Source organism: Besnoitia besnoiti, chromosome XIII, assembly GCF_002563875.1.
Source record: "Besnoitia besnoiti strain Bb-Ger1 chromosome XIII, whole genome shotgun sequence".
Lineage (NCBI taxonomy): Eukaryota > Apicomplexa > Conoidasida > Eucoccidiorida > Sarcocystidae > Besnoitia > Besnoitia besnoiti.
Genome location: NC_042368.1, coordinates 781,792 through 918,359, shown reverse-complemented (window position 1 = coordinate 918,359; position 136,568 = coordinate 781,792). Strand labels below are relative to the sequence as shown.

The 136,568-nt window shown below is 58.1% G+C and overlaps 18 protein-coding genes across 18 annotated transcripts in view; 8 read left to right on the top strand and 10 right to left on the bottom strand.

The window, feature by feature from the left end:
• Window positions 1-17,055, bottom strand: part of BESB_030930 (uncharacterized protein) — a gene marked incomplete at both ends in the record, with an annotated part of 18,555 nt that extends 1,500 nt beyond the window's left edge. The window contains 21 exons of the mRNA XM_029361761.1: window positions 1-22; window positions 313-480; window positions 1,147-1,448; window positions 1,731-2,017; window positions 2,401-2,573; window positions 2,728-2,864; window positions 3,325-3,484; window positions 3,954-4,142; window positions 4,564-4,774; window positions 5,406-5,595; window positions 6,162-6,662; window positions 6,920-7,625; window positions 8,053-8,874; window positions 9,403-10,317; window positions 10,677-11,141; window positions 11,172-11,522; window positions 11,723-12,314; window positions 12,702-13,039; window positions 13,612-13,774; window positions 14,104-14,345; window positions 14,656-17,055. The exon at window positions 1-22 is cut by the window's left edge and continues 812 nt beyond it. Of these exons, the coding sequence (XP_029215228.1) occupies window positions 1-22; window positions 313-480; window positions 1,147-1,448; window positions 1,731-2,017; window positions 2,401-2,573; window positions 2,728-2,864; window positions 3,325-3,484; window positions 3,954-4,142; window positions 4,564-4,774; window positions 5,406-5,595; window positions 6,162-6,662; window positions 6,920-7,625; window positions 8,053-8,874; window positions 9,403-10,317; window positions 10,677-11,141; window positions 11,172-11,522; window positions 11,723-12,314; window positions 12,702-13,039; window positions 13,612-13,774; window positions 14,104-14,345; window positions 14,656-17,055 (9,334 nt within the window). The remainder of the gene's footprint in view (window positions 23-312; window positions 481-1,146; window positions 1,449-1,730; window positions 2,018-2,400; window positions 2,574-2,727; window positions 2,865-3,324; window positions 3,485-3,953; window positions 4,143-4,563; window positions 4,775-5,405; window positions 5,596-6,161; window positions 6,663-6,919; window positions 7,626-8,052; window positions 8,875-9,402; window positions 10,318-10,676; window positions 11,142-11,171; window positions 11,523-11,722; window positions 12,315-12,701; window positions 13,040-13,611; window positions 13,775-14,103; window positions 14,346-14,655) is intronic.
• Window positions 17,056-21,197: 4,142 nt separating this feature from the next.
• On the bottom strand, window positions 21,198-26,120 carry BESB_030920 (uncharacterized protein; the record flags this gene model as incomplete). The annotated part of the gene is made up of 3 exons (XM_029361760.1): window positions 21,198-22,088; window positions 22,323-22,427; window positions 22,488-26,120. The coding sequence occupies 3 exons, from the start codon at window positions 26,118-26,120 to the stop codon at window positions 21,198-21,200; spliced, it is 4,629 nt and encodes a 1,542-aa protein (XP_029215227.1).
• Window positions 26,121-27,726: 1,606 nt separating this feature from the next.
• Window positions 27,727-30,714, top strand: BESB_030910 (polynucleotide adenylyltransferase; the record flags this gene model as incomplete). Its single annotated transcript, XM_029361759.1, has 1 exon — window positions 27,727-30,714. One exon carries the CDS (start codon window positions 27,727-27,729, stop codon window positions 30,712-30,714), a length of 2,988 nt encoding a protein of 995 aa, XP_029215226.1.
• Window positions 30,715-32,399: 1,685 nt separating this feature from the next.
• On the top strand, window positions 32,400-33,134 carry BESB_030900 (uncharacterized protein; the record flags this gene model as incomplete). The annotated part of the gene is made up of 1 exon (XM_029361758.1): window positions 32,400-33,134. The coding sequence occupies one exon, from the start codon at window positions 32,400-32,402 to the stop codon at window positions 33,132-33,134; it is 735 nt and encodes a 244-aa protein (XP_029215225.1).
• Window positions 33,135-35,542: 2,408 nt separating this feature from the next.
• Window positions 35,543-36,357, top strand: BESB_030890 (uncharacterized protein; the record flags this gene model as incomplete). Its single annotated transcript, XM_029361757.1, has 2 exons — window positions 35,543-35,925; window positions 36,072-36,357. 2 exons carry the CDS (start codon window positions 35,543-35,545, stop codon window positions 36,355-36,357), a joined length of 669 nt encoding a protein of 222 aa, XP_029215224.1.
• A 1,039-nt stretch (window positions 36,358-37,396) lies between these two features.
• BESB_030880 (uncharacterized protein) lies at window positions 37,397-42,232 on the top strand (the record flags this gene model as incomplete). Its single annotated transcript, XM_029361756.1, has 7 exons — window positions 37,397-37,487; window positions 38,251-38,673; window positions 39,103-39,335; window positions 39,561-39,653; window positions 40,702-40,846; window positions 41,469-41,801; window positions 42,204-42,232. The coding sequence occupies 7 exons, from the start codon at window positions 37,397-37,399 to the stop codon at window positions 42,230-42,232; spliced, it is 1,347 nt and encodes a 448-aa protein (XP_029215223.1).
• A 1,295-nt stretch (window positions 42,233-43,527) lies between these two features.
• Window positions 43,528-52,036, bottom strand: BESB_030870 (ELMO/CED-12 family protein; the record flags this gene model as incomplete). The annotated part of the gene is made up of 4 exons (XM_029361755.1): window positions 43,528-46,983; window positions 47,521-47,714; window positions 48,002-48,868; window positions 49,321-52,036. 4 exons carry the CDS (start codon window positions 52,034-52,036, stop codon window positions 43,528-43,530), a joined length of 7,233 nt encoding a protein of 2,410 aa, XP_029215222.1.
• Window positions 52,037-56,891: 4,855 nt separating this feature from the next.
• Window positions 56,892-57,206, top strand: BESB_030860 (uncharacterized protein; the record flags this gene model as incomplete). Its single annotated transcript, XM_029361754.1, has 1 exon — window positions 56,892-57,206. One exon carries the CDS (start codon window positions 56,892-56,894, stop codon window positions 57,204-57,206), a length of 315 nt encoding a protein of 104 aa, XP_029215221.1.
• Window positions 57,207-57,407: 201 nt separating this feature from the next.
• BESB_030850 (uncharacterized protein) lies at window positions 57,408-58,642 on the top strand (the record flags this gene model as incomplete). The annotated part of the gene is made up of 3 exons (XM_029361753.1): window positions 57,408-57,546; window positions 57,963-58,091; window positions 58,479-58,642. 3 exons carry the CDS (start codon window positions 57,408-57,410, stop codon window positions 58,640-58,642), a joined length of 432 nt encoding a protein of 143 aa, XP_029215220.1.
• Window positions 58,643-61,763: 3,121 nt separating this feature from the next.
• BESB_030840 (uncharacterized protein) lies at window positions 61,764-67,133 on the bottom strand (the record flags this gene model as incomplete). The annotated part of the gene is made up of 1 exon (XM_029361752.1): window positions 61,764-67,133. One exon carries the CDS (start codon window positions 67,131-67,133, stop codon window positions 61,764-61,766), a length of 5,370 nt encoding a protein of 1,789 aa, XP_029215219.1.
• A 6,069-nt stretch (window positions 67,134-73,202) lies between these two features.
• Window positions 73,203-88,000, bottom strand: BESB_030830 (uncharacterized protein; the record flags this gene model as incomplete). Its single annotated transcript, XM_029361751.1, has 28 exons — window positions 73,203-73,246; window positions 73,442-73,477; window positions 73,765-73,966; window positions 74,390-74,691; window positions 74,842-75,204; window positions 75,668-76,105; window positions 76,437-76,466; window positions 76,697-76,826; window positions 77,151-77,806; window positions 78,357-78,518; window positions 78,723-78,983; window positions 79,309-79,413; window positions 79,807-79,941; window positions 80,215-80,445; window positions 80,660-80,728; window positions 81,056-81,133; window positions 81,551-82,054; window positions 82,311-82,373; window positions 82,550-82,615; window positions 82,960-82,989; window positions 83,425-83,667; window positions 83,884-84,234; window positions 84,571-84,771; window positions 85,035-85,484; window positions 85,791-85,982; window positions 86,555-86,600; window positions 86,815-86,996; window positions 87,844-88,000. The coding sequence occupies 28 exons, from the start codon at window positions 87,998-88,000 to the stop codon at window positions 73,203-73,205; spliced, it is 5,727 nt and encodes a 1,908-aa protein (XP_029215218.1).
• Window positions 88,001-92,052: 4,052 nt separating this feature from the next.
• BESB_030820 (uncharacterized protein) lies at window positions 92,053-94,986 on the top strand (the record flags this gene model as incomplete). The annotated part of the gene is made up of 5 exons (XM_029361750.1): window positions 92,053-92,182; window positions 92,616-92,960; window positions 93,491-93,668; window positions 93,897-94,216; window positions 94,745-94,986. The coding sequence occupies 5 exons, from the start codon at window positions 92,053-92,055 to the stop codon at window positions 94,984-94,986; spliced, it is 1,215 nt and encodes a 404-aa protein (XP_029215217.1).
• A 2,369-nt stretch (window positions 94,987-97,355) lies between these two features.
• BESB_030810 (uncharacterized protein) lies at window positions 97,356-99,233 on the bottom strand (the record flags this gene model as incomplete). Its single annotated transcript, XM_029361749.1, has 1 exon — window positions 97,356-99,233. The coding sequence occupies one exon, from the start codon at window positions 99,231-99,233 to the stop codon at window positions 97,356-97,358; it is 1,878 nt and encodes a 625-aa protein (XP_029215216.1).
• A 1,512-nt stretch (window positions 99,234-100,745) lies between these two features.
• Window positions 100,746-104,673, bottom strand: BESB_030800 (uncharacterized protein; the record flags this gene model as incomplete). The annotated part of the gene is made up of 7 exons (XM_029361748.1): window positions 100,746-100,951; window positions 101,177-101,814; window positions 102,145-102,374; window positions 102,627-102,829; window positions 103,357-103,561; window positions 103,871-103,975; window positions 104,425-104,673. The coding sequence occupies 7 exons, from the start codon at window positions 104,671-104,673 to the stop codon at window positions 100,746-100,748; spliced, it is 1,836 nt and encodes a 611-aa protein (XP_029215215.1).
• Window positions 104,674-107,975: 3,302 nt separating this feature from the next.
• On the bottom strand, window positions 107,976-111,886 carry BESB_030790 (uncharacterized protein; the record flags this gene model as incomplete). The annotated part of the gene is made up of 6 exons (XM_029361747.1): window positions 107,976-108,407; window positions 108,773-108,854; window positions 109,324-109,424; window positions 109,634-109,699; window positions 110,183-110,267; window positions 110,886-111,886. 6 exons carry the CDS (start codon window positions 111,884-111,886, stop codon window positions 107,976-107,978), a joined length of 1,767 nt encoding a protein of 588 aa, XP_029215214.1.
• A 1,696-nt stretch (window positions 111,887-113,582) lies between these two features.
• BESB_030780 (uncharacterized protein) lies at window positions 113,583-119,689 on the top strand (the record flags this gene model as incomplete). Its single annotated transcript, XM_029361746.1, has 5 exons — window positions 113,583-114,818; window positions 115,311-115,474; window positions 116,027-117,210; window positions 118,000-118,058; window positions 119,360-119,689. The coding sequence occupies 5 exons, from the start codon at window positions 113,583-113,585 to the stop codon at window positions 119,687-119,689; spliced, it is 2,973 nt and encodes a 990-aa protein (XP_029215213.1).
• A 1,328-nt stretch (window positions 119,690-121,017) lies between these two features.
• Window positions 121,018-123,571, bottom strand: BESB_030770 (uncharacterized protein; the record flags this gene model as incomplete). Its single annotated transcript, XM_029361745.1, has 3 exons — window positions 121,018-121,924; window positions 122,328-122,487; window positions 123,034-123,571. The coding sequence occupies 3 exons, from the start codon at window positions 123,569-123,571 to the stop codon at window positions 121,018-121,020; spliced, it is 1,605 nt and encodes a 534-aa protein (XP_029215212.1).
• Window positions 123,572-126,317: 2,746 nt separating this feature from the next.
• BESB_030760 (valyl-tRNA synthetase) lies at window positions 126,318-135,240 on the bottom strand (the record flags this gene model as incomplete). Its single annotated transcript, XM_029361744.1, has 16 exons — window positions 126,318-126,476; window positions 126,800-126,955; window positions 127,341-127,538; window positions 128,127-128,471; window positions 128,695-129,323; window positions 129,678-129,745; window positions 130,033-130,251; window positions 130,603-130,823; window positions 131,267-131,385; window positions 131,714-131,867; window positions 132,268-132,416; window positions 132,766-132,860; window positions 133,595-133,717; window positions 134,032-134,173; window positions 134,427-134,479; window positions 134,807-135,240. 16 exons carry the CDS (start codon window positions 135,238-135,240, stop codon window positions 126,318-126,320), a joined length of 3,264 nt encoding a protein of 1,087 aa, XP_029215211.1.
• Between the last annotated feature and the right edge of the window lie 1,328 nt (window positions 135,241-136,568).

Genomic DNA, 136,568 nt, shown 5'->3' with positions numbered 1-136,568 from the left:
AGACGAGGTGCGACGTCGCAAGCTACAGCAATGCAACGCAACCCGAGTCCTGAGGAGGCGTCAGCGACCCCCAGCAGCCGGGCGTGACTCGACAAAAACCCTCGATCGCCGAATCCGCGAAGAAACCAAAGAATTTTCAGGCCCCCCCCCCCCCCCCCCGCGCGCACCTCGGCGCAGGAGCAGGCGCATGGAATGGACGACACACATTCGCGAAGGAGCGCTTGCGGTCAGGCGCGGAAAAACAGCGAAATACACCTGCCTTCCGCGCGGCCCTGCTCCCACAACGTCGGAGTCGCCCCGTCCCTCACTCACCTTGGTGGTGAAGCGCTGCGCAAGCACGTGAGAGATGTCGTAGAACTGCAGCTGCTGATTCCGCTCACTCCGCGACAGAGTGGAGAGCATCTCGACTAGACTGTGAAGTGCAGACTCGGCCGTCTTCAACACCGGCGGCGTCGCCATCACGCTGCAGAGACTCTTCACCTGAGCCCGCGCCGCGAAACAAACCGAAAGGCAACTGACGAAACGAACATCGCGGACGCGAACACTCGCGCCGGCAACCGGGGTAAAAGACGCACGAGAGAAAAACGCGGAAGCAGGCAAACACCACGCGGAGAAACAAGCCGCACACGGCGCCATATGAAGAAGAGAGGACTCCAAAACCGAAAAGCACAAAAAGCCACCTCCTCCGCCTTCAACCCTGAGTTCAAGCATCCATATATACATATACATACATATCTCTGCATATGCGACTACCTTTGCAAAAAAAAATAAATATATATATAGTAGTGTTTCCGCCCAGTGACGACCACACGCTTCTTTCAGGAATATGACATCTATGCCATGGAGGAAGATATACACATATATAATATATACATATATAGAGAACTGTCAACATCCGTCCATATATGCTCAACACAAACCACAAGAGAACTTGCACCCGGTGAACAAAGACCTTCACGATATAAACCATTAGTCCAACCCGTAGTATACACTCCCCAGAAGGAAGTTTATATAAACGCAGATATCCCGTTCCAGCAAGTGGGATATGTATACATGCATGCATGCATACATGTGTGCGCGTTCGGCAGGATCGGCGCTCGGCGCCAGCATTTGTCAAGGGCGGGTTTGTCGGGTGCTGCGCGTTACCTGGCCGCAGAGTTGCGAGATTTTCTTGAGTTTTACAGTGGGATCCGTCGAGGGCATGCGGAGGGAGTTGAGTCTGACGAGGCTCGCCGCGCCCTCGTACTGTACGGGACCCGGGTTCGAGAAGCAGTCGCCGAGAGCCCAGTCGGCGCGGAGGAGCGCCAGCGTGCGAAACATGCCGCCCTGGAGAGAGAGCTTCTGCAGAGGGACTTCCACGCGAAACATCAAGTTGACGGCGCTAGGGGAGCCGCCCGAAGATGAGGCCGGCGCGGCGTGCGCTCCCGCATCAGGCGCGCCGAGCTCATCTGCGAAACGCATGCACACAGCAGCGAAGCAGACTCAGATCAACTAAGGAGCGCGCGACACCGCTACCCGATGCGAGAGGCGGGCGCCGAGCGCGGCAACGCCCTCGCTCTTCACACAGCTACGCACCACGCAGGGGTCGGCCGACGCCCCAGACTGTTCAACACGCTATCGCGAAGACGAAAGACGCGAACGGCCGCGTCGCCGAGAAAGGGTGCCTGTTTTCGCCCGAGAGCGCAGCCGCCCAGATCGTCTCAGCTGCGCCCGAGGCAGAGAGAACTTACGTCCTCGCACGGCTGATCCAGTCGCCACATCGTGGCGATGCCCAGATGCCACGTTGTGCTGGCGATGCGCGGTCGCCGCGTGGTGGCGATGCGTGTGGCGGGCGCGCGGTTTTTGCACCAGCGGAAAGACGCTGGCGGGCTTCACCGGCTGGACGTCGACGAGGCAGGTGAAGGGCACGGCGCTGACAGTCCACTCCGCGGGCACGCGGACGAGGTTACTGATCTGCGCCATGTACCCGGTGCAGCCCCCGTCGACCAGCACCGCCGCCGTGTAGCCGTAGGAGAACCTGAGCGCGCCGAGATCGGAAACAGCAGAAGCTGCGCCCTGAAGGCCGCGCCGCAGAGCAAAACGAGCCCCGCGAGGAAGACCGCCCGCGGCGAAAGACGCAACGGAGATCGCAAACCGAAAGCGCTCAAGCGACGCATAGCAGGACGGTTCCCGCGAACGAACAACAAAAGCTCATGCGCGCCTGCTGCTTGCGAGACAGGAGTCGAATCACGCTCGCTCGCACGCAGAATGAACACGGCATACAAGCACTCCCAGATAAGCGTATAAACATATATATATATATATTGTACACATATATTATATATATACGTATGCATCTAGCGGTTTTCACCGCAGGTGATGTGTAGCGAGGCGAGGACTCCGGCTTCTGCGTGGACTTACCCGAGGTCGGCATCGAAGTTTGTGGGGGCCGCCGAGCGACCTTGGTAGGCGAGGAAGTGCGTTTTGCAGAGGAACTGGCCTTTGCGGAAGGCTCCGATACTCTTTCGCCGCGCCAGCTCGCGCTCGACGAGGCGCTTCAGCAGCACTTCCGTGTCGATCGCCGTAAGATCCACCTGCGTGCAGAGAGACTCGCACTGGCGCAACACCGTTATCGTGGGGCTTGTGGAACACACCGCGGCAGACACCGCTTCGCGGATCTTTGGGGCAGGGCAGCACGTGCCACGCAGAGCATGCAGCGGAGACGGAAACCTTCGTGCCCTCACTTACGCGGTAAGTCTGGTCTTTGTTGAAGGCCAGCTGCCACTGGATGCCCTTCGGCAGGCTGCTGAAGAGCGCCGCGCTCCACGGCGTGAGCCGCGACCGCAGCAGCTCGAGGCCCTCCTCCGTCTGCGCGTAGAATCCACCTGCAGGCGAAGTGAATCAAAACAGGATGCATGCGAGCCAAATCATGGGGCCAGAAGCTGCCCGCGAAGCCCGAAACCCTTCAAAGAGGGTAACGGGGACGGGAAAGGACAGCGCCGCGCGCCAACAGCCCACTCGATTAGAATCGATCGCGAGACGCCTCAGGGAGCAGCCAACACGCCGTCAAGCAAAGCGCGGGTAACGTGTCAAGGCTAACGAATCCCGTGGCGGTGACGAGAGTCGGACGCGTGTCTCCATCCTTGGAGATCGACCGCTTTCTCTTCGCTTCGGAAAGCGAACTCGCGGCTCGCTCTGCCACAGTATTCACTGCGCCGCGGAGTCCGCACACACTGGTCACTCGCGGAAGCATCCTGACCAGTTCTTCTTCCTTGGCATGCGTGGCAGCGCAAACACGTGCGCGAAAAATGGAGGCCTTCGCCCAAATTGTCTGGCATGACCTACTCTCGAAGCAGGCGTCAACCTCATTGATGAGCATGTGCATCTCTGGGAGATGCGCGAGGAGAGAATCGGGAAGCAGCACGGTGCCGTAGTGGAGCCCGAGGCCCGCGCGGGTCTCCACGATGTCGCTGATGAGATTTGTCAGCGCCATGGCGCCCATTCGCTGCGACAGAGAGGCAGCAAAGCGGGCAACAGGGTCGTGTGGCACCTCCGCGCTCCATCCACGAATGTGCGACGCATGAAGAGTGATGTAGGAAGTCTCGCGCACGCCCACAAAGGGGTGGAACGCCACTGCAGCTTGCCAATCGAACTCAGAGGGCGCCCCGCTGCCTCGTGTCAGAGTGAATCGAAGCGACGGAGGAGGCTTGCCAATCCTGATGAGACCGCGGACTCCCCTTACGAACTAACTCGACGCTCCGAACGACCCGCGTGTCACCCACACGACCCAGTAGAGACGATTACATGCGGAAAAAAACTCAGGCGCGCGGCTGCCATCCAAAACGAGACGCAGGAAAACACACGTTTCACGCGCGGGCGGCACCCGACGCGCTGTTTCTGCAAGGCACCTCGTGCCCGGCGAGCAGACCGCCCCCTCGCTCCGAGGTTTTCTTTTTTTTCGTTTGTGCGCGTACCTTTTGCTCAATTTCCTCGTTGATGAGGACGAGATTGGGGTGCGTGTCGAGCGCGCACTCTGCTGTCAGGTGCGAGAGGCATTTGCCCGAGACGCGAATGAAGTACCAGCATTTGGAGCTGCGGCTTTCGCTCATCAGACTTCCGATGATGCTGTTGAACACGCGACAGACGGTGTCGTGGCCTAGACACTGAAGAAAAAGAATCGACGCACATATCAAGCGGACAAGGCGCGCGACGCGCGATGGAACAGAAGACATGCGTCGACTCTCACATGCGTGCATCATAAACGCACCCATGCCCACACAGAGAGCTCTCGCCGCCTCTGCCAGAAGGGGTACCGAAGGTTCGCCTCGCACACAGCCACATATAGTACCGCAGGCCGTACAGCGCCGTGATGGCGCACGTCGAGAAAGTCTGCATCCCGCGACCAGACACTTCCCGAATATCGACTCGCTGCCGCCTCAACCCAAGGGCCTGAGGGAGGGCGCCGCGACTCCACCCCACGGATTCAGCCAGCGACGCGGGAAGAACTCCATGGACGCTGGGCAGAGACTCAACATGGGCGAGCATACGTGCCGCATGCAGGCTGGATGCGCGATGGCTGTTTACCGCTTCAATGAAGGGCATCCCGTTGTCGACGGTCATGGGAATTCCTACAACGCAGGTTTGGCAGTCAGAGTCGAGTAGGTACTCAGTCAGGATCGCCGCGTCGCTCACGGCGCTGGTGCCACCCAGCACCACGAGCCCATCCAGGCGCAGCGACTTTATCGTTTTGATGCATTGCTCCAGCTCAAACTCGTTGCTGAAGTGCTCCGTTGTTCTGCCAAAAGGACGCCGACGGCACGGTGACGGCACACATTCACAGTCGGCAGCGCCCAACGGGGTCCGAAGAGGCAACCCCGACCGCAAGCGCCGGCGACGTGCCGGGAAGGAGAAAGCAAACGAACCCTAGGCGAGGGGGCTCGCGCGGAGACGGCAAAGGCGTCTCAACATTACTGGTATTCTCTTCTGGCCTATCTCTCAACAAATATATATATGTAGTAGTGTAGGTATGTATGTTTGTATGTATGTATGCAGATATGTATGTATATTTATGCATGTGTATGAATATGCATGCATGTATACGTATATATGTAAGTATGTATGTCGACACATGTACGTATTCACCACTAACACATGCCTTGGCGCATGCCGTGCATACATAGATACATATATATGTTTGAAGTCCTGCGTGCAGTATTCGCTGCGGGTCGGCTGGAGCCGCCGCCTGTGAAGGCCTTTCGCCGGGAAGTCCGCCGCTGCTTTCTTTCCCATTCTCACATAGGCTTCCGTCTGAGACGTCCTGAAACGGATTTATTTTCAAAGTGAACCCAGATGGACACAAGTTGGACCCTGCGACCTTTACATCCCTAAATCCCATATCGGCGACGCGCGCGCCTCGCAGCACCTACCTGCAGAGGAGGTCGAGGCCGCCTTGGTTTCGAAAGAGGGCAAACGACTCTTTATCGACGAGGGTGTACCAGCCGTTGACGAGCCCCAAGATGCCTCCAAGGATGCCGATGCACTCGCCCTTCGGAGTCAGGTTTTCGAGATACTCCAACACGCCCATGACCGCGTTCAGGCCGCCCGGCGCTTGCCGACCTGACGCACACAGAAACCATAGCCTCCACCGACATATACATACATATAAATGTATATATACGTGTATGCATACATATATATGGATAGGTAGATACACGTGCAGATACACACGCGTGTATAGCCAGTACTCTAAAGGGCCCGCGCCGGCTGCTGCTTGCGGAGCTGGATCTCCGTTTTCTCGCAGGGGGTGCTCGAACAGAATGTGAAGATGAATCCCACTGTCGCATGCACATATACACCGACATATATATAGATAATGAAGTACATAACGCCGAAATCTCCGTCGCTTGTCGGCAGCGCACCAGAGTGCAAGGGTGTAGGGTTTACATGACAGCGGAGGCCACGCAAGCTTAACGATCATGTCTATCTGTCCATCCATGTATTTCTTAATCTGTCCATGCGAAAATCATCACCAGCATGCAACTTCACCCAGACGACTCGCAGCGGCCTGGTTTATCATATGCTTCAACGCAGAAAACTGGATACTTCTGTGTATGAGGTCTTGCGCATTCAGAGTGTTGAAACCCGCCTCTGCGCGTCTGTCTGCTGCCGAGCTGCGTCCGTACCGAAAAAGCACACGGCGACCCTGAGAGGTTCCTGGCTTTCCACGAGGTTGATTCGAGAGGACTTTCGGCTCAAACAAAGTTTCAGCTCGTTGGCTCCGCGAACCGCGCCGGCCGCTGAGGCGGCGGCGCGCTTCTCCGCGTCGCGGCCGCTTCCAGTCGCGGCTGCCGAGAACGCGGCCGTCATGCCGGCTTCACGTCTTCTTCTTCCTGTCTCTCCTTCGCCGCCGCGTGCCTGGATGCTGCGCTCCCGGTCGCCCTCCGAAGCCTCGCAGCCGCGCAGGCGCGGGCTCTCCGCTCCAGGCGCGGATGATGCCGCAGTCGCACGCGCAGAGGCGAAGGCAGAGGAATACAGCGACTGCCGCGCCCCTGATCCGGACGCAGAGTGCGGAGAAGGCCCTCGTCCGCTGTCGTCCGAGAGCTTCCGCCCACCAGCTGGGCGAGACGTCTGGTCCGAAGTGAGGCGGAAGTGATGCGACGGCGACAGACTTCGGCCTCGCGACTCTGCTCACACAGTCACACCCAGTCCTCTCCGCGGAAAAAGCAATCACGGACCGACGCCGCAGCCGAGGGGCACGCTGTCGACGATTCGACGATGAATGCATCCGCTGTCTACGCGCGATCATAGGAAATTTTTGGATATACTCATGTACGCGAAACGAGCACCCCAGTCTGTTTTCCGGCATGCACATCACGCTGTCTTTCGCGCTCAAACGCCTCTCTGAGCTTCCAGACTCACGAAAAAGATTCCGCGTCCTTACCCGACGTCGGGCGCGAGTCGTCTTCGTCGTCGACAGAGGACCAGCGGCGGCCAGTGCTTCCGGCGCCCCGCTGAAGGCTGCGGCTGCCCTCGGCGCCGCCTGGCTCGTATCGCAGCATCACGACGGGCGAGGCTGAGCTGCGGATCTCGATTTGCGTGTTTCGGCGCATAGGCCCTCCCGGCGCGCCGCTACTCCGCAGACCGGCGGCCGCAGTTGTCGCGCCCATCGCGCCCTCGCCCAGCAGCGCGCGCAGCGCCGACGACCGCGCCGCGCCCGGAGCTCCGGAGAAAGAAGGCGCCTCTGCCTCCCTGTCGACGGACCCTAGCGCGGATCTGTCTTCTTCGACGACTCCAATCGTCCTTCTGCGCACGCGCGCAAGCGGCGCGTCGACGCGAGCTGGACTCAGGAACGTGTACCCCTTCGGCAGTGTGGGGTCCGACCGCGCGCGCGCGCTCGCCTCGGCACCCACACTGCGCGGAAAAGGAACCTCGCCAGCGGCTGAGACGCGACCTAAGGCGCTGCCGCTCAAGAAGGAGGACGCGCCGCCGAGACCTGTCTCCGCCGCGGAGACACGGGCGCCGGCGCGGCCTACCCCCAGCGCCTGGGCGGCGCTGCGCCCCTCGGGCGCGCCGGACTGCGGCGGCGGGTGACCCGATGAGTGCGACGAAATCAAATGCGACGGGCGGAGGGCATCCTCCTCACCAACCTGCAAACAGCGGAGAGGCGTGGGAGCCCAGCAAACTATTTCGACAGCGTTCAGAGTCGTGTGCCCGCGTGCGATAAGCGACACGAGGAGAGACACGCAATTTCCCTCGCACGAGCCCAGCACGCTTCAGCCCCGACGAACCCGTAAGGGGATGCTGGGGGCGAAGGCAGAGATTGCATGACGAATCCGAGCCGCGCGCCAAATCTCAGCCACACACGAAGTAACACAATTCCGCAACACGTCGTCATATATCTATATATCTTTATCTATCTATACTAAATATTAACTTATCTATCTATCTATATGCATATACATATGTAGCTTTCACAGCACTCAGTATCGCGCTTGTTTCATATCTCCCTCCCACAGTCCCTTCTCTTGCTGCAGCGGTTCGCCGCTCGTGCGTGAGACCGTTGCCCCTGCTCACCCTAGGGAAGTCTCTCTGGGGCGCCGAGGAGCCTCTCAAGAGGCCCGGCGGATGGAGCCGCTGCCGGTCACCTCTCGCATTTTCGACGCCGCATCCTCTGAGCGTGCACGCGCTGCCAGTATCCTGACCTTCCTTCTCGCCGCCGCCCGGATCTCCGCGGCCGGCACGTCTTTCGCCCTCGCAGTCTCTCGGCGGCGCCGCCTCGCCCGGCTGCGCGAGAGTCTCCGCGCGCCCGAGTCCACACGGGAGCCCCCTGCGTCGGGCGTCGAAGGGGCCCTTTGGCTGGATCTGCAGGCCTTCACTCGCTGGAAACCCGACGACAGACGGGGAGATGATCCGCGCCATCGTCGGCGCTGGAGGCGCGTCGGGGGAGCTCGCCACGCTCTGCCAGTCTTCCAGGGCACCGGCGGGCCCCGCAGCTCCAGGCTGTCGCGTCGACTCCGTCGCACCGCCCGCCGGCCAAGAGAGGAAAATATTCGGAGACGTCTGAGAGGAGTTCCTCGCCCCGCCTGCGCCGGGCGGCTGCGGCGGGCGCGCCTCCAGGGACTCGTCTCCGCCGCGAGTCCTCGCCGCGCGTCGGCGCGGGCTCGCCGCCGCCTCCGCGGCCGGCTCTGCCGCGGGAGGCACCGGGCGAGACGGCGACAGCGGCGAGACGAAGCTCGGTGGCGGGAAGGACGCCGGATAGGGCGACACGCGGTGCGGCCGCTCCTCCTCTTGCCGCAGGGGCACCGGCAAGAACGAAGGCGAACCTGCTGAGCAATCCATCGGGTTTGCGGCGAACAAGGACGACGGACTCGAGGCGTCGTGCGCGTCAAACTGTAGCTGCAGGCAATAAGGGAGCAAGTGGATTCCGTTGAACTAGAGGCCCAGATGACGCTCCGAGGAGCACATGCGCCGTGGGGGGGGGGGGGTAAAAGGGGTCTGCCGCTACCCGCATCGGATTGCAGGTTGAACTCCTCATAGTCACATAGGATCTCTCCGTCCCTCTCTTTGGAAACATATATAGACACGCACGTATACAGATGTATAACTTGACGCATCGTCTTCCAGCTAGTCGGCAGTGACTGAATGTCTGAGACTGCTTGGACGTGCACGTTCTACCGCCTCTCTCTGGCTCTCCCTCGTCCGTGATTCTCCATCCTCTGCCCGAAGCTGAGCGCACGCGGCTCCGCAGCAAGCGGAGTCGAGGAGGTCTTTCTGCGTTTTCAGTCTCACGATTTCGCTCGCTCTTCGGCTCGCCACTCTCTGAAAGTGTCTGCCGCTTCCAGCGTCATCCTACACTTGCGCTCTCTCCTCCTTCCCTCCCTGTCTCACATCTGTTCTTATCGTTCGTGTATTTTTCGGACTTACAGCGCCTTCGAGGTCAGCGTCAGCGCGCAGCGCCAAGCCGCCCCCGTGGACTCCGACGAACTGCGGAGGCGCAGCTAGTTGCTTCTCATCGCCTCGTCGCATCTCCTCGCGCGCCGCCTCGAGACCTCCATGCACGCGCCGCGAGGGGCTTGTTGCTGAGGACCTGAGAGCCTCTGCGGCGAATCCAGGAGGGCGCGACGGGGGCAGTGACTGCGGCTTGTGCTCACAGGGTCCCCCCGCGCCTTCTTCACCTCCCCCCGCACTGGCGGTAAGGCCCGCACCTACGCCGCTCGACGCGGCCTGAGACGCTTCCGTGTGCGGGCTCGAGGCCTTCTCGTCGCCTCCATCATCGCTCGAGGGGTTGCCGGGTCCACTCCGGGGTCTGCTGACCCGCTCGCCCTTCCGGAGGCCCCCACTGCGCCCGTTCTTGGCGTCGCCTCCGGACGCGCACGCAGCCGCGCAGGCCGGCGGATCACCGCCGGGTCTGCCTGCCGCCGCGCCGGGCTCGTCTCCTGAGAGACTCTGCTGAGAGCTTGAGAACGTGCCCCTGCAGCTCGCGCGCGACCGCCGGTCGCGCGCGCCGACGCCGCCGCGCCGGGGCAGGCAGGGCTCCGGCGCGGACTCGGGCGAGGGCGAGCTGTCGGGCGCCGCGGCGCGCGGACTTCGCCAGAAGCGGAAGAGAAAACTCGATGGCGGAAGCGGCGCAGCAGTCCAGGGGTCGGCATCCGTTAGCTGCTGAAGCGGCACGATGTCAATGGCGCGCAGGTTGTGCGTCAGCGGGAAAATCCGCTGCACCAGCGCTGGGTTCGAGGAGATCACTGCGGTGATGTCCATGCCCGCGAGCGTGAACGGCTGGAAAAACACAGCCGGGAGCTTCGGCTTATAGTCGAGCCGACACAGCTGAAAGTAGGAAAGCTGCGCACACAGCACGCGACAACGAAACAAGAACACGCAGGACATGTTCGTCGAATTTCACAGGCGCTCGGCCAGCTTCCACACATACATGAGTAGATACAGACAGAGGCAGCAGCGATGCTGATTACTCATTTATTAGTCCGGAATGCCACGCATGCGCTGTTGCGTTTGTCATCATTGCGCATCCCACATACACGAAAGGACTCTAGAACTTGAGCAGCCGAATGACTCCTGCCTATTTCTCCGCGTCTTCTCTTTTTCCCTCGCCGTCTCTTTGACTGTCAACGACGCCCCGTTGTGACCCGCTCTAGATCTCTAGCCTGGGGCGAACACTGACGCTTCATCTTTCTCCAGCTCACTTGGCAGCGCCTTCGGCAGTTTAGGAACAAATGAGGCGGCTCGAGAGGAAACTCTCTTTCTTCTTCCTCCTCTTCTTCGCTGTCTGTCCACGCATAGATCTCGTCCTCATCGGCGAACGCCGTATCCTCGCTCCTGGTTTCGCCTTCCTCCGACGAAGATTTTTTCCGCATGGTTTCTGTGGATGCGTCGCCTCCTTCTTCGCCCTTCCGCTCCGCGGAGGTTCCTGGGTGAACCTCGTCGCCTCCTTCCCCTTCTTTACCCCCGACGTGTTTGTCTTCCTCCGCGTCCGGCTGCGCAAAGAGCGCGGTAAACTTTGAGTTCCGGAGCTTCAGCGGCTGCACATGCAGAAGCGTCTCGATCGGCGAGCAGAACTGCGCGACCAGCATGAGCGGGATGCTTCCATCGTCCACCTCCGTCCTCATGAGCATCTGCCTTTCTCGGCGCCGCGCCTCCTCGTCCTCCAGCTCCCCGCCCCACGGACCTCCAGGGGTCACGCCCTGGCCGCCCTCGACCACGTCCCGCGGGGACTGAGGCTCTCGAGCGACGTCTCCTTCGCTCTCTGCGGGAGAGAGCGATGCGCGCGACGCTTCCGACGGCGCGCCCACCGTACCAGGCGCCGGCGGCGCCTGGCTGCGGGCCTCTCGGGGCGCGGCGAGCATCGCGTACGAGGAATACGATGAGGAGAACGGCACAGCCCCTGCCAGTGACGAAGCGGAGGACGTCGGGGCCTCGTCGGCGCAAACGCAGAAACTTGCGTACCTGTGGCACGCTGGACAGAGGGTGAGCGTGAGCCGCGGCGTCGGCGCGAAACTCACGGGGCCCGGACTTCGATACAGGCAGTAGACCTGAGAGAGAGAAGCCAGTCGAATAAAGGAGGCGATTGCAGGCGGCGCGACCCAAAGACAACGCTCGAATCTGCGTCACAGATGTGCCGCACGCGACACACGGAAAGCCGAGACTCTTGGAGGGCCCTGACCCACGCGACACACAACGCCGCGGGGTAGCTGAGGCAACTCGAAAACGCGACTAACCCCGTCTCGCATACCTTCCAAGAGTTCTTGACGCGCCGGTAGCAGCGGAACAAGTTGCTGTGGGCCTCGAGCCGGTACGGGGGAATCGTGGGTACTGCGAGCGGCTGGTGATGACTCGGATGGAAAAAGGTGCCCTGGGAGTCTCGGTGCTCCAGGGGGCGCTCGTGGAGGCTCCCGGACAAGTGACGCGTCTGCGCTACGGGGTGGAGGCGAGGGCCTTCGCCCTCGCCTCCACTCCCGGCCTCGCGCGCCTCGCCGCCACCGTCGCCTTCGCCCTCGCGCCTTGCCGGCTCGCCGCGCGGCGGCGGATGGAAGAGCGAAGGGCCCACGGTTGCGGCCACGTCTGAAGGCACGCGGGGCGAGGGTCGCAGCAGACAGACCAGCGGCAGGGCGCAGGCATCCCAGCAGTCGAGAGGCCGGTGAACATTCCGCACGCAGGCCATGTAGCCAGTCAAGCCGAACGCCACGGAGGCGCCGGCGATTGTCCCCAGCGCGTACCCCAGACTGCAGTCGAAGCGCGTGGGCAGCGGACACCGGCCTTCCTGCCCTAGGTAGTGCAGGCGATACGTAAAGGTTTCAACGCAGCGCGAATCTCCCGCGGCCTTCCTGTGCGCAGCGACACGCGCAGCTCATGCGAAACAATCGATAAGATGCAAAAGCAGACAGTACGCCGCGAGGCGACCACGGCAAACGCTGCGCTAAGTGCCACGCGTGCATCGCCTCAGCGCAGACCTCGGCGGATTGCCAACAAAATACAGCCTGCTTTCCCTGCGAAAATAGATCTCTACACACGCTCGATACCTATCGCACCTCCCGAAGGCCTTGACCTAAGTCACGCTCTGCACATATGTCTGTCGCCCATCTTCGTCCTGTGTCACAGTTCTACAGATCTGAGTGTCTATCTGCAGGCGCCTTGCAGCGCGTGTAGCCGTTTGAGGCCGGATTGGTATTCTCGTGACGCCCACGCAAGGGATCACGTGGGGTGTCGAGCACCTTCGTCTCAGCTCCTTCTCGACGCGTTGCGCAATCAGCGCCTCGGCCTCAATGGTGGGCAGCAGAGGGCGGCCTTTGCAGTCATGTTGCAGCAGCAGCGACCGCCGCGCATGCGCCGGCAGAAGGCGGAACGCGCGCGCCAGGGGTGGGGGCAGCAGGGCGGAGATCGACTCCTCCGTCGAGGGCTGGAGGGCGCACGCAGGTCCCGCCATGCCCGCGCCCGAAGACGAGCCCAGGCGCGTGGCGGCCGACCCCCCCGGAGACGACGAATACGGCGAGGCCGCCGCGAGGCCGCCCGGCTGCAGGAGCCCCTGGATCGCGTCGCGCAAGTCAGCCATCTGCGCAGACAGCGACGCACGAAGACACAAAAGGAAGAAAACGAAGTGAAAGAGCCGCCGGACGTCTGGGCGCTCGAATCCCCCAACAAAGTGCGCAATAGGCGTCCAGGCCGCGCGCATGGATGGACCGTCGATGTGTTCATGCGGGAACAGGGGAAGCGCCCCCGGCCATCGCGCCTGCTGGTAAGCGTGGCGGTCTCATGTCCCGGCCGTTTCGTCCCTGCGCCCCCCCCCCTCCCCCCCACGGCATGCCGTCTTCACGCACGCAGCGCGCACGCCGTCTTCCGCACCTATTTCAGAGCCGGCAGCTGCTGTATATACGCCCACAGAGCCTATCCAGCCTCTCGGACGACGGTAGGAGTGCGACATCAAGTTATTTGCGCGTATATAGAGATATCAACACGCCCCACAGATATGCATCGAGTTGCCTGCACACGGAAGACGCGAAACACACGCGTGACCAGCGCGGCTTCGAGTACGCACCGAAGCACCGAGCTGCCGAGAGGCCGCCGGAGCTTGGACTCCATTGAAGGGGACTCCCTCCGCGTTGGTCTCTGCAGCCGCGCTCGTACCTCGGGAAGATTCTCCACGAGTTCTTCAGAGAGAAGAATTGTGCCAGATCGCTTGCCAAGCAGCTGTCGCCGCTTCACAATCACGTCGCAGACGGCCTCGATGATCCGCTCCAGAGTCCAGCCTTCCACGTCGCACTCAAGTCCTGTGAGGCACATCGTCGGCCTGCACACGCATCCGAGAAACACTGAAGCGCGAGGCTGTATGCGTGACTGTCTGAAACGCTCGAAAAGGCGACAGTTTGGAGCGAAGCCCTTGCGGAGCCACACCAGGCGCAGGTAGTAAACACAGTGAGCGAGTTTGGACCTGGACAATGTCCGCGCGGGGTCGCGCCGACCCTGAGGCCGGCCTCGCCCCGCGCTCGGCGGTCTGCGGGTCTCTCGCGGTGCGATGCACAGGAGCACGCAGGCATCCCCATGAAAAACACATCTACTCATGTATGGAAACCCGGTTGTATTGATGTGAACTGATGGGTGGCAATGACCCGCACTTACCTCGTTTGCAGCGCGCACTCGAGCGTGAGGTTGCTAGACGAGCACCGCACAAAGTGGTAATATTTCTTGCTGCTGGAGCTGTCCAGCGCGATGTTGCCGCAGAACTCGGAAAGCATGCGCCGCGCGCTGTCGAAGCCCAGAGTGATGGGAAGGAATTCTCTGCAGTGGAGGTCGCCGCGGGCGCTGTGCGGCACTGCGACGATCCGCGTGCGGAGGCCTTCTTGAAGGAAGCGATGCGCGAGCTGCAGTCCACGCAGACAGTACGACACAGGGCTCTAGGCGCCGCGTGAAAACTGACGAAACCCAGAAACAGCGACGGCCATCGGGGCTCCAGCAACGTCCCGCCACGCTGCGGCGGCACACAGAAGAGCCGAACGAACTAGGCACCGGGGGACACGCGCCCTCCGCACGGGAGGAGGCACGAGTCACGCGCGGCCCGCCCCTCCGGCTGATTCGAAGAGAATGACGTCTTTCGCGAAAAACGGTTTCCACACACACCCTTCCACCCTTCCCGGCTCACGTATCGCAGCCTCTCCGCCCCACGGCATTCACCTGCGTGGCTGCCTGCAGATCCTCGGCGCCGCCGACGATCACGAGGCCGTGGAGCTGGTGTTTTTCGCAGACTTGCTGAATGCGACTGATCGAGAAGTCAGTGAGTGTCTTGAAGGCGCGGTAGCCGAGGAGTTCGCAGCCGCCCATGTTCAGACAGGCGCCGACGACCTCCTCGGTGAGCTCGACGCTCTCGTCCTTCGCGAGGCCCAGGGCGCCGTCTAGGAAGCCAATCAGCTTGCTGCAGCGGCAGCAGCCCTTGCCGCCGCCTGATTCACTCGCTCTGCTCCCCGCCTCGTCGCGCACTTTGCTGCCTGCGTGGACCCTTGGGAGATCCACGCGCCCACGTCTGGCGTGTTGGTCTCGCGGCAGCTTCGCTTCCTCGGCGGAACCCGAGGGGACATCGCCGTGAGCAGGGCTGCCGCGGCTCTGCTCGCGGCGCTCCGTGGCGAGCCGCTCGCCTTCGCGTCTCCATCCGCGGCGCGCAAGCTCCGAGGGCACAGAAGGCGAGGGTCGCATCGTCGAGCGCCTGGGCGGCGCATCCTCGGGGCCCTGCTGCCCGCCCCAGCGAGGGCGCCCATCGTCTTCGCGAGCCCGCTCGCCCTCGCCTCTGTCCTCTGGGCGGCCGCCGCCGCCACATCGGCGGAGGGCGCACTCGGGGCAGACTGCCTGCGTGAAGTCGCGCAGGAAATGGAAGAGCCCGACAATCACGTTGTGGACCCCAGACGATGGCGCCGCGCCGCCCACGACGACGCCCAGACGCAGCGGCGGCAAAAGCTGCTTTTCCGTGCGCGCCGGGAGAACTGCGGGGAAGAACGAGGAAGGCGACGACGCAGCCGACGGATGGGCGCGTGCGGACGGCGAGACCGATGAAGCCGACCCAATCGAGGACGCATAGGACTTGCCCCATTCCACTCTTATCCCGCGAGCCGAGGCTCCGATCTCCTCTCGCCGGCCTGCCCCTCCTCTCTCGGCGTCCACGAGGCGCAACTCGGCGGCCGCAAGCATCTCTAGCGGCCCTGAACTCTGATACGCACTGGCGCGTTCATCCAGGCTGACGGGAGGTTGCCCAGCCTCGCCCGCGACCTGGCACTGTCGTCCGCTCGCAGCTTCTCTGAAACGAGGCGCGTCCGGCTCTCGGGTCGCCCCCTCCATGTCACGCCTTCGCGCGGCAGCCGCTGGACTCCCAAGCAGACTGGGCTCCGCCTCCAACTCGGCCTTGCCGCTCTCCCGCCCACCCGTGCCATTGTCTCGAGAGTGAGTGCCTGGGGCCCTCCAGCTGTGGGCGGTATCCAGGGCTGCGAGGACAGAGGCTGCGCGCGAGAGGTTGGGCAGCGAAATTGCGTTGGGGATGCATCGCGTCAACGTCTCGCGTCTCCTTCTCGAAATCGACGGCGGAAACTCTTCGTGCTTCTCGTACAAGAAGGTGTGGAGCCCGGCGCCTCCCTCGCCCTCGCCTATCGTCACGCTCGAGGCCAGCAAACAGCCGTCGGTCTTCCTGATCGCGCGCCGCTGAACGAACTGGTAGATCCGCGCATCTGCGTTCGCCAGCAGCGGATAATGCTGGCGAACTTGCGGATGGAAGTTCAGTAGCGCGCTGGAGATTTCGCCGATGTCCGCCTTCGCCTTGTCGCCCCCCGCTGCCTTCTGGCGAGTGCGTCTTCTCGCGCATGCTCCCGCGGCGCCGCCCGCAGACGATTCGCCAGAGGGAGGCGAGGCCGGCGGAGAGGGCGACTCTGATGGGGACGAAGAAGGCGGCAGCCCGTGCGAGGCTCCGGTGGCCTCATCTCCTTCCCGGAGGCTTGGCGCGCCTCCATCTTCTGTTATCGCAGCGGGAGGCTCATCCTCGTCCCTATTATGGAGTCCGATCGCCTGGCCTGTCTCCGAGCCCGCGCCCTCGCCCAGCTCCGCCTCGCCCCCTGGGCCGTTTCTGGCGTCGCCTAGCGCGGGCGCTTCCTCCCGGATTTGGCGTCTTCCACGTCGGCTTCGGGGTATCTCGGCCGCCTGCTCAGCCGCCGCGCCGTCGGCGAGCACTTCGACATCCAGGTACACCTTCTCGATGACGAATGGCGAGTAAGGAATGACGGGAGACGACGCGAAGCGCACTGGATGAGAATGCCCCGCGCTCGGCGCGTGCCGAGAGTGTGGAGAGCCCGAGAGGTCAACAAACACAGACGCCGACGACGACCCAGCGAGCGACGGAGACAGAGAAAAACTCGCAGGGTGAGAGTGAGCCTGGGGACTGCCGCCTGCTCCGGAGCGCCGCGTGGGCGAAGAACCTGAAGGCCCAGCAGCCGCTGGCGGCACAGAGGGAGGGAAGGCGAAGCACCGCGGAAGGTCCGGCGGATCGCGGAGTCTCTCCGCCTCCAGTGGCGAAAGGTTCTTCGCAGTTTTAATCAGCATGGTGAACAATGGCTGGCGGCTCGACGGCGCAGCAAGCAAAAATGGGACTTACGAGAAGTACACAGAGCGCAGCGGGTGCAGCAAAGAGATACATAAAAAGACGAAGATCCTGCCCGAGTCAACCAGGAACAAGGCCCACACACAGCGTGAACCTTCAGCCACAAAGCCGGGACGGCTTTCAGAGTTCACTCTGGCCTGTGAACTTCTACACCGGCCCGAATGTCCCAGAGAAGACTGGGTGGAGCCTGCACACTGGTCCGCGGATTACGGCGGCACACGTGGACGTGGCAAGCTGTAATGAATGGAGGAATGCTGGATTTACGCGGCGCGGGTGTCGCGTGAGCAGTAGAGCCTGTCACACTGGTGCCTCCCTTCCACAGGAGGTTCACAACGCGTGCACGCTAGTTCATACAATAGGCGCCGGCACGCCTGCGACCTGATACAGAAGAGGTCGGCTGGGCTTCGGGCCTGAGGCGTCTTCCTCGGACAGAAGTCTCCTCCAGCGGCCACGTCCTGGAGCCGTTCGTTTTTCGTCAGGTTCGCTGACCAGCTGATAGTCAGCGACGCTGAAAAGTCGTGATCAGAGCAGTCGGTCAGTGCGTCGAAGCCGGTGTCGTACGATGTGCAGAGCATCGCTGGAAGTACTCCGGCTCAAGCGTAGCCGGGGAAGAAGATAATCGCACAGAAGAGTTGTGGAGGAATCAACGACGAGGGAGCAGCAGACACGCGTAAGAACAAAACGACTCACGCATCGTGCGTATTCACAGCGAGCGGCGAAGCGCCGGAACCTCGCAACGAGAGTCGGTTTGCCCTACGCCAGATGCAAGAATTCGGCGCGGAGTTGAGACGATTACTAGGCCCCAGGCGAACAAGTTAAGAGTCAGGCAAAAAACCACGGGAAAAGACGAATCATCCGTCAAAAACTGGAGAGCGACACAGCAATCCCAGCCATAGCTGTCGCAACATCCAGGCCGTCGGATTGAACCGCAGCCTTGCTTTTCTTTCTTCCTTTGAGTTTGCAGCAGGCCGAAGAAGAGCATGGAAAAACTACTCGGTTTGTCGCTACACGTCTTTTTGTGCTGCGAAACAGATCTGCAGCGGAAAACAATAGCGAACCGCCGCGGGAGGGTGGCTTGGAGTTAGCGTCGGTTTATGCATTTGTGCATCATCCAGAAAAAAGCGCTGCAGATGTACATGCGTATGCGAGCGTTCATTCTTACCTGTTTGCCAGTGTGTAGGACTCAACCGTCCCTTCTTAAGAATTTCCACGTTGTATATTTTGGATTCGTGGATTCAGGCCCTGCAAAAAAAAAGTGCCGTCTGCAGGAAGGCTTCCGGGCTTCGTTTCCTCAGGCGGTTCTGCCAGCCTTCATGCTGATGTCTGTATGTATGTCCATTGGTTCGAGGCCGGCGGGTTAAGAGAGCGAGCGGCGTCCAAAATATGGCCCTTGCTCCTAACGCAAGCAAATCTACACACTGCACAGAATGCCTTGCGTCAGGGTATATCGCTTCGACAGTGAATACTGGATATCTTTAAAACGGCGTGTGCTTGGCCAGTAAGGTGAGAAAGCATGCAGTTCACACCAACAAGGCGACGAGTAGAGCGACGATAAAGCCGCCACTCCCTCAATTTTAGTCTCTGTGCGGATTCACATACGCACTTTCCTTGCTTCTCGAAGTCATGTTTAAAGAATCAGTTGCTACGGGAAGCGTTTTACCCTACGCCTTGTTCGTCTGCGCTACCAATAATAATCAAGAAGATCATACTGTATACCCAAATAATTATCCATCCACCCTGCGGTACGGTACACACACGCGCTCCCCGGGCTATGCTCCAGAGTTCCCTGGATTTTTCAAATCTCTAAACGTTATCTCAGAACATGTACACCAGTTTTAGTGAGTTGGATGACTTTTGGAATCTACGAAGTCGCTTCTGGAAGCCTGCGCTCGGCAGGCATATGTGAGAAAACTCCTGTGTTGCGTCGCGTTCCCTGAACATACTAAACACAAATACGTGGAATATGTATGTACGGATGAACTGCGAGAATCAACGTTGAAATTTGTGGCTGCTGCCATCGATAAACTGGACATATCCGTGTCGTCTCCGTCGGAAGGCGCCCTCCACGCAGTTTTTCCTGCTTGATCCAGCGCGACACGAACTCACACAACCTAGTTCCGCGAAAGTGAGCATGGTTCTACTAACAGTGATTAGCAATTGGCGAATAGAGAGAGTCCAGAAGCCACTACGATCTGCGGTTTTGAGCGAAAAAGTGGTTAGCTCACGGAGACTCCCAATTTTTGACATCTAACCGAAACTGCAAGGCTGCCGGCAGGTGACTGAGGAGTCAAACTCGTGGTGGTCGACTTGTTTAGTGTTGCGCATGAGCAGAGGCAGAGAACGTTGGAACACTGCAGGCAGAGAGTAGGCTATAGTGCGCAAGGAAATACAAAAAGTGCAGGACTGAAAAAAAGGGTTTTACGAAGGTACGATAGCTCGTAAGAAGCTAGAGAACCTGTGCGGGCGCGTGCTTTCCGCCATGGCAGAGGCATGCGCAGGCAGAACTCAATCCGCCTCCCTTCAGCGGAATGATCAACAGGCCATTCGAGGAAACAATGAGGAGCCAGGCACCGTTATCCTCCTCTGCAGCCTTTCCACAGAGAGTTTCGTGGGTTGGCTTCTTTACGGCCGCCCGGAACCTGCTGGCCCCGTTCTGTTTACGAGCGAGATGCTACTACATCCATCGCAGCCATAGCATGCGGTTTTTTCTCGCCTCTGCTGATCTAGCGTAAGCATATCAGGCGCGCGAACCACCCTTTCAACGGGTTTTGTATAGTAAAAGGGTTCATCTGCATGAAATATCAGTTGTACGAGTTTCGAAGCGTATGCGCACACATCACTTTGAGTCTTTTTTCCACTGGTGCTCTAGAGATGCCTGTTCAGTGCCAACGCAGGCACATGTTTGCCCAGCGGGAGTCCTCCGCTGTCGGCAGAAGTCGGCTTCTTTCTGTGTCGACCCCATCTCTGTGAAGACAGTACGGGGTTGTGGAAACAAGTATGCGAAAAACACGGCGAGCGTCAAACTTGTGTTTACCCTGAAGTGACGGAACTATCCTTCCTGTTTACAGCAGCGGTGCCTTCTGCAGGCTCGGCCCACGCAGACCATAGCGAAAGCACCCATCTTTGCGTATCGGCTTCGAAGCAAAGAGAAAAAAGCGATTTAGGCCTGAAACAGTTGAACGACAAGCTTGAAGAGGGCAGTGAGGTCACGGAAACGCAAGGAAGGCAACACGTGAAGACCCCCAGCTGACGAAACGAAACGGTTCCTTGGTATAAGAAAACACCATGCCTCCAAACAGCACAAAGCCAAGACAAGCGAGATGCGGCACCCCCGCCATATAGCAGTGAAATCTCAGTGCGGCGGGCGCCTTTCAGGCACACGCGAGCCGAACAACGGAAAAACAGAGGTGTCTATGCATGCCAACGCATGCAGCTTCTTTACACTGTGCATCGCCGGTGCGGAAAAACGCTTCCTCTTTGTTCATGGAGACGCACGGAGCCAGCTGTTTTGGCTGTGCGATCTCCGATATCAGAGACCTCAGTATAAGACAAACTGCCGCTGTGATAGAAGTGGTACGGAAACTTAGCTTGCGTCAGCAACCGCGAGTGTAGCTTTGTTAAATTATCCCGTAATCTTGCTCGTTCTACAACGGCACGAGGATATACGCAGTGTTGAAGTGAGCACGTGGCAGCACCGAGACAGTCTCACGCCGCAGAAACACATACCATTCGCTCTGCTTTTCGGTCGCCTGTCACTTTTGGAGCGAGGCGTGCGTTGGCATTTCGTCTCCACTTCCTCATGAGTCAATGCCTGCGTTCTTACCCACGGTGCAGGTTTCCTCACATACCCTTTTCTCACCTTCTTCGCCTTCCTCGCCTGCAGCGACTCGCCGTGCTTGCCCCCCGCCGCCCCTCCCCTCCCGCCCTCGTCATGGCGCCGACTTCCCACGCGCCTAGGTACGCCATTTTCTCCCGCGGCTTCCGTTTCTTCATTCCTGAGTTACGCGTCTAATCTTCTATCCAACGCGTTCAGCTACACCATATTGGCTCCTTCCTCGCCACCAACTCGAAGAATATCTCCTCGTCAGTTCAGCGTCACGAGTCCAAGCCCGTCGTGGCCGGCGATCGCCTCTCTCTCTGCTTGGGCGTCGCTGGGTGTTGCGCTGGCGCGGCGCTCGTCCTCAGTCTCTTCTTCCCTCTCCGGCGGTAGCTCGGGAGCGTCGGTTCCTGCGTCACCGGCATGGAAGCACTCTTTCTCACCTTCCGCTACGGCGCGTTGCGTCAGACTGCTTCCAGCCTCTCGCCCGCCACCACGGCCTGCTTCTTCTCCCCTCTCTTCCGTGCGTTCCGCGGTCGCGGGCGCTGTGCCGCCGTCGTCTGAGTTGCTCGGCTTGTCAGCCATCTGCATCTCTGTCTCCGCCGGCGACTGTTCCCCTTCAGCTCTCCGCTTGGTCGGCGCCCCCGCGAGCGGCGCACTGGCGCCTCGCCCGCGCCGCCCGCCGCGGCCCTGCCCCCCGCGCGGTCTCCGCGCCTCCGGCGGCGCGTGCGGCTGGACTTCGCCGCTGGCCGCGGACTCCTTTCTGCCCGCCGCCGCACGTCGCCCCGAGGCCCGCGGGGCCCGCGGGCCGCGAGCGCCTCCTCGGCTCTTCCTGCGCAGCGCCTGCGCGGTCTGCTCGCTCCAGACGTAGTCGACCAGCACCTCGATGTCGCTGGGCTCGTCGCTAGCCCACTTGACGGGCTCGAAGGGCGGCAGCAAGTCGTCCAGGTCGCCACAGGGGTCGCTCTTTTGGAATTGCCGCGAGACCTCCTGGACGTCCTCGTAGAGCTCGCTGTAGGACGCGAAGCACGATGCGCGCTTCTCCAGCAGGTAGCCCACGGCCTTGTCCTGCCCGCGGCTCTTTGGCGAGCAAATGCGGCAGAGGCGCAGAAAACGCGCCGGCGAGGGCGTCGAGCTGAACGTCGCCGCGTAGATGACCTGAAACGCATAGGCAAGCACCGACAAGCGGAATGGACGCTCCACCGCGGAAACCCAGACCCTTGCAAGCAGGGGCCGAGGGGGGGGGGGGGGGGGGACAGCTGTGTGGAGCGTGGCAAGCAGATGAAGAGGAGAGGGGCGGCTACAGTGAGCCAGCTCTTCACGGACGCAAGTGAATCAGCGCTTGTGCGGATGCCTCGCTCTGACTCGCGGGGACCTGGAGTGCACACGTACCTTGAAAATCGTCAGCAAGTGAATGCGAGCTTTGTTCTTGGGTTCGAGGAAGACGACGAACGGGCCAGAAGGCGCGCCTGCCGCCTCGCGAGAAACCTTCTTCCTCTGGTTCACCAAAGCTCCTGCAGGCGTGGGCGGCCTTCCTACGCGTCCTCGCTTCCGCACGTTCCCCGCCGACACTTCAGGCACCGGCTGAACACGGTCGTTCTTTCGGCACCCGTTTTCCGCTGTGTCCCCTTCGCGCACGGATTCGCTTTCCATGCTTGCCTCTATCTCCTCAGACTCGCCCAGCGCAAAGCCGTTTCCGGCGAGCCGCCCCGCCTCCATAACGGCCTCGACATCGCCGCTTGCCAACACCCCTCCGCTCTGCGCGGCCTCCCGAGCATCGGCCCCTGCTTCGCGGCGCTTTTCTCTCTCTGCTTCACGCTTCGGCGCGAGTGGCGACAGATACGGCGGCATGCTCTTCCCCGCCTCCTCCGCCTCCAGGTTTGCGCCAGCATCCGCCTCTTGTCCTGCTTGTCCCCGGCCCCCGACTGTGCTTTGCAGTTCGCTGGTATCCGCCGGCAGTGCTTCAGTCTTCACCACTGACGAAGGAACGCCTGCGACAGCCGAAGAGAGCGGCGATGCAGCCGAGGAGGCGGCCGCCTGGCTGAGGGACCGAGGGGAGGAAGCAGCGCAAGAGGACGAGGAGGAAGACGAGGGAGGGTCCTGGAGAAGGCGAGCAAAGGAGTCGAACCAGATGACGAGCTGTCGGGGAATGCGGAGGTCTTCTTCCCAGTTCAGCGTCCCGGTGCAAGGCAGCATGACACAGATGCTGTCCAGCGTGCTTTTCAAAACAACATATTTTACACCGCCTGGCTTTAAGAATGTCAAGGCGGAGCCGGAGGGGGCCGCGGACAGCAGCGAAGACGCACCGGAAGCCTGCGAAGCGGCAGGCGCTGACGCGCCGACAGAGCCAGGGCACGGCCGCGATGAAGGAGAAGGACCCGAGGGGCAACCTAGAGACAAGACAGAGGGAGGATCCTCAGCTGGAGACGACGGCGGCAATGCGGCGGGGCAAGGAGACTCACGCGAGGGAGACCCGCCAGGCGAGGGCACAGTCGCAGGCAATTTCACTGGCGATTCTTTCGTGCAGGGCGACGCTGAGGGCGGCGGCGTGCCCCCTTCAGACGGCGAGAGGGCAGAAGAAGTCGACGACAAGCAGGGAGGGGAGTGCACAGCAGAGCCTCCAGCGCCACTGGCGCACGCACCTGTCACAGCCGTATCTGCCCCCTTTGCGACTGGGCACACGCCTTCGACAGAGGAAGGTCTGGGGCCGCTACACGTTGATGAAAGGGCGAGCGACGGGGGAGACGGCGATGGCGAAGCAGTGCACAGCGGAGGAGGCCCACAGGAGGCCGAGGCGGGGCAAGCAGCGCCTGATGAGCCTGGATATGCGGAGGAAACGGGGGATGGCAACTGCCGGTGGTCGCAACAACCTGTGCTGAGTTCCGAAGAGGCTGGACAGCAAGCGGTATCGCCTGGGGTAAGCGTTTCTGCATGGCCCCGCGGGGCGCCGTCGATGTCCATTGGCTGGGCTCGGTCGTCGGCATGTGCCTCCAAGGGCCCTTCATCCGGTAGCGCCTCTTGACTGGGCAGCTGGCTGTCTCTCGCCTTGTCTGACTGGACTCGCTCCGCCTCGGCCGCCAGACAACCCGCTGGCGCAGCCTCCTGTCCCTTCTGCGCGCTGCAGACTCGCTCGCTGTCGTTCTGCTCTTCGTCTCCATCATCGCTTCCGCCCTCCCCGGGCTTCTCTACGGAGAACCCTAACGGCGTGGCTCCGTGCCGGCCCCGGCCTCTGCGTCCGCCCCTGCCTCGCGGCGCACCACCCCGAGGCCTGTCTCTGCCCCGGGTTCGCGGCTCGCTCAGGAACAAGTCCTCGAAGAAGATCTTCTCCAGCTGCAGCTGTCCGTCAGCGCCGACGTAGCGAAAGCCGTCTGTGCACAGGGCGAACTCGAGGCATCCGGAGCGAAGCATCTCACGCAGAATTCGCCCGCCGCTTGTGGCCGCGTCCACCTTCTTATTGCGGGCGGGAGACGCCTCTGCAGCCAGGCTCTTGTCCCCTTCGTGGGTGTCGCAGTCGGCACCTCTCGGCTCTTCGTGCGGCCGCTCCTCTCCGCCCGCCGCTCCCTCCTCAGATCCATTCTCCGCGTTGGCTGCCACCTTCGCCTCCGCTGTCCCGAGCCGACCCTTCCTCTCACCCTGTCTGCCCCTCCCGCGCTGCGCTCGCCGAGGGCCGGTCGCCGCTGCGGAGCGCACAGGGGCAGACACGCAGTCGAACGGGCAGGGCGACGAAGAGAATGCCGCCAGAGAAGACGAGCCAGAAGAGGAGGCAAAGGCGGGCGAGGCGACCGTGGAGCCTGCGCTGCCTCGGCCCGCTGAAGCCCCGCCGTCAGCCGCGTCGTGTGTGTCCGCGGCTGGAGGGGCTAGAGAATCGGGCAGTGGATCGCTGCTTCGCTCATCCACGCGAGGCGAGGAAGCACGAGAGGAAGGAGCGCTCTCGAGGAACAGGTCGTCAAGGTTCCGCCCCTGCAAGAGCGCGGCTTCCGCGGCTTCTCGACAGCTTTCAATGCCGACGTAGCGGCCCCAGGCGAACGGCGAAGCGGCCTCTCCACTCTCAGGCTCGACTCCGCTGGCATCACGCCTTACTTTCGCCGCCGACCGGCTTCTGCTCTCCGCGTCGTCTGACTTGTCGTCGTCCTCGTCCTTCGCTTCCTGCTCCGGCCCCTGAGACAAGACGCACGGCGTCTCGCGCTCGGTGTCTGCCTTCCGCCTCTTCTGCGCTCGCAGCGGCGGCGTGTGAAGCCCGTTCGCTTCGCATGCGTCAGTCCCCTCCTCGTCTCCGTCCCCGTCTTCGCCCTCGAATGCACCCTTCCCGCGCACAGCCCCGCATCGCCTTTGCTTTTTTTCGTCGTTCCTCTTCAATCTGCTCCAAATGAATGGCATCAGGGGACAGGCGCCGTGCCCGAGCTCCACGAGCACCTCGTCTGGGGACAGCGAGAGCGACGGCAGAAGGCGGAACAGCAGGCCTACGGCGTCGCGCGACGTGAAGGAATTGAACGGCGCGCGGCTATCTGCGTGGTGCAGGTAAAACCGAGACCAAGCTTTCGCGTGCTCCGGCGCATCCAACAGCGTCGAGGGCCACCCGCCTGACCCTTGAGCCGCGCGCGCCGGCAGCAGGACTCGCGGCGGCGACGGATAGGAACCTGCCTCGAGTGATGAAGAGATGAGGTCGGATCCCGACGCTGGAGAGCCGCCGGAGGCGGCAGGCGCCGAGAGGGCCCTTGGCGGCTCCGAAAGGCCCTCTGCCGTCTGCGCAACCCCGCCCAGCAGGGCGGCCGACGCAGAGTGCGATGAAGACGCCGGGAAAGGCAAATGCGCGGCGCCTCCATCGGGCCAGCTCAGCGGCGAGGGCCTGGATGCCGTGCTGCGTGCACTGCCTTCTGGCTCAGGGGCGTCTCTCCCCTCGCAGTCCCTCGCGGCCTGCGCTTCGCCGTTGAGGGGCGCCAGTGACTGAGTTGAGTCACTCTCTGCTTGTTCGGCGCCCTCGCTGCGCGTCGGGCCGTCCCCAGGTTCCTGTCTGGACAGCGCGTAGTGATGGAAAATCCACTCGGTGCACGGGAGAAGCGACGGGCATGTGGGGCGGTAGGCCCCCGCCCCTGTCGAAGGCAGTGCTCTCTGCCTGCAGGCGCGCACGGGCCTCTCCCGGCGCGCGGAGGTCGCTCTCGCAGGAGCCGCCGAGGCGCTGAGAGGCTCCATCGCGGAACAACACCCTGCAAGGGGGGGTAGAAACACGCGGGGCAGTGCTGGGAACACTCGTGCGCGAGCGCTCGAATGAAGCCACGCCCCCTACAAGCCTGCGTCCAGCCTGCTCCCTCTCTCATGCAGGAAAGCGATTCTGTAGACACACAGAAGGAGCGGCACCATGGGGGGAGTCATGTGGGGGGGTTAAGCGGCACACAGACAAGGAAGAGGGAGCTGGACGCGCCCGAAGGGCGCGCCCTTCGGCGTGGTTAAGTTCGGGATTTGAAGGGAAAGGCTCGTGAGATCCAGGGCCAGCTAAAAACAACGAAGAACTCGAAACAGGCCTAACTCGTCTAGCGGCAATGTCTGCAGCCGTGGAGCAGCACCGCGAGGGGGGGGCACACCGAGCGAGCGCCCCGATTTTCAGGCTGGGGCCCGAGCAGACAGAGTTCCTTCCGTCAAACCTGCTTGAATTTTAGGGCCTCGAGAAACCTGAGGAAAAGCTTAAGCGATTCTAGAAAAGGGAAGAAAAGACAAGCGATCGAGGCGATGTCCTGGGGAAGCGGGCTCGCGCCTTGTGCGCAGGCTTGGCTCGCGCTTGGCGAGTAGGCAACCCTCGCTGTTTTGGCGGAATCCACGAGGAGACTGAAAGAAGTCAACGGAAAACAACAACATAGAGAGATCGAAGCAAGCGTCGGATTCTTCTTTTTTACGCCACGTTCATCATTCTCTCGTGACCTTGCTAGATGCGAAGGCGACACCGGGGTGCCTCACATGGCGCCCTATCTGGGGGATGTTGCACCGGGGAGAGGGTTAGCGCACGAAGAAATCAGCAAAGACGCAACAGAGCAATGGAGCGGACAGAAAAACTCCAAGCTTTTTGCATTTTCTTCTTCCACTTCAGCTCAGGCGACGGTACACACGTGATCTCTCGCTTTCTGCTCGCAGAAACCTGCGTCCCAAGGGAAGTGTGCAGACCTTCACGCTTGCATGCGGAACATCCCGAGACCTGAATTTTTCGCTACTGTCAATCGTGGATGACATGCTTTCTTCTCCGCTATCTCTCCCCTTTTTCCTCTCCTTTTTCTCCTTGTTCTGAGTCCGTAGAGCTTGTTCAACGCAGCTTGTCCGCCTACGGCGCCTCATTCTGTCTGTTTCATTTCTTCGTGCCCTGGCTGGTGCATGCGCAAGTCCGCAAACGGAGTTGCTCGTCCATACATAATCCAGCATAGCAGTATTGCTTGCAGCCAGACTTTTTATACAGCAGATTAGGGGAGCCAGGCCCCAAGGATATCGACACAGAGAGGTGCAGAGCGAGTTTGAGTAGCGACTTAAGGGCTGTGTGACGGATTGTCACGGGTCTCGGGAGGGTCTCGGGAGGGTCTCGGGCGTTTTACAGCGTACGAGGCTCCTCGTGGACTCATCAGCTGCTGCTGATCCCTGTTTTAGCTCTCAACACGATTTCTACGGCGCCAATCGTGGGTCTCTTGACAATGGTCGGATATGTGGCCGCGGTTTCCGTCGCGGCATTTCGTTTCCCGCGAACCTAAGCCAGCGCGTTTTATCGCAGTTGGGAGATATCCAATAGAGGGAGACAGGTATCTGGAGTCTTCGACAGACGATGGCGAGGAGCGAGCCGTTTCATCCCTCGTTTCTGTGCGCCTGTAGAGTGGCGCGCAGACGGGGGACTCAGACGCGTGTCTTTTCTTCACCCGCGTCCTCCGCGGCCTCGGCGTTCCGGACCGAATGGGCAACGTTGTCATCCTCGGCGAATGAATCCGAGCCTCCTCCTCCCACGGGGTGTTTGCCCTCTGCTCGACACCGTCGGTGCGGCTTCCCGAGGGCGTATCCATCCGCCCTTTTCTCAGTTTTCTCACTTCGTCTCTCGCCGTTCCCCTCTGCGACTCGCCACTTCCATTCTTCTTGCTCTTCTCCTTGCGCGGGCTTGACGGCATGGGTGAAGCCCCGCGGGCAAAGTCCGTCTTCTCCTTCTTCTTCCTATCCGCTGGTGTGTTTGCGCCCCGAGGATGCTTTGACGCTCTGCGCCGCATCTCGGTGTCATTCGTGGACGACTCGTTTCTCTCAGGCTAGTCTCTCCGGCGTGCTTCGTCCCCAACTGGAGTGCCCCACGAGCTCTCCGCGGAGAGGCCAAGTTGCTTCCTCGTCGACGGCCTTTGAGTCGCTTTTGGCGGCCGTCGTAAGTGGGAATTTGTCGTCACCTTCGTCTCCTGGCGGAACGTTCCGTTTCTCGTCAACGCCATCCGTCTTCGATGTGGGTCCGCCGCCTGCGGCGCGTCGTCATGCGTTCTTCGGCCGTCGCGCCTCCCACTTCCGCCCGTCCTCTCGTTCTTTGTCGCCCGCTTCAGTCTTTGACTCAAGGGCGGCCCTCGACGACGGCGACAGCAGCAGCGACGACGAACGCGCAGCGGCGTCAGCGCTGTATGGCGCCCTTGGTCACCCCGCGGGCCCTAGCAGGAAGAACGCCGGCGACGAGGCGCGTGACGACGCATTCCGTCTCAGACCTGGCACTGCGATGGAGACAGGCGAGAACCACTCTAGTAGTTGGTATGAGGGAAGACGCGCGCAGCCCAGCGAAAAAGATAGGATGAGAAAAGCTGTCGGCGATACTGCGGTGCGGCGTATGCTGGAGAAGGAAGATCTTGTGCGTGAAGGGGTTATGATGAGGAGACGCAGTGAAGGCCCAGAGCGAAGCCAAGGGCAGGGACGAAGAGAGACCGACGACGCCCACGACGAAAATATCGCGCCTCTCCTCGGTGCCTTTGCGGCGATACAGCAGAGGCCGCGGAAGAAAGGACGTGGGGACCGCAGGTCAGACGCTGGCGAAAATCTTGACTCACACCCTCTGCCACGGAACGCAGTCATGCCCGAAACCGGGCCTCTGGGCTCCCACCCGTCGTCAGGCCACTGTCCGTTTTCGGATGGCGCCTCACGCCCGTTATCATCGGGTCGTGAGGCGGAGACAGAGTGGCAGGCAAGTGACGATACGTCCGCGGCCGCTTCGCATACGTCAGGGAGCCGTTCTTCGTCCTCATTCTCTCCGGCGGCGCAGCCCTCGCCGGGCCGGCGCGCTTCTGTGGAGGCGTCGGCTTCCGCACTGGGGTCGCGGTTTGACGTGTTTGTGGCTCCGTCCGTCTTTGAGGCTCTGACGAGCGAGATGTGTCGGCTGGAAGCTCTTATGTTGCCAGGGACCGAAGATCAGGCGGGCATGCAGCGGTTTCTGTCGCAGCTCCAAGATCTGCTGAACGGCGTCCTCGACGCGTGTGTCGTGACGCCTTTCGGATCCGCTGTTAACGGACTGTGGACTCCCCAGAGCGACTTGGACGTTTGCGTGCAGGTTCGCGATGCGTCGACGCGCGCGGGTCAGATCAAGGTGTTGCGGCAGATTGCTCATGCTCTGCAGCCTGTCTTAACTCACCTTATCGAGCCTCGCTTCCAAGCGCGAGTCCCTATCATTCACTGGACCCCCAGATTCTCACACACTTTCAAAGGCGTGGGCGCGCTGTCTGGCCGGTCTTACCGCCATCCAGTCTTTCGTTCCCTGCTTGGAACGACGTGCGACGACCGCCGAGACAAACTGGCAGACGGTGGTGACGTTGCCGCGGGCGGTGGCCGAGGACGGGCTCCGTCCAGGGACTGTGAAAGGGAAAGGAATTCACAGATGGTGTCCTGCGATATAAGCGTGAACAATTTACTAGCTGTTGTCAACAGCAAGCTTCTGGGGGCATATGTAGGAATTGAACCCAGACTCCGAACGCTAGGATACGCTGTCAAACTGTGGGCAAAAGGAAGAAATATAAACGACCGATCTCGAGGGACTGTTTCGTCTTTCTCCCTCGTGCTCATGCTGATCCATTTTCTTCAAAACAATGTCCAACCCTGTGTGCTGCCTTCTTTACAAGATATGGCCATACGCCAGCGCCTTCCCCCGGTGTATATTGGTGGCGTCGACTGTAGGTACACTGCTGATCCTGAGGCAGTGAAAAAGGAATTGGAGTTTCTACGTGGCGGTGCACCGCCCAATACAGAGACCGTTGGGGAGCTTCTCCTGCAGTTCTTTCGGTACTTTGGCTACGAGTATAGAGGCGGGGTTATTGCCATCCGTGATATTTCGCAATTTGCTCTCTCGCCTAGTCAACCAAACATCGACAGGTGGGGTGCCGACCTTGCGAACTACAGGGCTGCTTCGTTATTCCGAGATAGAAGGTCAAATGCAGCTTCGACAAGGCGAGCGTTGCTGCCCCAGAGGCTACATGGCCGCGGCGGAGATGGTGTTGAGGATGACGAAGCAACTGGCATTGCGTCGTTTGCATCTGATTTTGCTGGAAGTGGCAAGGGTGGGACGGTAGGCGATGGTGATATTTTCGATTCACCATCAGCTTCGCTTAGAGATGCAGATCTTCATAGCACTGGGGGTGACTACCTCGTTGTTGACAATCCTTTCGAAGTCGGGAAGGATGTCTGCAATGTCTTGCCATGTCAGTACCAAAGGATCCGCCACGAGTTCAAGCGCGCATTTCGCATGCTCGCGGATGGGGCTTCGTTTCGGCAGGTTGCCGCGCCCGATGGGAGAACCACTGTGCGGTTGTGAGAAAAGAGAGAATTTTCCTACGGCGTTGTGATTGGCCAGCGTGATCCGAGACCTCTCCGTTTTCGACGAAGTCTTCATAGCCGATACTGCGTATCTGCATGGTGGCAGAATCTCCGTGCCGTCTCTTCGTACTGCCACCACTCAAACGCATCCGACAGCTGACAGGACAGGGGTGTGCTCGCCTTCCTGTGGTGATGTCTGCAGCGCGTGAAATCCTTCTTCCCGCATTACCGATGCGGTAAAGGGAGTGGGACATCAGTCACTGAAGGTCAGACCAGATACACAGATGGACACGAAGCCAGTGCGATTAGCATGAATGAGTAGGCATACGTCGGCTTGCGAGGTACACGACAATGAAACATGCAACGACGGTCTCTATCTAAACAGTGCGCCTGATGTCGCTTCCTATTAGTTTCACTTCCTCCAGTGACGCTGGCGCGAGCGGTCGAGCTAGGGTGCATGACACCTGACCAGCCGCACCCGCTCTGTAATGCTGGTTCCGGCAAGTAGTCATATTGGGGAGTTCTCTGCGTCACGAGAATGAAGAGGCACCGCACGTTGGAATAGGTTGCCGCCGCAGTCCCGCGATGAACTGTCGCGGCCCGGGAAATAAAAGTAGGGGCAAGAGACCGTTAGGGCACAAATGCAGGGTAGCGCGAGGCTAGTTTACAACGCTTGGAAACGGCTTCAAACGCCGTAAGAGAGCAGAGGCGAGACGACCCGCGAAAAAGGTGTAGGCGACAAGCGGCCTTAACACGCTGGCAATATCTTTCCATATGACGTGAGCCCGTGCTTTTTAGCCAGTCACTGCTTGTTCCTCTGCCAGCATGGCGCCTGGTCTAGTTACTGACGCAGCTGTTGAAACAATTGCTTTGGCATGCTGTCGTGCGGCAGGCCTCCTGTATTTGGCCTCGGTATTTCGTCATTGCAGATACACATGTCCTTCTGTAAGGGGGAAATGCCTGAGGGGCTTGCCCCGGCAGTCATCTTCCCATAACAACAGTGGTTGGAATTCCCGCTGACGGTTCGCGTCGATTCACCGAGAGATGGAAGATACGCTGCTCTGTTCTCATCATGTACTCGAGCGGAATTCTCGTGGTAGCAAACGACAGTAGGGCGGCACCGACCCAGGCATTATTGCATTATTGCATTGGCCCAGCAAAAGCTTTCTGCAGTTAGCCTTTGAGAAGTGAAAAAAACTTTTACTGGCAGACAAAATAATGAGGCACTGTGCTGCTACATCTGTGATGGCCGCTTGTAGTGGATGAAAATCGTTCAGTCGTTGATGAGGAAAGCCACGCTGTGAGGCACAACACAGCCGTCGACCTGGAAAGGACCGGGGAACGGATGTGAATGTCAGTCTTTTGGGGTTGGACATTGTGGGCCGTGGGAAGGTCGGCGCAGGCGAACAGAACGCGATGGTCGCAAAAACCAAAGGCGCCAGCGATGGGAGTACAGCGGATTTCCAATCGTCCTTGTTATGGCGCATCTCGTGAGTTGAGGGGCTGCAGACGGATACTCGGGGGGGGGCAACATCTCACCCACCAAAGCTCCGAAACATCAAAACAGTTTCTTCCTTTCGTGTCACTTCTTCTCTTAGTTACAGCCTGCTCCTGGCCGGCTTTCTGACAGGGTTCATTATTGTAAACACGGCCTGACAAGTCGATAGTGTCACTCGGACCGAGATGGTGCGCATCCGCAGTGTGTATGCTTTGTGCACGGCGGCTGTCTTGGCAGCTCCTGCCGTAGCACAGGAAGCCGAAGATGTATTCCTGCAGAAAGACTCCAGTACGACTGTGCCAGTCGCCGGGGAAGACCCAACGGTCAATTCTCGTTTCTACACAGTGTTCTCAAGCTGGATTGACATGATGAGTGATGCAATTTACAAGAAGTACCTGTACAACTATGAACTCAAGAAACAACAAGCTCAGACATCGCTATCAACTGACTCCTCCAGCGAGGAAAGCTCTCCGCGCCCCCCCACATCTGCGCCAGCTCTCCCTGTTTTTCCAGTTTACCCCATCTACCCTATCGTGCCTCAGCCAACGCCTCCAAATCGCCCCCTTCCGCCTCGACCTCCCCGGCCATCACACTCTCACTCGCACTCCTACTCTCTGAGCTATTCTCATGAAGGCAGCCTCCCTCCTCGTCCGCATCCCCGGCCGCCCCGCCCACCTCGTCCTTCGTACTCGTACTCCGCCAGCTTCTCCAACGAGGGCAGCCTGCCGCACCGTCCTCACCCCCCCGTCAAACCCCACCCGCCAATGACTCCGTATCCAATTATTCCATATCCGCCAATGCCCTACCCGCCAATGAAGCCGTACCCCCCAGTGGGAGTCTATCCTCCCTTCTACCCTCCCTTCAGGCCACCGCGCCCCAGCTGGAGCTACAGCCGCTCCTGGAGCGTCAGTCGGGACTAGAGTGGAAGTGTTGAGTGTGAACGTTCCGTCGTTTGATGGTTCAGTGTGCTACACAGGTATTCGAGGCATGAGGTTGTGCCAGCGTCCGGCGTGTGCCAGTTGAGCAGCGTCCGATGTTTGGGTTATGTGTTGCTTCGCAAACGTTCGAAGTCCACACCAGGCTAACAGGTTCACACTTACTTCTGCCTACACTCCTGAGAGGCCACGTTTTTGGATGGGACTCCAAACCACTGTATGCTCTTTGAATCACAGACAGGCAAGCTGGTGTCTGAGGTGCGCGGCGGCGTGCAAATCAGCTTCCAAACGAAGGTTCCTTCACAGAGCGCAAACGAGCGGATGTCACTTCTGCCTTCACGTCCTCGCGTGTGTGCTACCGACGAGATGAAGTGTACTACCGACGTCAGAGTCACAACAGCCTCGTGTTACTCCACTTAGACTCAACACGCAGCATGGTGAGCCGTCAGAGCACCGGATGCGGTATCGGCGGTAGCACAGCTCGTCTGCAGTCTCTCGATCAGAGTACCTATCTTAGCATTGTCGCTCCTTCTGACTCGCCGTCAGCAATGGGCTGAGACTTCCATGCACCCCCCAGAAGCGTGCATCATTCAGCTTGTCCTTCACGGAATGGGAATAGCGTTGTTTACTGGCGAGGTGGCCAGTACGTGCTGGTATATGGAACTGGCAATGACGGGTAGTTTTTGTGGAGTTGCCGTGCTTTTCTCGGAGCGAACGGGACGGAACGTTAACGAATTTACAGCTCATTCCGCTACCTCCAGGCTTCCTGTGAGACACAGTCGCGTATGAAGGACAGTGTAGGTATTCTGCTGTTGAAGAATACTCACATGGTTGAGAATACTGAAGAAGAGATCTAGACACCTCACCGCACGCGGCTCGGCTTCACTACACCGTGCTGTTCGTAGCGTCCTACCTCACATGGCAGTCCCTGAGCGGACTCGGTCTCGTTCCTAGTTACACTCTAGGTTTCCACAGGCTGTGAGCGGCTCCAGTGGATTCGCTCTCTTTGCGGGGCATGGAAGCACGGACTAGCGCGGCCTCCCACAGAACGCCGGAGGCATACTGGTCGCTGGTTTCCACGGCGGCACTCCGCTGCACACGCACGTCACGCTGTCGGCGGTTTCGGATGGGGAGGGAGAAGCTCTGCTCCGACCAACATGCATCCACGCAAACGCTGCGCACATGCGCTGCACGAAATCTACCCCTAATGGCGTCCGTGAGCTGTCGCACATGCGAGTGTAGCGCAATGCTTAGGCTGCGGCTCCTGCTATGCTCGCTGCACTGCACGTGGGTTGCTGCGCGATGAGCACGTTTTGCCCTCATAGAACTGCACGCCGAGTCGATTGCTATCTCAGCGAGTAACACAGCCCCAACCCGTACGCCCCTTAAGACCAGCCCACGAGCCTAGCAGGCGCTGTATCCACCATAGCGACTGCATGATTCATCTTTTCATGCGGAACACTGTTGCAGCTACTGTATGGAAACCGCAAGCGGAATTCTGTTGAATAGAGCCCGTATCGAATGCTTGTGCCGGCACCGATAGCGGGATACGACCCCAGCATAAAGCATACCCTCACAACACCGTCCCCCCGTCGCGCGATAGTGGATGAGGTATCTGTTATCTGTTCCTTGCTGTTACGGACCGTGCGTGTCTGCTCTCCAGCCGACGTTGTGCCAGTTCCACAGCAGCGCTCGCCTATAACATGAGTGCAAGTGCCAGACCGCGCCTGAGTTCTCTGTCCGATCGGCGCGTCTGTTGCAAAAGCGTCGTAATCAGATTTCTCCACTCGGCGGCACCGCTACTTCTTTTTCATCCGAGTTTCTCCCCTCTGCTAGCAAATTCTGCCGCCCCCTAGTTCGATACGCATACAGCTTTTTACTGACAGTGAGTGAGCATAGCTGTCGGTTCACGCCAGGCCCGGTGCACAGTTTGGCTGGCGAACTGGCGGCCTGCAGTTGGATATGTGAACGGCTGGTCAAGCAAGCTCTGGTTACTTGATAGTCGCGGTGAGAGAACAGGCAACAAACGCGCAGATCCCCTTGCACAAGCCGGGGATGGTCTGCAGGGAAGCGAAGAATCCAAAATTGCAATGCCTGCCCTGACACGCACGACCTGTATTTTGGCCTCCCATCTCACATAACCCATTCTGTCATGCACCCTCTCGTTGCCCCACCTCGTCGTGGACACATCATACGCATCCGGCATCCTCACTGCTAAAATGCTACGAAGTCAAATATATCACTGCATCTATTCCTTTCCCTGGACACCGGTTCTTCCAGTGACGCGAAGAACCTGACAGAGCAGCCAAAGAACACGTCCGCTTCAGCGCAGTACGGTCGGCGGCTTTGCTTATCTGCAAGGTTTATTTTTATCTAGTGCCCACACTAACAAAATGGTGGGTCTGCGCAGGTGCGCGCTTGTCGTGGGCGTCGCGGCTGCTTTGGCAGCTCCGGCCCTCGCAGAAGAGGCCGACGGCGCCTTCATGAAGAAGGACTCCACTACCACTGTCGCGGCAGTCGAGGAGGACCCCAAGGTCGACTCCCGCTTCTTCGGCCTCTTCACGAGCTGGATCGACGTGATGTGCGACCTCATGTACAGAAAATACATGACCAACTACGGTACTCCCGTGCCTCCGCCTCCCCCCCCTCACCACCACCACCATGATCACCATCATCATGACCATCACCATCATCATCATCACCATCGCCCAGAGTCATCGGAATCCGTCTCGGCCTCTGTCGAAGTCTCCAGCGAAGACAGCCGCCCCCGGCCCCTGTTTCGTTCCCCGCTGTCCCCATGTTCCCCGCGTATCCAATCTACCCCGTCCTGCCGCCTCGTCCCACTCCGCCGAGCCGCCCTCCCGCATCCCGGCCTCCTCGTCCCTCGGTCTCGACATCCGTGAGCATTTCGTATGAAGGCAGCCTCCCTCCTCGTCCGCATCCCCGGCCGCCCCGCCCACCTCGTCCTTCGTACTCGTACTCCGCCAGCTTCTCCAACGAGGGCAGCCTGCCGCACCGTCCTCACCCCCCCGTCAAGCCCCACCCGCCAACGAAGCCCTACCCTCCAATGAAGCCGTACCCGCCAATGCCCTACCCGCCAATGAAGCCGTACCCCCCAGCGGGAGTCTATCCTCCCTTCTACCCTCCCTTCAGGCCACCGCGCCCCAGCTGGAGCTACAGCCGCTCCTGGAGCGTCAGTCGGGACTAGAGTGGAAGTGTTGAGTGTGAACGTTCCGTCGTTTGATGGTTCAGTGTGACTACACAGGTATTCGAGATATGAGGTTGTGCCAGCGTCCGGCGTGTGCCAGTTGAGCAGCGTCCGATGTTCATTTGACTTTACTTCGGAATCTCCCGAACTCGATACAGGTTGAACAGGTTCGTATCATTTCAACATACCACGTTGCTTGCTGCGTGCTCAACGCCGCACTGATGAACCGGGAACGGCACTCGGGAGGTACTATCGCTTCACGCCACCACGTGGCGAATCGTGATGAAGCGTCACTGGCTGGGGTTCTTACGCAGCAGGTTACCGAGGACTTGCCGAAGTACCGACGTGCTTCTTGCTGGCAACATTTCTGCAGCAAGGCGAGCTAGTTACGTGGCACCGTTGGCTTCCGTTGTGCCCTCTCTTTGGAGCCTTTCGTTCAGAAGTTGAACGTGCGCGGACGCATGCCGCATCTGCGGACATTCCTAGGCTTACACGCTGATTGGTGGTTCTCGCTTGCGCGCGGTGGCAAGCCAGGAACGGCAGGCACACGCTGCACGTGTCTCAGGGGGAAAGGGGAGCGGTGCTCGTTTTGCAAGGAAAGCTCCATCTGGACGCCCAACTTCTGGGCCGGAATCGCACCATCGGTGTGGGATCGAATATCAGCAGTCAACGTCCTCGTAACCGTAGTGTGTGGAGTGTGCACACTACGCGCGCACGGCTATTACGAACAGCCACATATACTCTTAAGGTCGGTGCCTGTCATAGTTGGGCAAGAAATCTCAGTTCAGCTCTGTACCACCTTAGCAAGCGCCTGTAGCGATCTTCATTTCAAGCAGCTGTCGCGAACTTGTGACCGTCGTGCGGTTGCCGGCGTGCTCGACGAGCTGACCCCAGCAGTTGTGTATACGTGCGTGTGCGTGCAAGGCCAAATACGCCGCTACAGCTAAGGCGGCGAGAATGGCCACCGAGAGGTAATTTAGCGTGCGCCCGACAACCAGGCACTGCACGAACAGCTAGTTCTTGAGCCACAATTTCGCGAATGCGATACCGTGCCCTGCTCGAGATCGTTGATGGCCGAGACCGAACTTTTTGGCAGCTGGCGGTGAGGCGCGAAAACTACGAAGATATTGGTACGCATCCTCGACAATAACACTGCACGGGTTGAATGAGGCAGACTGGCACTTGTGTCTGGACTGTGGGCCATCAGTCAGGCTATTCACACTCTTGAGGTTACAGAAAATAGCATTACCCACCGGACTGTGTGGCAGTATGACTCTAGAAAGGGGATGTTCTCTGACCGCGTTAGTCGTTGCTGCGCGGCAGAGGTAATCCTTTTCTCTGCCGTCCCCCGTCCATTGCCAACAAAGAAAGACTCCGTGCCGGAATCGCCTCTATTCTGTCGGAAAAGCTGGTGTTCCCGTGACTGAATCGGGGCGACTTCCAACCGTCGCACTCTGTATTCTGCGGTTAACAGTTCAGCGGGCGAGCGTTCCGATTCGTGACCATCCGCTGGCCTGCCTGGTTTCATGGCTTCCAAGGAGACGGCCGGCCAAATGACCCCGGGATAATATCTTTGCCGCAAGCGTGGCAGGGAGTGTTGCCTCAGTTGTACTCTCGTGAAGTTTGGTGGGACTTTGCGTGCTCAGCTAGTACATTCCAAGAGTTGCACAATGCCCCCTTTTGGCAAGTGCTTCGTTTTGCCGCACCGTTCTCGAATGAGTGCTTGGCCCGCGCATCGGCACGTCTATTCATTTTACTTCGGTGCCGCTTCTGTCCCGGAGTTTGCGGAGAGTGGCCGTGCGTAATTTCGCCTCTCCTGTGCCAGGACTCGGCGGTGTTTTCATGTGACCTAGCGGCATTCCCGCCTTTCGCTGCGTCTCTCCCCGATGTCAGTCCTTAAACGTATTTTCGTGTCTGCCTTTGCGCTATGGGTAGCCTTCGCCCTCAATGATCGCACTGAGTCACCAGGCCTCAGGGGCTGCCACCAGACTTCTGTCATGACTCAAGGAGCACTGGCGGCTCACAGTATCCCTAGCGCGCGGAAAGAGTGGCAGCAACTCATCAGCAGGGCGCCCGACAGCGGTACACGCGGCGATAATGGTCTTGTCTTCTCTAGCTTCCATTCGGCCTCTTTTGTCGAGGAGCACTTGCGGCATAACGTCAATTCCGCGGCGGCTGAGCCGGTCTCTACAGACGCGAGAAGTGCCGTGAAGGATCCACCCGCTGTGGGATATATGCCGCACGCTACCACTCGGAGTAACCTACAGAATGCTGACGACCTCACTGACAAGCTGCCAGAGTTTCTCCCGGAGCTCGGTCAGCCACTGGCCTTCCGAGCGGACCGCGCTACGCAGTTTCCGCCGGAGGGACTAAGAGGTGGAATGCTATTCCCGTTCGGAGAATGGTTAGATGCCGTTGCGCCTTTTGTTGAAATGTGGGCCAGTCGCCCGATGGCACCGTCTCAATCACCTCCAAACCCAAACTCTTCCGCCAGTGGCACTGAGAGCCGAAGAGAGACGTTCCCGCCGTACTCCCCGGTGAACGAGGCCGCAAAACTTATGGCGATTTTCTCGTATCTAAAGCACATATATAGAGCTACGTACGCCAGCGAAAAACCGGCTTTCAGTCATGCGCACGTTCAAGACTTTTACCGGCGGCGGCATTATTGCGGATCTCCTCTGTTTAGGTGGAACGATACTGCAGACGTCGGAATTCATGCTGCTATAGAAAGTTGTCTGAGCTCAGGCTTCTACTACGATCTGTACAACGGATATTTTGAAGGCTGGGACGAGGAAGCCCGCAGTGTGACTGGCGGAGGCGACTACGCCTTCTCCACGGGCCGCAGCTGGAGTAAGGAAGATGGCGTACCGGAGGAGTTTTACCTGGATGCTCTCGAATCTCGCGGCTCACATGACTCGGGGGGTTCCGAAGAAGATTCTGAGGCTGAGGAACCGGAGCTTCCAGATGTAGTTGCAAAGGTTAGAAAAAAACTGGAATCGGAGGCAGGACAGCGGACCGGAGAGCAAGCAGCCCCAGTTATAGGCGCCTCCAGCAGCCGCATGCTGAACACTTCTGGCCCATGGGTTGAACATAGCGCGAACAAGAGTGCATGCATGGCATAGTCGCGAAAGACTTCGAACAAGAAAGGAATGCAGTGACACCCGCAACAGGATTTTGTATTTCGGATGCACTGTCCACATCAGGGGGGCCACACGCGGTTCTACTACGGGACGGATGTAGTGCCTCTGCCAGGTGTGTTAGGACTGCGAACTGCCATTTCCACTGAGTTAAAGCAGGTAATGTTCTACTTATATCGACGTTATGCAGTTTTCTCTGACAGTGAAACATGCAGGATTGATAAGAAGGTTTGTCACAAAGGAAGCCTTCTTCGCGAGATGATGTTTTTTTGGCTTAAGGCAGAAGTGATCCTGCAATCCGCTTCCTTACTTAGAGTTCAACGGAAGTCACAACGGAAAATGACTGCGTGTGAATTCCCGAGGCGCATTCGTAGTATCAGTCGTTTGCAGCATGTTACATGTCTCGATAGTGATCCACAATGCACTGAGACGGTAGAGACCGTAGCTTGCCCCCAAACAAAGCGGTGACATCAGCTGTCACGGCCCGCTGCTGCCTCATCTTTGGGAACAGGCAGGCCACAATGTATCGAACTGGAAACTTCAGATTCTATGTCTTCTTGCTGTTTACCTCCTCGTCGCCAGACACAGAAGCGCAACAATAGCGTTGCTTTCCGTCGATCCTTTGTCGGTATTCGACATGCGCGGCAAGGTTGACGGGGCAGCAAGAAAACCGCATCTCCTGGAAAGTTGAGCCTTCAGCATAGTGATAACTAGCTACTCCACGTTTGACCACTGATTCTGAATTCAGCTGACCAACCTGACGGAAGGGTAGACTTTTCTGCGACTGAGATCCTGACGAGCGCATGCAGTCGAGTCATCTCCCTGACCGGCGGTTCGCTAGGCACGCACCCACGCTGATGATTTTTCCTTCAAGTAACAAGGTTTTTCAACCGGAAACTTGTGATCTGCTCGAGTGCGTTCTCTGTATTTAGTTGCAGCTGATTGTGGTGCAAACTCGTCTCACTGTCGGCTTCACCTGGGTCGTGCACAGTCACCTCAAAGCCGTGAAGGAAGCTTACGCAGCTACGAGGCGAGCGAAACCCAGCCACTCGTTTGAGATCTTGGACTCTCCCTTTCGTTGAGACATGAACGGAATTGCGTAGATGCTCAGGCGTACTTTTGTGCATATACCTCTGAATACGCAAAACGGTCCTCGCGATAAGGCCTCGACCAATCGCGATTGCATAGCGTCGTGCATGCGGGGCAGAGCCAACCATCGCAGGTCTTCATCCCGTCGTCCTCGCCGGTCCATGTGGCGTCGCCAGGATTGCCAGATTTCTCTTTTCTGCTGATTCGACACGGGTTTAGCATACAGGTGTTGCCCGCCGCTCCTCTTGGTCACTCACATGGAGGTAGGACAGGAGACCTCTAGTCGAACGAGTGACCCAAGACAATACAGCCGAGGAACGTCGTAGGGCAAAGAACAGCCTCTCGACTACATTAAAGAGGATTTGCGGTCTATTCCGCTTTGCATTCGAGGCGGGGGGGTCAAGAGAGATATACACGGCGGCGAAGGAGCCCCGGCGGGGGCAGGGAAGCCTCTGGTTTCAATTTTGGTGCTTCGTTTGGGCCCTGCGGTAAAAGAAAAGGAGTCTTTCGCCGACTGCATCTTCGGCCGCCTTCCGGCATACCTGGAAGTTAGAGAATGCCCCCGGGAACACTGTCGCTAACAATGTCACAAGGGAGCTCGTTCGTTGACAGGCCTCTTCAGCGACTGCTTTCTCTGGTGTCACTCTCTTCCCAGCTTGCGAGGCGGCGCCTTAACCGATGAACGGCCCAGAACAGGGCACTTTCAAACTGTCAAACGATGGTTGCTAGCATGGTTCATGCGTATTTGCTGTGGTTGCAATCTATTCCCCTTTCACCTCATTCTCTATTTGCATCACTTCCTAGTCTCATCACCCTGGGAAGAGTGGCTACCTGGAACGTTGGCAGCAGAGTGCCGGCGTGGCCCCATGTGCATCATTTTCGCAGGATTTTGTAGTTCTCTATGCGTTGCGCTCCTTCAGGGATTTCAAGCTCTCGGCAAGCCGAACCTGCGGCGCAAGCTTCCACTGCTTGCGGTCTCCATGTTCCTTGTCGGCATGGGACTGGAGACAGCCATGTGTCTGTCGGGCTTCTATTCCGTGTATACAGTCAATGAGGCGAAGAAGAAGGCGGAGGAAGAAGTCAAGGAAGAAGAGTTCTGGCAACGCGTTCGCGACAGAAGGGCAGCTCGTCAGGGTATGTACACTTCGCGGCGTCTGCCTCCGCTGGCCCGCCCGCTGCTTCTCATTTGTTGTTTTTCTAACGTCGGCTCCTATTCACGTCCGACGGGCTCCAGTGCCCAGCTTTGTTTCTGAGGAAAACAGCTGCGTGGAGTGTGAATCTTCTCACCAGCACTTGCTTTTCAGGTCGTTTCTGTTGCAGTCGTGTGGCGTGAGTTACGCACTTACTTTTCTTCAGTATCTCTGGCTTGCCATCAAACCAGGAACGAGCAACGGCCTCTCGTTCCCCGTGTACCGCCTCTCCTTGTTTTGATGAGGCACTACATACAAGCGGGAGAACTTGCTTTTTTGCAGGGATATTCGCGCTTTGCCTCGACATCAGTCCACTGAGGCACATCACGACTGCACAACTACGCGAACGTTTCGCATTTTGCATTGCTATCGGCGTGCAGCGTATCTTGTTTTATTTTGGTGTTCACGTGTGTTCTGCTGGTTTTTTCAGCCGCTGTCACCATCAAGTCGGAGGAGTGAAGAAAGCCAACGACAGGAGATACTGCATCTCTTCTTCCATGAGGGCACTCGTATTTGCATCGTCCTTATTGTTTTACATCTTGTAGCTCCTTTTTTGTAAACGAGTTTGTCGGTCCGCCCCCACGAATTTCCTGCGATCGGAACGTCGAAGTACGCTGTATTTCGTACTCACCTACCCTGGTCACTAACCCCACATGTGGACGGCTGGCGTCCACCACAACACTATACACGTATATATATGCGACGGTCTGTGTATGTGCTTGCTTCTTTGTTTGTCTAGTTCTGTCCAACTAGCTGTCTTTCCGTATGTACGGTGCAGCCCGGTCATTCGGGCACAATGCCTCTGGACGAGGTCCTCTTTTGGGTTATCCGAAATACACGAATCTATTCGCAGACTGTCTAGCCCGTGCGTCTTCAGTTCCGCAACTTCGATTACAAAGCAGTGGCCACGGCTCTAGACCAAAAACTGTAGGATATCAAACACTGCAATTCGTCCACCCATCTGGTGGACTACGCTAGGTGCCAGCGCACACGTACGGAAGCAGCTCGCGGCCCATCGCTTACCTTCACTGGAGAAATACCCTCAGGAAACGAGTAGTTGTCTGCTAACCTCTGTGAAGATTGAATCAGATGCAGACGCATGTCTATATATCTACCTATGTCTATCTATCTATCTATCTATCTGTCTCTAAATATATGCATGTGCATGGGCGTTCACATATGTATCTGTACAGTGCCTATGTGCGTGTCGCGGCGCACGAGCAGGGAGCAAAGCCACATCGTAGAATGGTCGTATCACGAATTCCCTGTTGTTGCCACGTTAGGAGACTTGCAGATGAGGAGTCGTGGAAAGCTAGTGACTCAGAGTGGCGGGGTATGGCCACCCGCCGCTGACGGCGGAAGCGAACCTCCCCCTGAGGCAAGAATGGATGTACGTTGATCTTTCTCGAGTCGCTGCTTAGCGTCACTATACACGGAACTGTAGGGCATCTACATGCAGGGCACGGGCCTCTCGGTTGGCATGCCTGCTGAGCTTGTCAGCAAGTTATCAAGAGCCACCGTGAAGCATCTGCGGGTAGACCACTTTCAAATAACCTGAAAAAACTCCGTTACGTCATCGTCAAAGCCATAAAACTTTTGACGCGTTCTACGCCGTTGCCGCTTTCCTGCATCGTCTAAAGGAAACAGCGGGGCAAATGTTCTTGCGGTCCTGTCCCTCCCCTCCTCCCGCCTTTGTTTCCGCTTCTCAAGGCAAGCGCCACTCAGAGTGGCCGAAGGCTGCCAGCCGTCAGGTCTCAAGAGAGAAGATCAAACGGCGCCCTCTTTTCAGGCCGCGACTTTCCTCTCGTGGAGGCTGCCGGCTGGGTTTCCGCCACCGGCGCCTGAGGGCTGTCCCAACCGCGGCCTCCTGAAGCCCCAACCTTCGGTGCTGCCGCGCCCAGCAGCGCCGGGGACGCGTAGCTCGCGGTTCCCGAGCCCGCCGCGCCGCTGCTTGGAGCGCGGCAGGGCGCATGCGCGGGTGGCCCCGCGTAGGAGGCGCCGCCTTCCTTCGTCTGCCTCGCGGAAACGGCGGAGGGGTTTGAGGCGTAGGCAGACGAAGAATGGCTGCTACCCGGTCCCAGGTGAGCCGACGACGACGTGCGAGCAAAGCACGCCGCAGACATCGAGGAGCACGAAGCCACGGGGTTCTGCGTCGCAGAGGAGGCGAGCCGCGACAGCAGAGACCGTGAATCGTCTTGCGGGTTCGATGCCTGCACAACAGACCGCGCAGGCAGCGGAGTGAAGTAGGCAGTTGCGGCCGAAGCCGAGGAGGCAGACGAGAAGGACGAGTGAGACGCCAAGCCCCGGCCTCCCTGAAGAAACGGGGCTTGTGTGTATCCTCCACTCGCTGGTGCCCCAGGCGAAGACACATTCGCCGGCACGTCCGCCCCAGCAGAGATGGAAGACGACGCACTTCCCAGCGCGGGTCCGTCCCCCCTCACGCCCCCTCCCGACTCCCCGGGCGCCAGCCGAGGTCGCGGCTGCGGCTTGCCTGGCGGGCACCCTGCGGCCGCTACGCGGACGTCGGCAGCCTCGCGTTCCCCGTCTCGACGCGGCTCCTTACAGCCTGCGCACTCGAGAGGCTGCGGCACAGTGGGACGCCCGCCCTCCTCGCACCGCGCGCCCTGCGCCCAGGGGCCTGCTCCCCCTGCGGCGGAGTCGCTCGCAGGGCGCCACGGGTCTCCTGCCCCGCGCTCGTGCAGTTTGGTTCCCCCCGGAAAAGACGGAAAAGAAGAAGAGACGGCAGCTCTAGAGCCCAACGGGCCGCGGCAGTCCAGTGGTGCAGAGATGCGAGAGAGCGAGGCATTCGGTGCGCCGCGAGACGGCGCGTTAGTTTGAAAGGCGGCAGCCGAAGGACGGAAGTAACTCTGCGGCAGATGGTGCATCCCACGCGTCTGAGCCGCCCTGCCTCGCGCGGTAGACGCCAAGTTGCGCTTCGCGGAATGTCTATCCAAGGAGAAACGGCCATCCAGCAGCGGAGAAAGCTGCGCGCCCCTCAGCTCCTGCATGTCGCTTTCGTCGCCGTCTTCTCCGCTGCTCAAGGAGGATCGGTCTTCCTCGCATGCGCTGTTTCTCGAGGATGCAGAAAAATTCTCTTCGTCCGTGGCTTCCGCGGCTTCGCGAAGGGACTCTCGATGACGGGAAGACCGAGAGGTGCTTCGCAGGTGTCTGTACCTTCGGCGGCCCTTCGTCGTCCTCTCTCTCTCGCGCTCTCTTCCAAAGTCCGCTTCGCCGTCTCTGCGCGCGAACCCGTTGCGGCTGGAGCTCTCTCGTTTACGTTGCGCCGTCGTCGAGGCATCCCCCGCCCTGGCATCTTCCCCTGATGAGACTGAAGCCTCGGAAGCGTCTGTTCGTGTCTTAGCTTGCTGCAGAGCGCAGGCACTTCTGCGGTCTGTCTCCTTCTCGCCTGCCTTGCGTCCTGCGTCGCCGCGAGGCGCCCTCCCTCCATTCGAGGGCTCATCTGTCTTCCTTGCGACGGATGAAAGCAGACGGGAGAACCGCGGAGACGCCCTGGACTGTTTCCGCACGGCCTTCGCGTCCTTCGCCTCCGGTGCGCTTTGTGCGGCGTTGGAAGATGACCGCCGGAGGAACCTGAATCGGCTGCTGCTTTGCGCGCCGGGGGCCCCCTGCGATCCCTCCTTATCTCGGAGGCCTGGCAAGTAACTCTGCATGCGTCTGAGGCTGCGACTCCGCCAGAAGTTCGAGGACCCCCGTGGTCGGCTCCTTCCTTCCGCCTCCTTGCCTTCTTGCTCTCCTCGTTCTCTCTGCGGCAGCGGTCTCCGGCGCAGAGGCGACCTGCCGGCGAGGCTCGCTCCCTCTTTCGGCGAGAGGGTGGTCAGGTGCGCAGGCGATACGATCCACCCGCGGCAGCAGGGGCAGTCTCCCAGGCGAGGCCCCCCTCCAGGCGCCTTCGTCGCGTCTCCGGGGGATCCCGTCTCGCTGTGTCTTTGCCGCTCGCCGCCTTGGTCTTCTTCATCGCTTTCCTCTCTTGGCTTGCCTTTCTTCTTCTCGCCTCCGCCTCCAAAGCAGAGACTCGACGTGGTAGACAGAATTAGCCGCGAAAGACTCCGCGACGTGCTCGTGCCTCGTTCTTTACATTGCGAGGCGTTCCTGCCTTTCCTTCCAGACGCGCAGGGCTCGGAGAGGTTTTCTTCCTCGTCTTTCCGCTGGAAGGGCGAAGACCTGCGCTCGGGTGCACCCGTCGCGCGGTCTTTGGTGCGCAGTCGGCTCGCCTTGTGTGCCCCCCGAGGCAGCGAGCCTCGCGAGGCCGCAGGGTCGCTGGCGGACGCGGACAACCCGAGGCACTTGCGCTCAGCGGACATCCACCCTTCTGCTGATCCTGGGAGCCCCCCCGCGCCGCGTCCTTCGCTCCTCTCTTCCTCGTAGTCCTGCGTTGTCTTCCTTCTCCCGCGCCGCCTCGTCGCGCGCCTGGAGCCCCGGCTGTCGCGCGACGCATCTGACTGGGACCGCGAGGACTGCGAGGAATGCAGTCGTGCGCCCGTCCTCCCCCCTTTGTCTCTCAGCCTTGTGGGCGCTCTGCGTTCTCTGCTGACCCTGAAGCGTCGTCGGTCCCCATGGTCGGCGCGCGCGTCTTCCTCCTCTGCGTCTGCGTCGCTGCTGCCGAGCTCCTCGCGCAGCTCTGCAAGAGGCGCCTGCGCGCTGTCGTGCGCTTCCCAGTCTCGTCGCTTGGCTGCGGACTCGTCTCGCGCTTCCTCGCGTTGTCTGCCACGCTGGTAGGCGCGCAGCGCCTCGGCGTAGCAGCAGGCCTTCTCGCGGGCGTCGTCAGAGCTGCACACGCCGCGAGGGGACACCAGCGCGCAAGCCGGGAGCGAGGCGGGGAAGCGGCAGGTGTTTTTGAACTCGCCCGCGACGAACGGGAACTCCATGATCGAGGCCGGCTTTTTCACGAACCAAAACTCGTGGAAGCGAGTAAACACATACACAAACAAGTAGTGAAAAGTAAGCTCGACTGCCTCCAGCGTGTGCGTCGTGAAGAAGAAAAAGATGACCTGTGCGCGGCGCTGGAACAGCCACTCGCACAGCCAAGACGTCACGTTGATGCACGTAATGGCGAAGGAGTACCAATACCGGGAATCCCGCGACGCCTCCAGCATGCACCGCGCGTGGGACGGGAAACGCGAGGCCAGAAAAACCAACGAGTCAAGCCCCAGCTCGCCGCAGCCCCGAAAATCCGTCGCCGGGTCCTCTCCCTGAACAGACCAAGAGACGAGAGACAGACGCCACCCATCCGCACACAGCGCAAGCTCGCTGCGTAAGGCAGGGACAGGACACCGCAGGGAGCATACCAGCTCGCTCACAGTACGCAGCAGAAGGGCGGCGCGGCTATCCGCGGCTACCTGCAGACAAGTCCAGCCCAACGCGCGCACCAAACGAGCGGCCGCAAGGCAAGTAAGCATCGCCGCGAGAAAAGGACTCCCCTGAGGTATGTTCCAGGTCTACAGAGCACACACCAACTGATGAGGAGAGAGGGAAAACACACGCAATATACGCACACAGAGAGGCCAGCGGCAATGAAGCAACACACATCTCCGACCCCCCCTTTTCCTCCCCCCCCCCCCCCCCTCCAGCTTCCCACAGAGCAAGCGCCTTCAGCTGTAGGGGCAGACGCGGGCATGTCGATCAATCGGCGCGTGTCTCGTCTCTGCACAACTATGCAGAGAGAAAGCAGAGTTCTCTGCGCCTTGTCTCCAGGCCAACACGGCAAAGATTCGCGGCGGGTCGTTTACCTGGAAACCGAGCTCTTTCCACTCCTTGCAGATGCGGCCGGGGAGGCGGTGATGCGGCATGAGAAGTCCCCAGAGACGCGAGAATTTCTCCAAGTTCCGCACGTCGCCGCTCTCGACTGTCTTCTGCTGCAGAGTGCCCAGGTGCTGGATAGCGAAGGTAACGCCTCGCAGCGCCGCCAGATTTCGCAGAAAGCCTGAAAAAAGGGGAAAGTCTCCAAGGAAGAGTCGTGCAGGAAACCCACTCGCAAGCACAGAGACAACCTGCGAGGCCAAGAGGGGAAGTGGAGACAGCCGCCCCGGAATTGCCTCTTTTAGGGTTTAGAATCTGCCCTTAAGCGCCCCTTGTTGGGACAGAAGTCGCAGCAGCAGAGCGCTCAGGCGGAACAAACGACCCAAAATCCGCAGCAGCTTCCACGCCGTGAGGCGCGAGGACACGCATCGAAGCACGCAATTTGAGTCATCGCTGAGCAGCACGTCTTACCTATCCGGAAAAATTCTGCGTTTTTCACAAGTTTTCTCCTTTGGACTTCTTCCACGCACTCCTCGAGGACTGCACGCTCCTCTGTATGGCAGCCCCAGACGCGATCGGTCGCCTCCATCTCTCTCAAGCGTTCTTCGTCATCTGTCAGTATCAGCAGTGCCTCCTCTCCTCGTCGTTCCCCCTCCTCTGCGGTGAGCTGTCGACTTCCGCGCATGCGCAGCTCCCAAAATCCCCGTTTTTTCTCGCTGCTTCTGCAACACTCGGGCACGCGCAGCGAGCTCGACGAGGACGCCTTTCTCACGTCTTCTTCATCTCTTCCCCGCATCCGCCGCCCTGCTTCTTCCTCGTCGCCCTCCCGCCCATGGCCTGCGCGGCTGCCTCTGCTCGCGAGCACGTGAAGGACGTGCAGCGTCCTCTCCCCCTGCGCGGCGTTCCTCTTCTCGCTGCCTCCTCGTCTGATTTCTTTTTGAGACATTTCGCGCAGAGAATCCTCCTCCTCAAGCGCGGCGGAAGGCCCTGCCTCCGCGGCCGCGCGCACCTCGCCTCCGCCACGTGCCCCTTTGCCGCGGGGAGCGACCTCTCTGCGCTTGCGAGACGCAAAGTACGAAAATTCGCTGGAGAGACGCTGAGACTCCACCGAGCAGCTCGACGCCGAAGACGCCTTGCTCGCGCCGCGCGCACTCCCCGCTTGACTCCCCTCCTCAAAGGAGGGCGGGTTCGTTAGGAAAAGGAGTCGCTGCTTGTCCGCGAGAGACAGCGCCTTGCTCTGCAGCACGACGCGCTCGACTTCGTGCGGGGAGTAGTCGCTACAGAGGCGCTCCAACTCGCCGCGACCGTAAAACCGGTGCTGCAGCCATTTGCATACCCCTGCGGACGGAAGAAAAGAGGCAGCAAGAGAATCTCCAAACCGATACAACACCAGGAGCAGTGCACGCAGAGCAGAAATCAATGAAAAAGAAACGAAGGGAGCTCTGGCAGATTTACGAAGCAACTGGACGCGGGCAACAGTGAAACACGTTCTCTCTCCGGGGCCAGAGACTGGCGTAGGGGGAGGCAGACGGAAGGAAAGCCGCGAAAAAGAATTGGCGAAACATTCGGCTCTTGTTATGCATGCATGCGTGTAAACGCGTGCACATGTGTGCATGTGCGTCAGTCTCTTGCGATAGAAAAGAAGAGAAAAAGGGAAACGCAGAGCCGTGACCCGCTTTCGCCGCCCGCCTGGCGACCTACACTCTCCTTTCTCCTCAGCAAACGTCTTTCTCTATGGTCGGCCGTTCCCCCTCCCCCCCCGCCCCCCGCCTCTCCTTCACTGGTCTTACCGCTGAAGCACGACCGCTGAACGGCGAGCAGCCTGTCGGGTGTCTCTCCCTTGAGGCTGGTATCTCCGAACCCCTCGACGGCAGCCGCCGCGACAGCTGCTGCGTGGGTTTCGCGGTGTGTGCATGTGAGTCTGTCCTGACCTCTCGATTCTCCCTCCGGGGCGTCCTGCGCCCGTTGGTCTCGCTCAGCTTTTCGTTGTCGTCTTCGCCCCCGCGACGCCGCGCTCGCCTCGTCGGGATCGCGCTCGCCGCGAGCCCCCCTCCGGCCGCCGTCGAGCCCCTCTCCCGACAGCGAGAAAGAAAGAGATCCCTTCGCCTTCCCGCCCCCGCCTCCCTGCAGCACCACCTCTTCGTCACTGCTGACTTCCTCGTCGCTTTCTCTCTCTCCTCTGGAGGGCCGGTAGCCGCGTCCTCTCCCCCAGGCGGTCGCAGGCGAGGGAGAAAAACAGCCAAAGCTCTCCGTAGACGACCCGAGTCTCGCACTCTTCGTGTATGCGTCGCGGGCCCTGTGAGCCGCGGAGCCGACAGAGGCCGCGTAAGCAGGAAGACGCATCCGTCCTCTCTCTTCCTCCCGCGCTCCGCGCTCTCTCCATTCCGCAGAACGCGGCGCCGGCTCGCCAAGTAGCGCATCCGCCCCCACGGCTCGCTCCTTCTTCCCTTTCTTCATCCCCGCGCCTCCCGCGGGGGCAGCGCCGGCGAGCGGCGACGCCGAGCCCAGAGAGGAAGGAGACAGCCACCCGCGCGCTGCCCAGTCGCCCGAGCCGCGACTGCCTCGGCGCGGGTTCGACACGCGCGAGGAAGTGGACGAAGAGGCAAAAATACTCCGCGCGACGCCGGCGCTCGGAGGAGCCGGCAGAGCTGAAGGAAGCCGCGGCTGCACGCCGTGGCGAAGCGAAGACGTTATCGAGAAAGAGGACGCATGAGCAGACGACGAAAGGCACTTCGACTCGCCGAGGCGCGGCACCACGCCTGTGACGCCGACTCGCCCGCCGCGGGGACCCGACCCGAGGGAAGGCTTCTTCTTCAGGGGAGCCGAGATCCCGGCATAGGCCGCGGCCGCTCGCCGGCCGCAGGACGGAGGCGGCCGCTGCGGCCCTGACGGGCGCGCCGACGGCGGAGACGCGTTTCGCGAACCCTTGGAGCCCAGCCGCCGACCGGAGAGGGACGCGAGCGGAGAAAACGCGGCAGAGAAGGAAGACGAAGAGAACGACGACGACGCGCGCGCCGACCTGCCCGGCGGACTCGTGCCGGTCGTCGGGGCGACAGTGTGCAAGAAACGTAGACGAAAAGGAAAGGACGACGAGCAAGTCGAAGGCGGCTGGCACACCGCAGCCGACGGGAGTGGAGGCGACTCTTGAAGCTGAACGCAAATGGAAGACGACGAGGGGGACAGCGGCGTCGTCGCCCACGACAGCGCCGAAGCCGACGGCGACGGCGCGCAGCCCCCGCCGTGGAGTTCCCCGGGAGACGCTCGCGCAAAGAGAGAGAGACGCGCACTCGGCAGGGGAGATCGCTCGCCCTCCAGCACGCAGCCTAGCAGATCTGCAGGCAAGCAGGCAGGGGCAAAGCGTTCCCGAGGCCGCTCGCCGCATGCGCGGCTGACCTCGTTTTTTGCGTTCCCGTCCCGCGGAAGCGAGTTGCGCGGTGAAGGCGCAAGCGGACTCGCCTTCACTCGCGCCTCTCTCTCTGGAGACCTGGACGCTTTGCGGACATCCACGAGCGTCCTGCTGCTCCGGCGACGCGTGCGGCTGGCCTCTGAAGCGCCCTCCCTAGCAGCATCCGCGGCCTCCGCAACCTTCGAGCCTCGGCTGCCGAGGCTGTGCCGGCCGCTCGAGGGCGGAGACCGGAACGCCTCGAAGGCCGGCGACGAGGCGCAGGCGGGCGACAAGAAGCAACTCGGAGCGGACAGAAACGCCCTCTCCGGCCGCCAACTCGCTGTCTCCGCGACGTCAGAAGACGAACAAGAAGATGGGGCGGCGGAGACAGCGCAGGTAGACCACGACGACGACAGATCGGCGCCGCGCGCGTCAGCTGAGGAGAGAGGAGGCGAGGGCGGGGGAATCTGCGGCAGCACGCGGAGGAGAGACTGCAGGCGCACTGCGCCGCCCTCGGGTGCCCGAAGGCCGCCGCCCTCTGCTAAAACCCGAGAGGAACCCGGCACTGGGGGCAGGGGGACGACTCCGCGGGAAGACGAAGACTGGTCGCCGCCATAATTGAGAGAGAGAGAGTCGGCGGAGGCGCTAGAAGAAACAGACACGGACGAAGAAAACGAGAACGAGAAAGGAGACGGCGAGAGGACGTCACACGAAGAGGGAGACACATCCGAAGTCGCGCGGCGCGACGCCAGGGACGCGTACGACTTATTGCGATACGAACGCAAGCGACAGAGGAGGAGCGACGCCTGCTCCCGAAGCGTTCTGCTCGCAGATTTCTGACGGACACGAAGGCTCGTCTCCGCGGTGGCGGCCGCCAGCGGAAAAGACAGGGAAGACGATGGCTCGCTACCCGGAGAATGCGTGGACAAAGAAGAGGGGAGAGAAGACGGAGACGAAGGCGCACACGACGCGTGGCACAACGAAAGAGATGTAGAGGATGAAGGGACGAAAAGACGGTCAGGCCGAGGCAGTGAAGACGGCGACAGCCCCCGCGGCGCCGCCCCTGCGCCCAGAGACCGCGGCGCCGGCCCTCTGTGAGAGCTGAAGGATGCACTCTCCATCCTCATGAGAGTTTGAGCTCACGCAACGAGGATACCCAGGACGTCTCAGTCTCGTCTCTCCTCATCCCGGCAGACCTTCTCCGGCGTCACGGGCTGCGCCGTCCTCGCGCAGGCGCCGAATGCGTCCTTTTCCGTTGCTGGGAGACAAAGGATGAAAGAAACGGAAGAAATGTGCGCCATTCTTCCTCTCCCCTGGCTCTTTAAAAGACGTGCACGGGCATAGATCCAAAACCCACAAAGTAAGCACAGCGGCAAAAACAAGCAGAGACGGACATCCACGAAGAAAAAACAAGGGATTTCGTCTGATATGTGTGTTACGCTCGAGCACTCTGCGAATTTAGAACACGAGAAAGGGCACACAAGCAAAAAAAAGAACTGAACACGCAAATGCAAGACGAGCTACCGTCGAGCCCCTGTCTTCTCCTTGTCTACAAGAGGTGACCAGCTATATGGGAAGCGAAACGACAACCCGTGAGAATCTCCGGAAACAAGAAAACGCGCACATTCACCATCACACGAAGGCGCAGGGGATAGAAAAACTGAACCCGTGAGCTCAACGGCGACAGGTCTGCTGCAGAAACTCCAAGACTAGAATTCTCTACAGGTTTCAAATATCCGCGCGGTGTATGCGAACCATACGCAGGCGCGGCCGCGCAAAGAAAAGAGGGGGCCGTTTGAAGAAGAGAGAGAGGAAGGGGCAGACGAGAGGTTGAAAAAGAAAAGAAAACGCGCGAGCACACCCGTTGGGGTATGAGCGACCAAGGACTTCAAAGCCTCGCCGAGCTGGCAGGCAGCGCAACGGAGAGAGGGCAAAGAGAAAATCGAGAAACCACCCATGCACGGGAGACAAAAGGAAGAAGGGGTTTTCGGGGAAACGGATGATACATGGACGTGCGGCAATTGAATCAGACGCAGCGCAGCCGGCCGCGAAAAATCAGTATCTTCGGAGCTGCGCACGCGGCTCGAAGAGTGAAGAAAATTTCGAAAACTCGTCCAAAGGCGCCTCACCGCCGTTGTTCTCCCCCGTTCTCCTCATGCCATTCTTTTCTTCGCTGAAGTTTTCAGTCAGAAACAGCAGGCAAAGAAAACAGCGTGGACGTGCCCCGAACTGCCGCCGCAGGCTGCACGCGTGGCCTTCTGCGGAAAAGTCGAAAGGGCACGATGCGCGCAACTGATGGCAGAGATAAGCCTCTCCGCACCGGCACCGCAAACCGAAGAAACCGAATGGAGAACAAGAAAAAGCCGCAAAACCCGCACCACGGGAAAAGCATGTATCTGCAGGCTCATCGTCGGCTCATGCACTGCCGCCGAAAAAGCGGAAAAGAGATTGCCAGCACCAGCAGAGGTCGCCAGAAAGAGCAACGTCGACGCGCATTTGCCACCGTTCGGAGCTCCAGACCGGGATGAGAGGAGGGAAAAGTCGCCCTACACCTTCCGTACTGCCGAAAATCGAGAATCGAGCCCAGCCGATACCTCTTTCTTACTCTCGCTCTCTCTTGAGAAAACATGGGCTTTTTGACCAGCGTAGCCGCGTTTCCCTCGGGTTGGCCGCCCGCTGCGAACCTCGCCGGTGAATGCGGACTCTGCCTGCGCAGCACATGTCCCAGGTAAAAATCTGGATGTCTTTCGCTCGTGGCTTCTTTTTTGAAGACACTGGCGCACTGCGGCTAGTCGTTCGCGAAAGCAAGGCAGGCCGCCTGTGCAGGAGCAAAGAACTTGTTGGTGCTGTTGCCATTCCCGCGTTTAGACGTCACGGTGTGCCACATGCCGCCGTTTTTACACTTAAAAAGGGAGCTACCGCGTCAGAGACGCGCTGGCGAGATGATGCATGAAGAAAACACGATGCTGCACTGGGATTTTTGCGGGTGGTATTTTTATTTGAATCGTCGTGACCGATACCTTCTCTCAGCGTATCCGCCACCCGTACGCAGACCTGACGCCTAGTTTCCTTCCCGGCACACTTTAGTAAGGAGTGCGCAGGCGCCTGCGGCTCTTATCGGCAGTGTCCCGTTTTCTCTGTCCTTTCTTGCGCACTCTGCGGCCGTGGTCGCCTTTTGTTTCCCGCGTCTCTCGTCACCTTCAGGTGGACCGCGCTCTCGCGTCACGCCAGTTTCCTTTCCTCTGTGGTGTCGCGCATACACACACGAGACTGAGCAATAGGAGCGTGGGCTGAAGAAGGGCCATGACACTGCCTTGAAGGCATGGATCTGTTCACATAATGAGAAGTCACCTGCAGGACGCGCTGTAACAGCTTAAGATTGAACGCTTGCGGGGCTCAGAAAAAGGGATGGTCGCGGCATCTCTGTGTAGTCCTGTCATACCTGGGTTGCAAGTGCGCTGACGACGGCGGCGCGTCGCGTGTCCTTAAATCACAGCATTCGCACGCAAGCATCGTACCTGACGTGCGATTCACGTTTGTACGCCATTGCAACGGGAGATTTCCTATGTGGTCATACCAAGCATATCCACTCGGATGACGGTAAAAATTATTACATCGAACAGCTGAAACTCCCCCGTACATGCTGACACAAAAGTGCCAAAGGAACATCGCCACGCTCTGTCGCTTGTTATTTTAAAGTTCCGGACGCCCTGTGGTCTCGAGAGGTCAGCGGGACCGACGGCGGAGGGGCCGGCAGTGCAGAGATGCCTGAACCATGACGTAAATCAGCGACAACCTGACAACAAACGCATACATGCTTAGACACTCTGTTTTCTCCACCCATCCGACCTCATGTGCTACTTCTACGAGCCGTCCAGGCGGCACAGCACGTGAATAGCACTGCAGCAAATGTTGAATCGGCTTTGTGCTGCACGGTACCACTTGCTGTTCCCTATTCGGTCTCCTATCCTTCCAGATTTCGTCGATTGCCCGTGACCGCCTCGGCCCTATGTATATATTCGCAGCAGCGTGAGCTCACTGTCCCCTGTGTAGATTCTGAGTCGATATGGAGTGCGTCGCCGCTATATGTATATATTTAGTCTGCACATAATGTACCGATTGAATTATTGCTGGCGCTGTATCCATGGCTTCTCTTGAGCACCGGCTGGGCATTCCAGATTCAGTTGTCTGCAACGGAGGTACGACTACCCTCAGTCTGCGTCAACGAGGCTGAATACTGTCGTGAAGCTCAAGGCGACGCGTTGCTTAGGACATGGATCGAATATAAACGAGTAATGATGAACAACGAGAACCATAAGGCTCCATCATGGTTCGTCGGCCGCACTAGCTAAAAGCGCGCCCTTCCTGGCGCCCTCTCCTGCAAGCCCTTTCTAAACACGTACCGTCCTGAAGAAACCCCTGTAAACCAGCAGCCCCTGGCCCACGGCTGCACTGCATCGTGGGCAAAATCTGACTCAACTGCTTGTCAGATGTTAGGCTTCTGTCACGTGCAATCCAGCAGGTTTCCTAATTGGTCGCACAGGGAAAGGCTGGGATGTAGAGTGGCTGGGCACCCTGTAAGAGACAGCGTGTGCCTGGGGGAACGGGGGGGAGGGGGGGGGGAGGAGGTCGAGAGAAGCTTCACAGTGGCTGCCACCCATCTCTTGATAGGCAGCGGTCCCGCCATGTTATACTTATGGAGTAGATATTAAGAACTGTTGTTTTATTGGCTGCTCGAGAAGTGGGATGAAGCACAAACGCCCATCAGCGTCGTCGTCCGGCAGCGTGGTCGCGCGGCGTGTGAGCAGGGCCGCATTACCCTTGATAGTATGATGTATCCGTCCACATATGTAGCATTTTTTCATGAGTATAACTGCTATCCTCGCTGTCTTTAGCCCTTTGTGCACGGAGATGTGTTAAAATCTCTTCACTCAGGTACTGTGGAACGCGCATGCACCTGGGCCGAACATTGAGTCTCGATCATGAGTTAGGCGCTCACCTGTCGCTGCTGACAACTCATTGGCGAACGAAGCTGATTGTCTGTTGCTTGCCTGAAACGCACCGGCTGTGGAGACACTTAGGTTCCCTTGATCGATGAGACTGCGCGGTCACCACCTTGTCCCACTGCCCCCACCCTGTTGGGATACTCTAGCCCCACGATTGACGGAGCGGACAGTTCCGCGGATTAGTAAGCCTACTGTCCCAGGTTTCTTTTTCATCGGAAACTGGCAGACAAAATTCGAATCCGCTTACCCCTCAGCGTAGCATAAGACCTTCTGAGACTTCATATGGGACGGTCTACCTTTGTCAACAGTTCGTCTTGCTCTGGTATCCTGCTGAATTGAATATCGGAGAAGGCTCAGGCCCCGGGACCACCATGTCAAAGTCATTGTGACCACTTAATCATCTCCAGATCGACTTCGAAACAAGTGGCTGTGCGTAGACAGCTTCGGATGTAGTCGAAAGTGACACATCGAGCCAGACCTTCGGTGATGCCGGAAAGAACCCCGGGCCGGCGCCACAGTAAAACAGGCAGGAATGCAGTCCTTCCGTTTCGCTTTTCCATGTTACGCGAAGGTCTGAATGTACAGTGTCTCCTTCTGAAAAACCAGGACGCCCTTATTTCTCTTGTCTTCCCCCAAAGGGAACTTGGAATATTTGGAGCCACTGAGAAACACGTTTATTTCACATCATTCCAGTGATCTAGAATTGAGCGCCAGGCGGCGAACGCGGCTGCTCCATCCGCACCTCGCTTTGGCATAGTGGATCTTCTCGTGGACAAGGTGTGTGCGTGACATATCAATTGCATAACCGTGGTGGGTACCTCATGAGCATAGCGCCTCTCCGCAGAACAGCTGCGCCGGAGAGAAGGGCATCCGTTGCCCCTTCTGGGTGCACCTTGGTTGCCAACTTTCACAATCGGTTGCTACGGAGCTGCCCTCATAGGGCGGCATCTGTTTCCCGGGAGGCATGAAAATGGACAGTTCGGGGGCCGCGGAAGCCTGGCTCCCCAAACATAAAATCTCGAAGGTGCATGTAGTCACAGTTTGCACGAGAGCGGAAGGGTGCACGACGGCTTTGCTATATTCCGATGCGATTCTCAACACAAACCTGAGATTGCTTGGCTGGGGCGAATCTTACGGAGGGGCAGGGTGGCGTTTGAAAAAAGTAGTCGACTACTGCAAAGAAGTCGAGCCGGACGACGTGGTTGTCGTTGTGGATGGATTCAATTCAGTAGTACTGCAGCCGCGCGAGGTCATCTTGGAAAAATTTCTCGAGTTCGGTGCGTGAGCGGACCACGAACAGGCAGTAGCAGAAACGGAACTGTTCCATAGCACATACATGTGCCTCTCTCTTAGATGCGGGCGTTATAGTCACTGTTTTCACAGTCTCCTCCATGGGCACTCGTGGGATGTGCGCCGCAGTACGGTATCGCACGGGAAGTCATCCTCTTTTTTTCTTGCTCTACACGCGTTAGGTACCGCTCGCCAAATGCACTTTAATCTATGTCAAATCGCGCGCTTGCACGCGTCGTGGTTGCCCCGGGTCACGATTTACAAAGTGCTTCTGCAGCCACACAACCTAAAGATCTTGCGGGACTCTTTGTGGCACTTGAACGACAAATCATCTGGTATAGGCTTCAAACAGGCAAAGGACACAGAGAGTCGCCAACGCCGACAACTGAGGCATGGCCATTGTGCTGATTCCTTTAGCCACGATGTACTACTGCTCTACGCAGACTGAGAAGTGAAGTAGGGACAAACTGTGGTTGAATTATGAGGGCCATTTCTACATCTCAAGTCGAGACTAGCATTCCCTGTAACAAAATGTGTGCCGCCATATCTCAACAGCTCCAGATTTTCCGAGTGCACAGTGCCACCGTTTACTTCTTTGAGCGCATTTTGGGTTGGCCATGCTATTCATTTCCGACGTACAGCACGGCCTGCAGTGTCGAGCTTATAGCACTATCCGAAGGAGGGTTTTGCTGTCCCGGCCGCCGGCAGCATAAAGGTGTGCTTGACCGCTGCGTGTTCGTTTTTTTTGCAGGCGGCCGAGTTGTCTGCATGGCCCAACGAGGAGCTCTTCTTCGTCACAGCCGACCCCTCCTTTCGCCTGGCCACGTTGAGAGTGCCGCCGCCCAGACCAGCCGGGCGCAACTGACTGTTTTGAATGCTAGTGAGCTGAGGGTGACTGCAGACGTGGAGACTTCTCGTCATGTCTGCAAAGAGCAACATTCTGTTGCGGAGGGCGACGGAGAGGGAGGGAAGGAGGGAGGGAGGGAGGAGCTGAATTCCTTGTTTGCAGATTCTCATCGAGTAGTCGGGTAGTCGACCGACCCCTTAACCGGAAGCGAGCGTGCCCTCCCTCTATCCGCGGTGGAATAAGAATGACGAATTCGGAATTCGCTGAGTCGTCAGGAAGCACTCTTTCTCACTGTTGTCCCTTCTCTTTTACGGTCAGCTTCTTCTGAATGCTGTCCAGCCACAACGGAAAACGAGTGGACAGCACACGTCAGACGCGTACTGTTTATATACTGACTGATTTTGCTGTCGACTGTGTTAGGCGCGTTTGCGGGCTACGCTAGAGATATCATACAGCTCTTCGCTGACGCTCCAGAGCACATTTCTCATCATGAACTTCTGGGAGATTTATACCAGAGGCATCCCGATGGTCGTGTGACTATTGACGCCAACTGCTCGCTGTTTCACCGTTATCGATCTGCGTAAGTCTACTATGTTCAAGCGGTGAAGTGTGCCCTGTTGCTGAGCAAGCCCGCAGGAGGCACACCGCACGAAAGCTGAGCTCCCGGTTACCCCACTGTTGCGAATGCAGCAAGCAAACCCCGTTCTTCAAACTGCTGTTAGCCAAACGTGCTATTCTAGTATAGTTACGACACATTCTGGTTCCTGCTGTCCGCGGGGCTTCGCGGCTGGTGTGTGTTTCAGGGGTGACTTGGCTATTGTCAGCTACGCCGATGCCCACGCAAAGTCCCTCCATGTTCCACCTCAATTCCCGTCGGCTGCAGACGCCGTTATCCTTCCTTCTACAGCCTCAAACTCGCCTCCCTTTTTCCGTCCTTCAGCACTACCACGCATTGCGATGGATTCTGTGACCAGAGAAACACCGTGTTTCCTGCATATTCCGCGAAGCAGGAGCGCTGACGCGTCCCTACAGAAGCTGGGCCTTCCAACTCAGAGAATCCGACCTGGCGGTTTCGCCGTGATTCCCCTCTGCTGCCAAAGACTCATTCACAAATACCAGCATACGGTGCTTCCAGGGAACACCAGACTCCACCGTCCAGTCTCCTGGATGTTTACAACCTTCTTCGTTTCAGTGAAGATCCTCGGTATTCTTGGAGTGCGGAGTGTCCTGAATTCAGTCCTTGACGTTGTCCCGCGAGAGGCCTCCGAACCGTTCAATGATTCATTCTTCGCTTGGGGAGGCGGGCAGCAGCAAGAACCCGTTCCACAGGACTTGCATCAGGTAACGAAGACAGCCGCGCTTGCTGCGACTTCAGCGCTCTGTGATGCACTACATCAGACGTTCAATTTCTTTGACGCATTTAGTTGCCTCTGGATGCTCTGTTCGGCAATGTCCGGCGTTGGTCTGCTGGCGGTGGCACTGTGGACTCACCGATTCAGCCTCGAAGACGGTGCCCGCTGGGCGCAGTCTCCCGGGTCCGATAGATTCCGCTACTCTGGCGGCAATCAGAACCTGTGGGGTGCTCATCCACCCGAGGAAAACGGTAGGGAGCTGGGAACAGCACGAGGGGAGGCGCTGGAACGGCAGCTGGCGCATGCGAGCGAGTATTTGGCCCGCATGCACGCGAACGACGCCTTGGACGACTCCATCATTGTACCGAACAGCTTCTCAGCAGACGGCAACGGGAGAAAGGGGGAAACGCCAGTTGGCAACGGCCGACCAAAACACACACGACGGGCACCGCAGCGGGCGCCTTCTGCCCAAAAACGCGGGGCCCGGCGACGCAGAGCCTCGCTGAAAAGGCAGGCTAGTTTTCTCACGGATGCGAGCAACAGTGTTAGTAGTGGCAGTTATCTCGACGACAGCGCTTCAGAGGTGTCGGCAAAGATGCGAACCAAATCGGAACGACCCAGTTCTAGAGCATCTCCCATGAGCACTAACGCTGGCAAAACGCCGGCAACGCCTGCGAGGATAGCGCACTGAGCAAATAGATTGTCTCTTTCTTCGGGACTGCTACAGAAGACACGGTCGTCTCGTGCGCCAGGAGTTCGTGCGTAATGATGTGGAACGCAAGTTGGTGTCTATCAACGCTTTCTTGAGATGTAATCCTCAACGTGAACGAACAACACTAGGCTGCTACGCTCATATATCTGAGATGTCCTGTCGTCTTTACATCGCCATGGCCTCGGCCTTACAGCGAGTCGTTCTACCTCCACTCTCGCACCGCATCGCATGGCAGCACTTGTCAATCTCGCTACTCGCACCGGCAGCGCCCTTTGCTAAGAAGACTATAGTATACGCGAAAACATAAGTGACAAATCTCTTGGCACAGGAGACCAAATACGGCCGCTTCTCTGGCGCGCATGCGTTAGACTGTCATCCTGATACGGTTGCAGCAGCTGAGCGCGTGGACTCGTTTGAAAGCGAAAGCAGAAGTCTCACAGCACGAGCGAATGGTTTTGTGAACTCGTCAAAACAGGAGACGATAAAACCGAGAGCTCCAGCAGGAAGTCCAGACAAGTCCGAAAATGGAAACGAGGATTGTCACGCTGTTCTACAAGAAAGATGAGTCTCTAGCGACATCGCGGAGAAACGAAAAAAGTCTCTCGAAGGCGCATGAAGAAACTGCGGCACACTGCGAAAGCGTGCATCCCATGAGATAGTAGAGCTAAGATATGTCACAAAAAAAAGTGTGGAGGGACGGTGGAAAAAACTCGCCGCCGGTGGACACGCCCATCCCGGAGACGACAGCACCGGAGATTGCCGACATGTAGAAGATGAAAAGCAGATCGCTTTCTCTTTTCCAGGCGCGATCACACGATCCTCAAACTAACACGCAATCACAACGGCGATGAATGTTTCCTAGCAACACGCACGAGACCAAAAAAGTTGCTTGATCGCGTTGACGACGAAGGAACGCCACCGCCTGCAATAAACACTGAAGGATACGCCGTCGGTCCCCCCGCCCACCGATACATGCCTTCGAACAAACTCAGCCTTGAAATGAGTGCCAACGGCTTAATAAGAAAACAGCACGTACGATTCACGTCTGCCTGCACTCCTGAGGTCGTCCCTGTAGTGCTGAATCTTCTGCGAAAGTGAAAAGACCGTTCTGGCGCAACGGCGCTTGCTTTACACTACTGTCGTACCCACAATCATCTTTGGGATTGCCCCTTAAGCGCAACGTCGTCGCATCTTGACCGCGGTACGATACACACGCGAAAGCAGGAAGGAATGCGGCGGCTAAACGCCCTATCATTGGGACAGCTCCCCCCTTCCCCCCCCAAGTGGCAGGATGATGAAAGGAGTCTAAAACACAAGAGCGCACACTCACCTTCTAAGGAAAACGGTTGTGTGGCGGGCCCACAGACGCCGAAGAAGACACCACATGCCAAGCTTTTGAAAGCACATGGGCGCCTTCGTCGCGCTCGAAACCCTAGGGCCGGGATCAGGCGCCCCCGTTCCAAAGCGACAGGAATATTTTACCGTCACAGCCCTTCTGGAGGGACTGCCTCGAGTCTTCATTCGTCTCGATGCTCTGTTCCGAAACGTCCTGCGTCGCCCGTCCTGCTTCTCGTTTCCATCCCCTGCGGCCCTCGACCGCCACTGCCAGAGCCTAGTCTTCCACGTGTCGAGGCCGCGCAATCACAGGCCACGGCCCGATAGAGATCCGGAGCCTGGGCTGCCTGGGGTGCCGCTGACCACCGTCCCCGCCAGCTGCGGCTGCTGAGACGAGTGTGAAGACGCCTGCGAGGCCACCGTGGCCGTGGACGCGATCGCAGCACCACCATTGCCTTTGCTTTTCCCTCCGCCTCCGAGTCGTAGATTCTCCATGTGCGCTCGCCACTGAACTGCGAGCATGCGGGCCTCTTCAAACCCGTGGCGCTTGACTGAAAACTGCTGCTCATGCTGCCGGCCGTCGACTGTTATTCTCGCGCGCCAGACGTCCTTTGGCGGCGAGTAGCAAACCCCCGGGTGGTGCTGCTGAGGTGCGCCCACCACGCCACCCCCCGAGGCCGCGGGGCCAGCGCCACCTCCCGTCGTCGCGCTTCCGCGAGCCGGGCCATGCGGATTTACACTACTGTGCCCCCCCGCCTGCTGCTGTTTCAGCTGCAGCAGAAACAGATGTTCAGCGCCCGCTGAGACACCTCCACTGCCCTTCCTGGAGCCCCCAGACCCGCCACCCGTCGCGCGCCGTTCGGGCCCCCGGCCCGTCATCGGAGAGAGGCCGGCAGCGTTGCACACGAGGCCAGCCGCGGGCCCTGGAGCTGGGCTGCCTAAGCCTAGTGAAGAATTGACAAGCGGCGACGCAGGCCCGAGGAACGGTGTAGGAGGCCCCTGAGTTGCTAAAACGCCCCCCGGCGCGCGTTGATGGAAATGCCGCTGAAGCTCTTGAAGCTGCTGAAGCGTTCGGAGGTGAAGGAGCGCCGCAGCGGCAATGGCATCTCCGTTGCTAGCGGAAGACGTATTTCCGTTCCCGCTTGTATACGCGGATGCCTCTTGCAGAGGCGGTGAAGCCCCGCCAAAGAAGAGACCCGGCCCCCCGGGCTGCGCACCTGCGCCTGGCAGGATGTCAAGCCCCGCTGAGGCGCCCGCGAGCAACGCGTTCGCGCCTGCATTCTGAGAGCATGACGAAGCTTGGCCTGACGCTGGGCGCAAGGTCGCAGAGTTATTGAGAAGCGCACCACGGGTTCCGCATCCCGACGAAAGTGGAAAACTCGAATTCAGGAGGCCACCAACCACAACCTCTTCGCCCACTGCGGCCGCCTCCGCGCCAACCATTGAGCCCGGCGCTGGGTGGGCGCCGGATACACCCGCGTCCCCTGCAGACAAAGGCATGCCGTGAACCTGCGTAAAGTAAGCCGGCGCGGAGAGGTGCCCCAGCGTCGTGTTGGCCCCGCTACCGAAAAGAACTCCACCGGCATGCGAGAGACTGCGCAAACTCGGCGATGGGGGCCCCTCTGCACCCGGAGCGCAACCGCCGTCCCCGAACGCCGAAGGCCACCCCACAGGCACCGTCGGCAAGCTGCTTCTCGCCGCTGAGATGGAGGATCCCGGAGCCGCAGGCCGCTCTGCGCTGCTGCGACTCGAGTCTCCGCCCTGCTGCAGCTGCTGCAAGAAGAACTCGTCACTAGGCGGTGTCGGCCCGTCTTTAGCGTGGGCGCGAGGCCCTGCGCCGACAGGCAAGAAGCCTGCGACAGCTCCAGTCGGAGCTGCGCCACCACTATAAAGAGCACCTCGCCGCTGCTTCTTCACCGCCCGCCCTGCGGCTCCGCTTCCTCCCATCCCTCCCTGGCCTGAATCGTCCGCCGGGCGACTTTGCGCAAGCAGAACTCCACTGCCTTTCTGCGACGTTGAGAGGCCGCGTGCTTGACCGCCATATTGCCGCTTGACTCCCCGACTCGTCGCGCCCGCTCCAGAGTTCCCCAAAGTCATGCCCGCCCCCGTACTCGGCAGGCCGAGGACCTGCTGCGCGGGCGGATGCTCTCCCCCACCTCCGAGAAGAGCCAAAAGACCTCGGTGCTCCTCTACGCCGCTGTCTGTGCCCGCTTCAGCGTTCGCCCCCGCGAGAAGGACTGGAAGGGAAGTCGCCGGGCCTCCTAACGGTGCGCTTGCAGGCCCGCCAGAAGCTTCGGCCCCTGACGCGTTGTACATAGAAAAGCCCTCACCGCCGACAACGGGGAACGGTGACGATCCGATTCGATCAAACGCAGCCGACAGCAAGAGCAGCTGCTGCTGGAACGTGGTCGCGTTTGCCGCCGGATTCACCGCTGCCCCGGAGGCAGTTCCTGCTTGGGCACCACTTCCCGAGGCCCTAGGCGGCCCCGCGCACGGCGGGCCCCGCAGGGGCCCCGCTCCACTGGACGCCGCCGCCCCGCCCGGGTTGTCTGATTCACTATCGCCAGTCACGCGAATGCCGGGACCAGTAGAAGAGGCCTCGGCAGGCGAGGACCCCGGGAGCCGGGAGGAATCCTGCTGCGCAGGCCAGAGGAGGAGCGAATGCAGACTTGCGGGGTCAGAAGGAGCCGGGGGCGAAGATTGGGCAGATGAAGACGGCGCCAGAGCAAGGCCTCCCGGAGCCCCTGCCCCGTGACCTGGTGTGGGAAGACCCGGAGGCGTTGAGGAGGAGGTCAGCGAGGCACCAGACGACGCCGGAGAGGACGCATAGAGCGAGCGACCGCATGCAGAGGAAATGGACGTCCCATTTACGGCCGACGAGCTAGCAATCGACGGCGCCTGCTCCACGTCTGACGCTGCACACGTCCCGCGGCTGCTGTTGACACTGGCGCGTGTGGCCAGTTGCGCATTCTTTCCATGCTGCTCGACTTCCCCGATTGAGGCGCTGTCCTCCCGACTTTGGCGCTGCTCCGCGCCTTCACTCACGCGGCTCGACTCGGCCCCCTCCCCTTGAAGGTTTTCCTCGCCCTCGCCTGCCGTCCCCAGCGGCGTGTGACGCTGCTGAAGTGCAGCGACAATGGCAGCCGCACTTGGCTGGCCGTTGCGAAACAGAAACATAAGCTCCGCAGAGTCTGCAGACAGAGGCGCAGAAGAAAGCCCCGCCTCGGATGGACCCACGGCGACGGCTGGCAGATTGCCCTCTGTCGCAGAGTCAGTCTCTCTTTCTCCTCTTCCAGCGGTATCAGTCTGGCTGCGTGCCCCAAAATCCGCTGCGTCCACGCGAGAAGCAACGCGGTCGCGAAAGGCACTCGCCTCCCCCGAACCGGGTGCAGGCGCAGCCGCCGCCGAGAGAGACGCCGGCGGCGAGTCTCGAGCGCCTCCAGGGTCTGACGGAGGCACGGCAGCTGCGTCGCTAGATCCTGTCTCGGCAATCGTACGCACAGACGTATGAGACGACAAGGCAGTTGCATTCGTCGCGGTCCCCGGGACTGGCGAAGACCTGTGGGGGCGACAGGAAGTCACAGACGGGCACGGCGCGACGCGGTCTGCCGAGGACCCTTGCACGTCGCCACCCGCTTCTGGGCCGTGGGGGGCCCCCGAGCCGGGAGCAGCGTCCCTGCCTTCTGGCAACGCGGGTGAGGTGGCAAGAGAGAACGCCGAAAGCACGCCTTCTCCCCAGGATCCAGCTGTAAGTGTCGACAGATCGCTGGTGTGTGGAGCTTCCACCTCCGAATTCCTCGCTTCGTCTGTCCTCTGGCATGCTCGCCACGGGTACGTCGAGTTTTGACGAGGCGACGGTGGGCCCCTGGAGCACACGTCTGAGGACGCAGGCGGCGGAAAGGACGGGTGTTCGGTAAACGACGCACACGTGTCGCCGCGAGCGCCTGCGGAGGCGGTTTGCGGAAAGGGGAAATCTTTCAACTCTTCGGAGACAAACGCGCACGAGGCACCGGACGTCTCCTCACGCTGCGCGTGCCTCTCGCCAGTCTCGCTGCCTGGCCCTCCTCCGTGTGTGTCTCCAAGGCTTAGCTCAGAACCAGTCAGGCGCGAGGGAGGTTGGAGCGCGGCGCCGCGCGCGTGCCGGGCCTCTTCCCGGTCTTCGCCGGCATGCTCACCTTCACCAGGGGGGTCGGCGCCGGCGCACGCCTCCAAATATGGCGTCAAGCCATGGCTGCCCTCATCCAGCGCCTGACAGGCTGGCCGGTCTTTCGCGCAGTACACGAGTTTGCCTTGGGGCGCGCTGGAGAGACTGAAGTCGTTGAGAGAGAGCGGCTGGTCATGCATGGGAGCTGCCTGCTCAGCGCCACCGCAATCGTCTGCCGTTCGCGAGACTGCGACAAGGCCTGCAGCAGCCTCTGGCGCCGCACTACTCGTCGTCGTCGTTGTCCGCGTCAAATCTACGCTCGGCGCACTCGGCAGCGGCCCTGGAAGGCTCGCCGAGTTCGCGTGGCTCGCCGGACGAGACGGGAGCAGGGTACGCCCTTCTGCGATATCTGTTGCATTCTGCCTCAAGTTCTCTTTCGACGCGGCGTCGTGGGCGACCACGTCGGAGCCGCCGCCTCGGCCTTCCGGCCGCATGAGCAGCGTTAATAACGCAGACGTCTGTGGTTGAGCCGACGCATCCGCGCCCATCAGTCCACCGCCGCAGGCGTCAGACGACAGGGCCGTCGGGAGTCCCTGCGAAACGCGTGGCCCCGAGGCTTCGCCACGGGGCTCCGCGCCTCCAGGAGCCGGCATCGACGGCTGCAGCGGCGAAAAAGAGTCTTGGCTGACTGGTGCCTGCCGCGCACCCGCAGCTTCGCTTCTGCCTGCGTGGTGCGGAGAGGGCGACGACGCGGACGGGAGGAGGCTTCCCTCGGCGTGCGCGAAGCCGGAAGTCGAAGGAAGCAGCGGCGAAGGATGCGCGGGGCCCGCCTGCTGCGAGGCGAGGCCTTCACCAAGAAAAGAAGACACGGAGAGGGGCAGCTCGGATCCGGGAGCCACGTTTGCGTCCTCTTCTCCGCGCGCCGCCAGCCACGGCCACCTCATCGTGGTTTTGCTGACGGGTTTCTGGAGCAGCAGCCACTGGCGGTCGCGCTCCTCCCCAAGGCCCTCTCCGCGGATGCCGCTGCCCTCGTGTGCGTCTAACCCTACGCCCCGTTTCCGCGGAGTCGAAAAGGAGCCTCGAGAGGCCGCAGCGGCAAAATCTGTAGGCGAAACCGAGGGCTCTGCAAAGCCAGGAGACAGCGGCTTTCCGTGCAGCGAGGAAGGAACCGACTGACAGGGAAAGGCCAGCGCCTCCGGCGACGAGCCGGGCGGAAACGGAAGCGCGGTGTGGGGTGCCTTTGCGGAAGAAGAGGAGGGAGGCACGCAGAAAGCAGAGGAACTCAAAAGAGAGGAGGGACTTCCAGACATGGTTGCCGAGCTCGGCCCTGTGGACGCAGCGGAGGACGACGCCGCGCTGACGACAGCTGCAAGTGAAGCCAATAGCTCCTGCTGATGGAGTGCACTGAGAGACGAGAGGTGATCCAGAGGCGGCAGAGAAGAAACCTCACTCGACGCGTTCGGCGCGGGAGGGTCGGCTGGCGACGAAGAGACCCGGGAGAAGACACGGAAGAGCTGATGCAGATTGATCATTTTTTTGTCGACTGGAAAGCCCCGCGACGGTTGATTCGAAACCAAGCGTCCCACGAGCAGAACCCGAAGCCCAGATGTGCACCTGCTCCTCATGAGCCAATCACCGTGCGCAGCGAATACCGCGCACCTAATTGGAATCTGGACGTTTGAAAAACGGCGCAAAACGTTCGTACGAGGGCCAGAAAAGGAGCAAGAGCAGCACGAAGAGCGCCGCTCGCTTGACTTCCTGTTCCCTAGAGAAAAGCGGATACAAAACCAATAATCTAACGTATGAAACGACGAACCCCGAAAACGAACAGACGCATCAGGTCGGGGAGACAGAGCTTTGCCTGGAAATACAGATATGCACTTCTCCGCAGGGCACACATGTGAGTCAAAACTCCCAAGTCGCTAACGGCATCCGGTTGAATCGAGCCTGGGACTTGGAGGAGAGACAAGCGTCGGCTGCCTTTGCAGCAGATCACCAACCCCACAGATGGAAAAGGCGAACGCCCTCGAGCTCCGTGGAAGGCAGACTGGAATGACCCGTCCCTCGATTTGTCTGTAATATCTCCAGAGAAGCACACACATGAGGCGAGCAACGAAGCGAACAAGGTCGCTAGGCGGCCGACGCACAAATTGAAGGACGCGGAAGAGCGATGGAGCACATCAGCGAAAACTGGACGCGGAAAGCGGAACGAGGGGAACCACGCTTCGGGGAAAAACCCGCAGACTCCCTGTGTAACGGTGCTTCTTTGGGCAAGCTCGCGGGAAACACGAGAAAAAGGACGGATGTCTCATAGTCCCCCACGAAAACCGGAGAGGCACTGAAACGCACACACGAGCTCTGTAGTCCAAGCTTGACGTTCACCAACTAGCAAACACAGATACCGTCGCTTCTGAGAGTCGCGCTTTCCTTTGCAAAAAACAGGCGACAGCTTCCTGTTTCCATCCCAACCCCCCTGATGACTACCTCTTGCTGGCGGGGCGCACCGGATGACACGTGGGTCCCTGGCTTTTTAAGAGACTCCAACCTGGTAAAAAGATGCCTGCCTAATCCCCGTCTCCCTCCGGCAAGGAGAGGCACAAGACACCGCAATGGACGGTTTTCGGGAAATTCAAAGTTGAAGGAGACGCTTTGTTCACAACGCTGGAAACCCCACCACAGGCAAAAACGCTTATCAAGCGGCACCAGTTTCCTCGTGATGATTATCCCAAAGGTACTAGGCAGGCGCCATACGCTAGCGACTCAGACCCGGCGTGGAAGAAAGAGAAGCTCTGTACATTCCTAAAGCAGATGCGAAGAGGCTACAACAGATGCCATCGTCCCCGATTCGCACAAGGACTGCATGACGCTCGCGTCAGACGACACCCCCCGCCAGTCGTCTAAGGACGCCCACAAGACCGGCGATGTTACAGCGAACGGATCCCGCGTCACTGTGCCGACGAAGCGGTCGTCGAGAACCACGAGATAGTGGCAGACGCACGATGAATGATGCGATTGCGACACTATGAAAAAACCAGCGCGGCAAACATCCACCCAAGAGTCTCACGGGAAACGATTCGTGTGCAAACAACCTCTCCAGTCTGAAACAGGGGGAATGGCGTCTCAGACTGCCACAGATACTTGGGAGCCCCGCGGCATTTGCCCCAGCCCTGTTCCGCTTACATTCGTCGCGGCATATCTTCGCTTTCCCTTTTGACAGGGCAAGGAACAATTGAGATATCTTTTTTGCACGCGTTTCCACCGCCTTGCCGCCGCAGCCAGGCATTAGAAAATCCGTTTCTCAGCGCCTCCTCAGGCAACGAGAGAGTAGGAGAAAACTCGAAGAACCAAAGAGGAAACAACGCTGCCCCGGGCAATACGGGGACAAGAAAAACCAAGACGAATTCAAAAAAAAGGCGGGGAAGAAGGCGCACAGGCACGGACCTTCCTACTGGAGCGTTTTTTTGTCTCCCTGTTACCGGCGTTTTTTGACGAACACTCAACAAGCATAGCAAGCGAGTGAAATGTCAGGGACAGGACACAAAAAGCGCCACAAACAACAGGGCCAGGCCCTGTTGTAGTGCTGGAAAACGTAGGAAGGTAACAGATGCCTATCCATTCAACGTCATGGAACCCATTTGTGAATCTTGGGAAGAGGGAGATAGGGGGGGGCGGCGGCAAGCGAGCTGGTGGGCGTCGACATGCCTGGGTGGGCGACTAGGGTAGCTTTTGTGTCTCCGCTACCCCATATGTAGACGGAGGGCATAAACACCGAGAGGAAGACCGAAATTTTTGACACGTGAAAGAGCTGCAGAGACAACTGCCTCGTCAACATCACTGATCATACAAGAAGGCGGTACACAAATGCAGTTGGGAAAGTGGAGGTCCCTGGATTGCAGGACTAGAGACTGGCTGCGCGGCAGCTAGACGCCGGAAAAGAGGAACGGCTTATACACTCGGGAGGCAGCACCGGCGGCAAAAAAACAGATACGGGCGAGGGGCGATGGCAAAAAACACTCAGAGAGGAGAGACCCGAAATTACTTCTTCCCCCGGAAAACTTGAATTTTTCCACCTCAGCTCGCGGGCCACTGGGCTAACAGCTCCTCGAGTGCGGAAACCCATTCCCGGTGTCTTGGCGGGTATGAGCTCTTTTTCCCATGCGCGTTTCTTCCGCGTGCGCGTGGGACTCTGTTGGAGCTCTGTGAGCCGTTTTGCGGGTGGGGGGTGGGAGGGTTCCGCGTCCACGTCTCAAAATCTGGTTGAATCTGTTGAGGACGGGCAAGCGGAGGGGGGAAGCTGGAAGTGGCAGGCGGAAAGTGGCTCGGCAGCCGCCCTCGATTGACAGATTACGCGCGAATATCTAAAAACCGTGCACTACCGGAGTGCAAAGCGTTCTGAGCGAGGCTTTGGCTTCTGCAAGTGTGCCGCGCGCCGGGGTGTTGTCCGGTTCAAAACACAACGCAGCTAGCGCACCGATGATGTGGGGAGAGCAAGAAATTGCGGCGTGGAGCCGGAGGAGGGCCGCAGCGGAAACGGCTCTCATGAAAGCTGATTCCACAAAAAAAGCGAAAAGCATCCACGCCTACGAGTCAAGCTTCATAACAATCCTCCGCTGTTCCCTCCACACCGTGGCAAGAGGGTGAGAGTCCACACTCTCGCATGCTGAGGAGCCAAGTGACTCTGGACTGTGGCCCCGTCCTCAGGTGGCAGTCCAGAGCGGCGCGCGCAAGACGCGGAGCGTTTGAGAACCGCGTGGGTGACCCTAAGCGTGGGTCCGCGCCCGCGCCACTGGAAGCAGAGGGCGACAAAAAAAAAACGTGTTTGGCGACTTCGTTCCCTGCCTCGTATTCAAAGACGCGAAAGAACGGGGATTTCAAACTTGCAACGAGTTGTTTGTCTGCGGTACCGCTCGAGAGCGCACGCAACCGCCACCTCTGCAACGCCCGTGGCGACCCCGTTGCTCCACGTCACACACAAGGGAGAAGCAGACGGGGTCTTGGAGAATTCATGCACTCTTGTAAAAATTTAGGGTTGCCGATGCACACAGCTGAAAAAGACGCACCAACGAGGAAGCAGAACCACAGTCATTTCGCTGCAGCAGGAGAGACAGGTAGATTGCAGGCGGCGCACTGGGATCGTCGAAAGAGGTGGCAGCAGCACGCGGTAGCAATGACAAGAACAATCCTCCATACCCTGACGTTAGCCAGTGCTTGCTCTCAGGTTTGCAACACATTGCCGTGTGCGTCGAGACCAAAACACCAGCAATAGCAGCAGTACAGCAGTCGAGGCTGCCTCATCGCCGTCTAGCTGACGCAGTCGCGTGACAGCGCCTTTCAGGGCCAACTCACGCAAGCTTGCGCTGCACAACGTCAGGCACCCCGACGGAGGGACGGCGCAGCTGGTAACGCCGGAGTAGCGCTCAACAGCAAACCAAACAGGCTCAAATGGATGTGTCGGTCGACTTGCCTACACTCCCCACGACGGCCACGCAAGGAACGTCACACGCCACAGCACAGCCCAACGACCTTCTTGCGGGAAGAAAATGACGTACAAGGACATGTCTGCAACGCTGTCTTACAAACGTAAAAAACCGATGCCGAGTGCGGGCGCAGTGAACTGGCGTACCTGCGTGCCGCAAAAGTCCCAAGACCGGACAGAAAGCTCAGACCAGCGGGCTGCGTGCCGTTTGCGATGTCTTGAGGGTAGCGACAGTTGGGAGGGGGGGCGACCCAGGCTTGCAAGTAGAAGCAGGCTTCAGTAAGCTCGCAGTTACAGTTGTGACGGCCGATTCTCAGAGAGAGGCGCGTTATCTTTCGTAGGGGTAATCCGGAATGTATGGAATCGTCTAGTCTCTTCTTGGCTGCGCGTGGCAGCGTCCTCACTCCTGCCACTCTGGCCTACTCACACCCGCGCACAAGACCACCTGTCACTCCCGTGCTGCAGACGGGCCGCGGGAAAGCGAGCACAGGCAGGCCAAGACACCAGGCACAGCGACGTGATGCGGCCGGCGAGACAGCGCAGCTGGAAATAGTGCTTGTCTTCACTGTCTAAGCTGCAGAAGGGTCCCGGTATTGGGGGACAGGCCGGCGTTTCGAGGGCGGATCATGCTCTAAGTTACCTATTCAGGGCGGACGAACGATTGCACTAGGTGCATGTGCATCACCTGCCGATGAACATTGTTGAGTCGCGTGGAGCGACCAAGGTTTGCGCCCAGTCTTTGGAGCCTTAGCATTTGACGGATATATAATTCAGTGAAAAAAAGAATTCTGCAGGCTCCCTCGCTGAACAGTGCATACACAGGCCTGTGATGCACTACCACCATTCGGTGCTTCCCTCCAACTAGCATCGGTTATATCATTTCCGAAGGCCTGCATGGTTTCTGCATTGCACAGGACTGGCGGGCGGACGCGACTGGCGCAGCCTGACGTCACTATTTCGCGGACTGAAGATGTGCCTTTTTGTTCGTTCAGAAGCCCGCAGCCACGCTTGCGCCCTACACGGCCGATGGCTTGGCTGCGCATTATGAATCCCGTGAGATCTACAGCGTGTAGTGAAGACACGAGGGAATACAGGGATTTGCATTCGAATAATCCTTGTTTTCGTGACAGTTACCGGCCAGAAGTGGCACCCAAACCACATTAGCTCTCTGTGAAGCTGCGACTTACTTCAAGTTACACCTCGCGTGTTCAACCAGTATAAGCTTTACGAGGAATCTTGCGGTGATTACACACAAGTCTAGAAGCTCGCACATCGTTCATTCGAGATCGCCGCACATTATCATGAGGCTTCGATTAACGATAGGAAATGAGGAAGAAGCATGTGCGATCCCAGGGCGGGTGACAATATGCTCTTCACAGGCAGCTGAGCGAAACAGTACTGACGCGCTGTACTGGCTAGACGATACTAGGCTGGAATTGTGTCGCACGTACGGATAGCCTCCGTACAGATTCGTAGCGAGAAATTAGCTAACTTCTTTTGACATATCTGGTGTACCAGAACGCGAGCCGGGATTCTTGACGTACTGACCGAGCCTGGTGTTAGCCAGGCTAAGACGTAGAAGATTTGCTCACATAGCCCTCGGTTGATTTGAAGGTTTCGAATGCTAACTTCCCTTGGACCCTCACTCAGGCGATGACTGAACCTTGTCACATGTAGAGACCTTGTGGAGTTGCACAAGTCTTGAACGGTCTTTCCGATGACACCCTGAACTACGGTCACGATTCAGAGTCAAGAGGAACGACAGACCACTGTTCGGATAAAACGGACCACGCGCACCAAGTCACACGAATAGGGCCCGGTCCGTTGCAGATGCCAACACAGCCAAAAAGTGGAAGTTTCCTATGGCGCCAAACAATAAGATTGCTTCGAAAAAGTTCTCCCAATCAAAGGAGGTTGAAAATCGAGGCCACGGACTGCAGCGTGCATGCGACTAAGATGCACAGAGATCTTTGCCCCCTTTAGCCCCGCCGAACAACTCGGACACGGCAACTGGGGACTGAATCCGCTCCTTCCTGCGCTGAATCGCAAATCGCTCACACGCTGTCGACGTTCCCGTTAGCGCAGTATAGATCGCACACTGTCGTTGTCGCCCTGCTCCCCTGCTTCAAATGGGGCCAATAGTGATGGGGCGATTGAAGTCGAGGGCACCTGAGAGAGACGCGACAGCAACACACGAGGGTAAGAACTATTTTGGACCGATGCTCGCAGACAGCTGGTCAGCTAACGATCTATGTGACGTGGTCAAACAGCAGTTGCTCCCTCATGCAGAAACATAGCTTCGCGGCATCGAGAGGGAAAGGGGTGTTATATGGCAGTACTTTTCCAGATGGGGACTCCACTTACTATCCTCCATGTTAAGGTGAGAGTCATCGTCGACATCTGCGTGAAGAAAAACACAAGCGGCAATCCAACGTGGCACTGAGCAACAGTAGAAACACGCCTTGGTGAGATGGACAGCCAAGAACCGTGAGGGGTTGTAGTGGTGGTACAAAACAGTTATCTTCCTGTCGTCGTTACTACTCTTTCACGGAAAGGGAAGGGATAACTTCCTCCGTCTCCTACAGAGACCCCCCAAAAAACGTGTAACAAGCTCTCACTGCCCCACTGTCCGGTATAGACTGACTATCCCCGAGACATCCTCCTATTTTTGCCTTTGCTTCACGTACCTGGCATCTGAACAGCGAGGACAGTGTCGGCGGAGTTGGCTTCCAGTGCTTGAGCGATGTATGCTCCGGCGGAAAGATTTGGGAGAGAACGGTGACCGAGTTCCAGGTAGCTCTGTGTGTCACCGCCTTCCCGCTTCAAGTCCTTCTTCAGTTGCATCGAAAGGAAACCGACCAGATTGGCTGCCATGCCGGTAGACATACACTGAACAACACACGCAACACCACACACACCCTTGGACACACCGGATAGCGAGATCTCATTCCCTCCCGCCGTCCCCTGAAAAAGATATTTTGGTCAATCAACGACAGGAACGAAGCCGGTTCCGTGCACTCACCAGCAGCCAGAGGGATAATGCCTTAGTACGAACCCCTGAAGCAAACTTTATCCGTGGCAACAAGTGGAGAGAGCAATGTATGACTGGCCTACACAACCGCTTGGGACGTTGCACTCAACTGCAAGCCACTTTCCTTTCGAACTGGTCTGCCACTTGTGTCTCGCGTCGGTTTTTTCTGTCACGCCGTCGTCTCCCTCTTCCCTTGTGAAAAACGGGTGGAACGACACAATGCCTGACACAGATGCCCTCTGGTCTCGCGGCGCCGCTTTCAACACGATTTCCTGCGTTACCTGTTCTTGCTGTTCACCACCTTCATGCCTTGGCGCCTGTCCTTGCAACTGCATCATCGAGAGAAAACCGGACTTTGAAGTCGCTCCGCGCTTCGTGACAAGCTGCGAGTGAAGTGACTCAAGCTTTCCTTGTAAAAAGTGCAACACTTGGTCGGCAGAAAAGGAGGCAATTACGCGACGTTCCATTGCCGAAACGGGTACGGGGACCTCCACAAACATAAGCTCTCTAGCGGGATTCGAGAACTTTCTCGGGTTATAGCGGAAGCTGGCGATAATTCGGCCTCCTTCTTGCGGGACAGCACCTGGATGAAACAAAAAGACCAACACATATCCGATAGAGGAGGCAAGGAATGCTGGTGCTTATTTTTTTGTGCACATGCGGGGGAGATTGGGAAACAAGGGACTAGGGCGGCGCGGACCCGTGCAGAGACTTTCCTTCTCTTGCTGTGTACCTTGGCTCTCTTCGTTGTCTGCGGGCTCCAGATCCTCTGTCAAAGAGCTGTCTTCTTCACCTTGCTCGTCCTCTCCGAACGAAAGGAAGCTGGAGTCCACACTTTGCGCAGATGCAACTGGCATAGAGCCGCCTTTGCCGATAATCTTCTCGGGGTCGACCAGGCTCTCAGTCGACGCCAGTCTGCCGCCGGCGGCCGAAGCTGCCTTCGACTTTTTCTTCCCCTTTGTCTGAGCGGGCCAGAAAGATCGCCCAGCGGGCGACACTACCGCGGTGCCAGGCGTATAGGCTGCCAAAGTCGTGAACAGGTTTTCCGCTTCCCACGCCGGAGTGACGACTTTGGAGATCTCGCGGAACGCTGGGACTGAGCAAAGAGCGCGCACGAGTGAAATACGTGACGCGTTCATTTCGGAGACTCTGTGCCTACGCCAGCAGACAACTGTCTCAAGTCATACTTGCACGGTGATACAGTTTATCAGAGAAATTCCCACTGCGTCTGCCACCAATAACATGCATCAACCCAAGGGTCAACATGTGGTGCATGAGCGGCAGAAGCCTTTAGCTGCGGGCGGCACAAAGGTGGAGACGCTGAGCAGTGTCTGTGCATGCTCAGCATGTTAGTTTACCTCACTTGCCATGAAATTGTTCCCGATTCTTTCCGTGTCACAAATCCACCCAGGGCACAGATCGACGAATGATAGTGCCTCTATGTCTATCGCACTTTCTTTGCATCAAAACTGCGCCATGGCATGTAGGGCCGCGGGGCACACGCCCGAGGGGCCTAAACATTTCAAAGTTGTGACCATTTATGCCCCCTTTCTCCTCACCAAAGAGCTGACCCTGGGCGCCCAGTCCGGTCATAAAGCCGAACGCCACATCGCGGAGTTTGCTTCCAATAACGGGGAGCCTGCGGGCCTCGTCGACCAACGGAGAGCCCTCAATGTGCATATAGTACCACGTGCGCAGCAGAAGACCGCCAGGGGTGTTGAAGCACTCCTTGAACAGGTGTGAGACGTGAAGAGCGGCGACGACGGCGCCTACGGCCGGTGCCTGGGCTGAGCGTCGAGTAACTGCGCGGCTAAATCGCCGAAGAAGACTCTGGTGGCGTCGCATGACTTTAGTACCCCACTCGGCAATGCCGTGGACAACGCGGGACCTGTCGGCGAAGGCGGTGTTCAGAGTGTTTGCAATGCCTCCATACAGAGAAAAAGCTGGGAACGACTGGGACTTGAAGGGAGCGTAGGCGACGTTGCCGGCCTCAACCACTGCAACGCAAGGCATGGGAGATGGAGGAGTCTACGCTGACAACTCAAGAAACAGCACACAAGCTGGGCGACGCCAAAGCTCGAGGGACTTCGCGGCTCCAAGACGCCATGATAGCGCGAGAGAGGAGGGAAAGGGGACCAAACGGAGGCTTGCACGCTCTTGATACATGCGCTCTCCAGCAAGATGACTGGCAGACCCACAACCGCAGACATCCAACCGAATATATCTTACTAGATTTTCTCGGTACCTAAGAGCAATGTTTCTGCCAGGCTCTGCCAAGACGCCTCACTCCTAGGTGCAAAGCTCGTCACTCAAAGCTGAGGGACTTACTAAGGGATCTGCACTGGCGATAGAGGTGATCTGAAACGGAAACACATCAGGACAAAACAGAGAGACACGATCGGCTCATGCCAGAGATAAACAGCTTGGATAATGCAAAATCACATCCTTCGTCCTAGCTGCATCTGTATACCCACGGATGCTCGGTGCGAAGATAGAGGGCGTCTAGTATCGTCGCATCCGTCCAATTCGCCCCTGGCATTGACCGTGCGCAACGACGTGGAGGAATCCCTACGTGACTTCATACTTACGTTTCTGGAACTTTTGGAAGCGCTTTCTCCGTGACCACCACTGCTTGTGGTCAGAGCCACCATCTGCCGAGTACGTCTTCAGAAGATATTTATCACCCTGAGCCAAGCGGGAGGCCAACGTTTTGTGTGCCTGACGGGGAGCGAGAGAGACGGAACGAAGAGAAAAGAGCAAAAAAGTGTGCATGCGCCCACGAGACTCACGCTAGCTTCCGTCGGGGATCAAACAGCCAGATGTACTCCCCTAAAAGTGCTGAAAGACTTCGAGGGGCAGTACCGCTTGCTACATTCGCCATAAGATCTGGACGCCGCGTACCGCCACGGGGGTGTACCACTGCTGAGAAATGTATCTTGTGGCCCTATAGTTCCCGGTCCCCATCTCCAGTAGGGTGTCTGCATACACGTGGCCAGTGCAGGACTAGGCGAGTCTGGCAATCGAAGCCGTGAGCAGACTCACCAAGTTTGCGCCCTTTTCTTCGTAGCCAGCTGCGACAAGCTGCTGTTGCCAAGAGGCGGCGAAGAGCCCGACGGAGGCACAGAACGCGGCGAACTCGGGTTCCAGGCTGTTCTTGGACTGTTGTTTGGCGATGAAGCGCTCGACCGCAGACGGCACCAGAAGAGACAGGCGAAACAGCACGTTCGACGTCGATTTAACAGAGTCCATGCGACATCCTTCGCCGATCTCGGGGTCCGTGCAGGGGCAAGAGGCAGACGTTCGCACCCACGACGGCATGCGCGCCGACGGCCCGTGCTTCGCCGTGATGAGTTTGTGGACGTATGGCCACGCAAGGCGCTGAGAGGTCTGCGCAGGGCCACGCGCGGAGTCGGCGGCGACGCCTGGAAGCTCAAAGACTGTGAATTCATGGCGAACAGGAGACGTCTCAGGAGCCGGAGACGTCAGCGGCTGCGCGCCATCGTCTTCCATACTCTTCACGCCGTCGGCAGACTTGTCTTCCGCAGGCGGTGGGACCGACAGGGGAGTCTCAGTCTCAAGTTTCGCCTCGGTAGGCGCATCCATTTTGGGCTCTTTTCCGTCGAACTGAGCGAGCGCCTCCAGAAAAAGCACGCGCAGCGCTTCCGGCATCTCCTCCCTCCCCAGGCGGACACGGGCCTCTGCGGACAGAGCAACAGGCGAACCAGAGAGCAGTAAAACAAGGATTAGAAAATCCGGCGGCAGGGAGACCTATGGAGAAATCGCCGTGGCTATCAGCGGTTTCGCGTGGTTCTCGACAGCGGCTCCGACCGAGCAATCCACTTCCGTGACTGCCGCGTTCACTATTTAACCTATCAGTTTTGCTGTCTGTCAAGCCGGTCATGTTTGGTCACTAGCCATATCCACTAGTTCCAGCCACGGCGACTCACACAGCAGACAGGCCACAAGTGTTGTGTTGGAAACGAATACATATGCACTGCGGCCGTATAAAATACAGAATTGCCAAGCACCGCCAGCCGAAAACTACACTTTTACTACAGAGGAAACTTGGTTCTCAGTCAGTCTTGAATGTCGGCCGTGGCTGGCCCGCCAACAGGCAGCCGTTCTACGGCGACCGATTGCCCTCAAAAGCAGATATCAGACAGGCCTTCACACGCATTCGCAGGGGAACAGTACGAGTTTATCGAAGACCTGCTTGATGTTGTGCGCTCTTTTGGCGCCCTGCCTCACCATTGAAGGCCTGTTCAAACGCCTGCAGTTCTTGTTCGTTGGAGGGAAACCTGGTAAGCGGCCATCCAAGAATTTTGTACGCCTCTTGACAGATTTCGGGGTGGTTGATGAAGCAGCTGCCAATGAATTCGCTGACCTGCTGATTCGGCAGGCGCTCCATGGCTGCAACGAACAGAAACACAACGCAGACACCAAATGTGACAAGAAAGAAAACAACATGCTGCATTGGACGACGCGCGGCGCAGAGGATTGAACCGGAAACGCATGGGACGGTGAAAGATGTGACCCATGCAGCGAGAGAATACAACGCCCTGACAGGAACACCCAGGAATGGGTCTAGTGTCTCTGCGAGACGGTCTGCCTTACCTGTTCTGTCGACGACAGAGAGGATCGGCGCATGGTGGGGTTCCGGTCCGCTCGGCTTCCGCGCAGGCTTTCGCTTCGCCGCAATGATTTGCTCCAGAAAGTCAACTGGAGCATCAAAAAACGTAGACACCACGAGGTAGCCTTGCTGAGCTGTCATCTGGTCAACGACAGCCGCCACCTCGCCCAGGGGGCTCCGCGGTCCGAACACGTATGAGAGCAACGGAGGCGAGTTCCTGCCGGTGTCTTTCAGGACTGCTTGAGCTGAAAAAGAGAAGCAGCAGCGGGAGAAAGCAAGCAACAGTTTGAGACCCGACAGGTCCATCCGCCTGCATGAAGGAGCACGATGCGCGTGGATATGTCCACAAGAACCGACATATGTATGGCCGTTCAGTGCAGACGGGTGTGCACCTGAGACCATGCACACCGCGCCCTACGAGAATACATCCGGATGCAGCTACAGGGAATGAGCGGTCGGACGTGAGCATGAACTCTCTGCAGCGACCAGACAAACGAATAGATCAATCGCCAGCGTGTTCGCACAGCCAAACACGGCCTTTGGCGTCCCAACTCAGCCTAGTGCGCTTACCATCGTGAGAGAGAGCGAGGGCAGCAGTCGCAAGCGGGCCAGCAGGAAGAGCACGAATGCGATTCTCTCCGGAGGCGAGGGCATTCAAGAACTTGAAGGAGGAGACTGGACACACGCTCAGCAACGAACTTCACGACACCCTGCCTGCGCAACGCCTCCCTTCTCCTAGTTTTCATATCTCTTCTATTCTCGCTGAAACTTCAGTCACTCGTGTGCAAAGATACGCTCGCGGGTCTTCCTGTTGAGAGTCCCTCCCCATGCGAAGCTTGGCAAGTGCGACAGAGGTTCATCAATAAACGCGAGAAAAAAAGAATCACCAGCACTCGCAAAAGTCCGCAAAGTCCGGCACTGGCGTCCTCTCCCTGGTTGACTCTGGTTCCGGCAATTTAAGTGTGCATTTATGGCCGGCGCCAACTGAAGCCCCGCTCTTCGGCAGCGGTGAGTCGATAGTCGCAGTGTGCGCCAGTTTCTGCGGCAGACCGCCGCCCGGACCCTTACCCGGCGTAACGAGCTCCAGCATGAGCTCGAAGATGCGACTGCGACCGAGAGGCTGCACAGCAGCCATGCGACGATGCCCGAGGATGTCACCGTCGTCGTCGAGGCACTGTTCTACCGCAGACGACGAGTGTGGAACTGCAGACGATGCGCACAGTGGAAGCGGAAGGCGGATGAAACAGATGAGTCCATGTGCCTCGCTTCCCTTTCCTGGAAGGCAACCGCTCCTGGCGCAGCCAACAGAGGCCTCTCTGCAGATACCGAAGGCCTCTACGGAACCGACGCGCCCCGAGCGGCTGCGGAGCTGTCGCGAAGAAGGGAGAAGGTAAGGGAACAAATTGTAACTGGTCTTTCTGGCTGTCGACGAGGGAGACAGTGGACAAAATTGAGAAAGCAGACCCACGTCCTCACCGTTACAGGCGCCAACGACGTGCTGCAGCAAGAGCATAGATCCCTCAAGTAGCGGTGCCGCTTGCGCAAACGAAAGAGAAGACAGGACCGCCGAGGCAAACGGCGACAAGCCGGGGCAGCTGGCGCTGATTCCTGGGCCGCGGATGAGTGGCTCCACCATCTCAATCAGATGCGACCGGATGCAAGACCCCGCGTAGTGGAGGAAGCGCGAGCGAAGGCGCGGCGGATAGTCTGCAGGCAAAACGGGCGAGGCAGGGGCGCCACACTACGGAGTGGGTCAAGGGTGCAGACGGAGGCTCTCTTCAAATGCAAGCGGAGAAACCATGAACTCAAAATTCTGAGGCACGCGACGACTGACTGACTGGCGGGGTTCCAACCCGGATCTCCAGCGCTGCAGGCAACGCTGAGGGGAGCACTCGAAACACTGCACACCGGTCTCGCCTACCGATGGCGGTGTGATAGTCGAACTCGACGCCATATCGTCGGTGGATCTTCTTGTCGTCCTCAGGGGGCACTGGGGCGCAAAGAAAAAGCGAACGAGACTTCCGGTTTCGTCTACCCCTTGTAAAACATGTGCTTGGCACTGCCCAAACCGCGGGAACACCCCGGCCTAGTGCGCAGTTTGTGACGCCCTACCATCTCTTCAAAAGGGTGCCTTGTGTCTTCTGTGCGACCGCAACGGCAGCGTGGTCATCCCCTTTCGACCACAGATGCATTCCGGGCGCCCGCTCTCTCCCACCCATCGGTGTTTGTGCAGACTGAAGTTAACCCGGTATGCGCCGCCACCCTAGCGGCGACAATGAAAACGCCACCGATCATCAGCGAGCCTAAGGGCGCTTACAGCTGACGAGGAAAGAGTCACCGTTCCATTTTGCCCATGTTCCCGCAGTCGGCAGGGTCGTTGAAGAGGGCTGGACATCTGAAGACAGCGGCAACATCCATATCGAAAGCACGAGTGACATCGCCATAATCCTCGAGAAACGAGTGAACTGATGAGAGGGGGGGGGAAGGGGGGGGAATGGGAAACGAGAGGGGGTTACACGTAGCTGTCCAGCGGCAAGTCTCCTCAAATGCACAGATGATGCTTATTCTGAGATTCACTGCGTGTGGTGGCGGAGCACACTCAAACCACCGTCCTATAGATTCTCTTCAAGGTACCGCATACTCGCCGGGAACTCACGACGAAGCTGCGTCCTATAGAGCTTCGTCAGTGTGGCTCGCGCTGCCATGCGACCCTCGGCAGCGAAAGGAGATATTTGACATCTATTTGCACACTGCGTGGATAGAGCCACCCGGACTGCTGGTGGAGTGCGGCTGAACCGGGGTTCCTTCTCACCATGCAAATCGAGCGAGACGAGATCTCTGATGCGGTTCGCGGAGCACATGCCGCAGCGGCCTTCCGCGACGTCCTGATGGGGCGCGTCGTTCAGTCCGTCCTGCGTGCACTCGTTGCAGTAGCCGTCCATCAGCAGATTGGTCACCACGCGAACGGCCTCGGTGAGCACAGCAAATCTGCCGCCGCCTAGAAGCAAGCCTTCGTTCGGATTAGCAGGATTCTCAGCGACCTCCAGAAGGAGCGACAACACGCGCAGCACCTGAGGGGCGAGGTCGCCGGCTGACAGGAACCCGTAGAGCCTCATGGGCAGACGGAGAATGACAGACATGCGCGTCATGGAGGCATCGAGGTAGTGGACGCGAATTTGCACGTCCGAAAGCCGCGTGCCTTGTGTGCGAGGGTACACAGAAAGGAACAGGGCGTCAAAGTCCTTCTGCCACGACGAAATCGCCGCAAGACCCGAATTCAACAAACGCATGATTTCCTTGGAGTGTGCAGCGTATTCTGAAACAAGCAAACCAGCACGCAGGGAATCCACAGGGCCCAAGGATATACACGACTCCGCTGCTGCCGCCTCTGCGCTGGAATACGTCCACGACGGCGTCAGATAGACATCGCGCGAAGTCGAACATCACACACTCGCTCTGGCAAGCAAAAGCAGCCGTTTTCTGGTATCGTTTTCATCTTTTACGGCGGCGCAGCTCAACGCCAATCGGGAAACACGAAATACCACGCTGTCGTGCACTTTCGCCAGGATTACTGTCGCGGGAGAAATGGCCCTTGAGGCGATGGAGGCGAGATACTGCGTCTTCCGCTTCGCGAGCTGAAAAGACAAGAAAGCAGAGTGCGCGGCGGTGCAGATAACGGAGAGCTAGAGAAGCAAAATCTCAGTGGACAGCGTCATGACTGCAGAGACACGTGCGTCTACGGTCAGGCATGCACGCTTGACTGTATCGTTTAATCTCATCGGATTCGCTGCATCCATGAATTTCAGCTTACAGAAGGGCGAACGTTCCCGGAGAGTCTCCTGACGCTGGGGATCCAGCGGCGCCTTAAGGAGATCCTCTGAGAACAAACAAGACCAGGGATTGCAGGTGTGGTGGTGAGCAAAGTGGAGATCGTTCATCAGTCCGGGGGGCGTCAAGGGCCGCAGATGCGGCTCTGCGGAGGACGCGAAACTGGCATGGAAGCTGCAGGCCGTATTTCTGAGCCACGAATGCGGCAACCTTCCGCTAAACGCACTCTCAGGGCAGTCCCAGAAATCTTCATGAGCCTGCAGCGCGTACCCGCCCTCCACTAGGAAAACGAGCATGCATATGTGTCAGTTCGAATAGCAGATATATGCATCCTATGAGATGTCTTCCGGCACATCACTGCATGCAACGGCATGATGTAATTCGTTCTCTTACCAAAGAACACAGCGGCCTCGGGGACGCGTCCTGCGCAGAAAACGGAGACAGAGTAAATACCAGGGCTTGGGTGGATTTCATACAGGAAGGCGACGCCGAATTATCCTGTCCGGTCCGCATGACCTCACAGATTCTAAATCGGTTAAGAATTGAAGACAAACAATATGGAGAACTGCAAAGAGGATAGCCGTAGTGAAGACACGACCTGGCTCGGGAGCCAACGTTTGTACTTTCGGGCGACTGCTCACGCGTTCTACAAAGAACTCCGCGCCTGAGCAGGCCGGCCGGTAGACCGCTCTGCCTCAGAGCAGCGGACTGCATTAGTGAAAACCCGAAATGGTGCAAACATGCATCGACGGCTTTGACGTACGAGCAACACCGATAGGCACGGTTGTCATCCTCTGTTCCAGAAGCGACAAACGGTGCATCAGAAGAGCCAGGAAGCGCACGAGAAGGTTCACTTACTGACGGAAAGACCAACTCCCGACTTCAGGACGACCATGCCAATCGGCACGGCAAGCCCGTAGCTTGACGCATAGAAGAACGGTGCCTCTCTTTCAAGTGCCGGGTCCCTCCGCTGTGGCGAAAGACCCTCGAACTGAGTGAAGCGTTTTAATTCGGAGTCGTAGGACCCGATAGCGGTCATCTGCGATTCATTCAACTCGATGTACACCGGGACAGGCTGCTCGTGTTCACTCCGGCGGTAATCTACGCATCAAAGCACAAATTCCAGCCGAACGAGATACTTTTTATCTCAGCTTGACACAGAGACAGCAACACCCGATGGAACATAGTACCGCACCCATATGTAAGTAGTCCGCATGTGTACGCGGTAAGGTCGCTTTACGCCCGGCGCGGGCCGTTGCCCACCGGCCTGCCGCAGTCGCTTCTGTCCACTGACTTGCAAAAGGCGGTCAGACTTACATGCCTTCTTGAGCACAGCGCGAAGGTCATCACCCTGCCACAGATCGTAGACCAAAATCTTGTAGATTTCCGGTGGCATAGTGTCATCTCTCGCGAGGAGTATAGAGCCGGGAGGCAGCAGAATGCGTTTATTGTTGTTGTCCCCGGCTGCCTCGCCCGCACCAGACGGAGAAATCACGAGAATCTGCCCCTGTTTCTGGAACATCGGCAGGTTGGCGACTTCGCACATAACCTTGGTTTTGTGGGGAATATCGGACTTGAGTAGAAGATGAGGCTGCAAGACTGTCAGGGAGGCGCCGATACTGCACGTCGTCTTCTGGGTTTCGGCCTCAAACAGCAACGGTTCCGGGACTGCAAAAAAAAGAAAGAGCAAAGACAGACGACAGCGCCAGGTTGCATGCGGAGAATTGCACCAGCATACTGACTCACACGCTGACACCTGAAAACTCGAGTGAACTGGCAGATGCAGGGACGTTACTCCAATGGCACACTCGAGAAATGTTGAAGCGAAAGAAGTAGGGGAGACTTTTGATGAAGGAGTCTCCAGAGACGAGGCATGTCCACCTCGGGGGTGCGTCCCTCAACCAACGCCAAAACCGCAGGCCTGCAACTCGTTCGCTGAGGCCGAGACCTCCAGGGCCCGTATATGCCCGGCACATTGCCTTTCATGACCATATTTTGCTGTACCTTCAACAAGAACGTTGGAGCTGACGGACGGCACATACGCGACCGAGAAGTGGTGAACCACGTCCTTTTGGATGCTGCCGTCTTCTTTAGTTGTTACAGGCTTCGCCGGGTCCGTCATGCGAGCCGACAGGAGTGTCTCCACGGTGTGCGCTTTCGAGCCCAAATCGCACGAGACCTGCTTGTCGGTTCCAGCATACACCACTGGAGGACAAAAGGCGACGAACAGGCGGAAGCAGGCGTCCCCATGATCCAGACACGCACGCCCTCAGGCGGACGATATCTCTAGGCTCTACGCAGGTCGGGTTGTCCGTATATTTTATGCAGTCTGCAAAGGTCTCCCTCCACCTGAGCACATGTGTACGTGTGTCTGCATGTATGTGTACGTATTTATGTGTCCATGTGAACAGAGGACCGATGTCATAAAAGTTCGAGTTCCCTGGTGTTTGCTTCGATGCGTTTCCTACCGGGTGCCAAGATGGTGGAGGTATTTGTCGCCTCGTCGCCTTGTAACGCGATGTTTTGGTCCAGAAGCAACAGGCTCTGGCTATCTGAAGTTTTTGCGCAGACTAGGGAGCCTCCTGCAATCAAGAAGGGCTCGCCTGCGGCAGCTGCCTTCTGTGCCGCTTTTCGGGGTCTGAGCAAGCACATTTTGTGTCTCCCGTCGCCAGATAAATCGCCGTGGTCGACAGTGCAGACTTCGAATTCATCATCAGGAGAGGCCATCGGCGGCAGCAGAGCGGAACCCGCGGGAAGAGAAGACCGCGGGAACACAAAGTGCGAGAAGGGGTCCACCTGCTCGGGAGCCGTGAGAGACGGGAAGTCAGCAGGCAGACTCGGGGAAGGAGCCTGACAGACGGCCAGAGAGCGCCCCAGGAGCTGCTGCGTGACAAACGATCCCACCGGCCGCTGCGCCACTGGAGAATACGCACACAAAAGCATCCCAGAGATTCTTCATAAACATCCGCAGTCTTGACCCAGGTGTGAACCAGTGGACGCCGTCGACCGACGCGCCTGAGAAGGGGCTTGCATGTGTTCGAGTTCGCCCCGCAGTGGATCCACCACCTACTCCGGAGAGCGCTATCGTAGGCGGGATTGCGAAAAGCCCTCAACGCGTACCCTCCGATTTACAAGGGACGCTTTCCTCGCATAACTGAAACAGGGAGCCGAACGGAAAATTCCAATTCTGGCGGGAAATGACGTCATGCCAACACGCCACTTACGTGCCCCAAGGTCAGCAGCAACGAATCTGCCCTGAGCTCCGGAGATGATTTCGTAGAGGAAAGATCGCCGTCCGACAACGACAACCTCCCGGTCCCTCAGCGGCCGCAGGACTCCGCGCTCGAGGTAGGCGAAGCATCGGCGTCCGGGGTTGGCACCACACACGACCGGGTTGCCTTCTTCCTTCGATAACACTGAAGACAGGCACGAGAGCGGGTAGGAGGAAAGAAATGGCTCCCGCTGCAGGGAAGCATTTCGCCACGTTGACTTGAATGATTCACAGCCCCGTGGTCCTCATGTCCCGCCGGCCTGGGAAAAGTATGGATGGTAATGACTAGCGTTTAGAAAGGGCGATGCAGACGCCAGATCTGCATCGGTTTCTGTCACCGCAAACCACAGATGCAACGACCCGTGACACTAAAACGAGGGCGAAACCGAGAGACCTCCATTCGAGTTATTATCTGTCCGTTATCTGGCGTCCACCGTACAGCAGGATTTGAAACGCTGGGAAGTGAACTTGCAAGCATTAATGCAGAAAATGGGTTTAGGGCTAAACCCTAAACCCTAACCCGTTGCGGGAAAGTTTACACCTACGCACGCATATGAGTAAGTGTGTGTAATGCCTAAGGCATGTAAATCTTTAGCGGCCTCCGCGTTCTTTGGGATACCACAAAGAAAGAAAAAATGCCCCCTGTGCAAAAAAAAAGATATTAAAGGGAGGATAATATGCAGCGGCTTCGATCCAGCAAATGAGTAAACGACTCACCGGAAGTGAAGCTGATTGGTGCTTCCTGTGTCGGCGTGTAGGCAATCTGAATCCACAGTAAAATTGGCGAAACGGCCAGACATGAAGGAAGCGGAGACAGCGAAACGGTAGAGGACTTGAACCGGTACGCACAACAGCACTCCTGCCTGCATCTACATACACACCAGCTGGACAAGCAACCTTCATAAATAAGCTAGACGCGTGCAAAGACAGCGCGGTCCAGCTTGTGAATCTCGGCCCCGTGACCTTCCATCGCCTACCACAACTCGCAAGGTCGGGTCAAACTGCGAATTGGAGTCGGTCTCAAAAAGAAATGCTCCCGGCGGCACCCTAGAAATGCCCTCTATGAAAGAAAATAGGAGCTTCGTCTTCTTCACGTAGACGGGAGTCTCCTCAAGAAGCTCGTAGCCGTCCGAAAAAACTTGCCGAGCGGCAATATACGCTGCAGCGCAGAGCAACGCGACAGAGGGGAGACCTGAGGCCGGACTGGCATCGAGGATCCCACATAGAGCGCAGTAAAGAGCTCTACTGCCGACGCATGTCAATATATATACATGTTTGCACGTCACGGCGTGTATATATATACAGATACATGTATACATGGCAGCACCACGCAAAATCCAACAGTCGGGCCGAAGGCTTCCAGAAGTCCCTGTGCAGGAGGCAGATTTAGTTGCGAACGGAGCTCTTCATGCTATAGACACCACGGGGACGCCGACAGCGAAAGCTGACGTGCGAGATTTGCAAGAGATGGAGCCGAAGGAGAGCCAGAAGATTGTCACCGCGACGGCGAGAATGACACCCGATCCAGTGACTGGAGCGCGAGGAACGGCCAGTATTGAACCAGACTGAAGCTAAGAGGAAGTCCCGGCTCAGTGGAGTCAAGGCAATCGAAGCAATCGAACAAAGGAGCCGAAAGCGGAAATCAGGGACCCAGAGTGCGATGTAGCGACGAAGCGTCCATGACCACGGGCAACGAGAGGCATTCAGCCATTAACAACCCTCCGTGTGCAGGCTTTGAGCATATACGGGAACCAAAGGAAAGGTCTCCAGAATAGGCGCAACGCGGTGGATTCGCAGTCTATTTCTGACGCTCGCGGGCCCGTTGTCTGGCGTACATGCAAAATTTCAGTCCCCGCTTCAGACGAGAGGCCCCATTTTTCGACCTCGACTCCGTAGAGGAAACGCCCCCAGTAAGGATACAAATATTTCAACGCGCCGTGACGCGCACCCATATGAGCATGTGAACGAATCGCTGGAGTACGGTATCCGTGCGCCTTCAGTCTTACTCTTTGACGGTTGTGTGCCGGCAGGCGGAGGCGTCTCTGGACGTTCTTCTGCACTTGCATCGCCATAGATAAACCCGAGACCGAGTGCAACAAAACAGAGAAAAGCTGCCGCGGCAGCATGAGAAAGAGGCGCGGTGCGCCTCCACTGTGTGTCCATTTGGGCGGATATGGTGCAGACTTGCTTCAGGCTTTCCGAAGTAAAAACACCTGTAGCGGCCGCGGATAGGCACCCGCGTCTGCTGCGAAGTCCACCTTGAGCGATGCGAAGTAAAGCCGAATCCCGAAAGATTCCGCAATTTCAAAAGAAAGTATATTGACGCGTCTCACACAAGTTAGGCAGAAATAGAAAAAAAAAAGATTCTCTTGACGGGTACCGGAGGAAGGCCTGCGGACACCCCGTGTCCTTGTAGCGCCGCCTTATGCGCCTGTTAAACAGCGGCCGCAGCCACCAGAAACGTCAAAAACAATTAAGGTCCACGCGAGACAAGAGGATGCAGTGGAGAGATATATGAAGACGGAACTGTGATATGTTTTGCGTTATGGTACGGAATTCCCCCGGGGTTCGCGGGCGATGACGAAGGGGCCTTTCGGACTTCTGGAGACACCAACGGCTTCCTGACGGTTTTACGCACCAGAAACCGTTCTAGGCTGAGAATTCACCCCTGTGGCTTCTTCATTTGAAGGCCTGATTTTGAAGACACCACGAAACGCTTTACAGAGGACAGGTGAAGAGTAAGCGGCTTCTGGTGGTGATGTCTTGTTGCGTCGAGGAAGGCCGCGCTGGCGGCGACGTCGGGGGCACTTGTTCAGGCACGCGCAGCCTAGTCGGCTTGAATTTGTGAAGAAATTTTAAACTAGATTGACGTTTCGAGGCCGATTACCCATGAACCGAGACGAAGGCTCGGGCAAACTAGAGAGTAATACGTACTGCAGCATGCGTCATAGTTGTACGCGACAGTCGGCTTGCCCTGGAGCTAGGAACTGGGTGGAGCCTTGAGATCTAGGGCGGGTCGTCGTGCGAACGGAGCGATTCGACCAACAACCTCTTGGAAGAAACTTCCTCTCCGTCGAAAATTACAGCTGTGGTCCGGTTTCGGCCGCCGTTTCCCTTCGATAAGGCAATTGCACCGGGGTCGCCAACTAGTCGTCTCGCCTGTCCGGCCGGCGGGCGCGCCCGACCCGCGTTTCGTGCCCGTGGCGCACGGCTGCCAACTGTGTCTTGTTAGACAGGAGGGACAGGGCGGAGACGGGCGATGTCTTTCTCCGCGGGAAGCGAGGAGGAGGCGCGTACGAAGAGTCGAACCGCTTTACGCGCAAGCTAGGAGACAGCCAAGTGGTGAGCGTGGACGCGACAAGGGTATCTTTGCAGCCGCAACTAGAGATCGATAGAGATGGAGAGAGATGACTTTGCGATTTCGCAGCCCCGCGTTCACTGTGTTGCGGCGGGTTTCTCGGCCTCCGCTGGAACACTACAGACCGTTCAAGGCCAGTGAGCACGATAGTTTGCGGGATGGTGGAATGCCGCATCTGAGACCTGGCAATGACTCCCGAAAACAGTACCTAGCCCGCTGTGAAACGGGTTCGTTCGGCCGGCTGTGCCAGACAGAAGGATGAAGCATTCGTGTTCTTGTGGATTATGGCGTGGCATTTGAGAACGCATGGACAAGATGTTGGGATCTGCCAAACGCACCAGACTGGGCACTCTAGCTCCTGCACTTTAGGCGCGTTCCGCCGGAACGTTACCTTCCCTCTTTGAAAAGCTTTTTGTTTTTGTAAGAAGTGCCGCGGATACAGACGACATCTTCGCATTTCCGAATTCGTCAAGCCTTACGGTAAAGAACTACTGAAGATTCCATGTGGTGGCTTTGGAGGCAGCAGGAGCGGTTCATCATATTCGAAGATTCCATATAATCATATGTTGGCGCTAGGGTGCTGTCGTCATCGTCCTTTGCGTCCTTTGTCGGACATTTCGCTCTGAACGACCCGCCCGGCGATTCGACGCACACGGAACTACAGTCACACCCACACCTTTCTCTCGTTTCGGTGTCGACAGCTTAGAGTCTGACTGCTTATCATGCTCCTTTCAACGGTGTGATCGAGCGCCGCGCCACGATCTGCCGGCTCTGCCGTCATCTATCGTCGTCGTCCACAAACGTGGAACGGTGGCGGCGGCAGAGGTGCACAACACTGGAGCAGAACAGAAGGATTTCTTGAACCCACTCCGCCGGTTGATGCGGTCGCGGTTTGTGGTGCAAGGGCGAAACGATCGCGGATGGCTCGAGCCTTCTATCCATCCCACGCCACTCTTGCTGGTTTCATTAGTGAATGTTCAACTGGTCTCCCGCGGCTAATGCCTATGGATGGAGCGGCGCTGCGTAAACGCACACGGTTTCGTGAAAGCATCTCGAGAGAAGGTCCTCCGACTGACTAGCCTAACAGAACGTCTTCAGTATTCGCACAATGCTTGCACATGACTATGGAATGCGACACTCCTCACGTGGCATTGTTGCCAGAGTATGTTTCCCTGTCGCTTAGCAGCAACGGACTCTAAGATCCTTGGGATTGAAGAAATAAGGATAATCATCGGGTAAGCTTCTCCAATATCGTACGGCGTTGAGATTATTCTGTTGAATCACTTGACTAATGCGGCGAACTCCGCCCGAAGAGGTTTCCAACTTCCACCCTGGACAAATGGCATGTGGTAACAATGACGGACCTGAGACTGTCACACGTAGACTTAAATGCCACGGCTTTCAAGCATTGTTGCTGGCACGCCATACATTTAATCTGACTCTGGGCTAGCGTGTTTGCGACAGTCAGCGCCGGATACCCCCTCGGATGAAGGCAACCAGCAACATAACGCAGTCTTCACATTCGACAGAGTGCTGGACGAAATTCTCATTCCGCAAGCCTTTTTACCGCAGCAAACCAGCTGTCTGTAGAGCCCAGGTGACCAAAGGCCAGCGTCGCTGTGCCTCTCCTTGCGAGGGCTCCGGAAGAAGTTCTCTTGTCAAACGCAGAAACGCGGTTCACTTGTACCTCTCTTGCGGGAGGAGCAGAGAGCGGGATGCCATTACTGCGGCGTGGAGACCCTTTTCTGCACGGCACGCGGATAGACAGACTAGCTAAAGTAGTGACGGGCGGCGACCCTGTCCGTAGTATGCTTTGCGCAGCGCAGTCTCCGACTATTGGCCGCGAAAAAGAGAGCGCATGTCGTGTCAGTCGGGTCGAATTTAGAAACCGGATTCTCACGGCGTGGCAAACTCTACGGCTTGCGGACCAGCAATAGTCGCAACGCCGTCCGCGTCGTAAGTCTCTAGTCGACAGGATGATCAAGGCGCTTGACGGGCGCCGAGAGGTTCATCGGTGTGCGTAGTGAGACATACCAGTCCGTCTGAAACTTCGGACCGGAGGGCCTGGTCCCGTGAAGACCCAAACAGAAGTTCTCGTGTTTTCGTTCCTATCAGCCACAATTTTTCGTCGTGTTTGTCGCCGTCCAGCGTGCTTCTTCTGGCGCTTGCGCTTTTGCCTCTGCGGGGAAAGTTCCTTCGGCCTTCCGCTGCCGGTAGTCGTGTCTTGTCTTCTCGCGAAGCCCAGACCGGATTCGCGCTAGTTCATGGTCCACGGCGTTTTGAAGGAGCTTCATAAACTCGGCCTTTTCAGGGTTTGCTACTTCCCCTTCTCTCTACTCCTGTTTTGGCTTCCCAGCCGCTGACGGTGAACAGACGCCTGGCCTCCTGCCTCGCCTCGGCCGCTTCGTCCTCGTTGGCTCCATATGTCCGCAATTCCCTTATCGCCTCCGCCGTGTCTTACTGTCTCCGCGTTTTCAGTGCCCTTCATGTTTCGCACGCTCTGCCGGGACTTGACTTGCCCCTTCGTGTCAACCTGTTTCCGTCGCCCTCACCTTTCCACTTTTTTCCCCGGTAAAGATGCGACTTTGGGCTCTCTCCTCTCTTGGGGCATGCGGTCGCGCCTCGTCATTCCCCTGCGAATCCCTTCTCCCTTTGACCGGCGTTTTCGTCGCCATCTCCCCTTCTTCCGCTTGGGCTTTCCTTCCGTGACGCCCGCCGCACGCAGCTCCCCCCCTCCCCCCTCCCCCCTCCCTCCCATCTCTCTTCCCTCCTGCGCGCCTCTAGGTCTCGCTTTCTTTCAGCCTTTCGTCTCTCTTCCCAGCGTCGCGCCTTTCCGCCTCCCAACAGTTAAGCCACAATGAACGTGAGCTCAGCCTTGGGCCTTCCCAAGGTTCTCCCCACTGAGAAGGACTTGCCTTCTCTCCCCACAGTCGACACGAGGAAGAAGCGAAAGCAGCCGAAAGCCAAGCCGGCGCTCCCTCACAGACGTAAGCACTGGGCTGCGAGAGACGAACGCAGAGAGGCGCAGCAGGTCTGACAGCGAGGCAGGGCGAGGGTCGCGCCCAGGGCGACGCCTGCAGCTGAATCTTGCGCGGACACGAAGGCAGGCCTCTGCATGCGGCTCGTGTAAGGCGGGACGCGAGCAGTACACGTCTCTGTCGGCATGCAACCTCGCGCATTGCATTCCTCCTTGTAGGTCCTGCCGCGGTAACTCTCCTCTCGTCTTACGGTGTGGTCGCGACTCCCTGCTTCACCAGGTCGGCGTCGTGCCTTCGTCCGTCCGCGTTTGCATGCCATGACTCTGTGCTTTGTCTCTGTCCTTGATGTCTCTCTCGTTTGGAGAAGTGACGCCTCTCTGCACGCGTCCTCCGCTTCCTTGTCCGTTTCGCGCTTTAGATCTCGCGGGCGCGCCGCCGCCAGGGAGTCAAGGTTCGAGGTGGAAGAAGAGCGGAGGCTGGCAGAAGATGCTTTGGAGCAGCGGCGAGAAGTCGAAGCGCGACGGAGCTGGTTCGTTGTCTTTTCTCCATTCTCGACTGAGCGCCGGCGGCGAGGGCCAGCACAGAGGAGGGCCTGAGGGGCCTCCGTCGGAGCTCGATGAGTTGGTCGCGCTCTGTCAAAGGATCGAGGAGGAGTGCTTTGCTGCCGACCACGAGGAGAAGGAAGAAGAGACAGACGAGTTCCTGGCGGTGAAAAAGCGAATGGAAGACACCATTCGAAACACGCACATGCTTATCGAAGAAAGACGGACAATACGCGCCGCCAAAGGTGAGAAGCGCGAAGCGGCGCGAGAGGCTGAAGACGCAAAACTGCGGGAGACAGAGATGCGCTCGAGAGCGGCGTCTAGCGTCCGGAGATTTTCTGTGTAGATCCTAAAACCTGCCAGTGTTCAGTCACGCTCTTGATCACGTGCAACGGCGCGCTATTTACCGCGTGAGCTCCGCGAGATTCTCGTTTGAGTGGTCGCTGTCGTGGATCTCGAACCTTTAGCGAGAGACATGCACGCAGAGCCTAGCTGACGCTTAATCCCAGATATGCATCGTGTAGACGACTTGCGGTCGCTTCACCGTTAGGCAGGTGCCCGTCATGGGATCTGCGCCTACCAATGTGCAGCTGTATGGCTGAATTCAGTCATGAGAAGGGCGACGAAGGGACCCTGGAGGTGCTTCACAAGCGGAGGTTGTCTGTCTCTGCCTTTCTCGGGCACAGGCTCTGCGCAGCGTGTACGGCATTTTCTTTTTTGTCGTGTTTTACTCTTCATTCTTACGATCTGCTGTGAGGGTTTCGCGGGTCCGCAGGTACGACCCTGGAGACTGTTCGCCTAGGCGGAGAAATTGATGATAATCTCTCGCTTCTCCGCGAACTGTTTGAAGAGCTTAGTACGATCTACGGTCAACAGTTCAAGGCACGGAAAAAGAAGAACTTGAGTGATGAGGACATGGAGGAACGGCATGCCGATATCAATCGGCTTATGCGGTAAGGCGAATGTTCGCTTCCATTGTCGCGTCATCTCTTTGTGCCATATGGGTTCTCCCCCTTTTCTCCGCGTCACGTTGCTACTCCGTATATTTCCGCTGTTCGTTTTTTCTGTTGCTTTGCCTCGTTGTCGCTTCTCTCTTGTTGGCCGCGCGTCTTCCTCGGACTCTCCCCCCACGCCCTCTGCTTGCATCTTTTTCGCTTTTTCTTCCCCTCTGCCTTGCGCAGCGCCATCGAGGAGCTTCGGCGGGACAGCAAGCGCACAGCGTCCTCCCACGGAGGCGGCTCGCAGAACGCGCGTCTGCGGACGCTCACGGAGCTCCAGTCGGGCTCTTTTGCACTCCAGCGGAACGGGGTCTCCGAGAGGCCTATCACCGCGGTGTGGGGCGAGGCGGTCGATGGAGACGGGGGCAGCTCGCCCGCGGGGCGCGGCCCGCAGGTTGAGGAAGTCTCTGAGGAGGACCGGGCGACCATGAAAAGGTGGAAAGCGAGAGACGAGGAATTCGACAAGCAAGTGGAAGAAATAGGAGATGCCATCGACAGAATCGGTAAGCGCCACACGGCTGGCAGATGTGATGAGTAGGAGAGACCACAGCATTCGGGGTGAAGCGGGGCCCCCTGAATTCCCGCTGCATGCGGCGCAGCGCTTCACGACGCCACCGAGCAAGTGCGCCCGTAATCTGCGAGGAGTTGAGAGATGGAGAAGAAGAGGTCGGCGAGGCGTGAGCTCTAGGCGAATTTCCTGTCCATGTGCCTCCTGAGTCTGCCTCCTCGCGGCAATCGTCTCGCGGGGGCGCCTGTAGTTCGTCCCTTGTACTGTTTCCACCGGTACTTTTCTTGCCGCTCGCATGTCTTCCACATCGTTCTTCCGCGTTTGCTTTTGGTGCTTTGTTTTTTTCGGTTGTTCCGGTCATTGGGGTTACATCTTCTAGCGAATGCCAAAGAAGTTTTCTACCGGCGGGAATCGTTCAGCGTATGCCTACATTCACATTTACTACGTAGCGTACCACGCACGTACATGTGATACACTGGTGTCCAGGTGTACCTCGATGTGTTGTGTCGCCATCTGTTTTCAGCACACGTCGCAGTTCAAATTGGAGAGAATGCAGATCTTCACCATGAGTTGATTCAGAACGTTCACGGGCAGACAGATCAAGCGGCAACTGAAATTCAGCATCTAAACGCGAAGGTCAAGGGCATTCTCGGCAAACAAAGCAACACGACATTCTTTACTCGTCTCCTTCTCATTGTCATTCTTGTTTTCCTCATCTGTTTTGTTATCTCGACAGTGTACGCGAGATACATAAAGAAAGCCTAAGGAGCATGCCCCTGGCTTTTTTTTAATGAGTTGTGCTGCCTTCCCACTCAGCAGCATCCATGTAGCTTCCTACGCTCTAAGTGGTCTGTTGCCTGGTAGACTGGAGAAGTTTTTCTCTCCCTCGCATTTTCTGTTTCTGCTCTCTTTTTTCTGTGTTTTCCACTTGAGGCGGCACACAGCAGCAGATTGGTGCGGTCCTTTGTTGTGCATCTCGCATGGCGGCTTTTTCCAGGCGCTCAAAACAGATCCGTCTTTTGAAAAGTTTTTTGGTTTGTCATTCCTTAGATCAGTTACGCAAAGAACAAACAGCAGTCGACGTTTCTAGCCCCGTATCTCTACCTACTGTCAGCGCCATGGGTGGGTGCCTGAACGGGGACTAGCATCAGTTGCGATAGGCTTCACTGTTCCGGCGGGGTACTAATTGTGCTCATGCTTCAAGTAGTTGTGTGTTTATGAAGTACTGCTACTGAGAAAAAACGGCACGTTTAGAATGCGCGAGTTATTTGAGTTTCATCCCCCGGAGACTGAACCACCTGATCATAGCGTATCTATATGCAATCGTCTGAGTGCAGCCTTTTTTCCGTGCCCTTGTACCACACCAACTCCGAATCAGGTCACTTCCGGGGCGGCGCCCCTCTCAAGAAAAGGTGCGGAAAGAGCTCCGGCGTCTTAGGTGGTCTCTAGAAGTACGCCGTCCGCTCCACATTCTCATCTCCAAAGCCGGTAGTAACAACGGAGCGGCTTCTGAACGCATAGGCATCGTACGCAGATATTTACAGAGCCCGATTCAAAATGCCCATTCAGCGGCCCGAAGGAGACATGGCAGGGGCTATTCCTTGTCTGCGGCCGTGTCTGTTTGCTCTGATACGCAAGAGTTTGCCATCTCTACGCGTTTTCCTCGAACATAGATTGCGCCGAGATGTCAGTCAGCGTCCTTTACGAAAGCACTCAAGGCAGCTCGCACTCTAGTCAGATACGAAGGCTGGGGGTTTTTCATGCTGAGCGCTGCATTGCGTATTAAGCCTGATGAGTGGAGAGCCAGGGGTAGGCGTGTCCAAGAATGTAGACAAGACATCGTTGCGTGTGCGTCAGCTCGGTGGGACACGACGCCACAGAAACAACCACGCGAAGCAACGAAGCGACCGCCACTCGCAGCTGACGTGGCATTTGCAGAAGTTCGGAGAGCTGGAACGGCGGCTCGCGGCAGTTTCCTCGCGACCTCGGGCAGAATCAAGGTTCCAAAACGTCGCGATGCAAGCGGGCCTCGTTCTTCGTGAAAGCATATGAAGAGAATAACGCTAGGAAGGCCCCAAGCACGAAGGCCTCTTATCTTATTCGCTTACGTGGTGGATGGGGTGGCCCTGGCGCTTGCATGGATGCCAATTTAGCGATGCATGTCTCGGTGTTCGTTCACGCGTCAGCGTTGGAGCGTTCTTGTGGGCTTTCTCTGCCATCACTTTCGCAACCTTGAAAAAGGTGGACTGTGGATTCAAGGTGGGGGAACGTTTAGCGGAGCCTCGCGCTGACGTCGTTTCCGTAGGCACTGTCTACGCACTCCATCTAGGCGCCCTCGCTAGGGTAACGCGTGGCTGTCTTTATCTCCTTTGACTTTCCACCTCTCAAGTAGACATGCCCGCTACAAGCAAAACCAGGCGGGCTGCTAAATGCATGTTATTCTGCTTTCGACGGTAAACTAGTTTAGAGAAGCCACGCCCAAGCTCCAAAGGTGTGTGGGACTCCCACAAGAAACAAGCCGAGAGAAAGAGGCGAATAGAAGCAAGGCCACGGCACATGGAGGCAGAAGAACGGAGAGACGGCAAAGAAAGGGCATCGAAAAAGAGGCAGTACTCAGGGGAACGGAGCGAGAGAAACCCAGTGGAAAAGCTGCAAAATAATATAAAAAGCCGCGGCCGGGAACACTCCTCGTGTGCGGGAAGCACATACACCGAGAGGGAAGACAGGACAGAGGAGAATACAGCAAAAGCCTGGCGAAGCCGGCAGCTGGCAGCTAGGTAGGGCTGAAAACTGCGCTTCGGAAAACGGCAGTATATATGTAGTCGCCAACTATAACAAACAGCAATTCTTGGGCTCGCTCGCTGCAGGGAAACTCAACTCTACCCTGGGTACGTGTATCACCGTAGACGGTCTGAATCACGAATCCACAGAGACTTCGCGGTGGAAAACACATCCGCCTGGAGTTCTGTGTTATGCGTCTTCGGGAAGTAGGCCGCTGATGTGCTGACAGGTTGCATCGTCATCGTCAGATCCTTTTCTTTCTGCGCGAAAGAGCGGCACGATATAGTCTGTGGTGAATTCCTTTCGTCTTCGCTCAAGACGTCGGAGAGCGGGGCTGGCAGAAAGGAGACGCTTCACAGGCGCAAAGAAGGAGAAGCCTCCCCCCCCTCGAGCAGGTCTCCCGGTCTCTTCACACGTTCTTCTGCCAGAGTTCGCGCAAAGCTATCAAATGCAGGCACGAGCAGGAAGGGCAGGGCGGATGCCGGCGCGTCACGAGGTGAGGAAGCGACAGCTCTGGCCACAAAAGACTCTAGAAACGCTTCGAGAGACGTGTGGTAGACAGCGAGCGGCCTTCGCCGCAGTCGCCTCCACCAGGGCAGCCCGTCTGCGCCGTCGCGTGCCTTCTGCCCCGCGGCACACCGCGCGCGCTCCGCGTCCTCTCGACTCAGGTAGAGCGAAAACGGCGCGGACGCACCCGGCATAGTTTTCGAGAGGAGACTCCAAGGGATTCGTGGTGTGTGTGAGACGTAGAACAACGGGGTACCAACAAAGGACGACTCAGATCCCTCTTCTGCGAGCAGAGCGTCAAGCTGGGACGTGTCCGGAACGAGGACGAAGCGTGAGAAAAGATACGGGGTTTCTGCGCCGTCTTGACTGCTCCCCCAGGCTCCCGGCGTCTCCGCTGCATCTTTCCACCCGAAAAAAACTCTCCGTAGCGCGCCAAGCCCGAGCCAACGGCCGTCCGGTCCTGAGCCTGTGCGAGATGCGGAAGCAGCCGCGGTCAACTGCGCAGGAAGATCAGTGGGGTAGGGCGGTAGAAGAAGAGGATAGACGCTGGCCAGCGAGGTGGTCGCAATTTCCAACAATGGGGGTCTTCTCCCGCCGTGAAGCGATGAGCCCTCTCCTGCGCGCTGCGACTGAACGTGTTTCAGATAAGCTGCAGCGTCGCGCGGGCTCAGGAAGAAGAGGCCTAAGCCTCTCGCCTTGCTCACTCCTTTCCTTCGCTCGAGGTCTTCGAGGGTCTTCACCTGTTCAGACAACAACTTCTCTAACTCCTGTCTCATATTCCGTCTGCCTTTCCCCTTGCCGTGGGCCGCTTCCTGCTCTCTGGGCTCGCGATGTGGTGATTCTGCTCCCCCCGCCGGATGCGAAGGAAAAAATGCAGGCACGAGCTGCTGCGTCTCTTTGAGCACAACAGTGTAAACCGGGATAGTCCGGAGGATGGCGGAAACGAGCTCCCTCTGTCTACGCTCTTTTGAAGGAAGTTCTGTCCATGAAGCCCCGCTGGCGGTCTGCGGATCTGTTCCCGCCCGCGCAGCCGCGCTGTCTGCGCAGGCTTTCTGCAGTTCGCTGCTGGAGCTATCCAGCAGCAAAAAAGATGAAGAGCTGTCGCCTCGGTTCTCGGATAGGTCAGCGAGACGCCCATTCCTCAGCGCCAAACTAAACACGCGCAAAGCAAGACTCCGCGGCGCCACACGCAGCGTGCGCACAGCTGACAGGGGAGAAGCCGCCGAAAATCGCGACAGAGATGAAAATAAATGGGCACACGGTAAAGGCGTTGCGCGGGGAAAACCTTTCTTCGGAGGCTGCAGTGCGGAAGTTGCTCGAAGGTTGACGTTCGCTCCGGGTGCCCCGCGGGGAGCCACAGTCGACGCGCCTCCGTGACACGCTGTGGAGTCGGCGGGCTGTTTGCCAAGAGAATAGCATTCTCGCATGTTCAAGACAGCCTCTTTCGAAGAAATGTCCTCGTATAGAGGGGAATGACGAAGAGATTGCGCTCCACTTCTTTGAAACCGGTAGGAAAACACAGAAGGAGACAGGCCTCGCGTGAGCGTGGAAACATACACAGCTCCAGCCGACAGCAGCGGGACTGCCGGTCTTTGAAGGAAACCGCAGCCGCTGGCGCCATCTGAGAGAGGTGTGAGCCAAGATGAAACGGAGACACCAAACAGCAAGACTACCCAGCGAGCTGGGAGCAGAACTCGCCCGAAAAGGAAAGGGAACTGAGCCATGGTTACTGGTTCGGGCGTGGGCAGCTAGGTGTGTGCCTTTAAATCTGCAGACGGAGGAATGCGCGAGCATTCATGGGTTTCATGCCTCACAAAAAAGTCTAGACTTCGGGGACAAGTACGGAACTTCAGCTGGATGGAAGTCCTCGCGCGTATGGTGTCTCTTGCGGGAACGGAGAGGGAGTGCGTCGAAGCGCATATGCCAATGCAAAAAGGGTCGCCACAACCTTGCCGGCACCCATGTTTGAAGATGCACGAGAGGACATGAGGAGGCTCATGACGAATAGAATACACGGAATTGGAAAACGACTGGAGTGCACAAATGCTTTATTGCCCTCTGTCAGTTTTCCGTTGTCTCGCGCCCTCCTGTCTCCTTGTCAGGTTTGCCCGTTCGGCCGTCCACTTGTTTCAGGGCGATGGGGTCGAGCTCTGTCTGGTGACAGAAGGACTCCCTTTGGTAGCACAACGCCTCATGCCTCACAGAAAACTTCACCATCCATCTGTGTGCATGCCTCTTAAAGGACGAAGCACTGGCAAAGACGTTAGAATTCCTCGGCGCCTCTCGAAGATCGCGTGCACTGCGAGGCATGCTCCCGACGGGCGCACACAGCATGCGCTTGTCGAGACACGCTCTTCGCCGACGCCACGAAAACGTGATCCGGGATTGAACGACAACGATTATCCTTTTTTGAGCAAGCCTTGCATAATAATGTATTGAATGGTGCCCGATATCGCCTCGCGGAGGGGAAGCGTTCGGTAGTCGCGGCCGTTTAGCGGGAAAATACGTGTGCTGTGTGGCGCCCTGCGAGAGTGCGTCGGCTTCACAGTGCGAAATACACGTAAGTGACTGGCCACCTGTACGGCGTAAAGGTTTTTGCACAGCGAGCTTCAAGCATCTGCAGTTGTAGACACGTCCGTCACGACGCTATTTGCCTTCTGCGCGCGAATGCGATTCGCTAAGGAGTGACGCCGTCGCGTAGATCTGTGTCTACGCAACCGGCAAGACAGGCCAAAATGGGCCTGAACTTCGGCATAAGTTTGCATACACTGAGGCAGGAAGAAGCTTCTCTGGCGACTTCTTCCGAAACAGTCAACTAGCACTTTGAATGCGTGCTGCGAGGACGGAGAGTAACAACTTGTATGACGGGAATCGGATGAGACCGGCTGAGGGCGCTACGGTTCACAAGGCAGACTATCAGCATCAGTTGCTCGGTTACAGACAGCATTGAAAAAGAGTTGCACGTATCTGAATGCTTGAGTGACATTGAAGCCGAGAAGATTCTTTCGAGCGACAAAGCTGCCTTGTGCCGACAAGTGCCGCGAGGAATGCGTTTGTAGGCACGAGTCAAGTTTGGACTTGACTCACATTCTTAACACGCCCAGCAGGCCCCGAACTGCGGAAACTGAGCGATGGAGAGAATGAAGAGAAGCCGTGTTTGCAGGACGAGAGGTGCGAGGCCCGTTGTGGGGGGAATTGGTTCAGTGCCGTTGCCTGAGAAGTGCCCACATTTTCTTTTAATTTCCAGCGGCCGTCGACCTCGAGTTCAATCTGTTTCGGTAGATCTGCCCGGTGGGGCCTGCGGTCAGCTGACCCCGGGTTCTGCTCACAAATCTGCGACTGGAGCCGCTTGAAAGGGCGTCACTGGCTCCCTGGCTGCCAGCACTACCACCGCCTCCCTTCATCGCGTAGACGTCCCGGAGTGTGACGAATTCAACGACCTCTGCCACAACATACAACATAACGAGCGCACAAGGCATATGGCATTAGACGCCTGTGAAAGAAACTGGCTGGAGAGGGGTTGGCTCTGTGCTCTACAAGCTTCAGTTTGGATTGAATTGTTCCGCGCAACCGGCTTCAAATGCATGCCTTGTCCGCGCGCTGGGCTGCACGGGCCACGAGAAGGCACCGGCGGCTGCCCTCACCACTGCAGTCCAGTCGTGCTCACCCTCGTTCCGGCAGTATCCAAGCGAAACGTTAACCATTTTAGCCCCCTTTTGCTGCAGCTTTTTGCTCTTTGTCAAAATGTCACAGATATCTTTGAAGTCTCTCATGTAGTTTGCAACGACGCCCAGCATCTGGATTGCATCATCACAGAGTTGCTTCTGTTCGTCAACCTCATCAGCGTCCCCTGTCTTCTCGCTCGCCTTATTTTCGCGTCTTTTTCTGCTGGTCAGGAGAGGGGTATTGCCGTTTGCTACTTTCTTCAACTGCCGCGTAGTGTTGTGTGGGAACCCGTCCACTGGCATGGAATCAGAGGCCAGAGACGGCTGCGGCGACGACTGCATTTTAGCTGCGTTGCCGTCAGCGCCTTCGCGCGTCGGCCTCCGCTCCCTCGTATCCGCTGGAGAACCGCCCTCGAGGCGCCGACCAGGGCCTCCCTTCCCAGTGATTTTGGCGCTCGGCCCTACTGGTGGCGCAACTGTCACAATGACGGAGCTCTTCGCAGTGCTGGCGCCGTCATCGATGGAGGCACTGCCGGAAGCTGGGTTTGCTGAAGGAGACGTCAGTGGAGGAATGCTGGCTGGACAAGGAGAGTTGGGATTTGATGCACCAGGAATACCGGCATCGCCTTCCAGGGCCTCCCTGGGTGTGCGCAAGAACCGCACGGGGTTAGGAGGAATACGGATGATACTCATGAGAGTGTGGCAGCGCTACATTCAGTCATTCTTCAAGTGAGTGCAGCGAATGGTATCCTCTGCAAATCTCCTCCGTCGCAAAAGAAGGATTTGCTGAACAGAAGTGACTGCAGGGTAAAACTTTTGTCTTATCCCACGTAGCTGTTGCCTTGTTTCTCAGATCAGATGATATGCCTGCTACGCCTGTTTGTCTTAACATTAAATTATTACATCCCATATGTTGCACGCTTGATAGAGAGTAGGAGAGGAAGCCTGAGGACGGATGATCTGCACTTACGCTTGACGTCGCAGCAAGCGCTTCACCAGGTGGTTCGCATGCTGTATATTCGGTCTTTTTTCTATGCACCGCTGGAATAGATTCTCGACGGAGAGCAGCAACTTCCCAAAGTACAGGGCCTCTTCGCTGGCATGGTTAAGCATTTCTTCTGTCTGACCTTGGCTGTTGGTCTTTTCCTTTTCATACATTTCTAGTTCTCGTTGGAGTGCCGCCACTGAGTTGTTTTTCTCCTGAGCACCGGCATCAATACAAAACTAGATCACTGCCTGCGCTGACCAAATCTCCTACGTCCTCCTTAGAGCATCTCACTATAAAATTGCCCCTTTCAGGGTGATGTAACGCGTTTACAAGGTCAAGCATCGTAGACTGGGCCCAGCATTCACTGGTCCGGGAGCACCGTTGAACGTTTCTACCCGGGCACGCTTGTCTGTCCTCTTTGGCCGCGGAGAACCGCTCAGCAAGTCTAAAATCTCTTACCGTACCAGAATTTCGTTTGCTGCATGTCTCTTATACGTCTGGTAGGCGCCTCTGATTTTGTCGGCTCTGAGGTTCAGCTCCTCTTCTTTTTTCACGAGGGTCCCGTTGACAGATTGAAGCAGATCATACCGGCTCATCATGTCCGAAATTTCTGGAAATTCATCGCGGACGTGCATTACTGCCGTCAGGAACTCCTCAAACTTTCTGTCTGCCAACAATGTACGAATACAGTCTCAGAGATAAAAGTAGGCGTTTCATGAACACCCGGGTAGCACTCTTCGTGTCGGCATGTTGTTTGTTGCACGGTTCAGAGCTTGATATTCGCATCGCGAAACGAACTGCCTACCGACGTCGTAAAGTGGGCATCAATGTGGCGTTAGTACGAGTACAACCCGTTCTTTTCACGGAAAGGGGGACAGTGCAGAAAGGTTGCCTCGTGTTGTCCGAAGCTGGACTCGCTCATATGTGTACTCATGAGAGTGGCCCTCGACTCCTACCAAGGCCTTGTGCGAACCCGTACGGCCGGGAAGTGGTCAGCAGTATTCAGTCAGCGAAAAAAGAACTGCTTCGCGGTGAAGAGACTGCAAGTTCAAACGGACTTGAACGCACCACACCACTTGCCTCTTGCTCAGAAGTTCCGGTACGAAACGAATGGATCTACGTGGGCAGGCCGAAATTGGTGGCCTGCGCATCGACCGGCGTCTGGGGCGGATTCGTGCCTGGAGCATGACGCACATCGTTTAACGCCGGCTTCGAGCTCTTGTTCTTTTGCCTCTGCCTGCTCCACCTCTACCATCAGCGTCGCAATGGCACTTTCTTTCTCCTTGATGGCCTCACGCTCCACAGCAGCGCGCTTCTCTGCACGCCTTCTCTTTTCCTCATTTGTGTCGACGAACTTATTGAATCTATTCAGCTGGAGGTGGAGCTGCGCCTCTTTGTCCTGTTCGAACAATAGACGAGGCATGCTCACATCCTAGTGCCAACGCGCCGCCATCATGCAGGACCGAAGGGTGAGAGGGAGTGCAAGCCCTCTCCAGGCAACAGCATCAAGCGTTCAATGCCACCGGTGTGGAGAGCCACGCGCACCCTAGGAACGAACTATTATACGATTCTGGCAGACGCCTAAACGTGGTGCCAGGAGTTGCTACAGGATAGACTTGCGACCCACAGCCAGTTGAGGCGAGACTAGATTGATGTCTAATTGGGTGCACCAGCATGGTGCAGACTAACGGTCGTGCTGCTCTCATACTTTCAGTTGGGCTTCTTTGATTCGAAACTGCTCCTCTTCTTTCGCATAGTGTTCCTTGTGTCGCGCCAAAGCCTGTTCCACTTCGTGCATCTGCCCTCGGCTTTCCTGGATAGAAGATAGCAGCGCAACCGATTTGCTCGCTAAAGCCACTCAGAACGGAGGGATAGTGTGCGCGGGGTTCTCTTGACGTCGAACCGACTGCAAAACCGGCATTCTAGATGGGATCCGCTGTTGGCTGACTGCCGATCTGGAGCCCACCAGCGGTGCTGTCGTGCGCAACCGGACAGCCGAGCGTTCGTTTCAATCCGTCCCCAGCGGAATGATTACCTCTCACAGACACAGCGGCACGAGCTCCGTGCTTCCCGCTGTCGCCTGTGAGCAGGCGTCGTGTTTTACCCGCTGCCGCCGACGGAGGCAGCTAGTTCATGGTAAGTGGCTCGTCGACAAGAGTGCCTAGCTGCACTGGCGAAACCATACGGAAAACAGGGCTGCTGCACACTGCCTATTAACTGGCTACCACGCGTCGTGAGATACAGATACAGAATTATGCTCACCTGAAGGCGCGCATTCGTCGATGGCGCATGGAGTGAAATGTTCTGAAGCTCCAAGATCTCCTTGAGACTACGTGATGACGGTTGGGTTCGACCCGAAAGGGCAGCCAGTTCCCACTCGGCGCACTGGAGCCCAGATGAACGTTGTTGTGGCTCCGCTACCGAATCAAACAATCTGCTGGCTGAGGGGCGTCGCCGTAGTCGGGCCTCTTGTAGCCCTTTCGGCTCTGAGTAGGTCGCCGAGTTCGCCATTCCAGCGAGGTACGGGAGTCTACGTTTCAAAATACAAACTCATGCTCACACGGCTAAAAGCATTTACATTGTCTCGATTGGACCTTTGGGGTCTTCGCCGATCCACCTTCTTGCCGAAGGCTCGAACCCTGAATCCCTACTCTGGGGCATCCAACGCTCTTCCGCCGTGTGCAGCATCCTGCGCACGGGGGCGCCTTCCGGCGAGCATTAGGCGTGCAGAGCAGGGCCCGCCAACTGACGGAGACACAATGAAACGACCTGTGGAAAGCACGAGCCTGCCGCTGTCTGTCTACGTCTTCCATGCATCCGGAACAAGGGATTCCGCATCTGCGCCGTGCGTGTTAGGCAGACACAGTATTCATGGAATTGCGGTAACTACCTACTTCAATAATTGTGCTGGCGGGCGGGGGGGGGGGGCTGTATAATGATCTGCATGCAGCCCTAAAACTGAAGATGTTCTGGCGCTGCGCACCCAGTCTTGATGGTGAATACTAACCGTTTATGTCATACCTGCACGTGACACGTGCAGTAGGACCGACTCAGTTATCTCATGGGTGCAAAAGAATGCACAGTAAGTCTCCATCGCAAAACTTCGTACCAATATATATTGGTGGTTCGGAAGTCGTTTTCCCAAGAATTAACGCGATCTCCTATTTTCTAGTACCATTAGTGAACTCTTTAGGTCTGATGTACGCAGTGAGCTTCCATGTGAGCGCCTCCTGACGGGCCAGTAGAAAAGGCCTCTTCATCTCTTTCCGTGGCAATATATGGCTAACATATCACGCGGCATGAAGCAGCAGCGAGCAGGCCTTCGCTCCACGTGCCGACGGCGAGCGCGTACGAGGACACCGCTTTCTGGTGCTGGCCGTGAGAGCAGTCTTCAGAGACTGTCGTTAGCTGGCCAACTCCACGAAACGAGAAAAAAAAATATCAGGGTCTGGGTGTCCATGGCAATCGACTCTGATGCATCAGCCATATGGACTTGTGCACTCTGCGTTGAGGCAGGGGGATCTCGTCGCGTGGAGACAGAAAGCACGCAGACACGGTGGTATCGGCGTTTCACTTCCGGTTATCCAGCGTTTGACGGTCACGCAGACCGCTTTGGGCGCCGCTGTATTTTCCTTACCTACTTCCTGAATAGCCACCAAAAGAAACACGTGCACGCTGTCGCTCACGTCGTGCAGTCAGGCCAGTTTTATCTGCCTTGAATCGCCTGAGCGCTAGTCTCACAACGAGCCCAGGCCCTCTTAATCGAAAGACGCGCACCAGCGAACGCGGAGAGTGACAACTCGCGCGCCACCAAAGCGCAGTGACACGGTGTGCTCCAGTTTTGATTTCCACGGGTGTCAGCCCACCATGGATATTCTTACTATCGATTTCCCTACAGCAGAGTCGCGCAAGAGGATCTGCCTTGCCGTCCCTGTGACTCTGCCTATACGATACACGATCGGGCCAGAAAGACACACTTGCTACAGCAGACACCCCGGCTCGCGGATAACTGGTGGACGACAACGAACTGACGAACATCTCTGGGACTTACGGCAGCGTGTACTGTGGCACGGATCGTTTGTTGCAATGGTAGCGGTACCTTCACACAGTTACGTGCCTACTCGCATGCTGCGCCACTTCACAGAATACGTACCACTAGCCCACAGTGGTACTGGGAGGTATGTCCCGCTCTTTCGAGCAGGGCACACTACAACCGCTGCTGGCCTCCTGCGATCCTGTCTCCGTCTTACCCCACCGTTATGCCTGGATCTGGCGTCTCAAAGCCGAATCTACGCGGCCTTCAACCACATCATGTGCCTACGTCACCCTTCTGCCGTAGCTGCGATATAGCTATCGGCCAGTAGTCGGCCTCTTATAATGCTCGTTGCATATGCTTCCGTGTCTTTTGTTCGGTGTTTTGGTATTCTGAGGTGTTTCATTTTGCCCGTGCACGATTGGTATTGAGGCCATGCGGCTACGCGCCGAAGCGGATGCTTGCTTTTGTATCAAATCGACGATGTCTTTCAGACTCCCGGGTACCACAGGAAACTCTCTGCGCCGGTAGCCATGTATGCGCGACACAGTGGATCTGTTGGTGTACGCTGCGGAATTCGCTGCTGGCGTCATTCATAACGGACTCGCCAGCAATGGGGACGACCGTGAAGTTCGGGTTCCAGTCTTTGCCTTGCGCCCCGTTTCTTCAGGAACTGATGGAGTACTTGTCGAGTCGACGGGACGGGTTTCCCGTATTTGGACTCATACCTGCTGAACAACGCAAGTGACCAGTGCTCGACGATTAAGCAATGATGGGTTACTGTGTTGATGGTACGGACTGCCATGCATTGCAAAAAGGGTGGAGGGGACTGAAGCGTGCCCACGTACGCAACTGCCACACTTTGCGCGTGTGTAAGCGAATCGGCCGGTCATCATGGAGCAGGCATTCGCTTGAGCGCACGTATGTGGACAGCAACTGCACTGGTCTCCGACACGCACTACTAGCCGAGACAGAACGCCCCGCCTCTTCGATTCTGCCGCGCACGCGCCTGAGCGCGGAAAGTGCTCAACGGTGACCTCATCAACAATAGACACAGTGGCAGGGAGGGAGCGGGATGACAGTAAGCAAAGTCAAGTCAAAAACGGTGCCGTCAGAAGTTATCCCCACCGAACATCAGTGCGGTTTTTGCCCAGCCCCGGGCAGGTCTCCCGAGATGAAAAACATCCTAATCGGAATTCAGTATGGTTCTTCGCACGAGCTCGGAGAGCGGCGATGGCGAATCCGCAGAGGTCAAAATGCCAACGTCTACCGTCACACCGCTGGCGTGCGACATCCACGTGAAACACGGCACCTGAAAGGATATTATTGTATATAGCTAGCCGCTCTACGCTGCCTGAAGAAAATTCCACGCTGTGTATGGTAGTACGTTGCAGAATCCGTCAGACGTGGTTCCACTTTCCAGGCCCGTCCTCTGTCGATCCTAAGCGAGTGGTGGGCCTTGAGACGCGCGTAGAACTACACGCAGCGCTCTCAAATGCGCGAGTATGCCTGGCTTTTGTTGGAGCTTCTGGCGCACCCAGGGCAACCTGAATAGGATTCCTGAACAATTCTGTACGTGAGGCTCTCTTAAGGAGAACGGAGGAAAATCCCTCCTCTCCGCCCAGCAGAAGAAGGAGGCCATCTCTAGCCTTATCAATTCTGATCAATTGTGGACGACACGCTTCACTCAAGTCTTTCAAACACGGGGGAGGGGAAGCCCACGCAGATACCCACTCTGTAGTACACGAGAGCGACAGAAGAAATCATCTGGGAACCGGTGTCAGCGGTTTCCCTGGAAGTACCAAGTTGAGTCTTGTCGACTTGTACCTCGCTTTCGCAGACCGCGCCAGGACGGATCAGGGCCCGAAGACGCAGTGGGCTGATCAGAGAATGATAACTGCGTGTGCGGAGACGGCCCTGCGTCGAGGTCTCGGGCGCCCATGAGGCGGGAATCGTGCGTACGTCCAGGCACAGGCCCCTCTGGCAGCAGGGGAGTTGGCCTCGATGTATACGCGGATACCGCGGGATGGCAGTCTGGCGCAGTGAACTGCTGAAGAGCGCCGATGTCTTCTCCGATGTCGAAGCCTTCGTCCTCCTCTGCCTCCTCTTCTTCACTGTCTTCAAGAAGCAGAGCTGTCTCCCCGATAGGCCCATGCGCGGCGGGCAGGAGACACAGCTCTTCTTCGTTCTTCGCGAGCAACTGCGCCACGTCCTGAGAGAAACGTGCCCTCACAGAGCGGCATGCCTTGGCTGCATACACCAACCTCCCACTGACGCCCTCGCCATTCGCCTCCGTTCCCTCGTGCCCGCTGAGTGCCAGCCGTTCACCCCGCAAAAGGGCAACCCAGAAGTGGATTTCCCTCGTGGGAAGACGCCCCCCCCTGACCGAGTGCCGACACGTACACTGCACCAGCAGTGTACGTGTCGGCCACTGGCGCTGCGCCGAGTGCAAAACGTCGCTTTTCTCGAAAAAAAATGTGTAAACCCCCACCCGTCCAACATTGAGTGTGTGGTTGCGAGGCCCGGCCCCCGGCCGCAACCGGGATACGACAACCGGAACTACTAGTGTGGACACACCTTTTGCGTGAGACTCAGAAGATAGTTCACAGGCAGCGCCTCCAGGTACCTCTTCAGCCGGTGCTTGCGCTGGCGTTGCAGCCTGTCATGTCAGACACAGATTCGTCGCCCAACAAAAACACGTCCCTTTTCCTGCAAGTTCTTTATCAAACGGCTGAGCCCGCTTCTTCACAGCCGGCGCTCCGACGCCACATACTCCACAGCAAATCATATCTGCGCTCGCCTAGATACCACTGCGTGTACGAGTGGGTACCCGGCAGTCCAGCGGAGCACAGATGGCCCCACTCAAAGTCAGTTTTCAAAGGTGAAGCCGATGCACGACCTATACGAGAAGCGCCGCCGGACACAAAGAACAAGCTTTTCGTTCACACAGCTTTCTGATCCTCTCATGGAGATGCGACCCGTAAACGACTCATGATTCCATTCAGAATGGCATTACATTCTTAGCGGCTTTCTGCTGCCCCTCGCTTGCCCCATCTCTCTTGCTTCCGCGGCATTTGTTCTCCCTGGCCACGCTGTTGCGCCTGCTTCGCGCCGAAACCAGTCCTCACTTGACGGCAGCTTGCCAGGTGACGCGACAGAGATTTTGACAAACGGACGCCGGCGGAAGACAGAAGATCTCCCCGAGTTCAAAGTAGGAAAGCAGAAGACCCTGAAAACGGACAAAAAAATATATCCTGATTCTGGGTCCTGGCGCGAGCCGCCTGCCAGGGTGGACGGGGGGCGGGGGGGGGGGGGGGGGGGGGGGGGGGGGGGGGGTGGGAGGGGGGTGGATGACGCGCGAAGGTTAGAGGGTGCTCATGCTCTCGTGTGGGTTTCTAGTGGCCTGATATGATTGCACGATCTGCGATCGAAACGTACTTCGTTCATGCGAACGATGGCTGGATGCATCTTCGCCAACTTCATTTCCTCCAAAACCAGCATCGCCTGCCGCACAGCACACCACAGGCACGCAACACGATGAACAGACCAGACGCAGATCAGAATGCGGGTTCTCCGAGTTCACAGAGTGCGTACAGCGCCTATGCATCCTCCAGGAGGACACGCCGATGCAAAGACGCAGACAAACATATCGGTGCGCTCATGTCTGCTCCGTGGGAGCCACACAGGACCATGAGGGTACAGCTGCACGGTCACCCCCAGACGCCTCTCTAAAGAAACAATACATTGCGATTAACCCGTCCGGCAGGTATGCGTGTAGACCTTAGGCTCTGAGAATCGCGAGCCCCGGGCTTGCGGAGCCGCCGCTAGTCGCGAGCCTTCTCTTCGACTTGAGGATTGAATGCTACCGAAGGCGTGGAGCCGAACTCTGAGCGAATGATATTTTACATGCCTTGCGAAGGTGCAGAAGCAAGAGTCTTCCCACGGGAGGACAGCCGAGAATCATGCCGCGGGCCGAGTTCGGCTTACATTTTCAGATGGAGTGCGGTGCGACAGAAGATAATAAAAAAGTTTCAACGTGTATGTGACCTCATCGTAGTAGAACCCGCTCTGACTGAAACACATGCATCGGCGAACGAAATAACGAAATGGCGAATGAAAATCGGAATGGCAGCCAAGTCCTGACATCGGCTTCGCAACTGTAGAAATCCCGCGACCGCGAAATGGCCAGGCTCTCCTGCAGCCTCGATGAGGGGGCAAGAGGTCACACGCACATCTGCACACCAACGCGGCTGACACAGTTGCGGCGGGACGTGTGCGTGAAACACATTTACAGGTATGTATGAATAAATATATACAGCTATATTTATATCTCAGTACTTTCTAGATCTATATATACGTGGGAGTTCGTCAGACATCGTGTGCACCGAGATGTCGACTCGAACTCCCGACGTCGTCTGCCGCTCTGCTCATCCACACACTCAGACACCGGCGAGATCTCTAGCTGCAGGTAATCTCGCGCATAAGCCCCGCCGCTGCACGCGGGCGAGCAGCTGCGTACACGCCACTGTTTATCTCGCCCTTCATCGCAAACTCTGCGCAGGTTGCCTCACAGCACTGACACCGAGACGGCCGCTGCAGCAACCCGCAGCGGCCGTTTCGGTGTTCTCTCAGAATGCAAGGGGTAGAACCCTTGCATTTTGAGAACTGGCACACGGCGCCATCGCCTTACAGGAACTGAGTGAAAAGGCTGTCGACGAAGGCCCAGTTTCGCTTCGTGATGGCGTTCCAAATCTGGTGGTGAAACCACCGCCGCGTGTTGTGCATCTGCAGCACCTGCTTGTAGACCGCTTCGATCTTCCCGCGCGAGTCTCCTGCGTCCTCCGCCTCCTCGGAGCTCCGCACGGCTCGCCCCTCGGCCGACGCCGATGCACTGCGCACAGACGACGGTGCGCAAGAGAAGGCCCCCGCGGAAGAAGGAAGGCCCAGCGGGAGCGCGCCGCCATGCACCTGGATCGGCGTCGGCAGGTGCGGCGGGGGGCGCGCGAGCTCGCGCGCGTCGCAGTGTTGCGCGTTGCGGCGAAACGGCTTCGGGGGAAAGATGTGCACGGGGCGAGCACTGAAGAAGAAGAAAAGGGGGGCAGCAGAAACCGCGTTCCGGTCGCGCTCCGACGCGCAGCCGAGGCCGACGCCCATTGCCACCCGCAGACGCCCGGAAGCCATGGCATGCGGGCGGCGCAGCCACGCCGCACTCCACCGATGTTTCAGCTCCTCACGGGAGGCACCAGGCGCTGGACACGCGAGCAGCGGCGCCAAGGCGCGCGGGCGCCCGTCACCCCCCCCCCGACCCGCGCATGCGCTGGCGGAGGATGCAGCGCCGCAGAGGCCCTCGAGTCCCTCCGACCGCGACGCCTGAGGCGCAACAGCTACAGGGCGCGAGCGTGAGGGAGCCTGGCTGCGTGATGCCGCCAGCCATAGCTGCCTCCTCAACCCTAAAGCGGCAGGACGAGTCGGTGGCGTCGAGGGAGGCGCCGATGCATTGTCATTCTCAAAGTCTGAGCCGCGCGCCTGGCGGGTTGCCCGCCGCCGGCTCAGCAGAGACGCACGCGCAGAAAACGGAAGGAAAAGGACTGAACCGGGGAGCACTCCGCCGCTGACGCCCGCCTCAGCCCCGCACGAGCTAAAGCAGACGCCGCCTGCCTGGAAGGCCGTTAGCAGGCGAACGGGCGCCATGCTTTAGAAGCTTCGCCCGTCGGGGCGCCCGCTAGCAGCGGAATCGCGGGGTTTCAAGTCAGATTTGCCACTCTCTAATCAGCAATCGAGAAGAGAGCCAGGAGGGTCGCGGCCGCCGTCTCGACTTCGCTGCGTAGCCTGGGACTGGACTAGCCTCCGCCCGCGTCGTCTGAAGCGACGAGCACCTGTCGCCCGTCGCCGCCGAGGCTCCTCACACAGAGGCCACGAGAGGCATGGGGGGACGTTACCTCAGAGGATTTTCGTCGGAAATTCGCTCAACCCAAAAACCACACCTTCCAGGGGAGCCAAGCTTGAATCGGCCTGCTGAGGTTGGCAGGTCAGCGAAAAATCTACGAGACGGCCTCTAGAGTTCACCGCCGCAGAAGCTGCATCGCGCCTGGCCGCACAGCAGCAGCGCGAGATAGGAACAAGGTAGGAACAGAGAGAAGCGCAGGAAAAACCGAAGAACTCTCGTGGGCGCGGCGAATCGCGAGGGCAACGCCAGACTTGGTTAGGGCGCTGCTCGCTTGAGGGGTGACCGTTCGCCGCCGCGTTTCCGCAGTCCAAGTTCTACAGGAGAATCTCAGAAAAAAGGGAGACGTGTAATGAATACAGATCATCGATAGACACCATTTGCAGAACTGAAAGGGACTGAACAGCTTCCAGCAGCGCATCGATGCCTCATATCGAAATCGCGCATGTCACCAGCCCTGGACATGCGCCGAGCGCCATCCATATACACGGGACCCAACGAACAGAGAAAGAAGCTACACACAGACACTGCAGATTGTTAAAAGCTGCTGTGATTTTTGCAGAGGGGCTCCGCCGTTTTTTGGGGAGCCTTTTGATCTCTCTCGTAGGTGTGTGTCTGCCTTTAGGGCGACCTGACCGTCTCCCGACATGCGTTTTTTTTTGTTGCATGCGACCAGCTCACCTTGTTTTCGCGTACTTCTCTTCACCTGTTTTTGCCCGTGGAGCCATTTCAAGCTAGCGTATCGCCTCCCTAGCTCATCAAGAATTCATTCACCTTTGGTTTCAGTTTCTTCCGGCTCTCCATCGTGCGCGGTTTCCCCCGTGCTTCGCGCTGGCTCGCCTCCTCGACGACGCCAAGGACTCGTCTACAGTGCCTTTTCTGTCCACTCTCTCTCTCCCTCTTCTGCGCCTCTCCTTCACGCATATACCTTCCTTCTCCTCTCGTTTTCCTCTTTTCGTATCGTCATTCACAAACTTTTCTGCGCTGAAAAGTCCGCCAGTGGAGGTCTCTCTCGGCCGCGAGATACAACCCGTGTGTCTCCTCTCTATGTGGGAACGACAATCTAGATCAGAGCTCCCGAGATGAGTTGGCTGAGGGCACATGCGCCAGTCTGCGAGGCCAAGTAGACTAGAGAGAGTGAGGGCGAGCTTTTCAGCGCCAGGCTGATTGCGCTGACGCCCCGAACTAGGCGAGTTCGCACGGAAGGCGCCACGCGCGAAAGCCGCCATTGCGAAGACGAAACAGACGAAAACAAACACACCAGCGGTGAGAGCCTTGTGTGGGGCCAAGAGCGGGGAGGGTCTCCACCCGTTAGAGAGACGCCTGAGGCGTGGAGGACGTGGCGCCGCCGCTTTGATGCGGGGAAGCGGTTCAGTTAGAGGAAGAACGGAGATTAGACACACCGATTCGTTCAGCAGACCCGCTTTCACGGGCTTTCAGATCATGGAAGAGTCAACGCCGTCCGCGCCGCCATCCTCTGGGCGCGCGCTTTCTTCTCCGTCGGGGGGTTCGCCACGCGCGGTGGGTTCCCCACGGGAAGGTCTACAGGAGCCAAGCGAGGCGCGCAACCGCTCTCCTTTAGCCTTCTTCGTTCGCCACCAGTTCGGCGACGAAAGCAACCGGCGCATCTGCGCGCGAGAGTGGCGACACGCTGACTCGCCGGAAGATGCATGCGCGTCGGAGGGGGGGATGCGGGGGGCTGGGCCGGGCCGCGGGGGGGAGAAGGCCTGCAACAGAAAGCGCTCGCGCAGGAATAGGCACGGCGCCCGTGGGAGAGCCGACGCACACCACGCCGGCGCCCAGGGCCTTTCTACAGCCCCATGCGGAGACACCGCGGCGAATCCTTCGAGCCACTGCGCCGCTGAAGAGCCGCGGGGCGATGCGTCTCACTGCCTGCTTGACGCGCGTGCGGGAGGTGCCGGAAAGGCGGAGGAAGGGCGAGCGTCTAATCAAGGCGAGGAAGAGAAGGGCGCCGCGAGGGTGACCGCGCCTCTGGGTGCGCCAGGCAGTCTGCCGCTCTCCTCTGACGCGGCACCCACGTCTGGCGCCTCCCCCTGCAGCGCTGCTTCGACCTGGTCCTTCTCGTCTGCTCCAGCGTCGCTTTCTGCGTCTCCGCTCTCCTCAATTAATCGCCGTTTTTCGCTCGTGTATCTCCACCCCCACCCCGACGGCGTCGTCGCGGCCCTGCCGCAACTCTGCGCGACGGCCTGTACGGCCTCTGAAGTCCTCCAGGCGGTTTGGGGCGAACCCTCCGCGGCAGAGCGGCAGGAGGACGCGGCGGCACGCGCCGCGGCGCAGGCGGGGAGACGCGAGGAGGTTGACACGAGGCAAGCGCCAGAGGCGAGCGCGGGCGGTGGAGCGGAGAGAGGAGCCGACGGAGGGAAGCAGATCGCAGCAGAGAGAGGCCGCGAAGGCGATGAGAGGTTGAGCTGTTGTCGGGCGCAGGGTCTGGCGGCGGAAGGCAACGCAGGTCTCAGCACGAATGGGGCCGAAGACGGTCGACAACGGAGTGGCCTCTGCGCGCTGGTTCAGTCCTTGCAGGCGAAGGAGCTCGCCGACAAAGAAGACTGGCTCAGGAGAAGAATGACCGAAATCGGCGCCATGACCCCGGAAGCGGCTGCGGCGCTCGTCGGGCGACCCGCCGCCCTCTGGGCTGCAGCCGTCCACAAAATGATGGAGGTAGGGACGAGGAAGGTTTGGTCGGGAGGGGGGGGTGAAGAGAGAGAGACAGACGGAGACACCGACACACACGGGAGCCCTGCGCAGGACAGGTGCAGATTCATCTCTTCTCCTCTGGGCCCGTGCCGTCCTCAAAAAATACCAGAGTTTTCAAAATAAATAATGGGGTGTGGATTACCAAATTAAGACGACTTTTACTCTGCAAACAAACTGTTTTTGACTTTCGTAAAAACACTTTCAAAGGGGGCTCGCAGCCATGCATTTATCGAAGGACGCCAACCTTTGTTACAGCTCACGGTCGTTGGTTTTTTGTCTGCCCATGCATCGGCTCGCTTGTATCTTTTTCTGTGATGGGTGCCTTCGAGCACCGTCCCTGTGTCCGCGAATTACGGTTCTCCTGCGTAACTCTTAAATCCATATTTGAATCTGAGCCGGTTCGCATCGCCTTCCTCACGCTGTGGAAGCGTCTTCGCCTTTGTGTTGCGTGCGCAGGGATACGTGGAGAAGCGATTCCTCTTGCCGCCCGTGTGTCACGGCGCAGAGGAGGGGAAGCGACTGTCGTTGACGCTGCCGCAGGATAAAGCTGCCGGCCGACCCGCTGTGAGCTTGCCGCCTCTCGCACTAGCCGAGCACTACGTCTTCAGGCATTTCAACGGGTGAGTGAGACGAAGGGGTCAGACAGACGGGTCTCCGGAGTCGGAACCGGATCCTAAACCCTAAACGCTTTGCCGTCCGTTAGTGACTTACTTGCTCAAACGCTCTACAGTGTCAAGCACATCTAAACGCTAGGTGCATCAAGTGAGTGGATTTCAGCGCATAATTGAAAAACGAGAATACGCGAAGGAACGCGAGACTACCGAGCTCGCGCAGAGAAGGAGGGAGGGGAAGGGCAGGATAAGGAAGTGAAAGATAAGGAACCTCTGCTGAGTGGCGGATGAGCTCACTCGACGCCGAAGAAAAAAGGCAGCGTTACTTCGAGTCTCAGTGAACAGATCTCCCTGCAGGTTCCGGGCATTGGCGCCTTCCGCATGGGTAGGCATGCCTCAAGAATGACAGGCCCGCGTCTGCGCAAGCGAACTTACACACTGACCCTCATCGACACCTATATATATATATATAGTTATATGTATATATATATATCTGCTCGCACGTCCCTACGTGCACCAGTTTGCGGTGCCTAGGCCTCATGGTCGTGTTGAATTTCTCAGACTGGCGGTCGTCGGGCTCTCTGCGAAAGGTGTTGCTCCGACAGGCGGAGATGCAGATGCGAGGCAAGCCTGCACACGCGACGCGCATGCCTCGGCGCCAGCGGAAGCTCTTGAGCGCCCTCTCTCTTCTTTCAGCAACTCGAAATCGCCCGCGTCTGACGCGTCTTCCGCGCCGCGGACGCCGGGCGTCTTCCCCATTCCTTCGCTCTCTTCGTTCGGCTCTGCTCACGCCTCTCAGTCTTCGCCTGCGCGCGGCTACGAGGCATCTCGCCCGTGGTGGCGGCGCGTGCGTTTGTCGATCCGCGACGGAGTCCGGGCGAACTGCGTCAGCGGCAAGAGGAAGCGAGGCGCGTTTTTCCTCCAGGGTGACACCCTGGTGGCGATTCTCTCGTTCGAAGAGCGCGTGCGCTTCCCGCGGCATGCGCAGGGGGAGGACGGGGAATTCGGCGCGGCTGCCGCTTGCGCTGCCCACAAGCTCCTAAAGCAGTCAGGAGAAGGATGCGGCGGTCGTGTGGGCACCGAACGTGGAGACGCAGAAGCAGAGACCCCGGGGGGTGCTCCAGTCGGCGCAGAGACAGACGCGAAGACGTGGACTGCTGGTGCAGCGGCCCAACGAAGCAACGCGGATACCAGAGTGGAAAATGAGCTTGATGGACAGGAGACGCGCCGAGAAGGTCCACAGACAGCAAGTGCAAAGAAGGGCGAAACAGCGGACGTGCACACTGGGAAAACGGAGAGAGACGCTGCGCTTTCGTTGGGCGCAGGCGAATCCGAACGCGCCGCAGGCTCGACGGCATCCTCGCTGCGGCCTTCACCACTCCCTTCTCCGCCTCCAAGGGCTCACGATGAGAAGCCGCAAGAGGCGAGAGAGCCTGAGGACGAAGCAGCCGAAGGGGGAGGGCAGGGCGAGGGGAAGGATGCCAAGATTAAGGCGAGAGAGAGACGCCGAGGCGGCCGGAAGCGAAAGTGGTCGCAGGCGGCGGAGACGGCTTTTTTCGCCTCAACGGAGAGCGCGCAGAAGCTAGAAAACGCAACTGGCCCAGCGAGAGGAGACAAAAAGACAGCAGAGGAGTCGCCAGAGGGAGAGGACGGACTCGAGGAGGAAACGAGAGTCGAGGTGGACGAACAAGGCATTCAGTGGCAGTGGGTGCCTAGGCGGCTTCCGGTCTACGCTTGCGTTCGAGGTGCGCTCTTGCTTCAATCAATCGACGATTCTGCTTCTTCCTCTGCTCTACTCTTCTTGTCCGCCTGCTTCGCGCTGCTTGGCCGTCCCTCGATATTTCCGCGTGTGTCTCTCCTTTCTTTGCCTTCGGCATCGCCGTTGTTTGAGGAGCTAGGCAACCCCCCACTCTGGTTTCTGTCGTAGTCTTGTATGGTACAGGAGCTTGCGTATGACTGGAACTCGACTGTGCTGGTAGCTGTTTTCGTCTGGGTGGACTCTGTTTCACGCAGTGCAGCTGTTGCTTTCTTTTGCTTCTGTTCGACATTGAAACCCGCTTCTGCTCTACCCCCCTGGTGTTAACGGGGGTGCCTCCCGCTGTAGCCTCCTTCGGGTTCTCCTGTGGCTCGTGGTGTCTTTTGCCGTATTTTTGTTGTGCGCATTCCTCTAGAGCGTCCTTTCGTCGCTCGTCACGCGGGGTTGAACCAATTCTAGAACAGTGTCCCTGGTCCCTGCAGCCAACCTACACCTTTCTGGCAATTTTCGGCGCTAGGAGCTCGAGTTGACAGTCCGTTCGTTTTCTTCTTGGCGCAGACGCGATGAAGTTCAGTACCGTTTCCCGGTTGGATGGCGTACTCGAGATTCCAGTTTGTGGCAGTGGTCTCTCTGTTGCATAATTCTCCCTATAAGGCGCCAGCTCGCACGCATTTTAAGGAGCCCACTAGTTGAGACGGTGCAGTGAAGCTTAGGTCTTGCAGAAATGCTCTGAAGCAGTAGCTCGATCTTTCACTTTGTTCATTCTTCCTTTTCTCAGGCACGCTTATTGAGTTCAACAACGCTGTAATCGAACGGCCGGAACTCCTCCTTTCCCAGGTTAGGGTGGGATCACAGCCGGAATGCATCAACTGAAATAGCTCGACTCTTCCACTCGTCTGCACTGCGCACGACTGTTCCGTCACTCTGTGCAGTTTTTGAAGGTATCCCTGTTTCAGCACTCGTGCGTTCAATTTTTTTCCTCCCCCCCGCCGCCGTCCCCTCTCGTTCCTTTTCTGGGTTTGTATCTATTCAGTTACTCGTTGCATTCGGGTTCCCCGCCATCAAAGCGAACGCCACGGTAGTTTTCCTGCATCGTTTCAAGCGCTGATTGCTCGACTGTGACCCGACGTCTCGACCAGTCCGCGCCCTCTCTCTTTTTCCCTTCTTTTTGCGCGTGCGAGGGCGCCAGCGCCTTTCTTCTTTTTGCGTTCGGCGCATGTCGAGGCGTCCGCAGCTGGACTTCTGCCTCTGCGGCCACGTCTGGTCCTTTTTGCTCGTTTCTGCTTGTACTGTATCCGCTCCTGTCTAGTTGAGACGGTAGAATTCACTGCCCTTAACCGCCTGCATCTGGCTTTGCAGCCTAGTGCAGCCTGTTGTCTTCAGCCCGAGCGCAACGGATGGGTAATCATTCTCCAACTTGCGAAACGCGATCAAACGCATACGTTCACCGCAGCGTAGCCCCCCTCCCCCCCCCCCCCCCCCCCCCCGCCGCAGTCCGCTGCATCACTGCGCCTTTGCAGTGGGCTTGAGTCTGCGCCCATCTCCTCCGCCTGCCTCGTGAGGTTCGCCGCCGTTCCCTTCGTCAGAAGACTCTCCTCTTTTGCGAATCCTCGGTCCTCAGGTCGCCTGCAGGGCCATGAGCAGAGCTGTGGACTTCAGTCAGTCAGTCCCCCCTTTGTGCGCGAGATTCGCGCTGTTGTCTACAACGGTGGCTCAGTGCCATCTACATTACGCGTTTAGATCTAGAGCGTGTTCCACTCGGAATTCTTTCGCAGCGTTTCTCCATAGCAGCTGCTTGGCGTCCGCCGACTTTATACGTGTTCAGCGTTTCCTGCTGGAATGACACTGTGGTGAGACTTCGCGCGTGGCCCCCTGGGCGGCGCCCTCCTTTTTTCGCTTTTTCCCCCACTTTCTCGTGTCTTGCAGGGCGTGTTTTTTTGTCACATGTAGGCATTTCTGCAGTCTTTTATTAAACTCTGTCGTCATTCGCAGTTCCCCCGCCGGCAGCGTTCGCGAAAATGCCTTCCGTGTCACTGCCGCCCAGCGCACAGTGGAATTTACTTTGCCCTGCAGAACTCTACACTTCTAGTGGACTTTACTTTGCCCTGCAGAACTCTAAACTTCTTTTTGCACTGCAGAACCCTGAACTTTCTTCTGCGCTGCAGAACCCTGAACTTTCTTCTGCGTTGTGGTACCCTGAACTTTCTTCTGCGTTGTGGTACCCTGAATTTTCTTCTGCGCTGCGGTACCCCGAACTTCCTTCTGCACTGCAGAACCCCAAAGTCGCCGAAGGCGTGGCCCGAACAACGACCCGCAGCCCGCGGCTCCCGCCCTCTCAAGTCAAAGGACATGACAGGGCGAAGTCCATGGTAGTCGCTTTTTTCAACGAGCCTACAAGGACTTTTATGCTCGAAAAAAACCGTTTGGGGGCAGTCAGGTTGTGCGTCAGCCTGATAGATGCCGCATAACTATCGTGAACAGCGTGCCGGAGTGAAGCTGGAAAGCCACTCATGGCAGAATTTTTGTCCTTAACGGGGATGCCTGCTTTCACGTTCACTAAGCAACGCAAAGGAGAGGAGGAGGCATGCCTCTGGGGAAGGCGGGTAACGCCTCGTGAGCTGCGGAAAACGTTTCCTCCACAGAAATTGCGATGTGGTACAGAACAGGGGACGACGGCGTTGACAGAATCTGACAAATACACGCAAATATGGAGTAGCTTTGACAACCGGACAAGGCGTACGACGGAATTGCACTGCAACACGCATCCTAGAAGAGTGCTACTGAAAAAAAATGAGACGCACTCAACAAAACATGTCACGCTGTTGGAAAAAAGGGGAGAGAGACTGAACGCGACGACAATCGCTGCGCTGTGATGACGACCCCACTCTCCCCGTGTCAAACAAAGAAAACTCCTTGAAAAGCGCGGAGGCTCGCGCCGCCCGACGACGCGCAACGCCGGTGAAGATCACTCTAAACGGCGAGCTAGCGAGAGGAGATACAAGCGGAAAGGAGACCACAAGAAACAAGCGGTGGCGTGCAGTATGTTCCGTTGAACGGGAAGCACTGTCGAGAGACAAATCCGTGGCGTGTCTTCTCGGCGACCGCAGCCCTTTCTATTGGGCGTGAGTCCCGAAACCGCGATGGCGCACCCGCTGACACGCAGCCACAGCTTCAAACACTCCGTCCTAACCCTAGTGGGCGCGAACCTAAAAAGCGGCGAGGCGCATGCTCGCCGCGGAAACTGAGACCGCGACCCCTCTACCGTCCTCCCAACTTTTTCCGGTTCCCGCCCTCTTGCCTCCGCCACCCCCCCCCCCCCCACCGCGCCTCTCTGAAGACGAGGCACTGGTGTCGCCCTCGCCGTTTAGGAGGCACCTGCGGGATCAACGGCAGAGTCCCAAACTCTCCCCTTGCCAAGCCCGAAACAGGGCCCTCTGTGCATCCACCGTGGGCGACGCTGCCGACAAGAGCATTCATGGAGACAGCGCCGGTACAGGGCACATTCAAATTCGCGCCGCTGTCCACATTGAGGGAAACCCGCCACCTCTCCGCGGAAACATTAAACGTGCGCGGAAAAGCTACGACGCGATGGGAGGGCCCCAAGGGCCGGCAGGAAAGGCGGCTATCTGGTCTTTTGGGCTCGAACGGCTTGCCGTTCCTCAACATGAGCTGCGCGCCCGCCTTGAGACAATGGCGAAACTGAGGGGAGATCTGAGCGGCTGCCCGCGCCGAGCCCCGGGAGCGCCTCGACGCCCTCCTCCCCCCCTTCCCTCCCCCACCCCCCCTGACGCGGCGTTCACCGGCGGCGGCGACATCCTGAGTCCTTGCGGCTGGAACTTTCGGGGGACTGCTCTCGAGTGGAGGTCGTGCTGGTTCCGCTCATGCGGGCTGCTTTCTTCTTCAGGTTCTTTTCGGTCGCGTCCTCATGGCGCCTTTCGTCGGGGTGCAGCCCCACCATGCTCACCGTCATCCCGGTGAGGACGGCAGAACCTAAAACGGCGCCGGTGAGGAACAGGTAGCGCCACAGAAAGGCAGTTTCAAGGACCCAGGAGACGCCGCGAAGGGCCAGGGCCCCGCCTCCCATCGCAGCCACCGCAAACGGACGCAGCGACAAGTTGGCGGGCAAGGCGAACAGAGACCGCGCCGCCTGCAAACTGTGCGGCGACTCCGCCGTCTCCGGGTAGTCCGACTGCGTGACGCCAAGGAAGAGAGCGACCTGGAGCAGCAGCCTAACGAGGAGGGGACCGCATTGCTCTGAGAGAACAGCGAGGAGGTTGCGCTTGGCCGCTTCCCGCACTCCCCAACCCAGAAGGCCCAGCCCGAGGCCAATGAACCCAACGCACGTGACGATTGTCGCCGACAGAGCCGATCCCCAGCGACGCGCGACCTTCGCGTTCACGCCGATCGTGCCTCTCAACGAGTAAATTGCGTACCAGATGTAACTGTGAATGGCGTTCAGGTGCTCACCAGCCGGCAAGCCAAGCTGCTTCATGAGCCAGTCGGCGTTGCGACGACAGTGAATGTGGAGGACGCACGGCGCTTCGTTCGTTCGCGCGTCCACGACGACGCCCTTTAAGGCGCAGCGCATGAACGCGGGCGCAGGCGCGGCTTTCCGCTCGGACCTCTTTTCACCAGGGAACTCAGGCACCGCGTGCCGCACCTGCTTCTCAGCTTCCTCGAAGGAAAGGACCTTGAAGTCGTGCCTGCACACAAAAAATCCACGTGGAACAATCGAGAGGATGAGGAAAAGACCGCGCTTGGAGTCGAAATTTCTCAGCCTTGCCAGCCACAGCGCGGGGGCCGAGACGCAAGAACCTCCCCAGCGGGCCTCTTACCCCCTGCGGGTTTGAGTCCCACAGACAGAACAGGGGCGGCTACGCGCCGCGCCCACGGGCAGTGAGACGCATTCATCGAAACCCTCAAGCCAAAAATCCAAAGAGCCGGCAGGACTCAGCGGCAGCCGCAAAGCGCAGCGACTGTCGACACGCAGGCGGTCTCGAGCCGCGCGAGGCACACCGTTGGCGCACGACGTCAGCCACATTTGCCGAGCTCTGATGCAAGGAGGCATGAACAGGGGCCGGAGGGAGCCGCTTGAGCAAAACACACCTCTTTCGGTACAGCGCAAAGATGGCGCAGTTGTAGTCGATGACGATGTCCTTGAACGGCTCAGCAAGGAACATGTGTGTCAGGAACCGCTGGTCGTTCGTGCAGTAGTCCACATTCTCGTAGACGCGGATGAAGTCTTTAGCGAAACCGATGATGCCGCCTGCAACCCAGGCAGAGAGCCGCCAATCATACAGCGTACGCTATCCAGCGCCGAATCCACGCAGATTTTCCAGCGTAACTGCTCCGCGGCCGCTAGTCTGTTTAGGTCGTGCGGCCGCGTGTAGATACAGCGGCGCACTACCCGCGAAAACATCGACAGACGCGTATATAGAGTGGCGTTAAAGTGAGAATGAGGGCTGACGGCAGCGGGATGTCACTTCGATCGGTCGTCAACGGTCACAGGCACTACGCACGAATTCGTAGAGTCATGACAGCAGAGGCAGGTCTGAGGCAAGGAGAGACGAGGACGCATAGGCTGCTCCGATAGTTGAGAGGCGACGACACGGGCTCGCCAGTGAGCATTCCGCACGGGAGACAGAGCGGAAAGACTGAAAGGAAATCAGGTTGTTTTCATCTTGTTTCCGGAGCACTTTGTGGTTCGCCCGTTCTTTCCGTCGCGGACTGAAGAAAGAAACTCGGATGAAGGACACGCCGCCAGCTTCACAGGGGCTCATATGCGGACTTTTAGGAGAGGGGCGGTTTTTACCTGCGTTGAGGAGTCTAAGGTTCAGACTCGGATCGGCATATGGAAGGGGCTTCGGCCAGTTTATCCCTTTCTCTCCGTTGAACAAGCACTCGTGGTACATGAGGAATAGGTGTTTGAAGAAGCCCCAGCGGTGCTCGGTGGCTTCTCCCATTACCACGATCCGGCCCCCGAACTCGAGAAACCTGCGCGCGATCGCTTCTTTGGGCTGCAGCAGGACGCTGTCGAAGGCGTCAACCAGCATCACGATGTCCCCCGGCTGGACGGTCTTGGCGAATTCGCGAGTCGCCAGGAGCTTGGTGCCGAAGCCGCGCCACTTGTGCCCCCACGCGAAGCAACGAATGTCCGCTGCAAGCATCGCGCTGCTGTACAACAGCGTAGTGAAGTACCCGTCGCGATGAGTCGCCACGCAAATGATGTGCAGGGGCGGCAACGAGTCTGGGTAGGCCTGCGAAGGCGGCAGCAGCGAATCCGGCCCCAGGGCCGCAGACGGGGGGCTGCCACCACCGGCGGACGGTGCGCCAGAGCTGTTTAAACTCATTGTCGACACCCGAATTTGGAGTCTCGAGGCGGTCACGTGGACGTCAAAAACAACTCCCGCTTCTCAGGTGCGCCGGGCGCGCCATTCCATCCGCGCAGACCAAGCAGGGACGAGCGCCAGCAGGCAATGCAGACTTAGCTCAAAAAGGGCAAAAAGTCAAAGCGACAAAACCTAGGCAACCCCATTCAGGGGGTATACAAAAACTGGGAACGAGGTCGGATCGTGCCTCGTGCCAAAAGGGCCTGCACGCGGCCAACTGAGCGAGGCCACAGGACACCTCACGACAAGACGCCTTTGTCAGTTTGTGCCTCACGTCTGAAGGGCGAAACTCGGTTCCTCAGCGTGCTGCTGGAAGGATGCAGAACAGCAAACGGTGCAGAGTTTCCAAGAAATTCTTGTGACACACACGAGGCCGGCACGCACGAGTCCAGTTTTGGGGTTGCCGTCCCAGGGGTCCCCCCCGCTTGGCGTTTCTTCGCAGATCGGCGCGCGTGCCTCTCAGGGGCCTTCCGCGGACGGCTGCGGTGTGTCTTCTGAATCCGCGCGTGACACAGCGTGCCGCTCGAGCTTCTCTATTTCAAGTTTCAGAGAGCAAACAAGTTCTGCTGGTCCCATGTTAGGAGGCCAACCGCCTCGCAGGACTCCGGTAGGGACGCGAGAGTCGCAGGAAACACCGCGCCCACTGACCGCGAGGCAGCAAAGGAGGGCGGAAGAACTGTCTTCTCACGATAGACGCGTGCATGTTTCAAGTTGCATGCCGCCTGTCTACTGTCCCGCTGCTCCTGTCGACCGGCGGTGCCATCCGCTATCTCTGTCGCTTCCAAAGTAAGGCGCCGCGTCAGAGTGACAGGCCACAACCGATTTGGTCTCGTTCACAGCGACCGACAGTTCTCAGTGACCGATGCGCTCCCCTTCGTGCTTTGCGACGCGAGGGAGCGGAACGCCGCCGCGGATCCCCCCTCTCCCTCCCCCGGGTTTCGTAGAGGGAGCGCCGCTGCGAAGACCACACACCCACGTTTGGCAGAGTCGCTGGATGAAACCACCCTCTGCTCCGATACAGAGTTTGCGTGTGAAGCCAGAACCCTCTATTACGAACGCTGTGCTCCCCTTTGCGGTCTCTGCCTTACCGGAGCTGCGGGTCACCAAAGGGAAGGGTCCGTATCGTGCTCGGTCTTTCGCGAGCTCGAGCGATATGTGTCACGGCTCTGACAGAAGTCTTCCTCCTGTTGGCGCGGAAACACAGCGTCTTTCCAAATTTGACAGGGAGCTGTTGGCGTGTCGACGCGCTCCTCGCCTTTGTGACACAGTGATGTCTTGAGGACGACGCACCAAGCGGCTCTCTGTGAGTTGTGCAGATGTTTCCACTTCGCTCTCACGTGAACCCGTATTATAGCCGTAGAATGCAGGCTCTGTGCAGCTGGTTCGGAGTGTCACAACGGAGGCTACACTTTCCTAGTGAACTACAAACAGAACGCACCCAATCAAGGCTACCTGAACAGTTCGTGCAACGCAGCGGCCATGCTCCCCTGCCACGGTCCCAAACCTTGTATTTCAGAATCGTGTTTCGCTGCCTGTAGAAGGCTCACGCCTTCCAGTGATGGGACAAGCAAGACATTCTGTCCTTTAGAGTGTCCGTTTGTCGCTGGCAACTTCTGGCCGTGCAAGCGAGATATGGGGGAAAGGGGAGGAGGGGGACAGCATGCCACGCGGAGCGGAGTCGCAGGCGTCAGTAGGCACCAAACAAGCTATTGAGAACGCCCCGACCTGGAAGCCTTTCTGCAGAGTGTACGTCGGCTCTATTTGTTGCTGTGTCTGCGCAAGTTTCCATATAAATATCTGCAGTCATGCGCGCGAGGGGGATGTTGAGCGGACGCTTTGAAAGTCTCTTCAGCTGCAGTCAGCGCGCGGCCGCAGCCGCTTCATACAGCGCTGAAAATGAAGTCGAACTGCCAGAATACAGTGTGTACACTGTATCCTGTCGTCCAAAAGCGCCAAAAGTTTCCCTCTAGTGCTATGCCAGTCTATCTCCGTCCGAAAATCGAGCTCGCGATATAAATGCACCTCGCTCTGCTCCTATCGTAGTTCTTCGATTGCCTGACGCACGGCAATGGCCAATAGAGTTTAGCATCGATGTGACCGTGCGAACAAGATCGGGCAACGGTGATGCTACGAGCGGACTCGTCCGCTGCTTGTCTACGACGCGGAGTGTTGCCTGGATGAGTTATTTGATCTAATACACATCGGCCGGCTGCTTGCCACGGGTCGTCAAAATGATTCTCTCTCCGTTTTCGGGTCCTGCATTAACAGCGCAGCCACAAGCGGCTGCCGCGACTACGCGCCTGCAGCGAACCTCTTACGTATCAACAGCTTCTCTACCCCTCAGGCGAGCGACTTGTGCTTCAGGGTGCTATTTACGCTACTGATCTAGACCACGGAAACCAATCCACGTGCTTCGTCCAGCATACCCCCACCTCCTGAATACGCAGCGGCAGCGCCGCCCAGAGGACACCTGACGTTTGATCGGACAGTTTACACGCAGCGAACAGGCTAGAGTAAGCTGTGCGGTGCATCCAACAACTAATAACAAACATACATGACACTTAGTTACGGCTTGCCCGCCCCCCCTTTCTGCCTGCCGTAGCCCACGGAGGAACCAAAAAAGAGCTACGCAAGAATCAACATACACCAGTGGATTCTCCAGTTTTGTGTACCAGCGAAACTGGCAAGTGCTTCGTGTGTCGCGCGTTTACTGGCCCGCGAGCTTCTTCATGTTGCCAATCGCCTGGTTGAGCATCTGGAGCTCGGCCTCCAGTTCGCGTTTCCTCACGGCATTCTGCTCCCGCACATCAGCCGGCACCTTCTCCTCATAAGATGGCATGGCCTCCTTTTTCTCGTAACCTTGGATCTGCACACACGTGAGAACCGAAAAAAGAAGCTCGAAGTCTCCCTATCGTGTCTCCATCTTAATGCACCAGCTTGACGACCCCTGGCACAAGTGTGGAAGTCATATGGCCGCCTGTTCAACATACTGGAGACAGCGCAGCCATGGAGTACTAAGTCCATCCCCGAACGCAATCGCAGGATATGAACAACCAGCCAGCACTGGGTGAAAATCCTCGCCGTGTCAAGAGGCTCATGGCACGAAGGCGCGCCTACGCGGAAGAAAAGGCGAGCAAGCAAACCACCCGAGCAAAGAAATGTGACGCACATGCGCAGAATCCTCCTCACCATTTTCTCAAGATTCGCTTTCTTCTTGTTCATCTTCTCCAGAGTCTGCGCCAGATTCACGCCCTCCTCGACGGACAGGAAGATCGCCACTCCGCCACGCACGACATCACTAACGCAGCGTTCCGGCGCGCCCTCCGCCGGGGCCCGCACTGTGATCTGAACCGCGACAAAAAAAACACCAAAAAGTGACAAAAACATGCGGAAACTTAGGGCGCCAGGATTTCCTCTTCCTTGGTTTGGGTATAACCGCGTTCAGCCGGCGGGGAAAGGCAACAGACAGGCGCCCCACCCCCCCCGGCAAGGTTCCACCTCACCGAAGACTTCCACATTCTTACACTCGCAGGGTCGGCACTATGGCTGCTTATTAGTACCAATACAGCTATTGCTGTTCAGCCTGACCAAGCCCGCTTGGCCGTCTGAAAACAACTTCTCTACGGCCGCCTATCTCTCTCTGTCGCTATCCATCCGCTGTGTCTGCGTGCCCCTCTTTGATTTCTGCGTCACAGATCTTCGAAGGTTCCGTCCCTGCGTCCCCTCGTACCATGGACATCTTGGCCATCGCTGCGAGGTCTCCTTCGCGCGCGGTGAGGAAAGACAGAAGAGCGGAAGTCGAGCTCTGCTCCTTTTCTGTGTCCGTCACCAGGACGTAGCCGCAGGGCTTCAACTTAGGGGGGATGTCGAGTGCAGCAATCAGAGACCTGAAGTGCGACACGACGTTCTTGAAAAGCTCCATGTCGTCCTGCGAAGAGAGAGCGCACATTTTACACCCAAGCGAGTAAAGGAGAAAAACGGAACGTGTCGTAAAAACAAGATAACTTGGCGGATACTTCTGCGCAAAGGCAGGCTGAGTGGCAAGAATGCCTTCTGCCTTCAGCAGGCAGCGGTGCATTCCTTATGATTCAAGATGGAGAACCAAATAGACTCATTTCCGAACTTCAGAAGACGAGCCACGTTTGGGGCTAACCACATCTATGACAGCATCGTGCCGGAAAGACTGCGACTCTGTGATGCATGGGCACGCATATCTGCCTTGCGCTCCCAGCGGCCCCACGACAGCGAGCCACTGACCTCAACACGCACTGAATACATTCGGTCAACACTCTCATCTGTTTTATTCTGGCCACTCTAAAACGCCCCGACAAGAGCGAGTTCTCCCCTCTCCTTTTTCGCGTGTCTGCGAGCTGTCTGCGCTCATGCCTGACTCACCCCTTTCCCTCTCCCCCCCCCTCCCCCCCCTCCCCCCCCCGCCCCCCCGGCGCATAAGCCCCCCACGGCCGTCATGCCGGGCCGGGGGGCACGAAGCCTTCGAGGCGCCACTTCAACTTACGTCGAGCCTGCAGTCAACCCACTGCATGACGGGTTGGGGGTAGTCGGCGATGCAAATGCTGTCGGATTTGAAGTCATTGGCGGGCAATCGCTGGAAGAGTTCTTCGGTGATGAAGGGGCAGAGCGGATGGAGGAGACGCAGGCCGCGATCCAGGCAGACGTAAAGCACTTCGAGGGCGCACAGGGAGCGAAGCGCAGCTGCCGGCGAAACGGTCTCGCCGTCAGCAGGGACAGTCAGACGCTGCTTAGAGAGCTCCAGATAGTAGTCGCAGAAGTCGTAGAGGAAAAAGTTGAAAACGAACGTCACCACATCGGAGAACGCGTACTCCTCGAAAGCCTTGTTGACCTGTCCAAACGCCCGTGGTGCAAACAAAAGCAGAAGGGGAAACAATGTGCGCGTTCTTCCGCCGCAAGCATCCGACTCATAATGCACACATGTAACAACAAGCAAAAGGCGACACGTCTGTAATCCACGGGCATACGCATATACATATATATATAGTCATTTTTCAACGCTGAGCATGTCTACCTATAGATAGGCGCATATACGTGCACTTTTGTGGTCTTACCGCAGCGCAAGTGACAGAGAGTTTGTGGAGGATCCACTTGTCAACCCACTCGAGCTCGTCGTACCGGACGCCTCGGCGCGTGGCGATATCTTGGCTGCTCTTGCTGATGCCTGCGCCTCCCATGAAGATGCCAGCAGGCTGGAACGCGGGTGTTTTTGCGACGCCAGACGCTTGCTTGCCCAGAAGCGATGGCGCGGCATCGAATTTGTCCATGGCGAATTTGGTCGCGTTCCACAATTTGTTGCAGAAGTGGCGGTAGCCCACGACGCGGTTCAAGTCGAGGTTCACGTTGCGGCCTTGGCGGGTGTACGCGAGGAGCCCCAGACGCAGCGCGTCGCAGCCGCATGCCTCGATACCTTTGGGGAATTCCTTCTTGAGCACTTCTTCGGCGCGCTTGATCTCCTTCTCAGGCAGATTTCCCTGGTGGAGCTTCGCCTGCAGGTCGGCGAGGGAAATCCCCGAAATCACCTCGAGGGGATCGATGACGTTCCCCTTGCTCTTGCTCATCTTCTGGCCATGCGCGTCGCGCACCATCGCATGCAGGAACACCGTGTCAAACGGAAGCTTGCCTGTCAGCTGAAGCGACATCATCACCATGCGCGCGACCCAGAAGAAGAGAATGTCGTGACCTGAGAACGAGGGAAAGCAGAAAAAAGGACGTCAATCACGCAGCGGTCGGTGGGGGCGGTCAGGACGCCGCTCTCGCGACACGCAGACACTCAGGCTGCCCCCCCCCATCCGTCGCAGACACAGATACAGCAGACGGATGGAACTGCCGCTACGTCTCTCTTGTTGATCAAGTGGATCGCCTCACACATCTACATACGCCTACGTACATGTGTCTATTCATCTGCATATACACAACCTGCGTTCATGCAGACCTAGCGAAGCGCTGCGCGTACTCTACCCAGAAAGCTTGGCGTCGCTGCAAGCAGAGTCTGAAAAAGCGCTGGATTGTCTCTGCGGTGAAGAACGCCGCGCACCTGTCTCAAGCAGCGTCGTGGGGAAGAAGGCCTGAAGGTCGTCAGTCTCATTGGGCCAGCCGAAGACGCTGAACACACGCAACGCCCACACACGGCAAATCCCTCATTCATCGACATGACACGCAGACAGGCACATCACTGCAATGGGCAGACGCGCGGCAGGTGACTTCACTCCGATGCACGCGCGAGGCGGCCACCACACGGGTTGCTCGACGCCTTCTCGTACGTGAATTAACCCTCCTTTCCTTCGCAAGTGCATCACTCCGCGTGCGCTTTAGGAACATGATAGGAGGACAGGAGAGTCTCTCAAGGGGGGGGGAGAGCCCCGCTCACTCGGCGCCTCCCGTCCGCCTACCTGAACGGGAACAAGCCGGACGAAAACCACGTGTCCAGCACGTCCTCGTCTTGCTCCAGCGTGATCTGAGAAAGGTCAGAGATCCCCAGCTTGTCTGACGCCCTCTCCAGCGCCTCTTGCACCGTGCGGCCGACCACCCACGTCTCTTCTGGCTGCTCAGGCTTGACGATGCGATATGCCGGAATGCGGTGGCCCCACCAAAGTTGCCGAGAAATGCACCTGCACGCCACGGAGCACCAAATCGAAATTTCGAGAAATGCGCATTTCTCAGGTGCTGGGCCGAAGCCATGGATTCGAGCCAAGTGCTAGATCCCCTGCACCCCCCCCCCCTCCCCCAGGGCTAGTCCGCTATGTTTAACTAACTGCACTTTCGTCTCCCGCACGCTCCAGCAAGGGCTTGCGGCCTTGTATCGCACTCCACAATGGGTACCAGAGTCCTTCAACTCGATTCGTCGCTTCGAACCAAGGGAGACGAAGCACGCAATACCGCGACTCCCTCAACTCGCGCGGACGGCATACGCCCCCTAGCCCTAAACCCTAAGACCTCTACTCAAGAAAGCTCAGACGTACCAGTCCTTGATGTTCTCGAGCCAGTGGAACCACGAGTCTTGGTGCATGGCGGGCACGATGCGGAGGTGGCCTTCGCGCACGGCCTTCACGGCGCGGTCAGCCATGTCTTTGCATGCACACCACCACTGGGGAATGAGCATGTACTCAATGATGTCTCCACTGCGGCTGCATCGCGGCAGCTGCATCGCGTGCGTGTTAGGCATCTTCTCGCCGAGCAAGCCCTGAGAGGAGTGGAAGACACAGACGAGTCAGCGCGCGCGGATCTCCCCCTGTGCGGCGAGACATACACCTCACGATAGCTAGGCTGCGCGGCAGCTACCTTGTATACTGGCTGACGAAACGGAAAGCCGAGAGGACGCCTTCAGGGCGGAAGAAGCAGGACGAATCCGAAGGACAATGCAGAGACGCGAGCACGCCCGGGGTGATGCGTTGCGAGGGCACGCAGTGAAAAAGCAGGCCGAAGCGAAAAAGACACAGTGCGTCGTCTGGTGGCGTAGCACGATTCTCCAGGACTCCTCTCGCTTGAGCACGTATAAACCTATGTCCGCACACGGTGATGCAGACTATTCAGTGTAGATGCATACATAAACAGAGGGCGAGTGTCACGGTGGAGAGCCCCGCAAAACGAAGAGAGCGACAGATATACGTCGTGCGAAAGACTTACAAGGTCCTTCAGGGCCTGCTGGATTTTGAACCGACACTCAAAGCGATGCTGACCGGCGAAGGGGCCGCCATCTTCGCTGATCTTCCCGTCCAGAGTGAAGACGGAGATCGACGGCAGGTCTGAGGAAAGGACTCAAAGCAGGAAAGAGGTACACATCCTCTTAGAGCTCCCCTTCTGAGTGCCTCCATAGAGGATTTCGAAAGCCGACAGCTCCGGCTCACAACATGAGCACGTCGCGTTTAGGATTCAGAGCACGCCGCAGTCCACTACAACCCTGCCGGCCTCTCAGCAGCCACACGCCTTCTGAAATCGTGAGGCAGCTGCGCTCTACAGAGTTCCTCCCTCCCATCACTCTCGTCGATCGGCTAGTAGAAACCTGAGTCTGTAGGTATTGACGGCGTGTATTGTTCATGCATGGCACGCTGTAGGCGGAGGAGAAACTATTACTGTGTCTCTTCGCGATGGCGTAATCGTTTTTGTCATGGGCAGGGGTAATTTTGACGGCGCCAGTTCCGAATGCAGCATCGACATGCTCGTCGGCGATGACGCGCATGTCACGCTCCGGGAAGAAGGGGTGAATCAGGCGTTTGCCAACGAGGGGCTGAGAGAGAGCCAAACGACGAAGAGCATAAAGCCAGTAAATTCAAAATCGATAGAAGAAAGGGAGTCACTGCGCTGCAGTCGCGTGCATGAGCACGAACCGAAAAAGAAAGGCCGTCGACAGGGAATTCGTAGGGGGAGCGGATCGTTCTTCATCACGTGTTAATCAAGACGCAACCCCAACCCGGCGAAGATATGGGGACAACTACACTTGCCTGTCTAACTGCGCTCACGGCAGTTAGCCATGTTGTGAAGATTTAGGGTGATCCGGTGGCACAAGGGCCGGCGTATGCATCCAGAGACGGCCAGTGGACGCGCCCTACACGGCTCAGACGAATCAGAGGAACTCGCAATGCAAAAATTAAAACGTGAGCACCAAACCCGAAGTTTCGACTCCCTACCTTGAAGCGCTCGTCGTTCGGGTTGACCGCGACTGCCACGTCTCCGAGCATGGTCTCGATACGCGTCGTCGCCACCTCCAGTCGTCCGCCGCCTTCCACTTCGTACGAGAAATGCCACAAGTAGCCAACCTCGACGGGGTACTCAAAGCCTGAAAAGGAAACATGAAACGAACGCGTTCGGTAGGCACGGTCAGTGGCGCTTGAAGCTCAGTGCATCGCGCACATCTCACACCTTCAACTCGACAGAAACCCCCGAGGCGACAGCCATGCGCACACACGCACCTAGCGAATGCATCGCGAATGTCTTATGCGTCGGTAGAAAGTAAAAAACTCGAAATCCAGAGAGTGAAAGTGCACAGTCCACTAGAAGCAAACCAAAAAGGCAGATGGATGCGTGGAGCACGCCCAAGAGCAGAAGCACCTGAAGCCGCAAGGGTATACCCAACCTCTAGAGCGAGACAGGGGACATTGTATCCTTTCCGTTGTAAAGAACTTTACCCGGGACGGTGATCTTCTTTGGCTTGTCAATTTCCTCGACGTCGACCTCAATGTCGCTAATGGCCGTCTTCAAGTACGGCGACCAGGAGACCAACCTGTTAAAAGAAGAACGCAAGCACAGACGAACGACTCACCGCATCCACAATCTCTACGAGGCCCCACATGGAGTCGATACGAAGAAGATAAACCGTTCCGGTCACCAAGGCGTGTTGCATTCTTCTCGCGTGTATTCGCTGCTCTTGAGGTCATGGCTCCAATGCCCCTCGCTGCGGTATCTTCAGTTCTCCGTGTAATCTGTGTCTTGCCATTTTGCTTCACACAGAAATGTCTATATTTACGCCTTTCATTGTATTCGTGCATCCTGAAGCGCTGTGTTTTGCAGATTTGTCGCCGCTTTCGCTCGTCCTGAGGACCGCCAGGTTGGCCTAGGAGTGATCCACTTTGTCTTCTATTCGCATTCCAAGCCTCCTCCTGCCATGCCGTCTTCCCCGCGCCTTGTTTGCATCCTCCGTTTTGATTTTCGACCTCCCACACGTTTGCCTGTGACTTTGCCTCAACCTCGCCTTCCCAGGTCCTCCACAGCCTCCCAGGCGACTCTACTCCCTCTCTGCCCCTCCGGGCGGCAGACGCCCTTGACGAGAAGGCTACTGGCTCGCCACTCTCGGACGCGCCCCAAGTACAGTCCCCCAGCCTGAGGCTCATTTTGCCTCTCCGCGGGCCGCGTTCTCTTTTTTCAGCGCCATCAGAAAACACGTCAAGACTTCAGATGCCTCTCAATTCAGAGGGGGTTTCTCGGCAAGCTCCACCGGGGCATATTCCCGCCCCTCACCTCTCTTCTCTGTAGATAAGGCCCGCGTCGTACATGCGCACGAACGCCTCGACGACGGCTCTGGAGAGCTTCTCGTCCAGCGTGAAGGAGAAGTGCGGCCACGAGACGCTGCTGCCTACGCTTCTGAGGAAAGCATGCAAGAAAAGAAGTTGCCGCACAACGTATAGAAACGGGCGAACACGAACGCTGCCGCATCCAGACTCGCCTAGATGGCACCTGGAATGTCGCTCCCTCAAAAAAGACACTCTTCGCCTCCCCCCCTGTCCCCCGTGGGCGCCGGCGGGCACTTCGTCGATAAGAATTCCTCCCCCATAACAGACTACGGAGGGGTCAGATCCCGCGCTTGGTGATACGCCGCTTGATGGCCGTTCGCACACACGGCGGAACACCGCGTGCCGACGGCTGAATCGGGTCTGTCCCTCACGTGCCCTTCGCACCTGAGCTGATGGCAGATCTTGTCGCCGTATTGCCGCTTCCACTCCCACACTTTCTCGACGAACGCCTCTCTGCCCAGCTCGTGGCGAGAAGGCCCCCCCTGCTTGAGCAAGGCTCGCTCCACGACGCTCTGTGTAGCGATACCTGGAAAGAAAGCCGACAGAAGGTCATTGGCATGAGCATGCATGCATCTGTAGCTGTTCATTTGCGTGCTATGCATATACATACACATACATTTGCGTATATTGACATCTGCCTTGTTTTCTTTTTCTTACTAAAGGGGGTACAGATCCGCAGGCGCACATCCTGAGTTTACGTGTGCAAAATAGTGGAAATGCGTGGCTCAAACAAGGCGTGGAAGTGCGAAACCGGCTTGAGGAATGACTAATCGCTTTACCTGCGTGGTCAGCGCCAGGAACCCAGAGGACTATCTTGCCATTCATGCGGTGCCTGGAGACACGAAACACACGGCGGATGAGATTCTAGTCACGCGTGCAAAACGGAAGTCAACGGGCGCTGTGACGTCCCTTTACACAGGGCAGCTCACTCTGCCTGTCTGTCTGTCCCATTCCTGCCCGCGCGGCCTCGCCTCTCGATCGCTCCTCCTCTTGGTCTGGAATTCTTGTGGCGGGAGCTCAACCTTCGGGGCCCGAATTTCCTGTTTTAGCATGATGGTCCCACACTCGGTTCGCCGTCTGTCTCTTGCATCCTGCGAATGCCTCTCTTTCCCAGCTGCTGCGTCGTGGGAACGCCTCCTTTCCGCGCCTCGATGCGTACCACCTCGCAAGCGAATCCTCGATGGCTACGGTGAGAGTGTGGCCGATGTGGAGCGAGCCGGTGACGTTCGGCGGAGGGATGACCATGACGAATTTGTTCTCCTGTTTCGTGGTTTTCGCGAGCTCCGGCGACGTGGGCGGGGCGCCAGACTCAGCGGAAGCCGCAGGCAGGCCGCTGCGAAGGTTGCGTTGGTGCAGCGTCAGGCTGGTTGGAGAAAAAAAGTGCTCCTTCTCCCACCAGGCGTACCAGCTCGCCTCCACGTCCGCAGGCTTGTAGGACGCCGCCATGGGTCCGTCAAAACCTACGCAGACACACAGCATCGCCGCAAGCGTGAAGCCGCCATCGGCACCGCGTCCCGCAAGAAACAGCGGCACACGAGTAAGCAGAGAAGGGAGAAGCGCGCGTGTCGAGCAAGAAGCCGGGCTGACCCTCATCGGTAGTAGTCTAGACACTGTTAGCGAGGATCAGAACTCGAAACCGCAACGAGACAGCGAAAGACAACACGCACGCCGAGACCGGCGGGGACGCTAGCGGGCCGCGCTTCGCACGTAGAATTTGGGTGAGCGCTGCACTCCTATCAGATCCCCAGCATCCACCGTTCACAAAAACCTGGGTTTTCCCTTTCTTGTTCGCCTGCAGAGTGAGGAAGGACCTCAAGAGACACAGACTACGAGCACGCGGCCCGATGAGCAAGCAGATAAACTCTGCTGCCGTCGCTGGCTCTCTACACACTCAAACAAAGTCACCAGGCGGTGCAACGCGGCAGATGGCACACGCGGGCAGCCGACCAAGGAGAAGCAGCGCCAACGAGACACACAAGAGATAGACGTAGACAGGATGGCGGCGCAGACGCAGGGAACGCAGCGCGTGGATGCAGTCAGTTTCTTTCAAAGAGACTTCATGGGCGCAACGCAAGCGAAGGTGACGTCACGGGGTAGCACGTCGAGGAGATATGCAGTGAAGGAGAGGGCCTCTTCTGCGCAGCTCGGCTGTCGCCCAGTGCATCGTGCGGGCGTTGACTGAAGCCGCCCGTCACTGAACTCGCCATCAACGGTTTTCGTTTCCCAAGACCAACAAGAGTAACAGCTCGAGAGATCTCTGTCGGGGCGGAAACCGTGGCGACGAGGCCGCACCACAGCACTCTGTGATCTCCAACGCTTCGGCATATTCTCCTGCGCCGTGAACCACGAACCACATCCTAGTAAAAAAAAGAAGCTCTACGAGAGTCACCCTCGAAGCCGTGGAAGCTTTGCCTGCGTCCACTGAGAAGTTAGATTCGAGATGATTCCAGAGCCTGAGACGCACTCTTTTTTGTCGCCATTTTTTTCAGGAAGTGCTGATTTGCCGCGAACGCGCGAAATCGAGAGTGAAGTAGATTAAGGGACGGTTGCCGTCGCCAGGAAAGGGGGCGAAGTGATGCAGGTGACGGAAAGACGAAGATACCAGAAGATGAATTACTGTTTTCTCTCTGCACAGAGATACAGCGGGACTCGTGCGCAAAGTTCGCAGCGGACGGACCGGGCAAAGGAAGGGGAGAGGGAAAAAACAGACTGGAACGGCGACTCAAAAGCCGTGGCGAGGGAGGCAGACAACAGAGTGAAGGAGCTGGGCTGGACAGACGTGAGAGCGCGCAAGAAGATCTATCGTGTCTGCAAGGCGACGTTATGCGAGGCGTCCGCGAGCACCACGCGGCGCTGATGATGGAACTAGCACACGAGAATCTGTTCGCGTTCCACGTCTGTGATGGACAAGCAACCGAGTC